Source organism: Haliotis rufescens, unplaced genomic scaffold (genome assembly GCF_023055435.1).
Source record: "Haliotis rufescens isolate VD_foot unplaced genomic scaffold, xgHalRufe1.0.p SCAF_11, whole genome shotgun sequence".
Lineage (NCBI taxonomy): Eukaryota > Metazoa > Mollusca > Gastropoda > Lepetellida > Haliotidae > Haliotis > Haliotis rufescens.
This window is the reverse complement of record NW_025963791.1, coordinates 31,276,954-31,421,132: the sequence shown is the minus strand read 5'-3', so window position 1 is coordinate 31,421,132 and position 144,179 is coordinate 31,276,954. Positions and strand designations below refer to the sequence as shown.

General features: G+C 40.7%; 7 protein-coding genes across 13 annotated transcripts in view; 4 read left to right on the top strand and 3 right to left on the bottom strand.

Annotated features, from left to right (window-relative positions):
• The window catches only part of LOC124132550 (lysosomal alpha-glucosidase-like), a 32,717-nt gene extending 17,612 nt beyond the window's left edge, over nt 1–15,105 (top strand). Inside the window, exons 9-20 of the mRNA XM_046496498.2 lie at nt 1,507–1,620; nt 2,099–2,186; nt 2,802–2,919; nt 4,545–4,678; nt 6,044–6,192; nt 6,904–7,052; nt 7,321–7,396; nt 7,815–7,996; nt 9,350–9,438; nt 9,552–9,601; nt 12,593–12,745; nt 14,618–15,105. Coding sequence (XP_046352454.2) covers nt 1,507–1,620; nt 2,099–2,186; nt 2,802–2,919; nt 4,545–4,678; nt 6,044–6,192; nt 6,904–7,052; nt 7,321–7,396; nt 7,815–7,996; nt 9,350–9,438; nt 9,552–9,601; nt 12,593–12,745; nt 14,618–14,677 — 1,362 coding nt within the window. The 3' untranslated portion in view covers nt 14,678–15,105. The remainder of the gene's footprint in view (nt 1–1,506; nt 1,621–2,098; nt 2,187–2,801; nt 2,920–4,544; nt 4,679–6,043; nt 6,193–6,903; nt 7,053–7,320; nt 7,397–7,814; nt 7,997–9,349; nt 9,439–9,551; nt 9,602–12,592; nt 12,746–14,617) is intronic.
• Nucleotides 15,106–21,924: 6,819 nt separating this feature from the next.
• LOC124132551 (aminoacyl tRNA synthase complex-interacting multifunctional protein 2-like) lies at nt 21,925–41,755 on the bottom strand. The gene is made up of 5 exons (XM_046496499.2): nt 40,957–41,755; nt 27,150–27,314; nt 24,684–24,912; nt 23,495–23,970; nt 21,925–23,068 (listed from the first exon to the last, which is right to left on the bottom strand). The coding sequence occupies exons 1-4, from the start codon at nt 41,671–41,673 to the stop codon at nt 23,573–23,575; spliced, it is 1,509 nt and encodes a 502-aa protein (XP_046352455.1). The 5' UTR covers nt 41,674–41,755; the 3' UTR covers nt 21,925–23,068; nt 23,495–23,572.
• Nucleotides 41,756–58,756: 17,001 nt separating this feature from the next.
• On the top strand, nt 58,757–92,058 carry LOC124132552 (nucleosome-remodeling factor subunit BPTF-like). Of its 2 annotated transcripts, XM_046496500.2 has the most exons (22): nt 58,762–60,277; nt 61,049–61,169; nt 62,742–62,863; nt 63,077–63,282; nt 64,966–65,144; nt 67,602–68,202; nt 69,969–70,193; nt 71,365–71,748; nt 72,689–72,831; nt 74,016–75,987; nt 77,556–77,694; nt 78,954–79,327; nt 80,007–80,186; nt 81,347–81,478; nt 82,587–83,450; nt 84,131–84,419; nt 85,037–85,262; nt 86,361–86,614; nt 87,444–87,617; nt 88,563–88,758; nt 90,629–90,713; nt 91,336–92,058. In XM_046496500.2, the coding sequence occupies exons 1-22, from the start codon at nt 59,274–59,276 to the stop codon at nt 91,524–91,526; spliced, it is 8,061 nt and encodes a 2,686-aa protein (XP_046352456.1). In that variant the 5' UTR covers nt 58,762–59,273; the 3' UTR covers nt 91,527–92,058. The 2 variants fall into 2 exon arrangements, with proteins under 2 accessions (XP_046352458.1, XP_046352456.1); XM_046496502.2 differs by lacking the exons at nt 86,361–86,614; nt 87,444–87,617; nt 88,563–88,758; nt 90,629–90,713; nt 91,336–92,058 and adding an exon at nt 86,275–86,339 and having other exon boundaries at nt 58,757–60,277.
• Nucleotides 92,059–96,977: 4,919 nt separating this feature from the next.
• Nucleotides 96,978–104,881, bottom strand: LOC124132553 (phosphatidylinositol-glycan biosynthesis class X protein-like). 3 transcript variants are annotated; one of them, XM_046496503.2, is made up of 6 exons: nt 104,766–104,881; nt 103,010–103,142; nt 101,083–101,233; nt 99,951–100,188; nt 98,473–98,552; nt 96,978–97,582 (listed from the first exon to the last, which is right to left on the bottom strand). In XM_046496503.2, the coding sequence occupies exons 2-6, from the start codon at nt 103,132–103,134 to the stop codon at nt 97,427–97,429; spliced, it is 750 nt and encodes a 249-aa protein (XP_046352459.2). In that variant the 5' UTR covers nt 103,135–103,142; nt 104,766–104,881; the 3' UTR covers nt 96,978–97,426. The 3 variants fall into 3 exon arrangements, with proteins under 3 accessions (XP_046352459.2, XP_046352460.2, XP_046352461.2); XM_046496504.2 differs by lacking the exon at nt 104,766–104,881 and adding an exon at nt 104,594–104,699; XM_046496505.2 differs by lacking the exon at nt 104,766–104,881 and adding an exon at nt 104,454–104,577.
• On the top strand, nt 104,869–118,364 carry LOC124132554 (charged multivesicular body protein 6-B-like). The gene is made up of 8 exons (XM_046496506.2): nt 104,869–105,032; nt 106,941–107,050; nt 109,307–109,394; nt 110,317–110,403; nt 111,626–111,691; nt 113,432–113,512; nt 114,358–114,415; nt 116,597–118,364. Exons 1-8 carry the CDS (start codon nt 104,964–104,966, stop codon nt 116,656–116,658), a joined length of 621 nt encoding a protein of 206 aa, XP_046352462.1. The 5' UTR covers nt 104,869–104,963; the 3' UTR covers nt 116,659–118,364.
• A 6,313-nt stretch (nt 118,365–124,677) lies between these two features.
• On the top strand, nt 124,678–131,843 carry LOC124132555. Of its 2 annotated transcripts, none has more exons than XM_046496507.2 (2): nt 124,678–124,902; nt 128,113–131,843. In XM_046496507.2, the coding sequence occupies exons 1-2, from the start codon at nt 124,846–124,848 to the stop codon at nt 129,571–129,573; spliced, it is 1,518 nt and encodes a 505-aa protein (XP_046352463.2). In that variant the 5' UTR covers nt 124,678–124,845; the 3' UTR covers nt 129,574–131,843. The 2 variants fall into 2 exon arrangements, with proteins under 2 accessions (XP_046352463.2, XP_046352464.2); XM_046496508.2 differs by lacking the exon at nt 124,678–124,902 and adding an exon at nt 125,170–125,438.
• Nucleotides 131,844–138,888: 7,045 nt separating this feature from the next.
• Nucleotides 138,889–144,179, bottom strand: part of LOC124132556 — a 6,526-nt gene continuing 1,235 nt past the window's right edge. The window contains exons 1-2 of one of the 3 annotated variants that reach the window (XM_046496510.2): nt 141,360–141,645; nt 138,889–141,079 (exon numbers count right to left, since the gene is read on the bottom strand). In XM_046496510.2, coding sequence (XP_046352466.2) covers nt 139,489–140,979 — 1,491 coding nt within the window. In that variant the 5' untranslated portion in view covers nt 140,980–141,079; nt 141,360–141,645 and the 3' untranslated portion in view covers nt 138,889–139,488. Of the gene's footprint in view, nt 141,080–141,359; nt 141,646–142,484 lie in introns of those variants that run through there. The other 2 variants (XM_048392551.1, XM_046496509.2) reach the window with 2 other exon arrangements.

Here is a 144,179-nt window from a genome sequence, read left to right as displayed (position 1 = left end):
GTGTTCTACACGTCCTCCACCCCTGTGTTCTACACATCCTCCACCCCTGTGTTCTACACATCCTCCACCCCTGTGTTCTACACATCCTCCACCCCTGTGTTCTACACGTCCTCCACCCCTGTGTTCTACATGTCCTCCACCCCTGTGTTAAACACGTCCTCCACCCCTGTGTTAAACACGTCCTCCACCCCTGTGTTCTACACGTCCTCCACCCCTGTGTTCTACACGTCCTCCACCCCTGTGTTCTACACATCCTCCATCCCCTGTGTTCTACACGTCCCCCACCCCTGTGTTCTACACGTCCTCCACCCCCTGTGTTCTACACGTCCTCCACCCCCTGTGTTCTACACGTCCCCCACCCCTGTGTTCTACATGTCCTCCACCCCTGTGTTCTACACATCCTCCACCCCTGTGTTCTACACGTCCCCCACCCCTGTGTTCTACACATCCTCCACCCCTGTGTTCTACATTGTCCCCCACCCCTGTGTTCTACACGTCCTCCACCCCCTATGTTCTACATTGTCCCCCACCCCCTATGTTCTACATTGTCCCCCACCCCCTATGTTCTACATTGTCCCCCACCCCCTATGTTCTACATTGTCCCCCACCCCCTGTGTTCTACACATCCTCCACCCCTGTGTTCTACATTGTCCCCCACCCCCTGTGTTCTACACATCCTCCATCCCCTGTGTTCTACACGTCCCCCACCCCTGTGTTCTACACGTCCTCCACCCCTGTGTTCTACACATCCTCCATCCCCTGTGTTCTACACGTCCCCCACCCCTGTGTTCTACACGTCCTCCACCCCCTGTGTTCTACACGTCCTCCACCCCCTGTGTTCTACACGTCCCCCACCCCTGTGTTCTACATGTCCTCCACCCCTGTGTTCTACACATCCTCCACCCCTGTGTTCTACACGTCCCCCACCCCTGTGTTCTACACATCCTCCACCCCTGTGTTCTACATTGTCCCCCACCCCTGTGTTAAACACGTCCTCCACCCCTGTGTTCTACATGTCCCCCACCCCTGTGTTCTACACGTCCTCCACCCCCTATGTTCTACATTGTCCCCCACCCCCTATGTTCTACATGTCCCCCACCCCTGTGTTAAACACGTCCTCCACCCCTATGTTCTACATGTCCCCCACCCCCTATGTTCTACATTGTCCCCCACCCCTGTGTTCTACATGTCCTCCACCCCCTATGTTCTACATTGTCCCCCACCCCTGTGTTAAACACGTCCTCCACCCCTGTGTTCTACATGTCCCCCACCCCCTATGTTCTACATTGTCCCCCACCCCTGTGTTCTACATGTCCTCCACCCCCTATGTTCTACATTGTCCCCCACCCCTGTGTTAAACACATCCTCCTCCCCTGTGTTCTACATGTCCTCCACCCCTGTGTTCTACACATCCTCCACCCCTGTGTTCTACACATCCCCCACCCCTGTGTTCTACATGTCCTCCACCCCCTATGTTCTACATTGTCCCCCACCCCTGTGTTGTAGGTGTGGCCAGGCCTGACAGTGTTCCCAGACTTCTTCCACCCCAACAGTTCCGCGTGGTGGTACAGACAAGCTAAGATGTACCACGACCAGGTTCCCTATGACGGTCTCTGGGTGGTCAGTAGAACCTCTGAACTACATACATCTGGTCCTTTCAGTATTCAGAGCTGAACAAAATTCTGAAAAATATGAAACACTTAAGGCTTTATCAGTACTAAATCATGAAATGTACACTCATATTTTCACTGACATTTAAAGAAATGTATATATATAAAGAAAGAGTATCCACTGTACTCTATTGTCAAAGTAATTCTCTTGCAAACATCGTTAATGCAATGTCAATCATCATGGAACAGTTGTTCAATTTTTAGAAAATAATTTTTCTAAATACTATGCATTATTTTTTATTTCAAATGACCGGTCACTTTAAATTTTCTCTATTTTCCAGTGTAATTTCTGGTCAGTGTCTTTTGTATGAATTTATCTGTCAAAATAATATATGATAGATCATATAAATATGCCAATCTGACCAGATTCAAGATACTAAGCATCACAAAGAAAGATTTTGGTTAACATGTGTAAGCATTTCTCCCAGGACATGAATGAGCCGTCTAACTTCGTGACTGGCTCCATCACGGGCTGCACCAGCAACTCGCTAGACAACCCTCCCTTCGTCCCACCCAGTAAGTGCTGCCTTCATCAGTGGTGTACTCTGTGACATAATAAGGACTAAGTGACTAGAATGATACGATGCCGTGCTATAACTGATGATATCACATGCTTCCATGACAACAGAACTGCCTGGTTGTCAAGATCAACTAAATCAAAGTTTTTCTGACACTGTCAACTTCAAAAGGAAGCAGTAATTATGTTGCCTTGTTAAATACCATGTTTTTTAAATTTGGAACATGATAGCTATCAAGATAAACATTAATATGTAATACTTCATTGTAATTAATGTGAGGGGGATATTTTGACTCCATTGTTTCAATCCTGACAATAGTATCTTCAGAAAGTTACTGTCACAATAATAACATATACTGCCCTTAAATAGTTTTTGCACTCTTTCTTCAAAATCACCAGTTTCGTTTTTGCTTCAAGAACATCATTTATATTTCCTTGAAATCATCTGTACAGTGCCGCCCCCAACAGCTATTGATCATATAGCCTTGAAATCATCTGTACAATGTCTTTGCGCTATAAATTATATATTATCCTTGAAATGTGCCCCCACCCCAGCTATCGATTATATATCTTTGGAATCATCTTTGAAATCATCTGTACAATCCCCCCCACAGCTATCGATGGGTCCAGTCTGATGGCAGGGACGCTGTGTCCGTCAGCCAAACACAGCCTCTCCACCCACTACAACCTGCACAACATGTACGGGCTCAGTGAGATGAAGGTCACCAGCAGGTGAGGGGCGACTGCTGGCACTGTGTCCAGGCTCACATACTGTCCTGTAGGATAACACACTCTCTTATCACTGGTCACACACTGTCCTGTAGGATAACACACTCTCTTATCGCTGGACCGCCTCCGTGGTCTAATGGTAGAGCGTCCGCCCGGAAAGCGGAAGGTCCGGGGTTCGATCCCCAGCTGCGTTAAAAGATGGTACTTGTTGTTACACTGTCTGCCGCTCGGCATTAAGGGGCTAAAACAAGGACTGGTTTGCTCGGAGTCAGTATACTGTGTCTGAGTGGGATATTCATGTTAAACTGCGGCATGGTATCTCGGTGAGCTAGCAGTATAAATCGGCATCAGTCCGGACTAGTACAAGCAGCCACACACACACACATACACGTGCATGCATGTGGGGAATAACAGGCGAGTGAGCTTGCACATTTACTGTTTCATTCCTTCTTGGCCTTGGGTATCAAAGGGTTGTTTGGACAATAAATATCCATGAATTTCGCTTAAATGTCCTGTGCATGATGATACAATTGAGCAGAAAGGGAATTCACTCAACTGAAATATTGTGATCCCTCGACATTCTGTAGTAATAAAAGTAGTCCACCTTGGTGGACATGGCTAAAAGTTTTTCATTTATTGGGAAATGAACGCAATAACATGTGACCAATTCAGCTAATCAGAATGCATGAATTACAATGAACACAACTAATATTGAAATATTTCAACTTGTAATGGCAGATCTCTTCACATCAGGCTGGTGAATTTTAAGTTTTGGAGGTAGAGTTACTTAGAATGCATTCACTACACTGTTACAATAGTGCCTTCCCCTGGAGGATTCTGGGGGCACAGGTCGCCAAGCTGTGCAGAGTCCGCTGTGCCAGAAACCTATGATCGTGGGTTTGAATCCCTGATTATGTTTCAAGTTTTATCGGCACCATACCTGTGCTCAGGGTTTGGCCAAAGTGGTAAACGTCTAAGACGTGCATCACTTCAGGATTTCCTCCCATATCAAGCCATGGTATAACATGAATACGTACTGTTCAAAGTGGCGTTAAACCAAACTCACACCCTGGAGGGTTCTGGGGCAGAATAAATCCCAACACCAAAGATTGTTGAAACAGAACTGGATGGTTGCAATGTGCTTCCTGGTAAATTGTGTTTTGTAAGCTGACAGTATGGATGTTTGCTCATGATATCAACCATTGGTTTCCCTTGCCTAGAGTTGTTTGTCATGTACAAAACCCTGTGGGAATTCCGTGTTAGAATACGCCTCCAGTAACCCATGCTTGTCGTAAGAGGCGACCAGTGGATGCACACCCTTTTCTTGTTCACACTGTATCTTACACAGTCACATGTACAAAACCCTGTGGGAATTCCGTGTTAGAATACGCCTCCAGTAACCCACGCTTGTCGTAAGAGGTGACCAGTGGATCAGGTGGTCAGGCTCACTGACGTGGTTGATCATATGTCATTGTACCACAACGGTAAGTAGCGTTATATCCATCACTGGATTGTCTGAACCAGACTCAAATATTTACAGACTATGGTGATATTGCTGAAATATTGCTGAGTGTGGTGTTAAACAACAACGTGTACAATATGAATCAGACATGATGCTTCCTTTCCAGTGTGTTGAAGAAGCTGCTGAACAAGCGTAGTATCGTGTTGTCTCGGTCAACATACCCCAGCGCAGGCGTGTACGGCAGCCACTGGCTGGGAGACAACCTCTCCAGCTGGGTCGACCTGTACTACTCCATCCCAGGTAAGTTCTGCATGCGGAGCCCAAGAGTGGGGTGCAGGAGTTTGCATCCCCTTGTTGGAAGCCTTGTAACATTTATACATGGGATAGCCCTGTTATCATCCAAAACTGGCTCCCACAGGAGATATCAATTGGATTAGATCAAGCGATATCTACACTGTAGATATCGCTGCAATGAAATTACATCACAATGCTTTGCAGACCATTGTGACATCACTGGTTACCATGATGTCACAATCAAATGACATCACTAATGGCTCTGCTACTGAAGCTGTTAGCAGTACTTTTTACACTGAAGACACTGCTAATTACTGTCTACAAATTGAAAAAGTTGGAAGAATGATGTTGGATGATAAATAAAATCTCACCCTCGTGTCTTATGATATCAAATATATCAACACTTGTTGATAAAAGTGGCAAAAGTCATCGGCAAGCCTCGGAATTTTTCCACTTTTATCAACTCGTGTTGATATATTTGATATCAAAAGACACTCGGGTGAGATTCTCTATGTTATTGGGAATCATGGTAAGAACGTAGGCCCCCAGCAGGTTATCCTGGTCTTGAGAGGCGACTAACTGGATCAGAGCAGGTGTACTTAGTTAATTGTATGTCATTGTGTCCCACTGTGGATTGATGCTCATGTTGTCAATCACTGGATTGTCTAGTCCAGACTTGATTATTGACGGCCCACTGTTTTGTACCTGGAATAGTGCCGAGTGCAGCATTAAAGAAACATGGCAGACTAAATGTAAACCTATTACTTCACTACAACTAAATCATTAGTTGACATGTTTCAGGGGGCACAGGTGATACTGTCTGCTGAGATACCACAAATCACTGTGAAGAATTGTGTCCCATTGTCATGCCAGAATCTGCCCATCATGACTTCGCAATCCCAGATTAAAGCTATTTTCTTGTCATATTACAAGTAATTTGATCACATTCCAGGTATTTTGATCACATTCCAGATATTTTGATCACATTCCAGGTATTTTGATTGTATTCAAGGTATTTTGATCATATTCAAGGTATTTTGATCAAATTACAATTAATTTGATCATATTCCAGGTATTTTGATCATATTAAAAGTAATTTGATCATACTCAAGGTATTTTGATCATACTCAAGGTATTTTGATCATATTTAATGTATTTTGATCATATTCCAGGTATTTTGATCATATTACAATAATTTGATCATATTGCAGGTATTTTGATCATATTGCAGGTATTTTGATCATATTCAAATTATTTTGTTCATTTTGCAGGTATCATGATACAAATTTCAGGTATTTTGATCATATTCCAGGTATTTTGTTCATGTTGCCGGTATTTGTTCATATTCCAGGTATTTTGATCCTGTTCCAGGTATTTTGAACTTCCAAATGTTTGGAATCCCTTTTGTTGGTGTCGACATCTGTGGTTTTCGTGGTGACACCAATGCAGAGCTGTGTACTCGGTGGATGCAGGTTGGAGCTTTCTACCCCTTCATGCGGAACCACAACAGTGGGAAGAAGGTACGGCACCTGGTGGATGTAACACGCTGTGTGGTGGAGCTGGAGCTAGGTGGATCTGAATATTCCTGAAGCAGGAGATGCTTCTAACATTACAATAATGGAGATGTACAGCAGCCATATTTAAGATTCAGTTTCTGACATCTTCTGACCTGAGGGCCAAGGAATGCCCTATCATCAATTTGCTGTGCAGAGTTACGTACCTTGGGCACTTCAGAAACCTGTGTTTGTGGGTTCGAATCCTAGTTGGCCCTGATTATGTTTCTAGGTTTGTCAGCACCATAGCTCGTGGGTTTCATTTCAGACTTTCCCCTCACAATAAGGTGTCAAGCCATGATATAACTTAAATGCTGTTCAAAGTTGCCTTAAACTTCACTCACTCACTCACTCACTCACTCACTCACTCACTCACTCACTTGACCCATACTTGCCGTAAAAGGCGACTATGCTTGTCGTAAAAGGCGACTAACAGGATCGGGTGGTCAGGTTCGCTGACTTGATTGATACAAGTCATCGCTCCCAATTGCGTGGATCGATGCTCATGATGTCAATCACTGGATTGTCTGGTCCAGACTCGATTATTTACAGACCGCAGTCATATAGCTGGAATATTGCTGAGTGCGGCGTTAAACAACAAACCAACCAACCAACCCTTCATGGAGGGCTACAGTTTGAATCACCATCAAGGTCACACGGCCATGTTTTCCCCCGCAGGACCAGGACCCCGCATCATTTGACGCTAACACGCAGGCCATCATGAGGTCGGTGCTGGAGACACGGTACCGCCTGCTGCCCCTACTCTACACCCTCCTCTACCGCAGCCACGTCGACGGGGGCCCTGTGGCCCGCCCATTGCTCTTCCAGTCAGTACCACTAATATCTCGACAAAACATCTTTCAGAAAATCAATACAGACCATAACACAAGTTTGATATTTTTTCTTGCTTAGTGAAGATGATTTGTTAACATAAATTCTTTGTGGTGGGATGTGAGGTTTGATAAGCTTTAAAAGCAAAGTCATAAAAGATCACCTGTTTCTGTCAGTGGTCTTCCATATCAATATCTGATAGCTCTGGTTTGGAGGATGACAAGTATCGACAGCATATAAGAGCCACTGACTGGACCATTGCAGGTATCCTGAGGCTGTGGCAGTAGACAAGCAGTTCCTGTGGGGGTCAGCCCTGCTCATCTCACCTGTGTTGGAACAGGTGCGTAGTCAAACATACTCATTTCACCAGTTTGGTAGTCAAACATACTCATTTCACCAGTTTGGTAGTCAAACATACTCATTTCACCAGTTTGGTAGTCAAACATACTCATTTCACCAGGTTGGTAATCAAGCAAACTGATCTCACCAGGTTGGTAGTCAAACAATCATTTCACTGGCTGGGTAGTCAAACATACTCATCTCACCAGCTTGGTAGTCAAACATACTCATCTCACCTGAGGTGAGTAGTCAAACTTGCTGTTATCACCAGCAGGGTAGTGGGCCCTATGCTAGGGCATGGCTTATGACATGTAGTCTTAGATTTGTTTGTGGTTTGGTCTGAAGCATGCAGTATCTCACCTCAGCCTCCTATAGTTACAGATAGAAGACAGACTGTGACGTATCTGTGCTGATTGTAGGGAGCTGTAACCGTGCAGGCCTACATTCCGGGCGATGTCTGGTATGACTACTACAACATGTCACAGGTGTCCACTGTGGGTCAGAGTGTGCTACTGGACGCCCCCATCGACAAGATCAACCTGCACGTACGAGGAGGGTCCGTGATCCCCACCAAGCCAGCTGCTGTCACCACCGACCAGATGTGAGTCTCGGGCATTCCGAGTGAGGGTGTCCTGCTTTGTCTCTGCCATAACCAGTAGTACAGCCATGTCAGCTACCGTATTCGACGTGATAAGCGCCCAGGGCACTCTCAAAATTAGAAATAGGGGGCTGTTATTAGAATAATATTTTGGTGAAAAAAACAGAGTTGAAAGATAAATTTCGTGGTTTATGCTGACAGCCTAAAATGTTTATATACGACAGATATATTTTTCCAGAATTTGATTGCCCATAATTAAGGGATTTTCTGAGAAAATATTGCTTTTTTCATGTTTTGAACTTAGAAATATGTTGCAGTTGAAGTTGTGGGTATTAGTGAATCCTGCTCACTTTTTGTCTTGTTACATTTGCCATGATGACTGTTTCTTGGTTTTACAAGTTATTACAGTTTTTCAATCGTTATTAAATGTCGTTTCAGCATTAACATGATTAAGTCAAGACTGTCAGAGGAATGAAATGGGCAATGAAGTTGTCGAGAATTAATTTCTTCGTTGCCTCGTTTAATCAGCCATTTAGTATACAAAGATTATTTAATTAAGAATGATATGGCTTAATTTGTCCAGTGCCTTATATTCCAAAATTGTGGGGTGGTGGGGTAGTCTAAGGTGATGTGTTTGATCATCCCACTTGCAAGTCATGTTCGAACCCAGACATTGGAACAATGTGTCAAGCCCGTCCATGGTGACAGCTGCCTTGATATTGCTAGAATATTGCTGAAACTGGCATAAAACCATACTCACTCACTCATTCCACTTTTATAGAAGAGCCAGGTTTGTTATGACTATGAGAAAGAGTCAGCTTCCATTGTTCAAGTTCCTTTCACTGTTTGATTAATTCCCATAATTATTTAAGAAACATCCTTATTTCAAATACCGTATTCGACGTAATAAGCGCCCAGGGTGCTCTCAAAATAAGAAATAGGGGTCTCTTATTAGAACATCATTTTGGTGGGAAAAAAACAGAGTTGAAACATACGTAAATTTCGTGGTTTATGCTGATAGCCAGAAATGTTTATGTACGACAGATATTTTTTTCCAGAATTTAATTGCCCATAATTAAGGGTGCATATAACACACGAGTATGTATCATACGCGAATAATAAGTCTTGTGTACATTGATCAATCGGAAGCGGTGCTTACTGGGATTGTTCACTAGCCAATATATCAGCAAATATTGCCGTGGGTGCTTATTAGAGCGGGGCGCTTATTACGTCAAATACGGTATATGCTGGATAACAGAATATTTCATGAGACTAAATGACAATACCAGTTGAGCACAGCCTTGTTTGTTGTGTTACAAATATCACATGTAAAGATATTATGTGTTTCCTTTTAAGGCGTGGAGAGATGTTTGCTCTGCTGGTTGCCCTTGACGGCAACGGAACGGCATCCGGAGAAGTCTTCTGGGATGATGGTGAAACTCTAGGTAAGTTCAGCATTCATCAAAGTTGCCAACAAAATGTGGCTCTTTCAGACCAGTAGTTTCTCTGCTTGCTGTGTTACTATTATTGTCAATATCTCATCTTTTCTCACCCACAGACACAGTTGAAAACAACCAGTACAGTCTTGTAACCTTCTCAGTGCAGTCTGTGAGTATACATCAACGTGTCAGTACAATCTGTGAGGGTATGTGTGTATATCAAAGTCTCAGGACAATCTGTGGGTGTATATCAAAGTCTCAGTACAATCTGTGGGAGTATATCAAAGTCAAAGTACAATCCGCTGGTGTATATCAAAGTCCAATCTGCTGGTGTATATCAGAGTCTCAGTACAATCTGCTGGTGTATATCAGAGTCTCAGTACAATCTGCTGGTGTATATCAGAGTTTCCGTACAATCTGTGAGTATATCAAAGTCTCAGTACAATCTGTGAGTGTATATCAAAGTCTCAGTACAATCTGTGGGTGTATATCAGAATCTCAATACAATCTGTGGGTGTATATCAAAGTCTCACTACAATCTGTGGGTGTATATCAGAGTCTCCGTACAATCTGTGAGTATATCAAAGTCTCAGTACAATCTGTGGGTGTATATCAGAGTCTCCGTACAATCTGTGAGTGTATATCAAAGTCTCAGTACAATCTGTGAGTGTATATCAAAGTCTCAGTACAATCTGTGGGTGTATATCAGAATCTCACTACAATCTGTGGGTGTATATCAAAGTCTCACTACAATCTGTGGGTGTATATCAGAGTCTCACTACAATCTGTGAGTATATCAAAGTCTCAGTACAATCTGTGGGTGTATATCAGAGTCTCCGTACAATCTGTGAGTATATCAAAGTCTCACTACAATCTGTGGGTGTATATCAAAGTCTCAGTACAATCTGTGGGTGTATATCAGAGTCTCCGTACAATCTGTGAGTGTATATCAAAGTCTCAGTACAATCTGTGAGTATATCAGAGTCTCAGTACAATCTGTGGGTGTATATCAAAGTCTCAGTACAATCTGTGGGTGTATATCAGAGTCTCCGTACAATCTGTGAGTATATCAAAGTCTCAGTACAATCTGTGAGTATATCAGAGTCTCCGTACAATCTGTGAGTATATCAAAGTCTCAGTACAATCTGTGGGTGTATATCAAAGTCTCACTACAATCTGTGAGTAAATCAAAGTCTCACTACAATCTGTGAGTATATCAAAGTCTCAGTACAATCTGTGAGTATATCAAAGTCTCAGTACAATCTGTGAGTATATCAGAGTCTCAGTACAATCTGTGAGTGTATGTCAAAGTCTCAGTACAATCTGTGGGTATATCAAAGTCTCAGTACAATCTGTGAGTATATCAGAGTCTCAGTACAATCTGTGAGTGTATATCAAAGTCTCAGTACAATCTGTGGGTGTATATCAGAGTCTCCGTACAATCTGTGAGTATATCAAAGTCTCAGTACAATCTGTGGGTGTATATCAGAGTCTCCGTACAATCTGTGGGTGTATATCAAAGTCTCACTACAATCTGTGGGTGTATATCAAAGTCTCAGTACAATCTGCTGGTGTATATCAAAGTCTCCGTACAATCTGTGAGTGTATATCAAAGTCTCAGTACAATCTGTGGGTGTATATCAAAGTCTCAGTACAATCTGTGGGTGTATATCAGAGTCTCCGTACAATCTGTGAGTATATCAAAGTCTCAGTACAATCTGTGAGTGTATGTCAAAGTCTCAGTACAATCTGTGAGTGTATGTCAAAGTCTCAGTACAATCTGTGGGTGTATATCAAAGTCTCCGTACAATCTGTGAGTATATCAAAGTCTCAGTACAATCTGTGGGTGTATATCAGAGTCTCCGTACAATCTGTGAGTATGTCAAAGTCTCAGTACAATCTGTGAGTGTATGTCAAAGTCTCAGTACAATCTGTGGGTGTATATCAAAGTCTCCGTACAATCTGTGAGTATGTCAAAGTCTCACTACAATCTGTGGGTGTATATCAGAGTCTCCGTACAATCTGTGAGTATATCAAAGTCTCAGTACAATCTGTGGGTGTATATCAGAGTCTCCATACAATCTGTGGGTGTATATCAAAGTCTCACTACAATCTGTGGGTGTATATCAAAGTCTCAGTACAATCTGCTGGTGTATATCAAAGTCTCAGTACAATCTGTGAGTGTATATCAAAGTCTCAGTACAATCTGTGGGTGTATATCAAAGTCTCAGTACAATCTGTGGGTGTATATCAGAGTCTCCGTACAATCTGTGAGTATATCAAAGTCTCACTACAATCTGTGAGTGTATGTCAAAGTCTCAGTACAATCTGTGAGTGTATATGAAAGTCTCAGTACAATCTGTGGGTGTATATCAGAGTCTCCGTACAATCTGTGGGTGTATATCAAAGTCTCACTACAATCTGTGGGTGTATATCAAAGTCTCAGTACAATCTGCTGGTGTATATCAAAGTCTCAGTACAATCTGTGAGTGTATATCAAAGTCTCACTACAATCTGTGGGTGTATATCAAAGTCTCAGTACAATCTGTGGGTGTATATCAGAGTCTCCGTACAATCTGTGAGTATATCAAAGTCTCACTACAATCTGTGAGTGTATGTCAAAGTCTCAGTACAATCTGTGAGTGTATGTCAAAGTCTCAGTACAATCTGTGAGTATATCAAAGTCTCAGTACAATCTGTGGGTGTATATCAGAGTCTCCGTACAATCTGTGAGTATATCAAAGTCTCAGTACAATCTGTGAGTGTATATCAAAGTCTCAGTACAATCTGTGGGTGTATATCAGAGTCTCCGTACAATCTGTGAGTATATCAAAGTCTCAGTACAATCTGTGAGTGTATATCAAAGTCTCAGTACAATCTGTGAGTATATCAAAGTCTCAGTACAATCTGTGAGTGTATGTCAAAGTCTCAGTACAATCTGTGGGTGTATATCAAAGTCTCAGTACAATCTGTGGGTGTATATCAGAGTCTCCGTACAATCTGTGAGTATATCAAAGTCTCAGTACAATCTGTGAGTGTATGTCAAAGTCTCAGTACAATCTGTGGGTGTATATCAGAGTCTCCGTACAATCTGCTGGTGTATATCCTGGCCTACTGAGATGGTCCTTCCTCCTGATGAGAGCTGTATCTCATTGAACAGAACACCCTGAGTAACAGAGTGGTGGCCTCTAACTACACGCATGGTGTGGAGACCTCGCTCAGTGGGGTCACAGTCCTCGGGGTTCCCGCCAAGCCTGGCTCGGTCACAGTCAATGGGAAAGGAGCGGCATTCACATATGATGACAAGTCAAGAGTAAGTTGTGAAATCTGTTCAGAACATGAAACAAACATCAGTTCTGCCCCTCTATTGGGCAACCATTGTCTACATTTGACAGCCATGATGAAGCTGCTTAAGTGGCTACCCCTCGTGACAACTTATTGATGGCTCTTGTGTATACAACACACGCACATACACACGCACCTATTTTTAGAATTCAGATTTAGAAATCTTGCATACAATGGCAGTCTAACATTCCATAGTTTTGCTTCAGATGACATCGAGTGATTTGTAGTTAAAACCTCAAAAATAGTAAATAGAACGTTTTGCAACAAAGATTTCTAGACATGGCTTTTCATAACATTATTCTATTTTGTGTTACAGTGGGCCACATTTTTTAAACACTGTGATAAATATATTTGTGTGTGACTTTCCGGCTCAATAACCCAGAAATAGTACCGGTGATCATTTGACATATGCTGGACCTCGTGCTTTTCTGGTGATGCAGTTAGCAATCCCCCATGTCCTTACTTCAGTGATTTAAAAAATTAATAATTGAGAGAAAATTAAATCTGTCTTCAGTACAGTACTTTGGTTTATCAACAGTTGGCTTTTACACAGTTTGATGAGTATATTGCTTTTGACAACCAAGAAAATAACTTTAGGAGACAAATGGCTACCAAGGAAAAAAAAAAACTTTGAAGGGTGATGTTCATCTTCCCAAGGCAAGAGAGTTAACTGACTATAAAAGTCGAACTAGACTGGAATTACTGGGCTCGATCGTAGCGCCACCAGTGGCTATTACCAGTTATGTCCCTTCTAAGCCTCTCCTATGGACCAATCAGATTCCACCTCTCGTATCACTTGCGTTTGCTTCACACAAAATGGTGGCGCCCAGACAAAACGATCTGATCAATAATCAAGATCTATATTGTGATAAAACTGGTCTTGCATCGCGAAATGCATCAAATCATGTGAGCATCTTGATTAAAAACATGAAAAGATTTTGAAAATATCTGCTGATAACGAGTTGGCGGTGCACATGCTTTGCAAATCCTGCAATCGATCAAAATCTGCATGACAGTTTCCAAACCGGATTACGATTTCAGTGCACAAATTTGATTGGACTATGCACAGACTCATTATTCCAGCCAAAATGTAACTCCATAATACCAGCCTAGTTTGGAATGGGAGGAAACTGGACTTTTATAGTCCGTTAACTCATTTGCCTCGGGAAGATGTTTGATGTTAAGACAGATTCTTTTAACTAGTATAACAAATATAGCATAAAAGGAAAACTAATGGATTATATGGTCTCAGGGACTGGTCATTCATTATAGGGGAGGGAGGGGAGGGGGAGGGGTTTGCGATGTGAGATTTTTGGGTAGGGTGAGTGTCATGAAAAAATGACACAGCAAAATAAGTGGTGTTGCAGTTATGTGGGAGGGCCATTGAAAAAATGACACTTATGATTTTTAAAATAGAAAGGTTATGAATTTGAACATTTTTTAGAGACCGGTCATTTATTATAGGGAGAGGGTGTCATGAAAAAATGACAGCGAAAGAAGTGGGGTCACGAAAATGGCTCACAGTTATATGGTAGGGTCATGAAAAGATGACATTTATATTTTTTCAAATATAAAGGTTAGGAATTTGAAAATTGTTTAAGGATCGGACATTTATGATAGGAAGGGGGTGTCATGAAAAAATGTAACATGTATTTGGGGGACCATGAAAGAAATGTTGCATGTTACAATGTTAAATAGTGGAGGAGGGGAAAGGATTCCCGCCACACGCCATAATAAATGAACAATCTTGAAGTTACCAATGTCACAAGTTTAACATTCACAAGTCTGTCCCATCAACGACATGCAATTGTAAATATGTTCACTATTTGTTGTCTTGCAGGTTCTCACCATAGCAAGCCTGACTGTAGACTTGCTTCAACCCCTGTCAATCAAGTGGTGAAATCAACGTACACCATACCTTATTACATCCCTGGTAAACTATTGATATTGACTTATTGTGTTGCAAAGGGTGAAATTTACGTCTTATGGGTAACAGAGAGAATATAGACTCAAAATACACCATTCTCGAGTTACTATCTATGTGCTTCAAGTGAAGTTAGTGCCATGGTAACCCAGTCTCATGTTTCACTGCTTACTGTATATATAAGGCTTCTGTGATCCTGTGACCAGATGTACTGTACTTCGAACAATGTTTGGCATATCTAAAGCAGGCTTAGAACTTCTGTCAATGGTTTTATTTAAGGGTCAGAGCTCCAGATAACTTTTTGAGCAATTGAGTTTTTACTCTAGGGTTTCTATTTTAATTGGGTTATTACATTTTTCATTGGGTAACCAATATTTTTTCACTCATCTATTCATCACTCTATTGGCTTTTTCCCAAAATTAGCGGACATTTTAAGATTTTAAAAAAATGAAATAATGTATATAATTGTTCCAAATATATAAATTAGCTCGTAATTGTCTTTCAGAAATTAGCTCCTTTGTACACATGCTGGAAAAGCTTCATTGGGTATTTAAGAGTGCTGTTTTAATATATTTGAGTTTTTCTTTGTATGCAAGTTAATTGAAAGTAATTGCATGGGTTTTGAATATTTTTAGGGGGTATTTTACGCTGCTGTAGCTCTGAGGGTGATGATTCAATTCTAGAAGTTTCAAATATCTCCTGTTTTATATGGAAAGACAAATTTCCAAAATCAGATATTTGTTGCCTTGTATATGTTAAAGAATAGGACAACCTCAGTGCAGTAACAGATGGCTGAAAGGAAGTGGTGTCTCAAAGACAGGCCTGTTGACCTATGTAGGGTAGAGTTCTGTCAGTGTGGAGGTACTGAAATCAGTATTGACAGCAGTGGCACACATCAATATATGAGGGTGGTAGCCTTACTGTTAAAGTCATTTGTGGTCATTGTTTTTTTGTTTTATTTTTACTTAAGTGTGAAAGATTGAGTTTTCCGAAGTTGATAAAAGTTATATTTTCATTGCAGTCAAAATAACACTTGATTTTTCACTGCAGTGAACATAACACTTTGACGGAACTCGAGAGTGACCTCCCCTCAAATTGTCTCCCTTTATCGTAACTGTCTGGCCCTTACACAAACTGTTGAAATCCTTTTTACGTACGGTCCACATTGACAAGGCAAAATAATGACAGGTGGTGACTTATGGAGTTAACAACACTGCATGCTGTGTGTTTTTCTCTTGAAAATGTTTTGTTATAAACTGTAAATTTCTCACTAACTCATCAGTCAAGACTGTTCGTTTCGCAAGGCACCATTTTTGTAATTTGACCAGCTTGTATTCTTTGCTTTCAACAGCGGTTTCATAGTTTTCAAGTATATTATTTGTTAAAGTTGATTTTGTATATAATCATATCTATGTGTATGATACAGATATTTTGTGACCGTAAAATATTTTTTGTAACTGTTGTTTATATTTTTTAAAGATTTGGCAAACACGAAACTAATTTTTTATTCGCAAATACAAGGGGTGTTGAACCGTCCCTGTGTGTTAAGTAGCGAGAATTTACGTTTCAAGGTTTTACATTTGTACTGAAATAATTTATTTTTCCGGTAGACAACTACAGAAAAAATGTAAGAAAAATAAGACATTCCATGTGTCTTGTGAAATATCATGTTTCTCTCATCTGGTGACAGGGAAAAGGAGATATTATCACACGAGGCAACACCACATGTGAAAATATCTCCTCTCCCCCGCTACTCGATGAGAGAAACATGATATTTCACTCGACACTTGAAATATCCTCTATATATTGAGCCTGTGTGGAGAACTGGGCATCAATCAGAATTAAGATAACCTCATTTCAGCTACTTAAGACTTCTGTGATTGTTGGACCTCGAAAGGATGTCCTAAGATAGTGTTCGGGGTAGTGTTCCACAAAGCGACCAGCAATGACTGTCCTATGTCAGTGTTCAGTGTGGGCGTTTTCATCGTCTTGGAGGAACAGACCCAGATGACAAAGTGGGATAAAATCACCATAGTTAGGCTAAAAAAAGTAATAGTCTTAGTTTTCAGGCACTGCCTGCATCATCATAAAGTCTGCCGCACGTTTCTTTTTTATTTCCATTTTCAAAAAATTAACAATCTTTACATATTCCGCGTCTCGAACACATGACCATGGCAGTGAAATGCTACAATACTTAAGAACAATGTGATTTAGCCAAAATTATTGTAAACAAATTTTGGTTACATACTAGCTTGAACATCAATAAAAAAAATTCCACCGCCTGCACTATATTTTCAAAACCCATTGCCTGAGAACCAACTCTTTTATATTTTTAAGCCTTATTTGTTTTAGCTCAGCATGGAAGCTTTGTGTGAAGCAGTGGTATTCCTTATGATATTTCTGTTTTAGTGGCTAAGCTATGCAACGTACATCACACGGACAGGTAAAAAACAAGTTGGCATCTTACATCAGTGGTCATCTCCCACAACCTTAATAACTTAGTTTGCTGTCAAATAAGTATGTCACAAAATGTTTTGTCTGTGAGATGAACCATGAACTGTTTTTTATTATTGTTTATTTGAATACATTTACTCTTGTCAGATCTTGTGTTGAGGTGAGGTGAAATGGGGTTTAACGTCGCGTCCAAGATTATTGCACTTATATAGCGACGTGCATGTACGTGTGTGTGTTTGTGTGGCTGCTTGTACTAGTCCGGACCGATGCCGATTTATAGTGCTAGCTCACTGAAATACCATGCCGCATGAATATCCCACTCACACAGTATACTGACTCCAAGCCGACCAGTCCTTGTTTTAGCCCCTTAATGACGGGCGCCAAACAGGGTAACAACAAGTACCATCTTTTAACGTCTTTTGGTTTGATGCGGCCGGGGATTGAACCCCTGACCTTCCACTCTCCGAGCGGACGCTCTACCACTAGACCGAGGAGGCGGTCTTGTGTTAAAGTTGTGTACTTTGATTCAAGGTAGACAGGGTTAGCTGTGTGATGGACAATTTAATTTGTTGTTTTCTGCTGTAGAAGTTTTAGCATGTAGAAGTGTAGGGAGGACAGCACATGAACACAAAGACCTTATAACCAGGTGGGTGTTCCTCTACTGTTAGAAGCAGGACCTTATCCCATTCCTATAGCTACTGATAACAAACACAACACATACCCGTGACTTTCATGCAATAGATAACATTACACCCAGATATACCCAACAACTTAAAAGAACTGATATGTTCTGCTTTGGGTAAAGTTCAGGAAGTGACACATCCTCACTGACCACTACTTACCAATGTATCAGCACTTGAAGACATACAATTCTTTTCTCTGCCAGGAACAGTTTTATGTTTAGTAAAATAATTGTCCAAATTATATTTTCCCTGCATTTTTGGGAACAGATTATTTTCTTAAAAGCTACAAATGGTAATATTTTTCTTTAACTTCTATTTCTTCAAACTTTAGAATGGATGTTTCCAAATACAAGTTAAAGAAATGTCTTATTTGAAGACATATAGGTAAGCTCTTCTATTTGAAAGCCACATGAGTGTAGACTGGTGACCAGCGTCAAGCAGTGCAGAGTGGAGAATACTTGACTTGTCAATCAGAGGTTTCAAATGACATTAACGTGATGAGAAGAGGAATACCGGTACATCAGCCGATTTGCATTTGGCATAGGAGATCTGTTTGCCTTTGGCACAGGAGACCTATTTGCACTTGGCATAGGAGACCTATTTGCACTTGGCATGGGAGACCTAATTGCACTTGGCACATGAGATCTATTTGCCTTTGGAATAGGAGATCTATTTGCACTTGGCACACAAGATCTATTTGCATTTGGCATAAGAGATCTATTTGCCTTTGGCATAGGAGATCTATTTGCCTTTGGCATAGGAGACCTATTTGCACTTGGCATAGGAGACCTAATTGCACTTGGCACATGAGATCTATTTGCCTTTGGAATAGGAGATCTATTTGCACTTGGCGTACGAGATCTATTTGCATTTGGCATAGGAGATCAGTGTATTTGCACTTCGCATAGGAGACCCATACAAATTGGTGCATGGGGAAATGGCCAGATTACAGATGAAAGCTTTAATGTTGTACGACCCCTGCTGATTACATTACATGGAGTTCATCATCTTTGAGCAGATGATAAAGAGATTAGTTTGTGAGTGGTGTGTGACCATTAATATACTACTGATGAGGGAAATGGTTCAAATTGTTGTATAGACATTTGTTTGGGTACTCCATTCCAGTATTTATAAAACTTAATGCAGAATTTGTTTCCTACGCTTGTATATGCAAAAAAACTATGGACTGAAGCCTAGCACCATATAGAAATGCTTATAGTCCAAGACTAGTTTGCAAACACAACACACAAAGACAATAGTATCTGGTTCAAGTATTTACTCAATTCTTCTTTCCCGGATCTCTTTAATCAATAACTCTTTCCCGGATCTCAAGGTGAATGTAACTCACTATATGCTGGATAAACAGTTCCTCACGACTATTGTGACCTGTGTATCACTGTGTATCACTGTGAGGGTAACAGGTAGTTCCAACTTTAAAATGGTATCATCTTGCATTCATTCTGTTGTTTCATTACAAGGATACCCCACTGAGCGAGTCTACCTATTTTCCACAAATAGTTGTCTTGACTGCACACAAATAAAATGCAGTGAATTGTTATGATCTTTTCTTGTCTTCATGTCAGAATGAAGATAAAAAATAAATTTCAATGAAAGCCATGCTACATGTTGATTTAATAGCACTACCCGGTAACTTCAATATTTGAAACCTCATGCTGTATGTAAGGTTTCAAGTTCAACTTCGAGCTATTCAATCTACATATAACATACCTGGAAAACATTCCTATTGCATAGTGTTGATGCGTGTGCTTTTTAACAACGATATTATTTACAAATGGCAACGATCCAGCAATATGACTATTTACACGGAAGTGCATGTGTATTTGCCGACTTCATGTACAAGCACTAATCAATATAGAAGACTGCTTTTTATCTGATGCAATATGTATTATGATAGCGTTTGTTTTTTATGATGTTTTACATTGCTATTCACCTTTACTTTTGTATTGATTGTTCAGCATTACCAAACAGTATATGACCATGTGTGTACTCGCATGTTTGCTTATTGATGTATATGGTTGGAATAAACTATTGCATATCATACGTTCTATCTTGTTGTTATTGACATGACTATAACTGGGATTTGTTATCAACTATGGAGATGAAACTTTCATTGCAAGAGACCAACTCTTAAAGTGAGTGTTTTCAGACCTAACATGGTTGATAATGTCTCAAACCAATGATCAGGGTGGTACTGGTAAACTAAGGATCATCATCTGCCCATTTCCAGAATTTGAATCCATTATCAATGAATCCTTGCACAACTAATGGACTGAACTAGCATGGCAGTATGTCAGACACCAGACACACCTGTGCCCATAGGAGATAGATGTCAGTGTCTGCAAAGCCTTGGAACACTTGGCACATCAGTGCTCCTCACGGGACCCATAGATGTCCGTGTCATGAGAGCGGTGGGGTAGTCTGGTGGTTAAAGTGGTCGCTCGTCATGTCAAATGCCCAGGTTCGATTCCTGACATGGGTACAATGTGTGAAGACCATTTCCTTTGTCCCCCATGTAAGCTATATTCATTCACTCACTCACTCACTCACTCACTGATGTTCCTGGCCCCCCTTCTGTTGTCAACAGGCTGTCTGGTTGTCTGCACATTCACTCACTCAGTGTTAGACTTCTTGTATCTGTTAGTTCCATGTTTTCTAGAAACACAATACACATTTCAAATCCAGTTCGCTTCCTTTCCTCTTCAACAACTAATCTGAGGAATGTTATTGTTTTATGCTGTATAAGCCCTGTGAGTGAGTGAGTATGGTTTAACGCTGCTTTTAGCAATATTCCAGCAATATCACGGCGGGGGACACCACAAATAGGCTTCACACATTGTACCCATGTCGGGAATCGAACCCAGGTCTTCGGCATGACGAGCGAACGCTTTAACCACTAGGCTACCCGACCGCCCTTTATGAGCCCTGGGGGAAGAATAGGTCACCAAATCCTGGACCATAGTGCATATTTCATCTTCGTGCATATTATATATTCGCCCGTGAAGAGATCATCCATTTAATAAACATACAGCTGTATTACACATTGAGTAATACCAAAGCATGTGTTTATGTACATCGGGATCAAGTCAAGTTAATGCTTTATGAATGACATTGCGTGAAGTATGTTAGATCACGGAGAGGAGATCATGCATGCACGATGACCCCAGCATCCCGGTTGCTAGGCTGACGTTACATGGCATTGTTTCACTGGTGGATCTTGAAACAAAATTCTACAAATTATGTCATAGGGCAGTGTGACGTGATTGTAAACTTTGTGGTGCAGGGCCCCCTTCCACAAGGCGATCGTAGCACAATGACAGTCGTAATTCTATGTTAAAAATGGGAGTTGCGATAAGTTTAGCACTACGACAGCTTTGTGGAACAAACTCTTGGACCATTATATGGTATTAAATTCATAATAAACTAATTAATAATCAACTTTTGAAGTGTAAAACTCAGTTGGAGTAAGCTGTGGATTGGCTGCACGTTCACACACGACAGTAAAAAAAATAAATTCATAAACAAGTTATGATAAAATACTAAACTCGCTCCACGTACTACCAAGTTTATGAAGCAAAAAGCTGCTTTTTCCGAGTAAATGAAAGTCATGTGACAGCGCAAGCTACCCTCAGCTCAATCAAACAGCTGTATTCTATCAATTTTGAATTGGTTTGAATTCTTTTACAATGTCATATTAAAACATGTCGGTAAGATAAATTTGTTGGAGCCAGAGGCCTATGGCATGAAACCTAACAAGGGATGCATAAAACCCCATGTACCCCTTGTGATCCTGCTACAACTTATAATATTCCTCTTTTAACACTTGATGAAACTAAACAAGATTAGATTACAGAATACTCCGCAAACAGAACTGAACACTGCCCTAGAATCAGTTTATACAAACTAAGAATGGATTTCATTTGAAGGCCAGAAAGGCTTGGGCGTTTCCTACCCATGTTGAGGGTGAACCAATGGGTGACAAGCTCCCACAATAACCATGGTGATACTGCATCTGTTCAGATCATTCACAGCCATTACCGAACAGTTCACAAAAGATTAAAACGTGTGAATTGTATCAATAGTTTATTGAACTATTTACAATATTCTAACATGAGGGCAACTAAGTCCTTGTGAATTTGTTTTAATTACGCTTCAGATATTTTTTTTCACTCGTTTTCTTCAAAAGTCAAATCTTAGCATTAATCAGACATAAATCTGTACCATTTAGAAGTTTTGCCTATTACTGAGAGCACCATTTAAATTGTTATTGGATCATGATCAGCTGTAGATGCAAGTTTTGCTCAACGAAAATAAAAATGGGACACTAAATCTCTCCAAATAAGGCAGTTTTGAAACGGTATCAAGTCAGAGAAGAAGCTTAGTTAGTACGAAGAAAATAAGTTGAAAATGTCAGTGAGTGTTGTTAGTGACACTGAAGTAATATGTCAAAGAGGATTCTGTGATTTGTCTTCAGGTTACCCTATAGAAAAACACACTTAGAGACAAAGATTGAAGTCTTAAGGTTCAGCACTAGTTCACATCACACTTCCGCAGTGAGTCCTTGTCATTGAAGCTTCTTCTTAAATCTAAATAATGAATGCTCTTATCAGTAATACTGTATATTTGTAATAAAATGTCATAAAAGTGGCGGAGAATACTACAGCTATTAAAATGCTGAAAAACATTTCATATTTCATAACTTCATGGCAACATTTACTTTTTTATGTGAATAATTTTTTTTTTTTTTCAAAGAAAACTTAATTCTTTGAAAGGCATTAAGAAGTTATACACACAAGGAAGAGAATTTATGGATGTCAACTTCTTTGTCAATGTTTCGGAGTATATACTTACTGGTGAATGAATACTATGAGGCAGAGAGCATATATATGTACGTGTGGAATCTGTTAGCTGTATCCACCTTTTGTTATCTTATTACTTTTGTTGTACTAACACGTACATATATATGCTCTCTGCCTCATCTTTCATTCACCTGATGAAGGAGTAAGCATATACTCCGAAACATTGTGTTCTTCATAATAAAGAAGTTGACATCCATATATTCTCTTCCTTAAAGAAAAATTGTTACAAATTTAATCATTATCATCATAGAGTAGGCCTTACAATACTTCAGTATCTTCCTACTGCAGTTATGTATGCAAGACAGTATTGCCATTGTGTTTGGGGGTAAATGATTTGTGACGAATTAATAAGTATTATAGCTAAAATGGATAGAATTATACCGCCCGCATGTTATCAGAAATGAGCGGGCCACTGCAACTTGATAATGCCCTCATATTGCTTGACGACGGGCCATTATCACGCCCGTTGTTAGGTGACGTCATAGGATAGGGATAGGTGACGTCATCTGGTTTGTTTATGACGTTTCCATATTTGTAAAAGTAGGTCAGTGACATTCAGGTTGATTGCAGTAAATGTTTCAAAACTGATATTGTTGTTTCTTTTTATTTGATAACAAATTCCATCCATTTTAGCTACAATAACGGTAACGCTTTTTTTCAGGGCATTATCATTTGCAGAAGCCCTCGGTCTTTTCAACTGCCCTCCTTCGTCGGGCAGTTAATGGAAGACCTCAGGCTTCTGCAAATGATAATGCCCTGAAAAATAGCGTTACCCTTATAGCAACACACACCACAAAAGACAGAGTAAGCAGCTGAGCAAATCTTGTATCACAGAACCAGATTTTATTCAAACACGATCAGCCAAGAACACTTAGAGCCTGTTTAAACATGGAAGAATCATTACAAGCCTTCACCCATTTCTTCACATTGTTTGGCACTTCAGCGGTCTGTCCTGATTGGGTGAGAGCAGACCACATGACAATATCAGCCAATGACAGCGAAGAGCCTACTAGCCAATCATTTCTTCCTAATCTAGAGTTGAGAGATCGGACTGCTGCTGCCTTTTCTTTGTTGTTGCCATTGGTAACCTGTAGGTCAGCCATGTCCAGCCATTCGTCACTTTGTGTTGCCATGATGATGTCAGCACTGTCGTACGCAGGGTTGAGAATGCGTTCAATGTACCGAGCAATGTTGGCTTCCCCGAAAATCGGGCTTTGTTTGGCTGTGTTAACCATCAGAATTGGACCATTTTTCACTGAAAACAAAACAGAACTTATATATTTTATGTATAAGTTTTGGTGCTTCAATATTTGATATCCAAGTTCAGTCATGATAATGACTTAAACTTCAATACATGACATATTTTTTTCATCATAATCAATATCTTACATGTAATATAGTGAGTTTGTTAACTTTGCATGAAATCACAAGCTTACCTTTATGTTTGATAATATATTTGCAGTATGCTTTGTTTGTTTGTTTGTTGTTTAATGCCGCACTCAGCAATATTCCAACTATATGACTCTGGTCTGTAAATAATCGAGTCTGGACCTGACAATCCAGTGATTGATATCATGGACATTGATCTACACAATTGGGATACGATGACATGCATCAACCATGTCAGCGAGCCTGACCACTTTGGTGACCTCTTACGGCAAGCTTATGTTGCTGAAGATCTATTCTAACCAGGATCTCGGGTCTGCAGTATGCATAACCCCCTTTTGTGAGTTACTTCAAACAGTATTTCAGTCACATCAAATCTCTGTAGAATATTAGGTGAAGCCAATGAACACAGATATACAGTGCTCATAAACCAAGAACTATAATTTGAATGAATGGTGTATATGAACACAACCTGCAAATCCTGGTACATCTAAGGGAGACTAGTCCTCAATACAAGTTGTGACACCTTCAACCCCTGGGCCATCATTCAAGACTAAACATGACTAAATATGTCTCCCTTACCTTTTTTCCAAATGAGAGTTAGACAGACTTGGGCGTCCCTCCTTGGCACTGCCCCTCCATTCTTGAAGATGTCCTTGAGGTTGTCAGGTACCTCGAGAGTGGCGGAGGAGTGGACAAAGGTGGAGGCCAGGACCTTGTATGTCTCAGCTAGTCGCTGGTACAGAACCAGCAGCGAGAGGGGAGGACGGCTGGGGTCCGCCTGGATCACGATATCGTGGAACACGCCAGGCTTAAAACAGAAACATTATCATTTTGTGGAGAAAATTATATACAAATATAAACAAATATCAAAACTTCCTAATCCTTAATGAAGCATTGCAACCTTAAGCATTCAGAAGTGACTGCAGTGGAAAGGGAGATAATTTGACCCAAATTAGAGTTATCTCCCCTTTGACTGTGCATTGCTTCCCTGAATACATGTGTGCAAATGGTCCAGTGTTTAGGTGAGGTGAGGTGAGGGGAGGTGAGGTTAAATTGGGTTTAACATCGCGTTCAAGATTATTGCACTTATATAGCGATGTGCATGTACGTGTGTGTGTTTGTGTGGCTGCTTGTACTAGTCCGGACTGATGCCGATTTATAGTGCTAGCCCACTGAGATACCATGCCGCAGTTTAACATGAATACCCCACTCAGACACAGTATACTGACTCCGAGCCGACCAGTCCTTGTTTTATCCCCTTAAAGCCGAGCGCCAGACAGGGTAACAACAAGTACCATCTTTTAACGTCTTTTGGTATGACGCGGCCAGGGATCGAACCCCGGACCTTCCGCTCTCTGGGCGGACGCTCTACCACTAGACCGCGGAGGCGGTCCCAGTGTTTAGGTATTATATAACTCAAATAAACTGATACGTAATATCTGATGCAGGGGATGTCCTATGTTTGACCTGTATCAGTCCCAGATGAATTCTGCAATTTCGTGATTGTGGAAAGATTTGCAGAGAATGTGACTTACTGCATAACTGCAGAAAAAATCTGGGCATTTACCTTTATCAATCCATCAATACACCAATTCTCAAGCTTTTCTATCAAAATTTGCGCTTGAATGATGCCAAAAAAATTAATATGCCATTCAAACATACAAAATGTGAATCCTACAATAAAAAAAAAATTTAATAAATAATTTTTAATGTTCTTTAATGTGGTGATATGACTCCATAAAGTTAACATGTTAAACCCAACCTGGAATGTCTAAATGCAAAATATTGATTTTTTTTAAAGAAACATAATGAGCTTGCATTGATTTTTAAGGGGGAAATGGTCATGTCTTTACTGCAGAATTTTGTAATTTTAGCCGCAGAATTTTTATATTTTTACAGCAGAATTCGCCTGGGACTGCTATTACCTATGTTGCTTATTACCTACATAGGACATTGTCTAAATGGGACATTACCTGTGTTGGACATAACCTGTATGGGACATTGCCTGTGTGGGACATTACCTGTATGGGACATTACCTGTGTTGGACATTACCTGTATGGGACATTACCTGTATGGGACATTACCTGTATGGGACATTACCTGTGTTGGACATTACCTGTATGGGACATTACCAGTATGGGACATTACCTGTATGGGACATTACCTGTATTGGACATTACCTGTGTTGGACATAACCTGTATGGGACATTGCCTGTATGGGACATTACCTGTATGGGACATAACCTGTATGGGACATTACCTGTATGGGACATTACCTGTTTTGGACATTACCTGTTTTGGACATTACCTGTATGGGACATTACCTGTATGGAACATTACCTGTATGGGACATTACCTGTATAGGACATTACCTCTATGGGACATTACCTCTATGGGACATTACCAGTATGGGACATTACCTGTATGGGACATTACCTGTATGGGACATTACCAGTATGGGACATTACCTGTATGGGACATTACCTGTATGGGACATTACCTGTATGGGACATTACCTGTTTTGGACATTACCTGTATGGGACATTACCAGTATGGAACATTACCTGTATGGGACATTACCTGTATGGGACATTACCAGTATGGGACATTACCTGTATGGGACATTACCAGTATGGGACATTACCTTCATGGGACATTACCTGTATGGGACATTACCAGTATGGGACATTACCTGTATGGGACATTACCAGTATGGGACATTACCTGTATGGGACATTACCAGTATGGGACATTACCTGTATGGGACATTACCTGTATGGGACATTACCTGTATGGGACATTACCTGTATGGGACATTACCTGTATGGGACATTACCAGTATGGGACATTACCTGTATGGGACATTACCAGTATGGGACATTACCTGTATGGGACATTACCTGTATGGGACATTACCTGTATGGGACATTACCAGTATGGGACATTACCAGTATGGGACATTACCTGTATGGGACATTACCTGTATGGGACATTACCTGTATGGGACATTACCAGTATGGGACATTACCTGTATGGGACATTACCTGTATGGGACTGTCAGCGCCCGCCATGCCCGCAGCTTGTCCGCCCAGGGAGAAGGGGACGCCATACTTCTGGGAGAGTTTCTGTACTGACTGCTGCAGCTCCACCAGACGCTGGAGGACGTCCTCCTGCCGCTGCTCCAAGGCACACACAGGGTCAGAAGATGTCTGCAACACCACAACACCCATTACTCATTAATACCAATCTTTTTCATAACTGTATCTACTTGTTCTGGACCCATGAAGGTCCAGGTTAGAATAGGTCTTCAGTTAACTTGATACATCATATCCAACCTGTGAAGATCTGGGTTAGAATAGGTCTTCAGCAACCCATGCTAGTCGTAAAAGGCGACTAACGGGATCGGGTGGTCAAGCCCCCTGACTTGGTTGATGCATGTCATTGTATCCTAATTGTATGGATTGATGTTCATGATATCAATCACTGGATTGTCTGACTGCCGTCATATAGCTGGAATATTGCTAAGTGTGGCATTAAACAACAAACAAACAAACATATCAACTTACAATTGAGATAGTTATACCTATCATACTGATAAGAAGGAAAAAGTAACATAATTCAAGAGTAAGTGAGTGAGAGCGTGAGCTAGGTTGAACGCTGCTCTGAACAGTATTTCAGATATATCATGGCGTGTCTGCTTAATGTGGGAGGAAAGTCCAAACTGATGCAGGTCTCATACATTTACCACTTCGGTAAAACCCACCAGCATGGAAACGGTGCTGACAAACTGAGACACCGGGATTCAAACTCACAATCACAGATTTCTGACATGCCCAAGGGAAACAACTCTGCACAGCGAATTGCAGTGCTTCAGACGACTGAGCCAGCCATTCCTCAGATATTTCAAGAGACCATGCCTAAAAGTTTAGTGCCAATGACCCATCAATTCCTAGTTCAAATGAATGTCAAACGTATAGAATGTTTCTGCGTATATCGGGATATCATTAATTGCTGGATAAGCAGACAGTATTCCTCTCCTGTGTTTCTGTATCATAAATATCATACACTTGGAATACAAAAACGTATTGTGTCCATTTGGCAAGCATAACATAATTTTATCCTAATATATGATATTTATGATACAGCATAATGTAAGGATAATAATCTCTTTATCATATAATGTCAAAATAGTGGCTGTTTAAGAAGTAACTTCACTCACTGCTAGCTGACCTCATTTGCATATTTATCGAACATGATATCAAGTTTATCAGATTGGCCTATCGCAGAGATAACACTAGCCCAGATTTTATTCTAGAATGCTTCATGTTGGCACTGTCGTATATTTTTCAATAATGATGCAAGAATTATCACACATATATGGCAGTTGGGTGCAGGGGACAGAGGGTTTCCAATACGAACGAATCTCATACGAATACCTCAACATTATACCTCAATTATTTCATGACATTGACATTCGTCAATGTTCTTCACTTGCCGGTGTTTATATGAAGTGAGAAGAGTGCAACATTACAAAGAAAGCTCCATCACAATGCTTGATACCGTCATTACACTCACAGGAATTGAAATATCGCTGTGAGGAGCTTTGTTGTAGAGAAAAGCCTATTGCAAAAGGAGGGTTAATCTTTTGAAAGTCGAAGGCTGACTCATCCAAATTTCATATGAATAGGTGAGGGGAGGTGAAATGGGGTTTAACGTCGCGTCCAAGATTATTGCACTTATATAGCGACGTGCATGCATGTGTGTGTGTGGCTGCTTGTACTAGTCTGGACTGATGCCGATTTATAGTTCTAACCCACTGAGATACCATGCCGCAGTTTAACGTGTATACCCCACTCAGACACAGCATACTGACACCAAGCCGACCAATCATTGCTTTAGCCCCTTAATGCCGAGCGCCAGGCAGCGTAACAAGTACTATCTTTTAACATCTTTAAGTATGATGCAGCCGGAGATGAAACCCTGGACCTTCCAGTCTCCTGGACCATGGAGGTGGTCCTCATATGAACAGCAAGCCAATGACAGATCTGCTGTCCCAATGGCCAAAACATCCTGGACGGACTTGCATTAAGCAGAACAGTTTACTTTAAAAAAGACACAGTCGTATGCTGACTCCGAGCTGACCAGTCCCTTTACCGCCAAGCTGTGAAAGAACAAGTACCATCTTTTAATGTCCCTTGATCCGACACAGACAGGGATCGAAACACCGCCATTCCACCCTCCACTAGGTGGATGCTCTGTCCATTAGACCTCTGCGGCCGTCTATACAGCTTGAATGTTAGATTCACCAGACAGATACCATTAGGAATAGCATTCCTCTGAGAAGCAGCAGTTTCCCCTACTGCAGTCAGACATGAGGATTACGTTTCCTCCACCTGCAAACAGGCACGGTCAATCAGAGACCCGTGACATTCACATTCAAGGCTAAATGTTTCAAGTGGCATTTAGAAGCTGGAATGAAGAGCAAGGGAGATAGTTCTATGGAATGCAACGTTTTGGTGTAGATACTAACTTGCTTGATTTGGTTGGTTTGTTGTTTAACGCCGCACTCAGTAATATTCCAGCTATATGACGGCAGTCTGTAAATAATCGAGTCTGGACCAGACAATCCAGTGATTAATATCATGAGCATCGATCCACGCAATTGGGATCGATGACATGCATCAACCAAATCAGCGAGTCTGACCACCCGATTCCCATTAGTCGCCTTTTACGACAAGCATAGTCGCCTTTTACAGCAAGTATGGGTTGCTGAAGATCTATTCTACCCTGGATCTTCATGGGTCTAACACTGCTTGAAAACGGTGTTAGTATATACACCAAAATGTCGAATTCATTGAATTAAAGAAGTTGCATATCCACAGAACTATCTCATTTAACTTCATTAAGGCTAGTCTCAGATCTGAAGCTACAACCAGACCTACCGCACCAGCATAACGCACTGCATCCGGTTACTAACTACATCGTATCAACTTTCATGTGATATATGCACCGTATCACCTTCCATGTGCACACAGTGTGCAGCACAGCAGCCGTGCCAGGGTTCAGTGCAGAATTCAGTTAAGATGTAGGCAAAATAGGTTTTGTAGGTACATATAGAAGGTGATGATGATCTATTTGTGAATGAATTGCTGGAGTGACTATTTGTGAATGAATTGCTGGAGTGACTATTTGTGAATGAATTGCTGAAGTGACTATTTGTGAATGAATTGCTGAAGTGACTATTTGTGAATGAATTGCTTGAATCATTCCATCCCATGTTTTTGTCAGGTTATTCATGCCAATGCTTGATGCCCCCATTTAAGTGAATTTATTAGTGAATCATTTATATTATGTACAGATTTTATTACTCCAGACCCTATTAATCTAGAAACCCTCTTCCTGACTAATACCGCTAGAAACACTTACATTACCTTACGTGTACACACAAAGGAACATTATTTGCATCCATAATTTGCTTATAAAAATATTGTTCATTCAGACATTTTCCCAGGTAACTCCCATTCGACACCCATCCCAAAAAGCAGAGCTAGACGGGTCAAGCATTCAATAACAGTCAGTAAAGGGGAGTAACCTAAGCCATTTTCCATGAGACACTCGTGGTCAGCCCTTAAACTAACAGGGTTTCACTGCATGACAATTTGGCATAGAGTTGTAACTGTAACAGCTTATCATGTACATCAATCATTTAGGATTTGTTTGTTTGTTTGTTGTTTAATGCCGCACTCAGCAATATTCCAGCCATATGTTGGCGGTCTGTAAATAATCAAGTCTGGACCAGACAACCCAGTGATTGACATCATGATCATCGATCCACACAATTGGGATACGATGACATGCATCAACCAAGTCAGACAGCCTGACCACCCGATCCTGTTAGTCGCCTCTTGCAACAAGCATAGTCATCTTTTACTGCAAGCATGGGTTCCTGAAGACCTAGTCTGAAGAACCCCGGATCTTCATGGGTCCGATAATCAAAGAGGGAGGGATTGGTGGTGCATGGTCTCTCCTTGGTACAAATAGTCAGTAATGCAATGCATTATTCAACCCTTGGAACTGACATAATAGCCTTTGAAATTCATGAAAGTCTGCTAGTCTGAAACTACTAAATTGTGCTGAGGTCAAGTAAAAATCCAATGATGGTAGTCCTCATTGACTAGTAACATTTGAAGGCTGTAATTCTGAACAGTTCTCAATGCTTCAATTTGGCTACAAATTGGAACTGAATAAACTGACAGAAAATATAAAAATAGTAGACATTTCTGTCTCATTCAAGCACGACTTGATGCAAATTCTTAGGACTATTCAAATAATGTTTACACTAGTATTTAAAATAACAAAAATTCGGAAGGCTGTATGGCACTGCTACAGCCAATACTGAGACTGCAGGTCTGATAATAACAAGTACTGTAAATCTTGATATTGATGCGTCTCCAAATTAATACGACTGCTGACCCCTAGTCAAAAATTAATTTCAAAATTTACAGTAGTTGCATGAATCAGATCATTTTGCTTTGAACATTACTTAAGTTATAGCACAGCGTGTGGACTAAATGTTTGAGGAAAGTGCAAAAGTGATGCTGGAAATAGTAAGGGTCGATATAGCAAGGCAAATATCAGCAAGGCTGTTTCATGGCCTAATTATTTAGAAATACTAACGAAAAGAATCTCCATATTCATGGACTTGTTTTATTTCCGAACTGTTTTGAGTTTCGGATCTCTCCCCGTGTAACCAAGGATCTTGTTAAGTACAGAACCAGTTTTGTAGTAACTCTCCTATGAACTGATTGACTAAATAATTTAATCTTAATTTTGACATAAAAATTTTAAAATCCCATTTTTTTCCCTAAAATTAAAAGAACCCCAAACAATTAAGTCATTTGGCATTTTAATAATTCCCCCAGGTCCAATAGGACTAGACTATGGACATGGCTGACTAGACTTGCACAAGTCTCTAAAGAAAAGAATAATAGTTTAATTCACAATCCATACATTATCTAAATAATAATAACAAGTTATCCCTATAAAAGACTGGTATCCTTAGACTTATCAGCCTACCTAGACTTGCCAAATATAAACATAAAATAACTATACATCCATGGACTTTTCTTTCAGTACAGCCTTGGAGCAAGGCTAATGGCTGACCTGTGATGCCAAGCATCCATCAAGTGACCAGGTCCACAACACACCATGTAGCACGGCCAGGTGCTGGTGACAGGACACAATGTATTACCTTATCAGTCTGTGTCTTGTAAGGAAACTGATGTTCTCAAAAACACAAACACCTGGCTGAGGCCTTCCCATTGGGTTGGTTGGTTGGTTTGTTGTTTAACGTTGCACTCAGCAATATTCCAGCTATATGACGGCGGTCTGTAAATAATCGAGTCTGGACCAGACAATCCAGTGATTAATATCATGAGCATCGATCCAAGCAATTGGGATCGATGACATGTATCAACCAAATCAGCGAGCCTGACCACCCGATCCTGTTAGTCGCCAATTACGACAAGCATAGTCGCCTTTTACGGCAAGTATGTGTTGCTGAAGACCTATTCCACCCTGGAATCTTCACGGACTCTGGGTTTAGGAGAACTTAGTCACCAGCAACTTATACTGGTTACAAGAGGCAAATTGAGGAATCAGTGGTCAGGATCAGTGACCTGGTTGCGAGACATCATACTCAACGTGGACAGTTGCTCATTATATCACTGGACAATCTAGTCCAGACTTGCTTATTTTCAGGCTGCAGTCCTATAACTGGACTTGCTGAATGCAGGGTTTGATAACAAACTAACCAAATATCAGTTAGTATTACAAGAACACCATTCAGAACCAACATGTTGATAACATCTGATTAATAAACATTCTACCAAGTCAAACACACAGAGAATGGTAATATGTACCAACCTAAACGTATGGAGCCAGGCTACAGAGAAGGAAATGACAGACAGTCTTGGTCCAGAGCTAGCCTGGAAATGGCATCTCTCTCACAACAGTGTGTCAATCTGCTGCATCTTTAGGGGTTGGGGGATGAGAAAGGCTGTAAGCTGATCCAGCACTGTTGCTGGTTTCCATTTCTAGGGTTACAACACTGAAGAGCACTAGCACCTCCAAAGGTCACTGAGGTCTCCCTTTTCCACTCACAAATCTCAACATACATTCTGACACGCATCCTGCTAAGTCAGTTTGTAGTTGCAATTTCCTGAATGTAATGGCTTCTCTGTCTTTAAGTACAATATTAAGCATGGGACTTGCTTCATTTCTAAATTATCCTTATTACATGGACAGGGATTATAGTCTGCACTTCGCAGGGAACATGAAATCCCCATTTACAACCCCGAAATGCCAACTTCCCTAACGATCCCACAAACGAGGCAAGCAAACGTACCAATATATATCTCTCAAAGAATTCATTGCTATGCTAACTGGTACTTACCATGCTAATGAAGGTGTAAAAGAGTTTCGTGTTTTGTTTTTATTGTTTTTGTTTTTGTTTTTTCACAAGAAACTTCTAATGCATTTGAGGTAAAATAAAGAGGTAAGAAATTGCCTTGTAGATATCTTAAAGAAGCCTTCATGTAATGTATTCGATGTTCCGTACTACAAACGGCTTATAAGGAGATACACCTACTGTAGGGTATGTACATTTTACAGTGTTCATTTCAGTTGCCACATCTACAGGTAACTGGACATCTATTAAAAGAATTTATTAAAGTGAAAAAAAATAATCCATCATGACATTCGATTCCTTGGCTAGACACTAAAATTTACAATTAGGAACAGTGCTCTCATCAAACAGTTTCACTCTATGGTATAACAGAACTTAACTCTGAGTCGCTTCTTACAACAAGCATAGTCACTTCTTATCGCAAGCATGGGTTGCTCAAGACCTATTCTACTCCGTATCTGTAGCGGTCTTCAACATGCAGTATCTTAAATAATTGTTCATTATCTCATGTTTTCAACATGCAGTATCTTAAATAATGGTTCATCATTTCATGTTTTCAACATGCAGTATCTTAAATAATGGTTCATTATCTCACCTGGTTCAGCATGGTGGTAGACGAGGAAGGAATATGCACATGTGTACAAACAGTTCACACATTTACTACACTTATTGAAATATCAGCCAGGTACCATATGTCAGACCCGTAATGACACATGGTGCCGTAACTTACAGCTCATGTCAGTGGTGCCCAACCAGGTCACAGATCCACCTACTGATATCCCAACAAATGCATTTGAACTTGCATATGTTCAGACAAAGCCAGGGCCTTCTGACTCATGTTTGAAAACTTAAAAATTTGGATCATGAGCACAACAGAGACGCATTATTCTTTTTTATTATCAATTTTTCTAAATTTAAAAAAAATATACACATAATTCAGATTGCAAAGTTTCAGCTTTCTGAATAAGTACTTTCTGAGAATATATTAAAAATCCAGGAACTATTTTAAAAATAATCTAAACATTTAACTTTAAAATGTAAGAAATACATTAGGATCTAAATTTTCTTTCGATATCCACAAGCTATAGCATGTGTGAATAACAGAGTGCTATCAAGGTTATGATGTTTCAATGGCAGGAGTCCAGATACTTTTTTGTACTGCTCAAGTAATAATTCACTTTTGGTAATCCCAGATTCCCTTCAGTATGCAACATATTTGAACCTGCATGTGATTAGGAAAATTATTTGTTTTAATTTAAGAAGAGAAATGTACTGTGTAATTTCATAGACTATATGATAGTTGTTGATGTTGTTGGTTTGTTGTTTCGTGAGCTTCGATCCACGCAATTGGGATACGATGACATGCATCAACCAAGTCAGCGAGCCGAACACCCGATCCCCTTAGTCGCCTCTTACGTCACGCATGGGTTGCTGAAGACCTATTCTACCCTGGACCATCACGGGTCACTATATGATTATTAAGTCTAGCATTTGATAAGTGAATGAAGATAAATAAAGACATATTGGTATGCAAGCTGAAAAGATTACATTGGGAATTACCAATAGAACTGTTATGTTATTTTTTGTTGTTATTTCTTCATACATATTTGTACAATAACAACTCAAAATTAAGTGATATGGTGATTTACTGCGCATATTTTACGCAAACACTCTGCTTATCTGGAGCTCTGAATGGATCGACAGATTCTTAACCATTTCTGTTTCTTGATGAGCAAAGCTCTCACTAATCCCCAAAGCCTCCATCAAATAGGTGACAATGTATAAATGAGTACAACATGCTGGTTGAACTTTCAAGCTGTTTAGTAAAACCTCTCACCCAATTAACTTGATATATCATATCCAACTGTGCAGATCTGGGTTAGAACAGGTGCTTGCCATAAGAGCTGGCTAAGAGGATGTTCGCAGAGTTGGTTGATGCATGTCATAGCATCCAAATTGCGTGGATCAATGTTCATGATATCAATCATGGGATCGTCTGGTCCAGACTTGATAAATTTACAGAAAAGTCATATAGCTGGAATACTGCTAAGTGTGGCATTAAACAACAAACAAACAAACAAACAAACATTATTTCCAAGCATTATTTCCAAACCTTACATCCAGTGTACTTTAATTACCTCCATTCTATACATCCTGCACCCATTTGCTTTGTTACAAAAGTGGCCTCTCCATCTCTCTTATCACTAAGTTAACACAGAATCTTTTTCGATCATGAGCTCCCCCACCCCACCCCACCCAAAAAAAAGACTAATTAAAAATTACTCTTCTAAACTATAGTTTGGAATAGATCTACACTCAGAATGGCAGTCTCATCCAAGCATCTCCTCAATTCGTTTAATCGGCTCAGAAAAATGTCATAAACATACTTTAAGCTGAAAAGATATTATCCTCAGTATTAAGACAAGGAAAGTCACTATGCTCAAAGATGTTCTGGTTGTATTCGAAAGGGCACACAAAACTAGAGTTGAGTGCTGGTGATATCGCTTGATTGAGGTATAATTTTGAAACAGTCATCATGATGAAAGGTCCATATTATTTATCAAAAAAGAATGGAAATGTATAACACTGGATAATCAATGTATTATCTTAGACGTATAGCTGTACAGTTCTGGTAGAATCCTTATCAGTATTGGATGTAATATTGGAATTCTTGTTGAAATCTTTAACTCCATAGATTTTTTATGGTCCAAAGTTATGCGATACCATCATTTATCTTGTTATTAATACATTATTAATACATTATTAATATCAATGCTATATCAATACAAATTTATGAATATCAATGCTAAATTAATAATTCCACATTCTGTGTTACAATTATTAAGATTACTATGATTGACATGGACAATGAAAATGGAGAAACTCAATATTAAACATTTAATGGATCAGTGTAATTCATATGTATTTGTTTTTTTGTTCTTTAATGCCACACTCAGCAATATTCCAGCTATATGACAACAGTCTCTAAATAATCAAGTCTGGACCAGATAATCCAGTGATTGACATCATAAGAATCGATCCACGCCACTGGGACACGATGACATGCATCAACCAAGACAGGGAGCCTGACCACCCGATCCAGTTAATCGCCTCTTACGACAAGCATAGTCGCCTCTTACGGCAAGCATGGGTTGTTGAAGACCAATTTACCCCGGATCTTCACGGAGTAAGTTCACATTAAGCAATGAATTTATTAACTGCACATTCATACACATACTGTGTATCATTATGGTACAGAATAATTAATTTTATCATTCAATGGTATATATCAATATATTGTGATCTTCTTGAGTCAGTTAGTGAGCATCAACATTTCCAATCCATGAGAACCCCAGTCACAGGTATATTAAGTTGGTATTTATTGACATATTTCTTATTTTAAGAATGGTTCAAAACCTTCCAGTAGTCTGTATTACAATCATTGAACATATTGAACCATATCATTTTCTCTTCCATTGAGCCCTTACTGTAATGCTACAGCCTTATATGAAGCAAGTCTAGATTTTCTACAAGTTCACCAGGGCTCCTTTTCACATTAAATTTAGTTGCATATTTCTTTCAAAATTATATATTTCAGTGACTAACCCTTGTCAAGCTTTCCAGTGACACTACAGAACATGGGGCAGTGAACAATGTGTGAAGAGACACTATCAACACATCCAGGTATATATCATTCTAGAACAAACACCAGCGAGATGATGGTTTAAGAGGTCTACATAAAACACGCACCAGTGCATCATATTATTGAAAAACGTAACCCAATATTCGTCTACAAAAATGTTTTTTTGTCTAACCCTTACTTGTCCACATATCAATCTTTTGACCCACTCTAAGCCTTATTTACCATATTACATCCCTAATCCTTGTATTACTGTACCTCTGACAGTCATCCATGACATTTTACTAATTTTAGACTAGTTTATGAATCTATGTTTCAACTTTGATACATTTATGGGACCAGGTAGAAGAACAGAGCCCAGAGACTCTCTTCATACTGCAGTAATCTGGACTTGCCAAACAATGTAGATTTGCAAGGGCTGTATTGGACATATTTGTATCAGGGTCTGTATGACAGACTAGGGACCAGGGTGCAACCTGGTCTTGTCTGGTGTAACTAGCCTTCCATGTCAACATATGCACCTGGTCCAAGTTAATCAAGTTCCTCAAATCAGGCCTTGGGCCTACAAGTAAGCAGGTGCCAACTGATGTGAAGTATTCCTCTAACTGGGTAACCAGATCTAGGCATGGGGCACCGGGCTAGACTAACATCTAGTCTCTGAAATGAACACATCTTACATAAAAAAACAGTTGTTCAGTTATCTTAATAAAAATATAATAAAAAGGAGCCCAGTGACTCTCTTCACTGCAGTGATCTAGACTTGCCAAACATTATAGACTTGAATGGGCTGTATTTGATATATATTTGTATCAGGGTCTGTAAGACAGACTAGGCACCGGGCTGGTGGCTATCAATGGAGCTGCCAGTATCTATCATCGCTGACCACATTCTTTCACTGCTATGTTAACAAGTGTTCCTCACTATTCCAGCTGACAGAGCATCTCTCAGATCAGCTTGTACACCATTAATGTTTCAGTTTGAGATGGACACAAGCATACCTGCTTAGACAGTCAGTCAAATAGGAAGAAAATAAAAGAAGTTAAGGAACATCTGATTCTTTCAGTGAGTGAGTGAGTGAGTATGGTTTTACCCCGCTTTTAGCAATATTCCAGCAATATCACAGCGGGGGACACCAGAAATGGGCTTCACACATTGTACCCATGTCGGGAATCGAACCCGGGTCTTCGGCGTGACGAGCGAACGCTTTAACCACTAGGCTACCCGACCGCCCCTCTGATTCTTTCATGTTACTATTGTTAATCTGTCATGTTATAGATTAACAATAGTAATATGCACGAATCAGATGTTCCTTAACTTCTTTGGAGTAGTATACACTGGATTATCCAGACTTTAAATATGAGGGGGTCAGCAGTGCCTAGACTATTTCACAACAACATATTATATCTTTATAGTGCAGTTGGTGCAAAACACATTTGTGGCTACCAGCCCGAATTTGACTCTCGGCATTATTTTCAGTCTATTTTTGTGTTATTTTATGGACTAATTTCCCTGAGCATACTAGGACTAACAGAAGACTCAGGCTCCTGAACTAGTGACTGAAGTCGCAGACTGATAGTGTTTGAAAAGTAGGGGTAAGGTATTACATTCTCCCGAAATCTCAAAGTTCAGGGAAAGGGACCATTGACAATTTTCCTTAATTTTGACCATTGATATCTAATAAAGCAACCTTTAGGCAAAAATTGATGCATCTCATATTCAAGATAACAGACACAAAGCCTGAAATGATCGGTACATGTGATGGATGTATACCATATGGTGACACCAATCAGCAAAGGAATGGTGCTAGCTCACCAAAAACAATTATTATTAGCAAGTCTGAGGTTCAAACCCAGAACTCACAGCTCCTGCAAGAGATATAACTGTGCTCAGCACAAGTTGGCACATGAACCACTGGGCCACTTTTGAGTTATGAAATTAAGTAAAGAGTTTGGTTCCTTAGTCAGTAGTGAATGACTGACTCTTACCAACGGATGAGATAGTGAGCATGGTTTAATATATTTCAGTTATATCACAGCTTGTCGGCTTAATGTGTGGAGTGTGTGAGTGAGTGAGTGAGTATGGCTTTACGCCACTTTTAGCAATATTCCAGCAATAGGTTTCATTCCAGACGACACCCCTCCCACACCTCAACCAACTTTAGATGTTTAATAAGACATATGAGCCATCTTTCCAAATGTCAAATCTATGTTAATCTGCCTGACTTAGTGAGTGAGTGAGTGAGTTTTACGCTGCTTTTAGCAATATTCCAGCAATATCACAGCAGGGGACACCAGAAATGGGCTTCACACATTTTACCCATTCTGGGAATCGAACCCTGGTCTTCGGCGTGACGAGCAAACGCTTTAACCACTAGGCTACCCTACACCCCCCTGAATGACTTAGAGAATTATTAACACTAAGCATTTGTATCAGGTTCTTGTATTTTTCTTGTCATCATGTTGTTTTCTAAAGGGGGAAATTGTTAAAATAGCTCCTCTTGACATGCATATCACACTGTCTTACGTGATGTCAATGAAGTAGTGTCTCATACCTGATAAAGATATTGAACAACACACATTGTTGTTTCTTTCTAAACAGGTACCATATAAAGGGTAACATTTAGTTTGTTTGTTGTTTAACGCCGCAATATTCCAGCTATATGACAGTGGACTGCAAATAATCGAGTCTGGGCCAGACAATCCAGTGCTTGACATCATGAACATTGATCCACGTAATTTGGATAAGACGACACGTATCAACCAAGTCAGCGAGTCTGACCACCCGATCCCATTAGTCGCCTCTTGCGACTGCTTCGCCTTTTATGGCAAGTATGTAACGGGTAACAAAAATGATTGGGGACAATAAGGTATGTATGTTTGACCTATTTAAGTTGACAGCTTTTCTGCTTGATGTGATTGATCTCCTAAAATTAACTGGCAGACCAAAGATTAGATGTTCCACAGAAAGAATTAAACGTGCTATAATTCCAACTTTTACCAAAGCGAAGACACATTTGCATGCTGTTACTGAGCATGAACAAATTGTCACAAAAATGAGAAAAGAAAACATGGGAAATAAACATGAGTCACATTTGGAAATATTTATCAACAGAATGCCATATGTCTCCTAGTTTCAATTAATGCAGAATGTCCTACTGCGATGGCTTCAAAGACCATGTACACTGATGCATGATGAGTAATGCTTAGTGATCTACATGCTTTTCACATGTGTCATTTCTCGTAAATGCCAACACGTTATGCACACTCACCGATAAACCCAAACACTAACCCACACACTCAAAAACACCTTAAACCCCCAACACTGTTTATACTTGAAACACAAAGCACCTAAAAAATAATTATAGAAATCTATGCTCTACATATCAGCATAAATAGCGCAACTGAAACAGAAACGTTTCCATGGCAACAAACATGGTACCAGTTCAGGTTCTCTGAGACACATAATGATACAAAATATAACTAATCTTCAATCAGCCAGTGAGGGTCAAACAGAGCTGGATGTGTGCAAAGACCAACCTACAAGGGATGCAAGGGTGGGGTTGCTTCCCGTTTCCTTCTACACCCTCCAACTGCTGTCAATGACATTATCCTGCTATTAAATTCTGTAACCAGGCCACATTAACCTGCTTATCATTTTTTCTGAAAAACATGGAAATGGAGGAACCATCTCTAATGCATCTACCACGCCAACTAAAGCTCTCTAACTATATCTCACTCAAGCCAACCTTATCATTAGGCTCGTCAAACAAAGAATATTCTTCCAGATGTTTATCTGACGTCAGTTTGGGTATCAGATAGTTGTCCGCATATTTGATAACTGAAGCTGATTTCCTTCGACATTTCTCAATACCTCCAACCTGAACCCCAACATCACACATCTGTCGGCCGGGGTCACTGATTCTAGAGGACTTATCGTAATGTTTTCCATTTCTTGTCCGATCAAAATTTTTCCTGGCAATGAGTAAATCCTTCTCAATATTGAACCTATTATCCCTGGTACACAAATGAACAGCAGTTAGACGGATTTCTTCCTCGTCTGGGCCACAGTCTCCTTGAAACTGTCTCCTGTCCGTCTGTAATTCCTTGTAATCCATTTTGACCTCCCAGCTTTTTCTAATATCCTCTGGATGCACACAATTCACATAGTCATGCCCCTTTAAAAAGTGGGTCCTATCTATTCTGAATCCATCAAAGTTCTCCTTCTTTTTCTCGATCCGTGCATATTCCGGAGTACTGTTCTCAACAGCAGCAGTAGCGTTATTTTCGGCTGGGGGAGAGGTATCAGTCACGACATTATTAGGAGCAGTCCGAATCTTGTATTTCTCTAAATCCTCTTTAGGAAAAGTGTACAGAACTTTGGAATCATCGTCCGTGCGACCAGCTCGACAGTTGTTGACAATGTCTCGCACTTCCTGGACACACCTTGACACGATATTACCCATGACAAGGGCAAACCAGCAATAAATACACCTTGGACAGTACCAGACAGTCCTTCCCTATCATACCTACACAACAGCAGCAGAGCTTCTGAATCACACTCGCCTCTGCCTTGCAATGCATGCTCATATTTCCCCTACCCCGCTATAACGCTGCTGGGCAGAAATGGTACAAATCATCCAATTCGTCCCAATTCCTGAACCCAAACATCGAATCTTAACCATACTTTCCATTACTTTATCTCAAAGCTGTGACACAAGGTTCACGTCTGCTACCAGGTTCCAGAAGTGTTGGTGTTATAGTGAGGATGTAGTGTATACCTTCAAGGTTGACTTGTAAGAGCAGGAGAAGGATGGCATACAGATGGGAGGCACCTTTAGGACTCCATCCAGATGCTTGGCTCTTTTAAACAGCTATCAAATACATGCATATGTACATGCGGGACATAAAAAAATAATCAGTGAGTCTGAGAAAGGCGCCCAGACAGAGGAGTTGTTTACCCCATTCATCTGATGGCATCTTGATAATTTTCTTTTCCTTTTAAAAGGGACACTGATAAAATGGGGGCATTAATTGCTGCACAGCTTTCATATTACTCATCTGATATTCTGGTGTCATGTTCTGTCAGAAAGGAACTCCAATCATTGTTGATACAGGATATCTTCATTTCAGCCATTGCCTTGTGAACGAGACTTTTATGATTCTGCGTATCTATTTCTGTTACTGATACTTTTCCCTCATTAGAGTGAGTGAGTGATTTTTGTTTAATGCAACTTCAACAATTTTGCGGCTGCACCTCATTAGAAAAAATATTCTTATCTACTTTGGTTTTCTTAAAGTGTTGTAGTTCGTCATGAATTTAATTACATGTAAAAGCGGAAATCTTAGCTTCGCTGAGGTAGAACACCAAAAACAATTCTTTTTCAAGTGTATTTTATTTAATGGCAATCTTAAAGTGACACAGGTCTTTACTAGCACTTTGGTGAAACCCACTAGCACGGGTATGGTGCTGACACACCAAGGATCTGGGACATGACCCACTGATGAACAGAGCCTGGCATGGTCAACAGGCTCATAGCAGTGCCTTAGGCCACTGGGCCCCACATGTCCCTCAGATATGATTTGGTTGGTTTGTTGTTTAACGCCGCACTCAGCATTATTCCAGCTATATGACGGCGGTCTGTAAATAATCGGGTCTGGACCAGACAATCCAGTGATTAATATCATGAGCATCGATCCACGCAATTGGGATCGATGACATGCATTAACCAAGTCAGCGAGCCTGACCACCCAATCCCGTGAGTCGCCTTTGACGACAAGCATAGTCACCTTTTACGGCAAGCATGGGTTGCTGAAGACCTATTCTACCCCGTAATCTTCACGGGTCTCCCTCAGATATGAAATGCAGGACTACACTTATGGTTCAGTGACGACACGCTGTATGTCTCAATCTCCAACAGAAGACTGCGGGTTAGAACAGGTCTTCAGCAATCCATGGTTGCTGTCAAAGGTGACTATGCTTGTCGTAAGAGGTGACTAATGGGATTGGGTGGTTCTCTATTGCGTAGATCAATGCTCATGATGTCAAACATTGGATTGTCTGGTCCAGACTCGATTATTTACACTTGACACCATAGAGCTCCAGATAAGCAGCATAGATGCACAAAGGAGTGCAATAAATCACCATTACCCAATTAATTTTGAGTTCCTTGCTATCGTGAGTTCATGCAATATGTTACACACTTTAGGCAGCACACAAACAGAATCAAATTAGAGGTTACCTGAAACAGCATTAAAACAGAATTATTTTTTAAAAAGCCTACTTTTTTCTGAAAAGATATTCAATATACTGGACCCAAGGGAGTAAATTTATCTGAAATAACTGAAGAAAATTATGAATATCCAATGTGAATTATTTATTTGAGTAAACGATTAATGACTCAAAACATTATTTGGTGGTCTGAAAACTAATGAAAACTTCATGTTGGGTTCTGACATTGTCCATGACAAGCGCTAGGCTCCGTTTATCAGCAAGATCAAGGCAGTGTGTGCTCAGCATGATTAACGATAACTTTCTGCAGTACTTCAATATGCCTAACTACCCTGATCGACATCAACAATACTGCCACACTGATAAACTCACACATCTAACAACAAACCTGTGTCATTAACTCCATTAACTCTCCGCCGGAGATAACACAATTACACTTCTCTCATTTGGCATCTCACACTCCCTACATACTACATGATATAACGCCCCATGAAGACCCGGGATAAGGTCTTCAGCAATCCATGCCTTCCGTAAAAGGTGACTATGCTTGTCATAAGAGGCGACTAACAGGATTGGGTGGTCAGGCTCGCTGACTCAGTTGATGCAGGTCATCTTATCCCAATTGCGATGCTCATGCTTGGATTGTCTGGTCCAGACTCGATTATTTACAGTCCGCCGTCATATAGCTGGAATACTGCTGAGTGCAGCGTTAAACAACAAATAAACAAAAACATGATATAACATAGTGCCTTGATAATACTCTTATTGAACTCCCTATCGTTGACAGGCTTTGTTGACACTGACACTAAATCATACATTGAAGTACTTGTACAAAAACGCTTTTTAATGTTTGTTTATTTGATGTTTAACACTGCACACATCAATATTGCAGGAATATGATGGCTGTCAGTAAATAATCAAGTCTGAAACAGAAAATCCAGTGATTGACATCCTCTACACAACTGGGATAAGTTGACATGCATTAACCAAGTCAGTGAGCCTGACCACCCGATCCTGTTAGTCACCCCTTCAATATGACATTTAGAATAGGTTGCTGTCAGAAGACCAGTTCTAACCCAGATCTTCACGGGGTCCGCCTTTTAATACCAGAACATACCAACTCTTCTTTATTAACACACACCTCTCCATAAGCATGGATCATGAAACGAAAACAAGCTGATCATAAGTAACAGCTAGTGAAACCTACTCTATTCTATTCATATCTCACCCTGCTCCAAGGATAGAAGGAATGATAAGTCCATGATATATCTAGTAATTCTATCCTTATAACAGACTAGATAATTGGACACTCTAAGGATGCCAATCTTTTACAGCGACAACTTGCTGTTATTTTCCATATACTGTAACCTATGAATTATTCAAGATACGTATCCAACATGTTCCTTTTATATTGACCAATTACCAAGGTTTGCCCTGACACTGAAAACCTGCATATTTGACAGAGTCTAAGTTCAAGATACGCAGCATAATATCCATATTGCGTCAGTTGTGACGCAGATCATTCAGGATGTCAAAATCAATAATTTAATTGCACGATTCTGTCTGGATAATAAAATCGGTAACGGACATATCCCTTGACAACAAAACACGACCGATATCAGCTTTGTTTAATGCTGGAAAACTCAAACGTCATGGATTCCATTAACAACAACTCATACCTCAAAGTGCGAGACACTTATACGTTTGCAGGTCAACTGAATTTATCATTGACCATATTATGCTTTGTGGTTAAGAAATAACAGATAATTTAATGTGTACAGTCCTGAGTGTAGCAAGTCACATCTGAAGAGATGATATTACATCATGTTAACTAGCAGTTGCCCTCTTAGTTTGTATCAATCTACAATAAAACAAGGGCAAAAGTGAGCGTGGCTCACTAATAGCCCGACCCGCCTAGTGTGTCAGTAGGTTCAAATTAAATAATGGATAGGGTTAGGGTTTGAAAAATTCATTAAAAAAATGGAAAATTAATAAAAACTATTTTTTTCTTTTGACTGCATCCCTCCATATGACAGATTATATGTACTAAGTTTGAGATGAATCCACTGAATAGTTTAAGAGAAATCGCGCAGACAAAGTTTTCGGGCGGACGGAACCAATTTTTGTGAAAATGATCCTCAACAAAAGACCTATGACTCCCTATAGCACAGCTTGGGGGTCATAATGACCTCCACCCCCAAGTTTTGAGAGGCTTTGAGAGTTTTGCCATTAGTTTTCATCATAGTAAATCAGATGGCAATACTGTCCCTTCCTTGTTCAGAACACACACCGTCTACCTTAGAAATACATGCCTCCAGTTTTATAAGCAAGTCACATGTCTGGTCTGATGAGGTCACTTCCTGTTTAGAAGTACACCAACAGTTGATTCATGTCTCTCGTAAACATGACATGTGACATGGAACAAATTACTGGTGATGATAAAGTTACGTATAACTAAGATACTTAAAATTACTTATTGGAATATGCCATTGTCTATTCAACATTTGTAAAACCATAGTCCAATTTTATGATTTGACATATTGTCAGCTTGATCTTAGACAGAGAAAGCCAGAGTTTCTTTCGAACTGGAATCACTGCCCAAACTAACGTGTTAAGTTTCTTTAAATTTTATCATTAACTCTCATGTTTTGAGTAACTTCTGTTGAGGTTGATTGCATAATCTGTGACCCTGACCTTTAATTATATGTGAGGTGAAATCATCCAGGGGCTTAACGTCGCTTCCAAGATTATTGCATTTATATAGCGATGTGCGTGTGTGCGTGTGTGCGTGTGTGTGCGTGTGTGCTTGCTTGCACTACTCCAGCCTGATGCCAATTTATAGTTCTAGCCCACTGAGATACTATGCCGCAGTTTAACATGAATACCCCACTCAGACACAGAATACGGACTCCGAGCCGACCATTCCGCTTCCGCTCTCTACGCGGACACTCTACCACTAAACGGATGCGGTCCCTTTCAATCTTAGCCAATCAAATTTGGGGAAAGTTCCAACTTCAGACCCATGTGCAACAAACGTGATGTCCGCATACCAATAAATACTGAATCAAACTATTATTGCCATACAGTAGTAGGTGAATTTCCTTGACCTTTTCAAAAAGGAATGCTTAACGTGCTGCTTGAACACGATGAGAACCAGTTAGTGTGTCAAAAAGCTGCCAGCAGCATGCTACCAAATACCTGTATGACTAGTTCAGACCATATACAGCACTATAATTGTTTAAACATTTCACTTCCGACACATTTCACACCTGACACAGTACCTGCTTTGATCTCTCTCTCTCACTCTCACACTCACACTCACACACACACACACACACACAACACTTCAATGCAGCTGAAGTGTTTGGCTTCCACACTAGTTCACTGACACAATATGTCTATCATCCCAAACCATATTTTTATCCCACGTAATGAGTATGTTTTTTGTATGAAGCCCATCGACCAGTGAAAGCGGTGTCTGGCATTTACATGCTTCCTGTTGTGAGATGCAGGTTTCTTGTATCCCGTACTTCATCACTGCATGTCTCATGTGCAGCGGGTCGACTTGAGCTGCCTATAATACACCACAGCGGCTCTGGATGATCAGCACCAGTCAAAAACTACTACACATCTACAGAAGAAAGACTCAATCCATGATAATTGCAGTTCTCGTGTTTCACAGTCTCATGTAAAACCTTAAAGTCTACCGTCAAAACCTTGTCATTTCATACAGTTGTAAAGTCATTTTCTATAAAAAGGAATAAACCCAAAATTGATAAATACTGTATGGAAATGTCTGAAATGTGAGCGAGTGAGTGAGTTAGTGGGCTGTTGGTTGAGTGAGTGAGTGAGTTGGCTTGGGGTTAATTAGCTGGGTGAGTGAGAGTGATTGAGTGAGTGCGTGAGTTGGGTTTTACGCCACTTTTAGCAATGTTCCAGCTATATCATGACGGGGGCACTAGAAATTAGCTTCACACAATGTACCCATATGGGGAATGAAACCCAGGCCTTTAGTGTGACAAGCAAAGGGTTAAACCTCAAGGCTACCCCACCGCCCCCACGGATGAGGAATATAGTTGTAACACTAAACAGCCCTCGAAGTTTTTTCCAGGGACCCAGGTGGCTACGAACATGAGTATTTTAGAAGCCAACTTTTTTTCCAAGGAGCCTGACTGACTCAGTAAGAGTTTGAGACAGGAAATATGTTCGCAGTGGTAACAATTTGATTGAGTGAAGCATAAATAATACATTTAATAATGATGTTAATATTTCCTTTTTTGTAAAATATCATGTATTAGGCCACACACACAAAAAAAAAATTATGTTTAGGTTCCAATTATAGCAATTCTTAAAGAACAGGGTAGGTAGGCATTCTTTTTTCATTTTTTTAAACAATTTAGATCAATAGTTTCTACAACACAGATCATAAAACTTAATGATTTGCATTACGTCACCCTCACATCATGCGAAGTATCATTTTATTAAAGTAAATAAGTAAATGCCTTCATTTGAATTGTGTCTTAAAGCTTCATGCGACAGAAAAATTTGTTTAATGTAATATAATTTGTTTTCTAAAATTTGTATCTTATAATTTTGTATTTTAAAAATGTATGTAAAGCAGAATGGTCTACATACGTTGGACGTTCGTAAGCTCAATTAATGCACTGCACACCGTATTACCATTTGGCATAACCGAATCCTTGCAACGCTGCATGGAGCCATCGGAATGTTCACCGACACAAGACGATAAGTGCGGTAATGTAAGAGTTCCATAGCAATCAGGAAACTGGCGATCGAGAAAACAGCAGAGCAAATGTCAATCAAGTTAATTAATAGTGAAAAAACAGTGGGGTTGGAAGCATTTTTTAGGATCAGTCAGGTGATCGGAACCACAAGAATTTTTTTGTGAGGTTTAGGTTAGTGGAAATGCAATTTTCAACAGGGTACAGGATACCTCACAACAAGTGCACATGCAATATAAGTCGACATTATTCGTATCAGAAATAATTATTGTCGCCAGTAATATATACATATAGATTAGCCATGTGGCAAACAGTAGATACAGTCACCAATCATAGATTTAAGTATTGGCGACCGAAATGGTCGCTACTCAGAGGGCTGCTGAAACCGTGACATGATGTATATTAAATATATGTGGGCACAATACAGATCAGTTAATAAATATTGCTTTAGTGAGCGAGTGAGTATCCTTTAAGCCGCTTTTAGCAATATTCCAGCAATATCACGGCAGGGGGACAATATTGCTTTAAGCCGCATCAGCAATATTACAGCTATTAGCGGCTGGACAGTACAGATCAGTATCTCAGCAAAATTGTGTGATCAAGAAATTGGAAGAACATGAAACTTTTATGGATGAAAGTAGATCCACATTTGTAATGTATTATCAACATTGAAACCCTATTTCATATATTAGGTCCATGTCATTCTTTTAGCTAGTGCAGAGGTAGAACAATAATTTAAAATAATACTATCTAGTCAAAACAGGTTGAAAATCAATTCATCCAGGCATAGGAGAAAGTGAAGATTCAATACTAATCATAAAGGGTCTCAAAATTAAAGACACAATTAATGTTTCCCAGGCTGCACTAGCTACTGCTGAGTCTCCAAGAGATGGGATTTCGATACACTGCGCATGGCGATGACCGAGCAGTTTTCAGGGGGAAATATTCCATCCTGTCTATGAGGTCACATTATCTACGAACCATTCATAACTTTCACAGTCAGGGCGTCCAGATAATTTATCTTGTTGAATCATTCCACTGACTACATGTGGCAATTTGCAGATGGACAAAGTGCAACCAAGGTACCATCAGATAAAGGTAATTGTGTCATTGTTTTGCACGCCGCAACCCATGATATGGGGCTTATTGATGGATGTGTGCTAGTTTTCGAGGCGAAAAAGAAAACTGGTGATTGTCACAAGGAAATTATAGGAGGTTATTTGTTCATAGACTGGTTTGATCATCAGCTATTGCACATTTCAAACGACGTCAGTGTCATTGTCATGGACAACGCCAGTTACTATAATGTCCCAGAATCAGATACTGTCGTCCCAACCATGAGTAGTCTGAAGGCGACTATACAGGAATATGACATTGTCGACTTCAGACCATATGAAACGAAAGTTCAACTCATTGAGAAAATTTGGCTGAATAAGAAACCAGTAAAGTATAAGAGATATGTGCTGGCGGCACAACACAGTCACATTGTCTTACGTTCGCCAGTCAGACATTGTGAGCTCAACCCTATCTTGGCTAAGTGTAAAGGGTTAGTGGCAAGACGTAACACAACATTCAAAAATACAGATTCATATACGTCATCAGTGGAGATAAATGCTACCTCAAGAAGCCATCTGTAGAACAACAAATACTTCTGGATTCCAAAACCGCAACCTCCCAATACTCATCCCGTTTCATAGCTTTTAACTATTCCATCATGTTTCCAAGCAAATATAATGCAGTACACATCATTAATTGCTACACATCAACACACATGTCAATTAAGTTCAACAACAGCAATATTTCGAGACCACCCCCAACTCAAGTGAAATTTGCACCTGTGACAATGCTCGGGACGATGTGAGGTCATCACCTCGGGACAGGTGTTAGGTAATTACCTCAGGTTATAGACTGTTTCATACATGCATGACAACACACAAATATTTTCTAAGTTTATCATCATTTTACCTGTAAAAGTACATTTTAAGGGTAATCACGATGTCAGTGAGGACAGGATAGATTAGGTCAATTTGTGTTATTTTATATATGCTTTTTTTTATAATCCTGACTCGTATTTATTAAATGAAGCCAGAATACCATTTTTCTAGCATTTCAGACAGTACTTTCGTACCGGGTGCTCTAAAGTTTACATACTTAATACTGTAGGGGTTGGTCAGGGGTCGACGAATAAGGTGTCTAAATACAGTACAAGTAATAACAGGCACCACACTCCATGCTGTGCTGGTACAATGACACACATACTATCAGGTTACACATCAATGTAACCATCCACTCCACCTTAGTGGGTTTGAATATCAAGCATGGAATACATGGAATTGTTCCTACACTAGAATCCCCCAGTAGTATGAAGAGATCAACTTCTAATTTTCACTAACATTTACAAATTACATCCCCATATTCCAGCAATATCACGGCGGGGTACACCAGAAATGGGCTTCACACATTGTACCCATGTTGGGAATCGAACTCGGGTCTTCGGCATGACGAGCGAACACTTTAACCACTAGGCTACCCCACCGCCCCAAAGTGAACATGAAAGAAAACAAAAATAAAGACTAGTCACATGACCCAAATACACCTGCAAAAAAGCTTTTAATGTTAGTGTTAGTACAATCAAATATGTATAATTTCTGACACAAGAGGCAGAGCTTTCATCTCAATAGCATTTAAAAATCAAGATGTCTTTATGAAATACAACATGTAGCCTTTTGATATTAAACAAGTTCACACTTAATAAAACCTGAATTCTTATATTACTTACTTCATTAAATTTTAACTGAATTTTAAAATCTGTTTTTTTTATGCACTTTTACAACTGTTTAGGCCAGACCTCTTTTATTTACTGGTTTACAGATCTTTTAGTGAAACAAAAATTCAAAAAGACATTTCAGGTTATAATTCGATTTTTTCAAAGGTTTTCTAAAAATGTTGTTAGACTAGTCATGTGGGTCATGCAGTTATTCGCATTGATCTTATAAATACATAATTTTGGAGATTTGGTAATTTTTCCATTTTTCTTTGCGATCTGTAAACCAATTTTTCTATAGCAGTATTGTACGACATACTGACCTACAAAATCTGTAAACAAAAATAAAAATGGTCTGTCTTTAATATGTTTTTGTCATGACATATATCCATATGAGGCTTGCTGGGTGTGCAAGACTCTCAACACAGCACATCTCATGTCTTTAATGTGTATTTCAATATCCAAGAAAAAATGTTTTCCATTATGGACCAATTTTTATTTAGATATACATATGATTTTTAATCAATACAAGGCCTGAGTTTCAGCCAGGAGACATACCACGGTACAAGTAACTAGATCATACATCAATCAGACAATACCCTGGCCTGCTCAATGAATCACTACTGCTCCACAGCATTGCTGCATCTTCCCTTTCTTGAATTCCATATTACAATGCATGTTTTGTCCCTGAGCTTATCTACCATGACAGTTTCAATCCCTCCAAGAGCATCCCACCAAGGCCCAGAATCAATGTCAATATACTGCTGTTAATATCTACATTTGTGTGAATTGTAAAGCTGTATTGATTTTCCACCTTTCTATACAACAGTTGTTATGGCTCATCCGGTAGGGCTCCTTTCTCTTATTGATTCCAGGTGTATCAGGGGGCCTTCTTTCCCATCAGTGCTGTGTGTCTTGTAAACAAGGGACGGATAACGCGGATAACATGGATATAGTGACAGAGGGTGTCACATCCATTGTGTGAGGGGCCGAATAATGCAGGGATTTCTCCAGGAATCCAATCTAGGTGCCTGGTCGGAAGGCAAATTGGGAAACATTGTTGTTTTGTTCACAATTTCAATTTTTTTTAAAAGTCTTAATTTAACTTTGAATTTTAACATTGCAATAAAGTTGCACTAAGCATTAAAGCCTCTCCCTCTATATTGATCCTGTTATTAGTGAAATAGAAATCACTTCTATTTTGCCATAACATTAGTTATAGTTGGTTGGTTGGTTTGTTGTTTTACGCTGCACTCAGCAATATTCCAGCTATATGAAGGCGGTCTGTAAATAATCGAGTCTGGACCAGACAATCCAGTGAATAATATCATGAGCATCGACCCACGCAATTGGGATCGATGACATGCATCAACCAAGTCAGCGAGCCTGACCAACCGATCCTGTTAGTCGCCTTTTACGACAAGCATAGTCGCCTTTTACGGCAAGCATGGGTTGCTGAAGACCTATTCTACCCCGGATCTTCACGGGTCCATTAGTTATATGTACCTGCTAGTGTCTTATGACTGACATTTGCTGCAGACTTTGGGCCGAATATCATCCTCTGCAGGTTTACACATATCCCTGCATTGATCCAACTATCAATGCATTGCTATGGCAATACACTGGTAAGTTGAAATATAGATAGCTCACATTGATCTAAGATGTCAGGCAAATTGAGAATAAAATAATAATTTTGATCAAATTTGAATTTCATAAAATTCTTTTTTTTCTGAAACTGTTTTAACCCTGCACTGAATGCAATGACGTAAGACTGAGTAAAAAAGCATATACTTTTCCTGGTCTTGTTATCAGTGAACGACAAGCCACCTCCACAGAGCCGTAACGTCAGATGAATGTTATGAGTTGGGCAATTGTTAATTCCAATTTGGGCATGGTTTCCTACATCTGTTGCCGACTTGGGGCTGAATATGACGGCCTCTGATCACGTCTAAATAAATCCTTCAGATGTCATGCTTGATGACCAATACACTGGCCAACTCGACAAGTAACACTGACATTTTATGATGGCCACCCCTTTTATATTTCTTCTAGCCCAGATGGCTTGTGCAATAATTAGGGACCGAACATGGACCTGAACATGCTGAACACTACTTTTACATGATATTTGTTAAATTGAGGGCGGAAAAATACGAGCTGACTACTTGACAAATGGCTGCATGTGTCATAATGTTGACTATAGTTGACTGTAGTTGACTGTAGTTACTTCCTTTAACATAGGGGGGCATGGGTGGCCCAGCTGTCTGAGGCACCGTAATTCACCATGCAGAGTTGTGTCCCTTGGGCATGCCAGAAACCTATGATTGTTGGATTGCCCCCATTGTTTTTACTTTTGTTAATGTCATATCCATGATTGTGGGTTTCACCAAAGTGGTAAACCTAAATGTCTGAGACCTGCATCACTTTGAGCTTTCCTCCCACATTAAACTGACACGCCGTGATATAACTGGAATACTGTCCAAAGCGGCGTTAAACCCAACTCACTCACTCACACTGCGACCAAAGTAATAGCCAAAATTGGGTAATTCTGTATCTGTTATTTACATCTGTGCAAAATAATAATCAGTAGGGCTGCAACGAATACACTATTAGGCGAATAAAATATGTATCACGAATATAGGGTATCGAATACAAATATTTATTCAAGAATACAACAAGTCAGCACTCGATGTATTATTTATTATATTCAATGAAAAATACAGTGATCGCTCGCTACAATGCTACCTTTGGGGTCCAGATAATTGATGAGCATTATAGACAATCATCCGTTTAACCAGGTGGCGTTGTAGATGACCCACACAACAGACTACTGCATGGCTTGTACATATTCCATTAAGCATATCTTGCTTTGATATAAACAGACAACTTCAAGTAAAAAACACTCTTTTAAAGTTTTTGTTGTAAACATTCAATTCTAGTGACCACAAATAACGAATTCAATTCATGAAGGAATACGGTTGGATTCACCAAATACACGAGTGAATCGTGACAGCTCTAATAATCAGATACCATTATGTTGCAAATATACAGAAGTCCGGTGAAAATAACCTTAACATGTGTATAATTATATTTGTGGAAAGGACATCGTTGCTTTTACTAGCACTTTCATTATGTTTTCATGCATCTGTGCCATGCATAACCACTTGCCATGTTCTTATCACGGAGCCATATTAATATCCTATATTTGTCCAAAGTGGGCGTTTTGGTACAATAAATTTCTTGATTCTTGATTCTATATCTATTGACATGTTGTGAAAAACATCTGAGCATGGTAATAGAAACATACATCAGGGTTTGAAATGTCTTGTATTAAAATTTAAGTGCCATTGGTGTGGAGAAAATGATAATGGAAAGGTTAAAGTAATCTCCCGGTGCCTAAAGTACACACTTAGAAATCATATTCTTTAAAATGGGACAATCTTCAGTCAGTGAAATAAGGGAGAAATGTACTTCACACAAATAAACTGGACAAACGCAAGAAAATTAACATAATGCACAGATTTTTCTGGTTGGCGAACTTAAATTCTAAAAGGCACAACTGGACTTCTTTATCAGTGCCCAGTTGCCATCTTGAAACAAACTATATTTCTAAGCCTGCAGAATTCATTAATACCAATCAGGGCATAATCACACCATATATATATATCTGACCCCCATGGGGATTTCGGGTTAGAATAAGTTTCCTGCAACCTTTGTTGGTCGTTACTTTAGGAGACTTTACGGATTGGTCAGGCTTGCTGACCTTGTTGAATGCACATTGGTGTGAATCGTTATACAATCACTGGTTCGTCTGGTCTAGATTTGATTATTTACCGGCTACAGTCATATACATCTTCCAGGCTATTCCAGTAACACCCCACAATTAATATGCAATTCTGGTATCATGTGATCTTTTGTCCTAAACGACTATGCCTTTTATAGACAGTAGGGCTGGGACGAGTCCAAATTTACTTCCCGGGTACCCTCCACCCTATTTCCCGACCCTACCCGGGTACCCGTTGTAGATATTTAGAGATAGGTACAAAATGTCCGATTTGGAAAAGTTGACCGTAGCCCTGGCAAAATGTATTTATACGTGTGTAAAACGATCTGGTCACGCATACACTGAAGTTTACTGCATGAAGTTTTATCTTTATTTGAACATATAAAAGTCAGAAGGAATGGGTGCATTGTCAGAAAGAAATGGGAACATTAGTGACTTATAGTGTAACCATAGAGTTTTAGATAACTTTTGTCATTCAACAATATATCACATGACTAACCACGGGTCCGGGTAGTCCTGTGGGTACCAGTACCAGATTTACCCATCCCAGCCCTAATAGACAGTGCATCTACCCATAGCATGGTGTATAGTGTAAACTTTTAGTAATGGACACAGAAATTAGTGAAAGTGATGCTTGAGGAAAAGCTGACATTAAACCTGAATAAACCTCAAATCACCTCAAAGTATTGTAACAACATCGTCGCTCATTTTATGACATTTTACAACCAATATCGCAGAAGTGCATTTTTCTTAACATAGATAAATAATGTTTTCTGTGCACTCCTCTCTAGGGATGCAGTAATTTTTGGGGAAAAGAAGATTTCAAGTACTCAAAACCACATTGTATCGCTTTGGCTATCGTTTTACAAAAACGCTTTTTGGTCAATGAAAATGTTAAATTTGCGATAACACATCACTAGACATGACTTACATTTTCAGTTGTATTTAATGTATGTTAGGCACTGTTTTAAAGGCAGACATTAAGATTACTGTACGTATTTGTTTCAGAAACTAAGCAGTAATCAGCTATTACACACAATTTCTCTCAGATCTACTGGTGATTCAGTTAAAAATACCCAATAATATAAGTATTTGATGCAATCAAAGGAAGAAACTGTATCTAAAACAACTATTTTACAAGGAATAATATACTCCAATATCCTTCATTTTAGTTGAAGCGTTTACTTTATATATTTAAACCAAAAATAACAAGTGTCTTTAGTACAGCTGATTGTTATTGATCGATATCTTTTTAATACATGGGGAACAGTGTGACCAGTCAATCTGCTGATCAGTTCACACAAAATTTCATTGAAATTAATGTAATGAATGAAATTTGGAATACATTTAATAAAATAGATTACAAAAGTAAGTCCAGACATACAATGAACACATTGTTTTGTTACATACTTGTTGACATGTTATTTCCTGGTGTTATGTGCTCACGGTAGACCGAGATGTCTTTGTATTAGGGAAAATAAATCATAACATGAAAACTCAATGTATTATGTGAACTCTCTCTACACGGCTGTATTTTGTGGCAAAAAAAGTACATACTGTACTCAAGAAAATATGGTATGTCCTCAACCATAGTCTGAAACTAGACTGATATTTTATCACCAAAAGGTTTTTCTTACATCAAAAGTAGGCCATCAGAAGGCATCTGTTTATGTGTAGAAAAGATCAATTCAAATATTCCCCAAATTTGTTTTTTTGTATGTTTGTTTATTGCTTACCACACACTCAACAATATTGTAGCTATATGATGAGGACCTGTATTTAAAATTGAATCTGGACCAGATAATCCAGTGATGAATATTGTGAGCAACGATCCCTGCTGTCTGAGTATGATGACACTCAATCAACCGAGTCACCGATTCTGACCTCTCAAAAACCATTTGGTCGCCTCTTACGGCCATTGTATGTTGCTGGCGAATAAGTCTAACACAAAATCACAACAGGGATTTGAGACTCATCTATACAGCTAGTCTCAACAAGAAATATTTAACGGTTTTGGAGTTCTGCTCCAGAAAAATGGAAACACTGATCACCTACAATCCGTGAGCACTGATCACCTGTAATTACTCTAATATGGTCAACACTGATAACCTACAAGTACAGAGCATTATCAACACTCATCACCTGCAATTAGAAAGCACTGATCACCCACAATTAGTCAGTATACTCGGACCCCATGGTACCGCGGCATTCATCGTATCGCGGCATTTGTGATTTCAGGTAGTTCACGCGGGACACGCCTCTTAGCGGCTGTCTATTAATGCTAATCAGTAACCAGGAAGTGCTCACTTCGTAAACAATTTCAATTTCCTCGGAATGTGAAATTTTGCTGTAAGTAAGGAGTTATTAATCCGTTGATACATATTTCTGGCATCTGTTGTAATATTGCCTTACCCCCATCTATCAATGGCCAACGATATAACCCGCAGTTCCCCAAGTAAACTTTCTCTATCGACCTGAACTAGATCATCTGCATATTCATGACGACTAATGAGGTAACAGAAGTTACGTAGTCGGCACATTTTTTCCCGCTCTGTGCCCAGAATCTATTGGGAGATCATAAGGGCCATAATGCCAAACTTAGAAATACGTTCTTCACTAGTAACCAAAAGATAAATACATACTTTGGGCATACTAGGAGTGCTTTTTATATATTTATTGTTGACTTTTAACATTTTTCCATTTTGTGACAAATTATTGTCATCCAATTTTGTTTAAACAATCTTAAAATATCATTTCTGATATTTTGATGTTGACTTATAAAAATATTTTTCTCTTACTTTTTGGTAAATATGCATTGAATACCTCTTGCTGATAACACATTTAGAATTTTACTTGTGCTGTCTTTGCACTTGTCTGGACAAATCACTGATGTCTGGCATGATCATACCAAGTGGTTGGTAGAATTATGTCCTCTTTTTGTCCAATTTGGATCTCCATACACAACTTTTCTCTGTACCGCGATACAATGGAGTTCTCTCCCTTGTCAAACTGAGCGCGAGGCCCGGCTTTTACTCGGAGCTACTGATGTAAATAATGAACTTTTATAAGTAAAATATGCATTGTTTGATAACATGAATGATATTTGATACAGAGAACACGAATAAACATAAAGGTTAGTGAGTGCATTTTGTTCCGTTTAGCGTACATGACAAGTACCGCGATACCCCGAGGTTGCAGGCTACTGTCAACACTGATCACCTGCAATTAGTCACTACTGTCAACACTGATCACCTGCAATTAGTACTGTCAACACTGATCACCTGCTATCAGTCAGCACTGTCAACATGACAACAGCCCTTGTGATGTCAACAAAATTAGCATAAGTTCATTTGGAATCGTATCTAGTATATGTATGTAGATCTAGGCCTATAGCTCTCTGTAGCTGCCTGTCCTTTCTGGTGGATTAGTAAATCTGTAACATGACATAACTAGAAAGGCTAGGATTACAAATGCCCCGGCCATGACATGTAACACCGGTTTCGTGATTTCATTAAATGAGCTCAGGTGTGTGTTCATGTCGATTTTATGTGTGTCCTCATTGTGCAAGGTTTGCTTTGGAAAGGGTCTGAAAGTAATATTAACCCACTTCATCAGTGGTTTGACAGGCGATGTTCATCAGAATCTTGCAAAAAATAAATGAACATTTACCTGACAATTTCCTGTTTGGTAATTCGCGACTGAGTACATGACATTAGAAACTTCTACTTTAAAATCTGGTGGATAAACCGGCTCCAATTTGTACATGCCGGTCCACTGCTTATTCGTCGTGGTGGCCATGCTGATGCAAAAGGAAGTTTATAATGTGAAGTCACACGTTTTCTCGTTCCTTAGTATGAATAAGATACACAAATACTGCTTCTATTTTACACAAACATCAATTATATAAGGGAGGTAACTGATTTACTGGAATAACATAACAACAGGTGCCCGGCCGACGCACCTCATAGAACGCGTGTTTTTATTGGATAATTCGTTATCCCATTGACCACGAAATTAATTATTGTTCTACTATGCAGGTTTTCAATATATGGTCGCCTATATTTGACCGACGCTGTATTTCGATTTTAGAAAGATTAAACCATCTTAAACCTGGTGAAATGCAGCGCAAACAGGAAACAATCGCTGCACAGGAAAATTTGATAGCCAATGAAATCGTTTCTTTCAAACGCTTGTTCGACTTTTGTCATCTTGATTTTCAGATGCGAATTTTGAAGTAATCGGCAAAGTAACAGGTTCATTTTGATAAATCTGTGCATATTAGGGAAAGTTACAATTTGAAAAATAAGACAGTTCATATTTTTTCTTGAATTAGGCTCTTATATTTGCAGTTAGCGCAAAAATTCACTTTAGAGCTCCATTTGATAGGCCATGACAGTCACGTGACCATCGTTTGGAAAATGGCGGCTTCCAAAAATTTTCAACATGGACACTGAATATACCGAACGATGTTGGGGTACAACATATAATCCATGTGTCATAGGGTTTGTAACAGTTCTGGGTCTCTAAAACATCGGGATTGAGCACCCATGGCGACCCGATCACGGCGCATGAGGGGCCGTCCTCCAAAGACCCCTTTGTCAAGTAATCGCACAAATTTTCTACGAAAACCGAAAGCTTTTACAACTTCGAGTGACCCAAACTCACGATCAAGCACACCTGTCAGTGGGCCTTACTTTGGTATACCCAATTCCAGAGGCAATGGCAGGTCTGACAGGGGAAGAGGCAGGGATTCTACAGTCAAAAGCAGAAGTTTCATCAGTAGTTTCTTGGGAGATGATGATGAATTATCGTCAACAGTGGATATAGTAGATGCAGACCGAAGCAGTGACATTACTGACCTGGATACTATCGATCTTGAAAACAATGATACTGATGACACCTATGAGGGTTCTGACAGCGATTTCAGCGAAGAGAGTATCAGCACCATTAGTAGTTCAGTCAGCAAGAGAAGATTATTTTCAAGAAGACCCAAGAGTCCAGATATACCAGATGACAAGGAAATACCTCCTCTTACTCTACCAACGAGTTCTACTGATTTAATCTTATCCTCGGAATACCTGTGTCAAACTGTTGGAATCTATGAAGTCCTTAGACATTTCAGAACTATACTAAGGTTGTCCCCTTTCACTTTTGAAGACTACTGTGCTGCTTTATTGAGCGATGAGCAGTGCACACTGATTGGAGAGATTCATATATGCCTGTTGAAGGCGCTAATGAGAGAGGAAGAAAGCAATAGCACTGTGTTCGGACCTCATGATTTGAAAGATAGTATAAATGTATCACTGTTCTTCATCGATGGAATGACATGGTCTGAATTAGCCAGAGCATATTTGGACAGTGATCGTCATGATGAATACCGTTCCGCTCTCCCACCTTTGGAGTCATGTGATTTTCCATTTGTTCCAATATGTGACAAGTTAAAAGTACTTCAGACCCTAACGGATCTGTTCCTTGCAACAAATAAAGTTCGAGAAGAGATTACAAATGAAGGCAATATTCAGTATGATGATCATTGTAGAAACTGCCACAAGTAAGCATCTTTTGTGTTATAACATTTGACAGTAATTTTTTGTATAGTCATATCTTTAATAGAATAGCACAAGTCAATCATGATTATCTTTGCTCTCTCTCACATTGACAATTTTAAGTGTAAGGAAAGATCTGTAAGTGATACACAAAAATATTACCTATGAAACATGTTTGGTGCTAATGAAAACTGAATTTTGATAGTTATATTTGCAATTCAATGTTTATATGAGTAATGTGTTGGTAACACAAAGCTAGATGGTGATCTAACTTCATTTTTACTTGCCATCTGTCTCCCTTGCAAATATGTAAACAACTACATATTTTACTATTTTTCTTTCACAGTTTAAATATGTTGAACTTAGAACAAACGAAATCGCCAATATCTGTTCGTCAAAGTCTTGACACAATTTCTTTTCTTTATTACATTTATGAAACATTCCTTCGTTTCATTTATGTGTACTAGCTACAACTTTGCAAGGGAAGTCATTCACTTAATGATATGCCAACTAATCGTTTCTGTCACTTCCAAACTATTAGATAAATATGACATTTTCAGGGTTAGAAATTATTTTTTGTTTTCACTAGTTTGCAAAATGATGTGAAAGTGCTGCCATCTACCTAATAGTAAACGTGGTAGCAAATGTCACTGGTCTTTCCTGAGTTTTGCTCGCCTCAGGCGAGTGGACTTCTGGTAATGTTATTACTGTGGAATAGCAGATTTGTTTCTAGAGCCATTGCTCATTTTTTTGTAATTGATGCTGTTTCCTTTCAGATTGGGTGATTTGCTGTGTTGTGAGACATGTTCCGCCGTGTATCACCTGGCATGTGTAGACCCGCCCCTTATAGAGGTTCCTGATGATGACTGGCTCTGCAATGTTTGCCGAGCTCACCAGGTACTAGAAATGTGAAATCTCTTTCCATCCTCACCAGCGTTCAAAATGAAGAGGGGTCCTTGAGAGTTGCTTGTATAGTATTTGAATCTAGTGACCCCTAAATTGTTACCTTTTATCATCAGGGCTATGAAAAGGACCCCTTGACTTTCATGCTTAATTTTGAATACTGCTCACTATTTCTGCTAATATGTGAAAAGGTTCAAATAAGAATAGATATTAAGTTTTATTCTTCTATTAGATAGATGACATAAATCTTGATATTGCGTGCCCAAGGGATGCAACTCTGCACAGTGAATTGCGGCACCTTGGTGACTGTGCCACCCATGCTTCCCACCCACTAAAGTACTGTAGTGCAAATGCATGGTTATGGACCCAATAGCAACTAAATCACTGTCACATTTGCTATTTATTTTTCAAACCTAATAATACCCTGCAGTTAGATTCCGCACAGACTCTCTTACAAAACAAAGTAATTCATGAAGCCTGTTCAGAAATCGTAAATGCAGGTTAAAACATATGCTACTGATGAGCTATGACGGCTCATGGGTTTGACCAATCTCATTAAAATCAGATCTTAGTTCTCGCTACCGCTATTTGTTTATCGGTAGCAAGAACTAAGATCTGATTTTAATGAGATTGGGGTTTGACCGAAGTGGTAAACGTCTGAGACCTGCATCACTTCGGGCTTTCCTCCCACATTAAGCTGACACGCAGCGATATAACTGTAATACTGTTAAAAGCGGCGTTAAACCCAACTCACTCACTCAAAATTTGGAGATAACTCGGACTCCTCAAGAAATACTTTGCGATACAACTGAAATACTGTTCAAAGTGGTGTTAAACCCTACGCATACACTCGCCCTTCATTAGGGTAGACTGGCTATCACAAAATTGACCATGATCCGTCGTACCATAGGTGGGTGGTATTACTGGTATATCGGTGAATTGAGGTTAATTCCATCCATGATATGTATCACAATATCATCTTTTCATGCTCAAATGTTTCAAGTGATTTCAAATAGTGACTTTTGTCATGTATCGTCATAATCATACCTCCCCAGCCCCTGTGCATGCATTTATTGAATGAGTAAATATAATGTTGTACAACATGTACAAGGATCTTGTTTTGTTCTATTTATGAACTTCAATTCATATATAGATATTTCAGATAACTTCTGAATACAAAATTAAGAATTATACAATATATCGTGATACATATCTTAATATATCCTTTTGTATCGCAAAATATTGTGATACATGTTAAACATTTGTATACCTATTCCTGTTGTACTATTCCTAGAATTACCAGTGTTTTGAAAGTATTAGTCCAGCGTTAGAAACTAGCACTAGTCCTGTAGTCCTTGCCAAACTGGCCAATAGTTAAGGTATCATACATTGTCATAAGGATGAGTAGAAATTTGCCATTTTTAAGGGTCTTGCTATATGTTATCATTATAAGGACCAGTGGACTAAATATGTTAGTTTCCATCCCTGTTAGTGCATATTGTCTGACATTTATTGAGATTACTATTATTTAGACCTTAATGTTTCTTTATTATTTTCTCTGTTTAGGTTAAAGGTGTAACTGACTGCATATCTGAGGCAGAAAAAAGTGGCCTCCTTTGTCGACAAGAACCGATAGGGTTTGATAGGCATGGGAGAAAGTACTGGTTTCTCGTCAGAAGACTCATTGTGTAAGTATTATGGTTTTTTTCATACTTTGTAATTGTTGAGAATGGCTTTATCACACTCGTCGTATTAGCATGAGAATCAATCTTACATGACTGAAAAAGTCCACTGAACTAGTTAAGTTTCATGAAACAATTTGTGACTCTACAATGTTTGCATTGTTTGTTTTTTACGTGATGTTTTCTTGTCAAGAGTATGAATACTGATAACTATTTCAGTGAAGGGGAGAATGAAGTCTGGTACTACAGCACCAAGGCCCAGATTGATGAGCTGCTCGAGGCCATGGACGGACGGGACTGGGAGCGAGACCTCGTGTCCACTCTTCATGAGATGCGGGATGATATCAGCAAACAGATGACCATTACAGATGAGCTCACAAACACTGCCAGGGGGAACAAGAAATCAACCTTAGAGGTGGAAACAAGTAAGTAACTTCATTGGATCTTATACAGCTTCCAGGGATGTATCTAGACCTGCTCAGAGGCCCCAAGTCTGCAGCAAATGACAGTTAAAATTCCCCATTCAAAGTAAAAATTCCGAAATCCTCAGAATTCATGAAAAATCAGTAAAAAAAGAATCAAATTTGTTCCCCTATTTGACTGCCAAGGGCACTTAGTTTTGATCCTGGATAACTCCTGAGCTTTATTTTTCAATGTAATAATAACATATGATGTTTGGTGCAGTGCCCAGTTAGAAAACATTTATTGTTGATACTTAGTTGCATATTTGATTTTAGTTCTCTTTCACTAATCATTTGCTAATTACATGCAAATTTCAGTGGACATTAGAGCTCTAGATAAGCTTTTGGTTATTTGGGTATTTTACCCATGGGTTTCATTTTGATTGGGTATCCACAATTTTTAAAGGGTATTCAATTTTTGTTTTACCCACCTGTTTCTTGACATTTTGGTATTTTAGTTAAATGCTTGAAATCTATATACTTGGTGTGCCTTCCAAAGCCCAGACGCTGGTAAGAAAAGAAACTAGTTTTCTTTTCCTGACAAGGGCAACAACAACGTGTTTCATTGTCTTGACAACAAAATGTCAGCCAAGGATATTTATGTTTCCATTCTATTGTCTATTGTCTTTTTGCACACACGGTTACCATCATGATTTTTCTATGCATTAGAGTTAGTGACAGATGAGATAACTTCACTCAAATTATCACCCACAACGCACTCTGACAAACAACACTCTTCATCAAGAATACCTCTACCTAACTTATCGTTGGGATAAGAACTCTTTCCAGCTTGAAATTTTGTTTTGACCCGTCAGTGACTGCTTTTAACGACCTCTCCAGGAAGCCATTTTGTGTGCAAAACCTAGTATTGCAAGAAAGACGCGTGGTCATTTGACGCTATGTTTAGAAGCACCAATCAGTAACTTTTTAAGATATATTGCTAGGCACTATGTCTAACGGTATAATTAAGTTTGTTTGTCGCACATGTTTTGCCGAATGTAACGATCTGTAAATGAATTTTGCGATCGTCTGATACGCAATCGTTTATGTAACCGTTGTAATATATGTGCTTGTTTTATTTCAATAGCTAGTATTTATAGTTTTTGTTGCGAATTTGGTATGCTGGGGATTTGATTTTTCTGTGCATTTCCGTTTATTTAATGCATATTTTTAAGCAAATACGCAGCTATCTAGAGCTCTGGAACATGACTATATTTTGGAATTGTCCTTTGTAAAGTTCTGACAACTAGCAACTAGGGACAAGTTACTACTTTCCCAGCCTGGTGTGCTAGACTTGGCAATCAAGTAGAATATTGCAGTTTTGTTTTAGGTGGACAAAAAAATTCTCTTTCATTAAAATCAAATTTCACAGCATTATGTCTGAGAGAGAACCTGGTAATTTATCAGTTCATCCACCTGTAATCTTTGGTCTGGGTTTTATGGAGCAGTGGGTTAGCTCAGTGGTTAAGGCGTTCGCTCCTCACACCGAAGGCCCAGGTTCGATTCCCCACATTGGTACAATGTGTGAAAATCACTCTCATTCTTGCCCACAACTTTTTCACATATATTTTTTAAGACCCATGGAAAATGATAGCGAAAGGACACAGTTTTTGAGTCATCAAATGACCCTCTGAATCCTTGTTTCAGGTCAGCTGACCAAGCTTCAGTCAGAGCGAGCACTGAAGAAGGCCCAGGAGGAAGTGGAGAAGAAAGCCAAGGAGGAGGAAGAGAAGCGGAAGGAAGAAGAGAAGAAATATGAAGCAGCAAACAAGATTGAGAATGATGAGCAACTTCCTGGAGACAAGGATAGGATTAATCCAGTTATGGTGTGTAGAGTTGTCTCACCTAGTCTGACACTAGTCCGTTAGTCAGGACCGCCTCTGCGGAATATTGCTGAGTGCGGCATTAAACAACAAACAAACAAACAAACAAATCCGTGGTCTCGTGGTAGAGCGCCAGCCAGGAGAGCGGAAGGTCCAGGGTTCGATTAACAGCCGCGTCACAACGAAAGACGTTAAACGGTGGTACTTGTTACCCTGTCTGGCGCTTGGCATTAAGAGGCTAAAAGAAGGACTGGTCGGCTTGGAGTCCATATACTGTGTCTGAGTGGGGTATTCATGTTAAGCTGCGGTATGGTATCTCAGTGGGCTAGCACTGTAAATCAACATCAGTCAAGACTATTACAAGCGTGCTTGCACACATGCATGCACGTTGCTATAGAAATGCGACGCGACATTAAACCCAATTTCACCTTCAAAGTCTAGAGGGATGAACACAGATACTGTTGTTCAGTATAATGTGTCTTGTTGACTGTCTTCCCATTTTGTACAAGTAGTCACTATGTTTGTCGTAAGAGGAGACTAACCTAACGGGATCTGGTGGTCAGGCTCGCTGACTTTGTTGATGCAGGTCATCATATCCCAATTGCGTGGATCGATGCTCATGATGTCAGTCACTGGATTGTCTGGTCCAGACTCGATTATTTGTAGACTGTCGTCATACAGCTGGAATATTGCTGAGTGCAGGTTAAACAACAAACAAACAAAACAAGTAGCCAACACCACAAATCACACAAGGCTGAGGTCTTTGTATAAGAGAGAGTACACTGAATCAAAGTATCAGACAAATTCCGTTTCAAAAGTATCTTCAAATATCATATCAGGGATTTACCAGGGTTGTTTATTTTGGGGGTCCAGGGGACTCAAAACCTTTAATTGTTAGTGTCCCATGTTGAAAAATGGGGGTCCCAGAGAAATGTGAAAACATGAATACAGTACTCTACCACATGTGATGTGATGGCACATACTCAGAGGCCATTAGTTAAAAACAAAAATGAGTCCCCCCATCTGCAATAAACTTCCTAGCAGCTCAGCGGTAGAAACTAACAGTTTCAGTCCACTAGTCCTTATAATGAAAGCATATAGCAGAACCTTTAAAAATGTCAAAATTCATCTAGTCCTTAGGATACCTTTACTATTGGGCAGTTTGGCAAGGACTATAGGACTAGTGCCAATTTCTAACCCTGTAGCTCTAAAACTAAAAGATCATGAAGCATTCAACTTTGTATTGTATTTCTTCAAATGATTACATATGGAAAATGATTATACCAACTTATGAAATAACAAAATTTGTTCCTAACCATGCATACAAATTTTTTGTGTTGCAATGGATGCACACTGTGGTTTACTGGTGTCCGTTTTCAGTACTTATGCATATTGGATGCAGGATTTGGGGCCTTTTAAATCCCGGGTGTATGTTAACGCCGCACTCTGCAATAATCCAACAATATGAAGAATTGGCCTGGACATAATCGAGTCCGGACCCGACATTTCAGTGATTGACAACATGAGTATCATTGTGGTATTGGGGTACGGTGGCATGGAATCAATTTGTTACTGAGCCTGACCACCCAATCCATTTGGATGCCCATTATGATTAGCATAGGAATCCTGCCAAGTATAGTGTATCAAGAGGTGTACCAATGCAGGGGGAAACTGTTGTAAGTCTATGTCAGGCCTAAAAGTTGCCACTAAAACAGTCGCCAATTCGACCTAAATTTCAATTTGTCTACTGTCTAAGATTCAGAGATACCTTGAATAATATCTTGTGGCAACTAAATTCTATTGGTTCACATTTGAAGACACAAAAATATATAATAGCTGATTGTGGAAAACATGTCTGCTAGTAATTGTACTTGCGTATAATTCCGCCCAAAGTCGACAATGAACAGAAATACATAAATATTAATGTAAGTGGTATTTCATTTCAGTTGACAATGCTCATTGGATAAGCAAGGATATACCTAAATAATCTAGTAGCATAAAATTGCATCATTGTTTGAGTCACAAATAACAAAAATCAAGTACAGTTTCCACTAACATACAATTTCAAGACCAGTGCTATGACTTGTACATTTTATAATAGTTATTTGATAAAAGATAATTTAAAATGCTTTTGGCTATCTACAATATTGGGTTGACTTCTTGATTTTACCACTGACTACCTGGAAAATAATGCTTGTAGCCACATGGCTACTTGGTAAAAATTTAATTTACTTTGAGGCCTGTATGTTAAGGTATCGGAGTTACGATCACCTTAGCGCTAAGATCACTTTGTACATAGGCACCCAGATGCGTATCATACAGCTGAGATAATCAAACCAGCTGTTTGTCAGACACTGACTAATGGAAGAGCAGTTGGTTTCTTTTGCTGTAGTAACTATTGTCCATGTACTTTATCTTTTGTTTGTGAATAAATCAATTCCTGATTGACACACATTTCAGGAGAAGACGGAAGTTACAACAGCAGCAGCCACCACAACTACCACTACATCCACCTCAGCCACTTCTGTCCGTGGTGTGAGTCCTGATGGGGCCACCACAACAACACAACAGGTGACGGAGACGACGGAGACGACCACCATCAAGTCCACTACCTTCACCGTGTCATCAACAGGGCTCAAACCAACGGATACTGAAGACAAGGAAGAGAAGATGGATACCTCAGAATCCGTGAATCAAACCATCAACAGCAGCTCAACTCCAGCGGAAGACAAGTCTGGGACTGAGCAGCCCATGTCTGACCCTGCGGGAGGGGCGTCTGAAAGCAAGTCGGAGACGGAGAGTGAAAAGTCCACCAATAACCCCTCCATAGTTAGCCTTCAGTCAGTTTTCCCCAATGCCAAGACAAGTTTGTTAAAGTCATTGGACGAGAAGACTGCAGATGGAAGCCCTCAGACTAAGACTGTTCTAGTGGTAAACCGCGAGGGAGGGAAAGTTACCTTGTCAGTTGCAACACAGCCACTAGCTGATGGGGCTAAAGATCAGTCTCTTGTGTTGGGGCAGAAAACTACCACCACGACCTCCACCACCAGCACCGTGTCAGGTATGTGCACTGCAGCCCGATCTGGGTATCACCAGAGATCTCGGGATACGATATGTATCATGATAGGGACTGACGATACCACAATACACTACAACAAATAGGAAGAAATAATGCAATCACTGAAATACAACTCTGAAACCACTTGATGTCTTCCGTCATGTGTTGACATGATTGTCGTGTGAGACATGACTGTTTGACACTATCCGCATACATCCTATTGTTAAAAGACTTTTAAAACCCAAAATTGGCCCCAACTATTACCACTAAATCTTTGTGTTTAGCCGCACTCACAGGTGGAGCTATGCTACTTCCGTCGTTATGGGAGGTAACTCCATCAGTCCTGTTCTATTTATTCTGTATAGCGATCTTACAAACTGACAATTTGAGTTTCGTCTGTACCTAAGTATCAATGTCATTGTGGGTATTGGTGAATCGTTAAGCCCTAAATAACTGGAGCCATATTTTGATGGTGGTGTACATGGTATATAGCCATCTTCCCGAGGCAAGAGAGTTAACTGACTTTAAAAGTCCTGTTTCCACCCTTGCCGAACTAGGCTGGAATTCCTGGGCTCGATCGTAGCGCCACCAGTGGCTATTACGAGTTATGTCCTTTCTATGCCTCTCCTATTGACCAATCAGATTCAACATCTCGTATCACTTGCATTTGCTTCAAACAAAACGGTGGTGCCCAGTCAAGACGATCTGATTGATAATGAAGGTCTATATTGTGATAAAACGAGTCTTACATCGCGAAGTGCATCAAATCACGTCAGCACCTTTATTAAAAGCATGAAAAGATTTAGAAAATATCTTTTGACAACGAGTTAGCGGTGCACATGCTTTGCAAATCCTGCAGTTGACCGAAATCTGCAAGACACTTTACGAACCGGATTTCAATTTCAGTGCGCGATTTTGATTGGACTATGCATAGACTCGTTAGTCCAGCCAAAATGTAACTCCATAATACCAGCCTAGTTCGGCAAGGGTGGAAACTGGACTTTTACAGTCAGTTAACTCACTTGCTTCGGGAAGATGGGTATATAGCTGAAACATTGTCGATGCAACAGCATGTTTTAAGTTACGGAAATATGACTGAAAATGACCTTGGTAAAATAGTAATGATGTTCACTAACTTATATACCTTACCTTTTTATAAGACTTCTTGAACATAAAATTGACAAACCGATATGGCCTACTTCACTAGTAGGTGGCACGGGTGGCCCTGTCGTCTAAGGCACCGCGATTCGCTGTGCAGAGTTGCATCCCTTGGGCACGCGAGACACCTATGATTGTGGGTTTGAATCCTAGTTTGCCTGTTTATGTTTCTACGTTTGTCCACACCATACCCGTGCTTATGGGTTTCACCGAAGTGGTAAACGTCAGAGACTTGCATTTGGGCTTTCCTCCCACATTAAGCTGACACGCTGTGATATAACTGTAATAGTGTTAAAAGCGGCGTAAAACCCAACTCACTCACTCATTACTTCATTAGTATTTAATCCTGGCCTGCTCTGGTAAAATTGTCAAGATTAAAATGAACACAAAAGATTTCCTTGTGTTTCTTTATTGCTGATTGATTGGTTCAATGTGCCAAGCCCATTTCTAGTGTCCCCCCTCCCCAGGGTATAAAACCCTACTCCCTGTAAGGTTGTAATGGTCATAGGGTAGACAAATCTTTCTTCTATAACGGATCAAACTCCCTTTGAAATTTGTATTTTGTTTCATTGTCATTTGTCATATTTTTGTTTTGTTTCAATTGATTTCAGCTCTAGAAACACGGAAAATTCTGACCCGCTCCAAAACTGGTTCTTTGACCCCCAAACAGTTTACCGATTCTGTGACCTCAACCACGTCCTCATTCAAGAGCAGTGGGAAAACCTCAGCGGATGATGTTCTAGTCATAAACCGAGACGGGGAGATAACACGAGTCACTCGAAGCAAGAGTTCAATCATGGCGTCTTCTGCAACAGTCTCTCAGTATTTCAGACTTGGTACGTTCCAGTCATTGTGAAGAGTGCTTTAGATAAGGCCATGGATAGTTAAAGAAATGTTTCTCATTATCATACAGGTCAATGCAAGTATACAGTTAGAACTTCTTTTCTCAATTCATATCTTTGGGGTTGTTTTGGGTTTTGTATAGTGAAAATAGTTGTATTATTTAATTGTATGGCAATATAATTGGGAGAGAAAAAAATCGTTTTGGCCTGGTCATTATGTAAAAAAGCTTGGATTTTTTGGTGTCTCTTTTTTTCTAAAGCATGGTCCAGGCGTAAAGTGTGTCTTGATAAAATGGTATGAAAAATACATGAACATGTTATCAGGATGAACTGAAAATGCCTGTTGTTCTCACATATGCATTGGCCCCATCAAAATAAGAGTTTTTTCTGGCTGGAGGAATTGTTTCCAGCATTATTTGGTTGACTAAAGTGTCACATTTACTTCAGCAGGTTTCATGCCTTTCATGTGTTAGTATGTAAGCAGCAGATTGTATCACACAGTACTTTCCCACACGATGCTGTCATGCATCTGAGATGCCAGTGCTCGACACTAACACTGGTCCGCTGGTCAGAGTCTAGTATATTTTCTCAAGGACCAGTAAAATTAAATAAATGGTGGTCCGGTGGTCTACTGTTTGTAATGGGACGAACAAAGGAATATAAGTTTGTAGACTTCTGAAATCAGTGATAGATCAAGTCTAAGCTCTGAGGACCATTGTGTCTGGGAGATCCAAGAGGACTAGTAGATTTTTTTGGGTGCTGGTCCTTTGGACCACTGACAAATTAGGGTCAGTGTCTGACACTGTAATACTGTTAAAAGAAACGTAGACCCCCCAAACTCACTCGCTCACTCTCCCTCTCTCACTTGACCCGTGAAGATTCCGGGGTAGAATAGGTCTTCAACAACCCATACTTGCCGTAAAAGGTGACTATGCTTGCCGTAAAAGGCGACTAACGGGATCGGGTGGTCAGGCTTGCTGACTTAGTTGATACATGTCATCAATCCCAATTGCAGGGATCGATGTTCATGCTGTCAATCATTGGATTGTCTGGCCCAGGCTCGATTAATTACAGACCTCTGTCATATAGCTGGAATATTGCTGAGTGCGGCGTTAAACAACAAACCAACCAACGACCAACCCTCTCTCACTCTCTCCCATTGCAGGTAACGAAGGCAACTACAAGTTGTACCAGAACCAGTATTCCACAAACACCCTGGCCCTCAACAAACACCAGCATAACGAGGAGCGCGACAAACGCAGGCATCTGTCTCACAAGTTCAGCATGACGCCGGCCAGTGAGTTCAAATGGAATGGGACAGTGTTCGGCAACAGGATGTTGACAGTGTCCACTCTGAGACTGAGCATCACGCAGCTGGAGAACAACATCCACACACCATTCCTGCATCCCAACTGGCCCATTCATCGACAGAACTGGCAGAAGGCTGTCCACATGTGTCAGAACCCTCAGGACTTCGGCCTGGCGCTGGCCATTTTGGAGGCTTGCATTAAACCAGTCATCTGTAACCCTGTGTGGACCGAGGCTCTAGGTACTGTTTACTAATTAGAAAAGTCCAGATAAACGTTAGTTGTCATTCGGTGTTCGAATGTGTTCAGGGAGCGGAGTATTTAAAATAAGTGCACATTTAATCATTAACCGAACTGGGATTTATTGAGGATATCAAACTAAGCGCTCTTGGCAAGCAAGTTGGGAATAATACAGAGGTCCTTCAACTTTGTATATGTACATTACATTCAAAAATGAAATACTAAGCAGTAAAACCTTTTCCTCTATATATCCTGATATGAGTGAAATACACGTCAACTTGACCACACCACTACATTATATAAGATGAATTATAGCTCAAATGGATTGAATTATCATTGAACCGCCCACATGTTATCAGAAATGAGCGGGCCACTGTAACTTGATAATGCCTTCATATTGCTTGACGACGGGTCATTATCACGCCCATTGTTAGGTGACGTCATATTGATGTTCAAAGTGACATCATCTGGTTTGTTCTATGACGTGTTCATATTTGAAATAGTGGGCCAGTGACATTCGTTGTGTGTTGATTGCAGTAAATGTTTCAAAACCGATGTTGTTTATTTGATTCTATCCATTTTAGCTATAATAAAGATAGCTATTTTTCAGGGCATCATCATTTGCAGAAGCCCTCGTCTTTTCAATTGCCCTCCTTCGTAGGGCAATTTGATAATGTTGTCGTTTGCCATTATTAGATTGCTTGGTTGTATCATGATTCAGTTTTCAATATCTTTGATAACACTTATCGCGGATTAGGCCATGATACAAGTGAACCTTTGAGCATGTTCCTGCTAATGATGTCAGTGATTATGTTTGTAGTTGAATATTCCATCAAGGCAGGTGCTGCTGTAGTTTTGTTGATGTAGTGTCCTCGTTAACTGAACTTGAAGCACGTGTCATGATTCCCCTTGTGAACTGACCAATGGTTCTTGTCCTCCCAGGTCACAGTCGATTACAGAGGATCACCACAGCAGACCGCGAGGAGATGAAGAAGAGGGAGAAGGAAGTGAAGAAGAGGAAGGAGGAGGAGGAGGAGGGCAAGCCTCTGGTGTGGATCAAGTACCCCCTGGGATTGAAACATCAGGTAACGTACAGGTGGTTAGGGTGATTTCAGTGATGGGAGGGAAAGTATCACTATCTTGTTGGAGTTTTTGAATTCCCTGGTCATTGAGATGATAAGTAGCATTCTGTGAAGGTCAAATGAGAACATGTTCCTAAACAGCATATCTACAGATACAGAGAAGATATGGGTTAGACTTGGTCTTCAGCAACCCCTGCTTGTCATTGTATCCAAATGGTATAGATCGATGCTCATGATATCAACCACTGGATTATCTGGTCCCTCCTTGATTATTTATGGCCTGCCATATCATGTTTGCATATTGCTGAGTGCAGCATTAAACAACAACAAAAACTTTTCAATAAGATTTTATGAAACCGTCATGTAGCTTTCACATTGCTGAGTGCAGTGTTAAACAACAAACAAACCTTTTTAATAAGAGTTCTATGATATTGTATGATAAGGAAAAATGAAATTTCAAGAAATATGTGTGTGGAGATTGAAGTATGTTCACAGGGTTCGGTTGATCTTACTATAATGTGTGTTCAACTTGGATCACTGACGTTTATATTCGTGTGATGCCCTGTTAATTCTGTATCACCTCATTGAATGCGTGTTTTCATTTGATAGTAGTGATAGTTAATAGAGAGGGATTTGGTTTAACATTTCAAGATTGATCATTGGTTTGAAAAATCAGTTGCTGGAAATAGAACAAGGAAGGTTGGTATTGAGAGCCTTGTTTGTCTTCATTAAACAGTGACATGTATCTATGAATACCAAGTCATAAGACTCTTTTACTGGTTTACACTGGTTTATCAACATGGGGGGGGGGGGGGGGGAGAGTGGAAAAGTTGAATAATAGTGCAGTTATAAGACCGTAGACCTTTTTATTTTTAATCTTTCATCCCTGGCTGCCCCAGAGTTATGTCCCTTGAAACACTGCAGTTCCTCACACTGGCCTCCCTGGCAGTATTATTGGAAAATCACACTATCATTTTTTATGTACTTTTTCTACTAGAAACTTGCTTTTAATATATATTTATCATATACCATTGTAAAGAGGATTAAATTATCACTATTAGCAAAATTATAATAATATCCCCAAGATAGCTGATTGATTTCATGATTGATTACATGGTTGGAAATTCCAACTGGTTAATAATCATTATTCAGAATGTTAACCATGAAATGTATTGTGTGTGTGACAGGTATGGAAGCAGCGAGGAGAAGAGTACCGAATTACTGGGGGCAACGGCTGGCTCTGGGATAGCTCCGTCAGGAACTACAGCTACGTTCCACAAGACACAGTCGGACTCCGCGCTGTGGCTGTTAAGCTTCGAGCCAGGAAGAAAAAGGCTTTGAAAGCATCAAAAATGGCTCTGGCTTCTGAGAAGATGTTACAGGATGACAAAGAAGACCCTGAGTTGTCAAAGAGCAAGAGCAGTGTGGAGGGGGATGACAAGGTGAAGGAGGAAGATCCAGAGAAAGATACTGACGTGGCCATGAAGGAGAGCAAGAGCGAGGAAGAAGGAGGTGAGAAGATGGAAGTTGACGATTCTGAAAAGGAGGATTCAAAAGATATTGCTGAGAGCAAAAGTGTAGAGGAATCAAAAGCTGATCAAACAAGTGAAAAAATGGAAACGGATGAAGTTGTGAAAGTGGAAAACAAAGAAATCAAAGATGAAACGGTCGATGATGATGGGAAGAAAGATTTGAAGAACAAGAAGAAGGACGAAGATGAGAAACTGGAGGAAGAATTTCAGGAGTTGCAGAAGCAGCTGCCCCCGAAAGTGGATGTGGATCTGATTGATGTTGGCAAAGCTATGTTGGAGAGGACATACTACATTAAGGTGACAAAGCCGTACGCCAAGCTGGACGGCTTGCTGGACCGGAGACAGAAGCAGGACGAGTGGGAGCGGAAAAACAGACAGGCTTTGGAGCAGCAGATATCTTGGAAGCAGAAATGGCAGTCAAGTAAAGATGGAAAGTCAACTGACTTTAAAATTAAAGTTGAAGATTGCAAAAAGTCACCTGAGGTAAATGGTTTGGATTTGAAACCCAGTGTGAAAGGATATAAGGGTATGTGTTATTCCTTGCTATGCAGGACAAAGGGTAGTGAATGGTGTTACTCCCCAGTGTGTCGAAAGGAAAGGCAGTCTAGTCCAGATCTGGATGTGTCCAAACTGAAGGGTGAACCAGGTGAGGACAGTGTCAAGATGGAGGATGCGGGGCCTCCTGACATCGACATCAGCATGGAGGATGAGGAGATCGATGTGGAAGGGGACAAGGATAACAAGTCAAATGGCTCATCAGTTGATCTCATAAATTCTCTCAAATCTGCAGTCAAAGATGATTCTAGTAATGATGCTTCATCCAAATCCATTCCTGTTCCAAAAGAAGTAGAGGACGACAAAAAAACGATAATCATTTCGGGAGGCAATGCTGGTTCCAGTGGGAGTGTATCCATTTCATCAGATTCCAAAGTGGAAGGTAGTGGCAGCACAACTGCAAAGTCTTTGATTAATTCTGACCCAGCCAAGGTGGCCCAGCTCTTTGCAAACCGTGCAGGAGTCAACCTCTCGCAAGCACATTCGGCCTTGCAACAGGCAATTTCCAAAATGAGCATAGACGATCTCAAGGCTAAGCTGCCTCCAGTTCGCAAAAGCACTGAAAAGTTCAAACTTGCAAAATTCACAAAGATTGGTAAACGTGGGGCAGCTAAGAGCTTGAAGAAGGCAAGTTTACCTGTGTGCCAAAAGTTCCAAAATGCCTGCAAGAAGAAAAGCATATTTATTCTTGAGAGGCATGACCTCAGGAAGATGGCTCGAAAAGGCAGCAATAAAGAAGCCAGTGGATTTAATTACAACTGTAAAATGAACAATGTGAACTGGATTTATCCATGTCCCCGTCCCGTGTTCCGCACTGCATGGCGATTTCGGACTCAGACCATCAAATCCCTGGCTGCAGCCGCTATGCAGCTGAGGATATTGTGGTCCTGTATCAGGTGGGACGATGTGGCAGTCAAACCACCTGCAGGCGGAACAAACACTGTCTCCACGGAGACCGAAATAACAACTACTGAGTTGCTGAAGCGTAGAGATGTGGGACCGTATGGTCTAAGGTCAGAATTCCTGGTCAGGAAAATTGTTGTTCCTATTGGAGTACCAACTCAGCCAAAAGGTAAGACCTGATTGAGGCTTCAGATACTTATTTTAGCCATTGAGTATTTACAAGTTTTCATTCATATTTGGTGTTGATCATTTTCTTTGGGGAGGGTTTTAACTTGGACTTACTAAAGTATGGGTCCAGGGACCCCCAATTATTAATTTTAAGGATCATGGCAGGCAATATGAGTGTCCGTTAAAGTAATGAAACAATGTAGTGTACTGTACGTTTAGATAATACCTATAAAGTCTGGAATGAATCAATGATCATGTGGACAGTGTTTATGATGGATGAAATAAAAGACAGCCATAACTGCCCTCGATGTGCTGTAGGTATAATGAATATTGTTGTGCTACCCTTGGGATGCGGTCTATTTGTTTCTGTATCTATTCTTTGCATTTGCGCATGTTGGACGCACATTTGTGCGTTGCGTAAAACCATGTTTGGGTATTCTACATCTTCTTACTCTATTGGGTCCCGTCTGCTGGATTTATACACCAATGAGTAGACAATACTACTTGAAATGCTTTTCAGGTGACTTCAAACTTGTAACTGTTCATGCATTGCCCAAAGTGCGTAGCATAGCATGAACTCACAACAACAATATACACGTCTTATTAGCAGTAGGGGGGCACGGGTGGCCCAGTCGTCTAAGGCGCCGCGATTCGCTGTGCAGTGTTGCGTCCCTTGGGCACACCAGAAACCTATGATCGTGGGTTCGAATCCCGGTTCACCCCGATTATGTTTCTGGGTTTGTCAGCACCATACCCATGCTCGTGGGTTTCACCGAAGTGGTAAACGTCTGCGACCTGCATCACTTCGGGCTTTTCTCCCACATTAAACTGACACACCGTGATATAACTGTAATAGTGTTAAAAGCGGTGTTAAACCCAACTCACTATTAGCAGTAACCAATGGTAACCAAACCACAGTGACTGTTATGCCTTGATCAGTGCAGTAGAGTTCATGTATCTGTGATGCCTGCACTTGATCAGTAGATAACGATCTGTAAGGAACTGGTACATAGGTACGCATGTTGAAATGGTTGATAAATTAGGTAATTACGTAATTACGTACAGTGTAATACATTTGGGTTTTTTAAATGTTTCGTGCATATTTGTGTGTGAACAATGCAAAATTAATCAGGTAATGGTGATTTTTTTTTGCATAATTTACACAAATAGGCAGCTTATCTGGAGCTCTGTTGATTGTTATTTTAGATGTTATGTGATTGATTTTAGTTTATGTGTGTCTGAATTTATCTGTTTGAAGTAAAATAGTGAATACATGAACATTATGAAAGCACATTTGGTTTTACATCTATCCATCCTGGGATTTGGACATTGATTAAAAGAATATCTTTTTTATTACCCTTTTAGTACCACTCAAACATTGTGTGTTCTCTATTATTTGTTGAATAGACATATGTATCAGAATTTATTGTTTTACAATTTTTTTAATAGGGTTCACAACATTTTGGTGGCATTATCCAAATGGGAGATCAGCACTCAGTATGTGACCATTCAGTTTGTGCAAATATACAACCAGTTGAAAGTTGCTTACTATGCTTCTCTATTTTACAGAGAAGTACACACCTCAGCGAAGTGGACTACGGGAAAGGAAGAGACCAGAATCTCCGAAACAGACCGAGCCAAGCGTGACGGAGACCTGGGTTCCAGAGGAGGACCTGGACTTATGGGAAATCAAACAGTTCGGGGAAAAGTGAGCAAATTTGGACTGGATGTGTCTTTAACCTTTAACAACATGATCAAAAACCAGCTGGTGATACTTATAAAAAAAAAAAAACAATACAAGCTTGATGCCTAATTAAGTAATTATTTGCTCCTAGTGATATTTCTGGATCAGAATATCACACCTGTACTTCATGCTTGTCGTAAGACCTTGACCCTGGGGAATCTACTATTGTGCAACCTATGATGGTTGTATGGCGACTTATGAAACTGGCGGTCAGGTGCGGTTCATTATAAGATAGTCACAATTTTATGGATAACAACTTCTTTTATACTGTGAAAAGCGACGTTTCGGTATAGATCCTTATACCGTTGTCAAGCAAGACTGAATGAGGGACATAGTACAGAATATATATAGTAGGTTGAGGATTAACAGTAGAGGATTAACAGTAACAACAATTGTTATCCATAAAATTGTGCCTTTCAAACATTTGGTTCATTATATGTCATTTTATCCCAATGGCGTAGATCGTTGCTTGTAAAATTCAGTCACCAGGTTGTCCGGTCCAGACTGAATTATTTACAGGATGCCATCATATAGCATAATATTGCCGAGTGTGGTGTTAAACAACATACAACAGAACATACCAACTGCTGGTTAGTCAGTCTAGATTATAATTCACTCTGAGTAGATTTCGATAACTATTCTTCTACTGAATGAGTGAGTGATTGACTATGGTTTTCACGTCTAATTTAGCTATATACCAGCAATATTATGACACCAGAAATGGGTTTGTACATTGTACACATGTGAAGAATTGAACCAGGGTCTGCGTGAAGAGCGAACGCTTTACAAGCAGGCTCCTCCACTGCCCTCTGGGGCGGTCGGGTAGCCTAGTGGTTAAAGCGTTCGCTCGTCACGCCGAAGACCCCGGTTCGATTCCCGACATGGGTACAATGTGTGAAGCCCATTTCTGGTGTCCCCCGCCGTGATATTGCTGGAATATTGCTAAAAGCGGCGTAAAACCATACTCACTCACTCACTCCACTGCCCTCTTTCTGCTGAAAGATGTATGGACGTTGTACATCAGCTGCAATGTTTGTGTGGGAAGCAGGGGGTAGTCAAGTGTTTGTTTGTCATGATGAATGCCTGGGTTTGATATCCCCGCATGAATACAATGTATGAAGCCCATCCTTGCTGAAATATTGTTGAAACAGTGTACACCATACTCACTGACTAGTTAGGGGACAAAATAAGATGAAACCTGAATATTTGATCGTCTTCTTCAGATTGGAAAAACAGAGGGCAGCATCACAAGAGAAAACCATCATTGTGACAACCACCACATCATCTACAGCAACAACAACTACACAGAACGCTGCTCAAATAAAAGCCCAGATGGAGCAGCAGCTGAAACAGCAGAGGTTTGCACTGCAGCAGAAGCGCTTGCAGGAAGCACAGGGCAAGACTGGCATCATCACCGTGTCCACGGCCACAACAACAACAGCAAGCAGCATCATCAACTCCACATCCACATCATCAACACCCATCAAGACCATCACTCTGACGACCAACACAGGCGGGTTGAGCACCATCTCCACACCAACCATCATCAAACAAGTTCAGATGCAGCCCAAGACGATAATAGCATCCAGTGCTCTCAGTATGTGTCAAGTTGATGATACGATAATGAGTTCATTAAAAGCCTGTTATCCAGTAATCACAACATGAAATCAGTTTTGACTAGGCCACTTGTCTGCCAGTTAGAGACAAGATGTGGACAGATTAGTTGTTTTCTATAGCTAATCTAGCTCTGTTATGAACACCTCGATGAGTCTGTGCCCAAAACTTTTAAGTCAACTGCTCTGAACTTTGCTATGAGCATAGGAACAATAAAAAATTTAAATAAAACAAAACTTGGCTATGAGCGTCATTTTATGTTGATTTTGATGTTATTATTAAACTACTACTAGCTGTGCTTACAAGACGTACCAGACTTGGGCATCAGACAAGTGGCTAAAGTTGCAGACTGCAAAGAGCTGTCGACTACTTTGATTTATTATATTTGTCTCACGGTTAATACAGGCATTTAAGAAATGAGTGAAACTACAAAATGTATGTTGCATGCTGTGTATATAAAGTGATAGGTCCTTTACCATCTCTCAGATTGAGATCAGTAATTTATGTTCAGATATGGAGTCTGTATCATTACCAAATCACATTAATTTTTGTATTACCTATGTAGTTTTCAGTATCGCTGTTGTTGATCGTTGATATACTCATAAAAAGGATTTAGATGTGGCAGTATCTGCTATGAAAGTAATGGCTTGACGTTCCTTCAGACACAGCATCCCCTGTGCGCCCTGGGGTAAAGGTTCAGTTGCCAGGGACAACCATCACTCTCCGCCCCACATCAACAGTCGCCCTTGCACCCAAGCCTGGTGTAACCTTGGCAACCACTGCCACAACCACTGCTCAAGCTGCACGTCTCATCGCACCTGGACAAGTGCAGACACCTAAAGGTAGGAGACCTGTCATCAATGTATTTGTCGGTTCAAGACAGATTAATGTGGTTCCTGTGCTTGAATGATTCATCTTGTGTTTGTAGTTTGTCTCTATCCAAAGTAGAATAAGGTTTCCATGACAACAATTTTTAATAATATTTTGGTACATGTTATGTTCATTTACATATATAATTTGATGAGTTCTGTATTTTATGCAGTAGGTGTAACACAAATATCATCTTTGTCCCAGTACAGATAAGCCCTGTTAATGTTTTTGTTGTATTAATCATTGCTGACAATATTGAAAACTGGATCGTCGGATCCGTGAACATTCTTGCTGTAAAAGGCCACTATGCTTGCCATAAGAGGCGACTAACGGGATCGGGTGGGCCGGCTTGCTGACTTGGTTGATGCATGTCATTGTATCCCTATTGTGTGAATCCATGCTCGTGTCAATCACTGGATTGTCTGGTCCAGACTCGATTATTTACAGACCACCGTCATATAGCTGGAATATTGCTGACTACAGACTGTTAGTGCTAGGACTGGATAAAAAAGATTGATAATTGGAATTTATCGTCGATGGGAAGAAATGTTACTGATTATTGATATAAAATTGTTGTCATCGATAATAACATACATAAACTATTGTGATGAAATAAAATTTAGATTTACTGAAACAGACTTGTTACTGTCAATCATGTCAATTGTCAAAGACAGAAAGCAACTGTTTTTCACAAAAACCTCTTAGCGTTACGACCTCCTAAACCACGTCGTAAACCATGTCATAACTTTTAAGGCCGTTTCACACAGACCTACTAGTTTACACTACGTCGTAAAATCACCCAAAATTTACGACAGCCCTGGGGCTCTCCTAAAGTAGTAACGACCTCACAAATTCAAACCATCAAATGTCTACAAAGTAATCCATGCATAAATATATCACTGCTCACCAGTGGCTTGAAATATGTTGATTTCTTTAGGGAGTTTCTAGCATATTAGGTTAAAAGTACCTCTCATTTACTTTTCGATAATTGATCGATTTTAGTTAGCTCTTATCGATCTCTATGATCTATATCGATAGCCAGCTCTAATTAATGCCCAAGTGATAAGGAATTTAGAAAACTTGTCCTAGATACACCATGGTCCACTGTTGACGACATGTCTCCTTCCTTCAGCTGCCGTGCGCCTCCCTGGAGCAGTACAGATACGTCCCCAGGTGGTGGCCCAGGGCTTGCCAGGACAGGTCCAGAATGTCCAGATCATCCAGGGGCCATCAGGGCAGCTCCAGGTCCGGGGACTCCTGCCAGGTATTTCTTACTCTCCTACTTGAAGGATAGTGTTGGATAGCCAAGTGGGTAAAGTGTTTGCTCATGACGCTAATGGCCCAGGTTCATTCCCCACATGGTGCACCCCACCATGATATTGCTTGATAGTGCTAAGATCAGCATAAGACCATACTTGATTATGTATGTAAAGCTGTGGTACCTGAAAGAACACTTTTGGACAAAGTGGTACAGCGATCAGTGTGTCCATCCGTCTGTCTGTCCTCTGTCCGCCTTCGGAGCAGAATTAAAAAATTGTTGAATATGTCTTGATGAAACGGATGCTATACAGATCAGTCAACTGGTGCCTTTTGATGTTTTGGGATATTTAAAAATACTGATCAGTATTAATTTTTATTTCACTTGAAGGGGCGGTCGGGTAGCCTTTGCTCGTCACGCCGAAGATTTGGGTTCGATTCCTGACATGGGTACAATGTGTGAAGCCCATTTCCGGTGTCCCCCCGCCGTGTTATTGCTGGAATATTGCTAAAAGTGGCGTAACACCATACACACTCACTCACTTCACTTGAGACCGCCTCCGTGGTCTAGTGGTAGAGCGTCTGCCCGAAGAGCGGAAGGTCCGGGGTTCGATTCCCATCCGCATCATACCAAAATACATTAAAAGATGGTACTTGTTGTTACCCTGTCTGGCGCTCGGCATTAAGGGGTTAAAGCAAGGACTGGTCGGCTCAGAGTCAGTATACTGTGTCTGAGTGGGGTATTCATGTTAAACTGCGGCATGGTATCTCAGTGGGCTAGCACTATAAATCGGCATCAGTCCGGTCTAGTACAAGCAGCCACACACACACACACGTGCATGCACGTCGCTATATAAGTGCAATAATCTTGGAAGCGACGTTAAACCCAATTTCACCTCACCTCACCTCACTTCACTTGAACTGTAGGTATCCAATGGCCATGAACCAATAGTAGGGTATAAGTAGCTAAATGCCATTACCGAATTGCACCAGACCTGGGGGATATGTCATCTCCTGATGACTGTTGTTCATTGTAGTGTTGATTTTTTTAATAAATATTGGGAATACTTCACTTCAGTTTCGGCATCTATAACAATGTGTGATTACAACCCCAGGTCAGCAGATCATCCGTCTCCCTGACGGCCGCCTGCAGCTCATCACTCTGCCAACAGCTGCCACAGCCCAGCCCATCACCGCTGTCTCTGCCAGCTCAGCCACCAGCACCGCCACCCCGACTGTCACCCAGGTCCAGGCCAGACCAACTGTTGCAATACGACCTCAGACCATTGTGGTCAGCGCTGCGTCAGTACCAGGGACCTCGGCAGTGAGCGTTGTGCCAGCCACCAGGGTAATGGTTCCAGCCCAGTTGTCTGGGGCCAGCGTGGCTGCAGGTGCAATATCTAGTACAGGGGTTGTGTCGGCGGCAGCAGCCCTGTCAGGAGTTGCCTCCCATGTCACAACTCTCGCAATGCCCACAAGAACATTAGGGGGGAGCATTTTAGCCTCAACATCGCCAGCTAAGCCAACCATCATCACATCAGTGGCCAAGGTGGCGGGTACTCCTGTTGTGTCTGCTCAAGCTGTGATGCCCAACACTACAACACAGATCATCAAGCCACTGATGACGTCGACACTGCCGACCATGACGCCAGTGGCGGTGGCCTCCGCATCTGCTCCTACGGTTGTGACAACAGCGGCACCTGCCATTGCTCCAAGTATAGCCATTCAGTCGACGAATCAGCCGACCATCATCACATCACCAGTCACTGCCAAAACAGTCCCACGACCTCTGACCTCACAGATAACTGTACGGACACAACTGCCCGCTCAGTCAGCTACAGTGGCTGTTACGCCACGGCCGCTGACAATTGTTACTTCTCCCACATCAGCGGCAGCAGCAGTGGCGGCAGCAGCAACAGCATCTCCTGCTGCTTCAGCTGCTCAGAAGTATGCCATCACACCTCAGGTGGTGCAGCAAGGTTAGTAATACAACTATAGGGGCTGTCGGGTAGCCTAGTGGTTAAAGCGTTAGCTCGTCACGCCGAAGACCCGGGTTCGATTCCCGACATGGGTACAATGTGTGAAGCCCATTTCTGGTGTCCCCCGCCGTGATATTGCTGGAATATTGCTAAAAGTGGCGTAAAACCATACTCACTCACTAATACAACTATAATCAACATACAAATCCTCATAGAAAACATGAAAAGGAAAAAGTCATTGGTGGCAAAAGCTGACAATGATATGTGTAAACAATCTTATTGCAATTTATTGCATTAATAACAAAATTATGTCTGTAATTATGAGATCATTAAGCACTAAAGTTTCATCTCGGAAAATAAGGCCATTTTTTAAAGATATTAACTTCAACTTCGAAAGGTATTTAGTCAATCCTTACTATGCCTATGGAGATTCTGTGTTAGAATAGCTCTCAAGCAATATTTACTGATTGTAAGAGTTGACATAATGGATCAGGTGACTTTGTGGATGACATGTCATCATATCCCAAGAGGGTGGGTCGATGCTCATAACCTTTAGTCTCGAGTTGTCTGGTCCAGACTGAATTATTTACTGGCTGCTGTCATAGCTTTAATATTGCTGAGTGCAGCGTTAAACAAGAAACAAAACGAAAGCCCTCTAATCCGTGCTTCTCTCCCTGCAGTTGTGCGCCAGGCCCTCATGCAGAATCAGACGCCGGAGATCCAGGCCAAGCTGCTTGCCATGCAGAGACAGATCCAGCAACAGCAACAAGGGGGCACGACGGCCGTGAAGGTCACCACCCAGCCGGCGGTGGGGGTCAGCACACTCCAGTCCCAGGACCGCCAGCTGCAGTCTCAGTTCCAGCAACAGCTGGTCACCAAGCAACAGCAGATTCAGCAGGCCCAGGCCACTGAGAGCGCACGTGCCAAACAGAGGACTCTCACTCAGGAACAGAAGGATGACCAGATGAGGTCAGTCACAGACAAGAGTGATCTTGCCTGGAATAGGGATCATGCTGTTAACAATGCTATTACTTTCTTCCCCGTGAAACTGGACAGGTTTTGTTCTTGCCACTGGTGATTTGAGCACAGATTTGTTATTTTGGTCTTCTATTCTTCCAAATGGCCTTGGGCAACTGTTATAGAACATTCTCATGAAAAGGTCAAGAGTCAAGGTCAAGGTCATAGGTCTTCAGCAACCCATGCTTGCCGTAATGGTGACTATGCGTGTCGTAAAAGGCGACTAACGTGATCCGGTGGTCAGGCTCGCTGACTTGGTCAATGCATGTAATCGATCCCAATTGCGTGGATCGATGCTCATGACATTAATCACTGGATTGTCTTTTACAGACTCGATTATTTACAGACCGCCGTCATAAAGCTGGAATATTGCTGAGTGCGGCGTTAAACAACAAACCAACCAACCAGACTTGGTTGATGCATGTCATCGATCTCAATTGTGTGTATCGATGCTCATGACATTAATCACTGGATTGTCTGGTCCAGACTTGATTATTTACAGACCACCGTCATATAGCTGGAATATTGCTGAGTGCGGCGTTAAACAACCAACCTTGTTTGTGTTGCAGGTTGTCGGTGTGTAACCAGGTGCTGAAGACACTCCTGGACAAGATAGAGCGGGAGGAGAAGCAGGAACAGAAGCGCCAGCGGAAGCAGGAATCCGTGGAGGAGAAGCAGAAGCGCGTCATGGCAACCAAGCTCCAGGGGGCGCTCTTCAAACACAAGGAGGCGCTCAAGAAGGAGATCCTGCGCAAACGGACCCTGATGGAGAAAAACCTGCAGCAAGATATACTTGTGAGTGCTTCATCCATTCCTACACTTGGGTCATGGAACATTTATATGACACAATATCCATTACTACTATTCTTTCAAAATGTTTTGCAATAATTTCTATTCCAATCATCTAAAAGTGAGTTCCTCCTAATTCAGAGGGCAGAGTTTGAAGTGAAACTGAAATGGAAAGGGAGTGAGTGATCAGTAGTTGTGGGATGATACACAGATGCATTGGTGGATCGCAATTTTTTTTCTTCTCAAGTATCAATCACAAAGAACTAACGATTCTTACCTTCAATGTATTCTTCAATAAATATTACACAAAACACTAATTACAAGTTTAAATGTGTAGTGAAAATGTAAATATTTTCATCCATTACGCCATACTTGACACTGCCAACTGTAAATCGTTAGTGTGCCAGGTATTTGGCCATCCTGTCTATGAAAAACATGTCCACAGAAAAGTGCACATGCAAGTATCATGATACGTATCGGATCGTGAGTAAGGTATCGTGACACGTATCGGATCGCACGGTTGGTGTATCTTCCCAGCCCTACTGATCAGACAGATGACAACTCTTAGTCAAGACCTAGTAGATTGTTTCATTGTTCCCCATCATCACAGTGGCTACCCCAACTCATTTTATTGAATATGTGGAAGTGCATTCTGTGCACGTGAAAAGGAGACATAATATGCTAATATGTACTTAAACCACACTGTCACTCACAATTTGATAACATTAATACTTTACACGTCAGTTTGGGTGATGTATCGAAATAAAGTAACTATTTGTGTACATGTCACACTGTTTTCATGTACTAAAGTTACTATCTTCATTGGCAAGTGGTTCTGTTGTCATGGTAACAGCAATAGACACATTTCACTAAGTCCACCATTCCTGTTGTCCCAGATGTTTATAACAATATTCCCCCATTTATGTGTAAAGATGGAGGTAGCTGACACATCTCACTAAGTCCACCATTCCTATTGTCCCAGATGTTTATAACAATATTTCCCCATTTATGTGTAAAGATGGAGGTAGCAGACAAATTTCATGAAGTCCACCATTCCTTTTGTCCCAGATGTTTATAACAATATTTCCCCATTTATGTGTAAAGATGGAGGTAGCAGACAAATTGAAGAAGCAGACCAAGTCTCCGACCAAGCCGCCAGCCACGTTGCGCACCCTCCCTCCTGGCACCAGCCTTGCCGGGGGGAAGAAGAAGCTGGAGACCCTGATGCCCCAGACTCCCTCAGAGTCGGCAGCAGCCAAGAAACGCAAACAGAAGATCATATCAACCGGTGGAGGGCGTGCCTTTAACCCTAAAGAGAAACTATATTGTATTTGTAAAACTCCGTATGATGACGCAAAGTAAGTATAAGAAACTGAAATTATGAGTTATGGACAGTATAAGGCTTTTAGAAGCAAATTTTCTTATTTTACTGGTATACTTCCGGCAAGATTTATTATTTTGATGGTTTACTTGTATAGGGTTTACTCTAGGAATTTTCTGCCATGGGCCCTTTATATGAAAATTTCAAATACGCCAACACAACAAAATGTTACAATGCCCCATTGTATATACAAATGTGGGCCTTTTTTCAAATTTGGGGGTTACACAAGGCCACACCCTAGAATTAACCCTGCTTGTATGTTTTCTAAGATTGGGTGATTATCTTGTATCCATATAAGTTGAATTTACTTTGATGGTCCGTGACATTCAAGATGACATGAGAATCAGAATATAAATAGCACATGCTTGAAAACTTGCCATCATGGTACTTTTGAGTGATTAAATTCAATTTGGGAATTAGTAGATAACGTGTAGATGTTGTGCGTGCATGCATGTGTGCGTGCGTGCGTGCATGCATGCATGCACTTAGCAATATTCCAGCTATATGATGGCAGCCTGTAAATAAACAAGTCTGGACTAGAAAATCCTGTGATTGATATTGTGAGCAACAATCTATGTGGTCAAGGTATGATGACACAAAACCGAGCATGACCACCTGATTATTAGGTCACCTCTTACAACTAGCATAGATTGCTGGAGACTAATTCTAACCCAGGAATACCCATGGTGGATGGTGATTCAGTGACGTCCTGCATGTCACTGCATGTATAGGAGACATACCATGCCCTTAATTGAGCAGTATAGTATTGTGATCTTGCCTGGTTCTAATGATGGTGTGATGTGCAGGTTCTACATCGGATGTGACCTGTGCTCCAACTGGTTTCATGGGGCATGTGTTGGCATCACTGAGAACCAGGCCAGCTCAATCGACTCCTACATCTGTGAAGACTGCCGCAAACAGCAGGAGAACACATCAGAGGAACTGTACTGTGTGTGCCGAACACCTTACGACGAAGCACAGTAAGTTGGCGTGTGGTATTTGTCGCTTAGGCCTGATTAGTGACGGGGTATAGTTCTCCGTGGAACACTGTCAGCTGCAGGAGGAATTGATCATATTTTATGGGGATCAGTCACTCTGAAAAGTGTTAATTATAAAGTTCATCAAATAATGTAATTGAATGGGGCTTCTGTCAGGCTTCCTGAAGGATTTGCATGGATTTGATTTAGAGATCTGTCCTGTAGCCCATCTCACACAATGATTCTAGTGCTATGGCTTTCCTAAGTCTGTTAAGGTTGGTTGGTTTGGCTGGTTGGTTTGTTGTTTAACGCCGCACTCAGCAGTATTCCAGCTATATGATTACGTCTGGACCAGACAATCCAGTGATGAATGTCATGAGCATCAATCCACGCAATTGGGATCGATGACATGCATCAAGTCAGCGAGCCTGACCACCCGATCCCATTAGTCGCCTTTTCCGACAAGCATAGTCACCTTTTACAGCAAGCATGGGTTGCTGAAGACCTATTCTACCCCGGAATCTTCACGGGTCTCTGTTAAGGTATAGGAGTTGCAATCACTTTGAATGTGTAGAAATGCTGTCAATATTGGGATGCTTGCAATAAATGTAATAGTTAGGTTTTAGGTAGCAACAAGGTGACTGTGTGATAAATCATTTCTGATAGGTTCTAATTCTGATTAAATTACAAATAGGCCCAAATGATTTTATTCAAGTTTGGTAATGATATAGAAGAATGTCCTATGAAAAGTTGATAGAATTATGTAAATGTTTCTTTCCTCTCCCAACAAAATCACCGGTTGGCTAGTGTAGAATTTGTTAACCAGATGCTCTCATATGAGTGAAAACATTTGTGTTGTCAGATTGTATTATTCTGTTAGTTGCCTCAGGGCAGTCATTAGTATCCTGGTAAGCTGGTCGTGTTCATCAGTGCTTCGTTGTGCTTCAGGTTCTACATCGGGTGTGACCGATGTCAGGACTGGTTCCATGGCCACTGCGTGAACGTGTCACGGCTAGAGGCGGACCGCATGGACACCTACATCTGCCCCAACTGCATCAACAAGGAGCAGGCCACACCCATTGCACAGAAATGTCTCACAGACAAGGAGTATGAAAACCTGCGGAGACTCCTCCGTAGTTTACAGGTAAGACCATCAGCCTTCAATGCAATTGATGTACTTCCATTTTCATTGTTTCATAATGGAGTCATTTGACATGTACATGGTTTGCAGATTGATATATAAATGTTTATCATACCTTCATGTCAGAATGATGAGATCTGATTGGTCCACGTGATCTTGATAGAATACTGTGTAACCCACCTTAGAGTGTAATAAATTTCTCAGCGGGGGAATAAATCTCTTATACCCCACCACTTGCTATACAGGCTGCATGTGGATTTATGAGACACAGAATAAATCCCTTATACAGTGATCGCTCGCTATTGCGCTCTTCGATAAAGCGCTACTTCGGTTATTACGCGCGGTAACGCATGGCTCCCAAAATTTATGTACACTTTTAATACTGAGAGTTTTACACAGACATGATTGTATTGTTGTTCGTTGTTTATTTGCACATAACGCTTCTCATTGCATAATCAACGGTTTATCGCTGAATGGAGTTCTAATAATCTGTTTGAAAACATCCGCGGCAGGTCCCGGAAATACGATTGTTCTACTAGTTAACTTTTCACACTATACATCCTTTGATCTTACTAGCGCATGCATGCAATAAAAGAGAACCACAAGTGAAGTTTATATTCTTAATTAGTGGGCAATCCAATTTAAGGCAAAACTGTCACACACATGTAGTTGCTGTCACAACACGTCGGTCATTCATTTCGTAATCGCGCTTTCGTAACATCGCCTGTTTTTTCCCCGTAGTTATAACAAGCGATTTCATTGGATTAAAATTTGTTTCTAATGACGCTTTCTTGCCGAAATCTGCTACAAGTTTCGTGATTGGTCAATTTTGAGCACGTGACCTCAGGCAGCCAATCAAGCTGTGATACAAAGTTCGTGTTTGATCAATTTCAGAAGTTAGCGAAAGATTTTTTGTTAAATCGTGTTATTCTGAACGTTTTAAGCAGGAAATCACGATATATATTAAAAATATGGAACTTCGCGAATGTATCGTGCTAGGTTACGAGCTGTGACAAAGATTTTTCATGCATATATTTTTGCATTAAACGTTGTGTCCGAGCCGAGAATTCAAGGCGACGAAAGCCGAGATGTCATTTGACTTACATTACACGCGATCGCACGAAACGATGGAAATAATAACTTAGATGTAAGTTTGATTACTTTTAGATATATTTTTGTTGATTTTATTTATCACTTTGTATAATATATTTAAAGATTTGCTTAAAATAGTCTTTATTTTGCTCTTTGACATGTTCGATGCGGACCCGTTGTCGAAATGTGTGTCCGAGAATTTTATTTTCAATAACATCGCGGGAAATAGTGAATAATTTTTTAATTTATTGATAAAAAAATGATAAATTAGAATGGAATACGTATTTCAGACATTGTGAAATATGACAGATTTAATAAATGAATGATATTACAGGTAGATCTAGGTCCATAAAAATATATACTATTTTGACGTGACGTGAGATAAACACATAGGCCTCGCCTCGGCCTCGGTTAAACGGCTCATCGTCTATAACGCCCACCAATTATTTGGACCCCATTGGTAGCGCAATAGCGAGCGATCACTGTACCCCGCCGCAAAGCAAAAATCTGAGTCAATGGAAGTCATGTGACATAGCACAAGTCAACCTCAGCTCAATCGAACGTTTGTGTTCTATCAAGTTTGAATTTGTGTGATTTCTTTTACACTGTCACATTCAAACATGTCGGTAAGATAATTTCATTGAAGCAGGATCACACCAGCTCCTGCCTCCAGCTCATGGTATAAAACCTAATGCGGGACGCATAAAACCCCATCTACCACTCATGATTCTGCTACAACTTATAATATCGAACTACATAAGAAATTGTGTTTCTTTTTCAGTCACATAAGATGGCTTGGCCTTTCCTGGAACCTGTGGATCCCAAAGATGTACCTGATTACTACCTGGTTGTCAAAGACCCAATGGGTAGGTACCACATCATAGCGTGTCAAGGATTCATGGCGTATGGTGATGCAAGTTTTCTTGTTTGGAACAATGGAGTCATTTGTGCTGTAAATACAAGCATGTGGCAAGTCAGGTTATTTTGCAGTTGCGACTGAAACAATTGAAACAAGAAATTGGCATAGGATGGGGTCACTCCTGACTTCCACGTAGTAGGGCGGCCGGGTAGCCTAGTGGTTAAAACGTTCGTTCGTTCCGCCGAAGACCCGGGTTTAATTCCCCACATGGGTACAATGTGTGAAGCCCATTTTTGGTGTCCCCCACTGTTATATTGCTGGAATATGTCTATAAGTGACGTAAAACCATACTCTCTCATTCACTCCCACTTTGTAATAGGGTTACAAATTTTCTTCCACTCATGGATAAATGGATAATGATTAACTATGAAAAGAAAGTGTCAATGCTAGATGGAGATTTTGTTTTGTTAGTTTGCCACTTGCCAGAACATGAAGGTATCAACGTTAACAAGTTCAGATTGATTGGCAATGTAGGTCTGGAATTATCCGCGAATTTGTTGGTTGCATTTAGAAAATGTTCCAATCCTCTCTTTACACATCTGATTATATCACACCTTATTTATCTTCAGATTTATCAACAGTGGAGAAACGCCTCAATGCTCGACTATACCAGAAACTGAGCGATTTTGTCAAAGATGTGACCAAGATCTTTGACAATTGTCGTTTCTACAACCCAAGTGATTCCCCTTTCTACCAGTGTGCTGAAGTCCTAGAAACTTTCTTTGTGCAACGCCTGAAGTCAATGAGAGAGCGATTCTAACAGGATAAGGAGTGTTGGCACCCTTCAAATGAGGATTTAGTGTGATCCACATCATGGACATTGAATAATCAATACTATTCCGATGCGGGACAGATTTGTGGTACTGCCTTAAAGTGCTAATATATTTTATTGCAGTATGGTTCCTGGATTTGGTCACAGCAAGCTTGTGCACAGTGTTTGAAATAAACCTAGTCTCAGACGAACTTTGTCTGATTGATGAAGTCCTGAAATGTAATTCCTGCTGAGTCACAAACATCATCCTGGCAGGCAGGCCTTCTTCTGAACACACTGTTCTGCGTACCACATTTGTTGTGAGCAAAAAATTAATTTTCCCATTGATGAAAATGTTTTAAGCATTTACAAGTTGGATGTAAACATGACGAGGAGTAATATTATTGATAATGACTATACATCCATGTTTCAGGGCTACTCCTTGCCCTGAAACATGGATGTATACTAGGGCTGGGGGGGGGCACGGGTGGCCCAGTCGTCTAAGGTGCCGCAATTCGCTGTGCAGAGTTGCGTCCCTTGGTCACGCCCGAAACCTATGATTGTGGGTTCGAATCCCGGTTCGCCCCGATTATGTTTCTAGGTTTGTCAGCACCATACCCGTGCTCATGGGTTTCACCGAAGTGGTAAACGTCTGAGACCTTCATCACTTGGGGCTTTCCTCCCACATTAAGCTGACATGCCGTGATATAACTGGAATACTGTTAAAAGCGGCGTTAAACCCAACTCACTCACTCACTCACTCACTCACTCACTAGGGCTGGGACAGGTAACTAGGGTACTCGGGTTGGGTGGGTACTGAGTAGGACCCGGGTACCCTAAGGACTACCCAGAACCGTCGTAAGTCACATGATATATATCTAAAACTCGATGGTTACACTATAAGTCACTAATGTTCCCATTTCTTTCTGACCCTGCACCCATTCCTTCTGACTTTTATATGTTTGAATAAAGATGAAACTTCATGCAGTAAACTTCAGTTTTTGCATGACCAGATCGTTTTATACGTGTATCTAAATACATTTTCCAGGGCAGACTTTTCCAAATCGGACATTTTGTACCTATTTCATGAGACCTACAGCGGGTGTCCAGGTAGGGTCGGGTAATAGGGGATGGGTACCCGGGAAGTAAATTTGGACTCGTCCCAGCCCAAATGTATACTACAGAAGTCTATATCCATAATATTTCTCCTCGTCATTTGTGAACTGTTGAAGTGAAGTACTGTTCTCATGTTGAACTCGGTATTATGCATAAGTTCCTTATGGCAGCTATGTTTGCACAGATATGTGGGGAGGCAATCCGGTCTGGAAGGAAGAATCTACAGGGATGTTATGAACAGGGTATAAAAAATATCTTCTCGGGCAACAGCAAAACAAAAGAATGTTTATTTTAGTTCTCTTTTCTGATTTTTTCATTCAGCCTGGAACCAGCCTTACATTTCAATGTATATTTGTGAGAAATAAACAGTAAACTAATTGTTATCAGGCTGTTTAAAAATATTTGAACTTAACCATGGTCTGTACCATAGTTTGTATTATTAGAGAGAGAAGCCACATTTATTTCCCAAAATTGTTTTCTCAAAGGAGGAAGGCTCTAAGCAAAATAGGAGTTGTGGGATAGCCCAGTGGTTAAAGCTTTCACTTGTGATGCTCAAGGTCTTGGTTTGATTCTCCACAACGATACAATGAGTGAAGCCCATTTCTGTTGTCCCATGCCGTGAAATTGCTGAAATATTGCAAAAAGTGGCGTAAAACCACACTCACTGTCAGTGCAAAATATATTTCTTACAGTTTAAGAAACAATAGTTTATGTTTATGTGGAGTATTAACTTAATATTGCTATGTTTCAAATGGCAGTTAGGTTGTATTACAAAGCCTTTTGTAGACCTGCTCACCTTTTTGTTTACAACACTGTACTCAATTAACCCACATTATAGATGTATTGAAAACACTCCCAACATCAGCACAAGCCAAAGGAAAGGAATGCCCCCATGCCGCTGCCTCAAGTGGCGAGAGTATGTCAGGGCAAGGCAGTACCACACAAACTGATCCACGATGAGGGACTGGGTTGTAAATTATTGTAAAATTGTACATATCTTCTCATCTATTTCACACTGTCATATGGCATCACTAGCTGTCCCAGGCTGGAACTAGTGGCCTTTCCATGTTGTAACATAATCATATCATATTTAAACTTGTCCATTTCAATTAGACACCATGCTAGAACTTCAGTTTTCACATACTCCCATACTCGGTAGTGTCATACAAGATATCTTGGTTAAGGAATATCTGGCATTTATTGTTGTCACTGAAACTTGTGAGGTGAACATGCCTCTCCTATAGAAACTCCTCAAGCAAACCGGGTATTTGAAGGAAGACGGTAAAGGTATGGACTGTATTTAAAATATTCGTACGAGGTGATGATACCAGAATATAACCCATCTCACTTACTTCCAATACTCCTGAAGTGGCAAAACATCTGTTGCTGTTCTTAAGGTTTTTGTTGATTTACCGGATGATTCAGAAGGTAAAAGGTTGATGGATGTCTTTGTTTGGTTACAGTTGTTACAGTTGCTGATGTTGGCTGAATGAAAGAGCAATCGCTTTCAAATCGGATCTTAGTTCTTGCTACCGCTAAACAAAGATCGGAGGACATACCAATACAGGTCACTTTAGAACGACCTTTCGCACACTTTGACCGGCCAATGAACTAACGAGAAGTCGACATTAGCCAACCAGAAAGCAGCTTTCTTGAGCTTTACAACACTAGTTTCAAACTGGCGACTTCTGTTCCATGCTTTGAAAAATATCGATTCAACATTTGAAAACTGAACATAAAAAAAATTCTGGAATGTCTAATAGATGGCCGAGATTGTATGGCAGTTCTCCCACTGGCTACGTTTATCCGATTGAAGTGAGAGATAGATGATGACTTTACTGAATCAGTCATAGAGCCCATAGCTGTCATTCAGAATACCCTGTGTTAACCTTTTCAAATTTGCTTGATTAGAAAACACATTTTGACTGTAAGGAACGCTCCGATTAGTCAGATGAATGGTTGTTCTGAAGTTATCCATAATGGGATGTCCTCAGATCTTTGTAGCGAGAACTAAGAACTGATTGTAATCAGATTGAATGAAAACGCAATAAAGCAGGAAATATGAAAAGTGTGAGGTGTATATTTACTATACTGCCGTTCAGTGCAAGTTGCATGACTGCAGAGTAAGAGAAGTTGGATGATATTGACACCAAATGCTCATTTCTTGCAATAACTAGTGCTACTCGTTCGTGACATGTATGAAGGGAGGTTTATCAAACCATAGTGTTAGTCACAGTGTCAACATGATTCTGTTCAAGCTCAGAAAAACGCTGTATCCGTTTGTGTTGCCAGTATCGTCAGTGTTTGTTTGAAATGGACACTTTTCATGCATTACTTCCTGGATGTATTTCATATGCATTTGTTACATTTTCCACCTGTAGAGAAATTTGTAATTTATTTCTTTGCCAAGTGATTGTTGCCTGGCTAGTGGCGCCTTCACCCTGACACACGGTTCATGACCTGTTGCATGACACATGTACATAACATTTCACACACTTGTGTATGTTTCAGCTGTAGATTCAATAGCATGTTCATTCATCATGTACACCCTCAATAATATGTGTAAATAAATTCATTTTATAGATCAGCATATTAAGCATGTATTTTGTGTTCTTGATTTCTGAGTGAGTGCGTGAGTGAGTTGGGTTTAACGCCGCTTATATGGATACAAGATAATCACCAAATCTTCGAAAACATACAAGCAGGGTTAATTCTAGGGTGTTGCCTTGTGTAAGCACAAAATTTGAGTGAGTGAGTTGGGTTTAACGCCGCTTTTAACATTTTTCCAGTTATAACACGGCATGTCAGCTTAATGTGGGAGGTAAGCCCGGAGTGATGCAGGTCTCAGACGTTTACCACTTCGGTGAAACCCACGAGCACAGGTATGGTGCTGACAAACCTAGAAACATAATTGGGGTGAACCGGGATTCGAACCCGCAATCATAGGTTTATGGCGTGCCCAAGGGACGCAACTTTGCACAGCGAATCACGGCGCCTTAGACGACTGGGCCTTTGCCCCCTGTTGATTTCTGATCATATCAATGGGTGTCTTCCTTACATGCTTCTCCAACAGCAGACGAGGTAATGGGAAGTTGATGGTGAAAGCAAGCTTTTGGATATATAAGATTTCTAAACGATTCATAGTCAGATTCTATTTTAATTACAAGAGTATTTCAATGTATCCAACGAGTAAAAACAATTTTGAATTATTTTTAATACACTTGTCATATTAACAGCATCTAATGTGGACGAGTGTAGTAAGTTATTTTTTACTCACACTGAATATTATCTTAATTCTGTGTTTAAAGAAAGACGTCGCTCGTATAAGGATTCCATTGGTTGACTGAGGCTATTCCTAACATCTGCCCAAGTGGGGGTGGGGTTCTCTCATTTGCAAAACAAAGTTTAAGTTGAAAATAGATGAGACTGTGATACAAAAGTGACCATAGGCTCTCATTAATTCAGACTTATCTGTTCTCGAGTTCTGCATATCATAGGCAACAGCAGAAATAAAATATGTCAATAATACAGAGAGTTTTGAAATGCATGAAATAAGTATTATCTATCGGGAGTAGATATCTGTCTGGGAGCAGAGTAGATGTGTACAGCTGCAATATGCTCAATTTAAATGATCAGTCTTATGTCGACAAGAAAATTAGTCCCATCTGCACGTGTGTTTTTTAAATTGTGATATCTGTGATATATAGCAGTGGAGTAGACAGGTTACATGCTTGTTTCACCCAAAATCAAGTGATTAGTTGATGCCATAGATGGCAATATGTCCACAACCAGTGATTGGCTGATGCCATAGACTGCAATATGTCCACAGCCAGTGATTGGCTGATGCCATAGACTGCAATATGTCCACAGCCAGTGATTGGTTGTTGCCACAGACTGCAATATGTCCACAGCCAGTGATTGGTTGATGCCATAGACTGCAATATGTCCACAGCCAGTGATTGGTTGATGCCACAGACTGCAATATGTCCACAGCCAGTGATTGGTTGATGCCATAGACTGCAATATGTCCACAGCCAGTGATTGGCTGATGCCATAGACTGCAATATGTCCACAGCCAGTGATTGGTTGTTGCCACAGACTGCAATATGTCCACAACCAGTGATTGGTTGATGCCATAGATTGCAATATGTCCACAGCCAGTGATTGGTTGATGCCATAGACTGCAATATGTCCACAGCCAGTGATTGGTTGATGCCATAGACTGCAATATGTCCACAGCCAGTGATTGGTTGATGCCATAGACTGCAATATGTCAACAACCAGTGACTAGGTGCATATTTAATTTTGCAACCAACAGTATTAATCTAAATACCACACGGAATCGTTATATGTATATCATTTATATACAGTTGCCCAAAAGATACAATACTTTTTACAAGATTGATCAGATAACCAAAATAGTTCCTTTTAACTTGATCGACAGAGGCACTTGAACTCCCTGTCAAGAGTTGACACTGTCAACTGTAGTTGATCTGTTGGTGACAGGTAACCAACAATCTCAAACAGCGCCATGAAAGTCAGGACCTCGTTCACTCGTACCAGTAACAGCGACAGTACACAGGTTTCCTATATGGTTCCCAGAGGGTGAAGCCAGCGTTCAACACAAACGTAATAGTTACAGATCCCTATATCAAGACTTGCAGACAATCAGCACGGTGAAACTGTTGACATGTTCCCAACAGCTTCTCTCATCATCGCTGGTTCACTGGACGGCCAGGTCGTGCCTGTAGGTATCAGGCTATCTCACTACATGACAAACACATCAGACAATTTCAGGATGTCTTCAGTTTGGTTTGAGGTTGTTTTGTAATGACCACGTATACGATGAACAGACAGCAAATTCCAGTCACAAGTAATGTCACGGCCACAACCAGGGGCAGATAACTTGTGTTCCCTACAGGCACACTGCACGTCACACTGTCAACTTCCTGGAAAACAAATACAGTTAATGAAGACTATTTAACAAAAATCTCGCATCTTAGTCATAAAGTACTACCTAAACAGAAAAACAAGAATCAAAACATTTGTGCAAAAAATAAACCGTAACTAGTTTCCTAAAAAATCGGCCAAATTTAGGCTGGTCATATGACCCTTTATGTACTTCTTCATATTGACCAATTTGTCTGTCTGGAAACTTGACATGTCTTCCTTGAAGGGACCAAATTTGGCACGATTGATGCTCATGATGTCAGTCACTGGATCGTATGGTCCTGACTCGATGGAACAAATTGTATGATTACAGCCCTCATCACAACACCACCATCACTATGGCAGAGGTTAAGGCCAACAAGGGAGACAACTTACAATCTCATTAAAATCAGATCTTAGTTCTCGCTACCGCCAAACAAAGATCTGAGGACATCCCATTAGGCGTCACATCAGAACGACCTTTCATCCGACCAATCGGAGCGTCGCTTACCAGATCATGAAAGTGACATTCGGAATTCTGATAATGCAACCTCGAAAACGTTAACAAGGGATATTCCGAACGATAGTTACGGGTTTAACGACTGAATACATACAATGTAGACCATCTATTACCCATTCCAGAATGTTCTTTTGTTCAGGTTTTAAATTTGTAATCGAGAATTTGTCAAAATATGTTTCAAAGCGTAGTCGCCAATTTGAAATTAGTGCCGTAAAGCACGAGAAAGCTGCCTTCTGATTGGCTAATGTTGACTTCTTGTCAGTCCTTCTATCGGTCGGTCAAAGTTCACGCAAGGTCAGTCTGAAGTGACCCGTTATGGCATGTCTTCATATATTTTGTTTAACTGTAGCGAGAACTAATATCTGATTTTATTGAGATTAGACAACTTACGGCCTGGTAGTGGTGCTCATGCCAGAGACATTGAGAAGCGTTGGTGTGGTCACACGGGGCCTGGAGCAAGACCACAGACTCTGAAAAAAACAAAGTTTAGATTTTTAGATTCTTTATATTGTATCCAAGGCTCTTCATTTGTAACCATGGTAACAAAATGGTCCCATTTGTTAATATGCCACGCAAATGTTTTCTAAAGAATTACTTCTGGTATGATATTTCAACCTTTTAATTGGGTAGGCTAAACATCCAAATGTTACATAATGATCTTATTTCTTCTTTATGTTCATATTCATGTGTTTATCATTTCTCTGATGTGGGGGGCACGGGTGGCCCAGTCGTCAAAGGCGCCGCGATTTACTGTGAAGAGTTGCGTCCCTTGGGCACGCCCGAAACCTATGATTGTGGGTTCGAATCCCGGTTCGCCCCGATTATGTTTCTAGGTTTGTCAGCACCATACCCGTGCTCGTGTGTTTCACCGAAGTGGTAACCGTCTGAGACCTGCATCACTTCGGGCTTTCCTCACACATTAAGCTGACATGCTGTGATATAACTGTAATACTGTTAAAAGCGGTGTAAAACCCAACTCACTCACTCACTCACTCACTATTTCTCTGATGTAAGAAGAGATTTATATTAGTAGAATAACTCTTTACAAACTCTGTTTCGTGGATTGGCTGACATGTATCAGTAAATGCTGTAGCATCACCAATATCCTGTGACGTCCCATCTTCCCAAGGCAAGGGAGTTAACTGACTATATAAGTCCAGTTTCCACCCTTGCCGAACTAGGCTGGAATTATTGAGTTATATTTTGGCTGGACTAACGAGTCTATGCTTAGTCCAATCAAAATTGTGTAACGAAATCGACATCCGGTTCGTAAACTGCCGTGCTGATTTTGGTCGATTGCAGGACTTGCAAAGCATGTGTACCGTCAACAAGCCGTCAACAGAAATTTTCCAAATCTTTACATGTATTTAATCAAGGTGCTCACGTGATTTGATGCACTTCGCAAGGTAAGACAAGTTTTATTACAAAACAGATCTTGATTATCGATCAGAAGGCGTTGCCATTTTGTTTGAAGCAAATGCAAGTGATATGAGAGGTGGAATCTGATTGGTCAACAGGAGGGACATAGAACTGACAAAACTCGTAATAGCCACTGGTGGTGCTCCGATTGAGCCCTGAAATTCCAGCCTAGTTCAGCAAGGATGGAAACTAGTCTTTTACAGTCAGTTAATTCCCTTGCCTCGGGAAGAAGGTAAAATCCAGGCAAAGGCAAGTCCTGTATGAAACAGAAAATTACTCCAAGAAATCGGTTAATATAGTTAGCTTGCACTGAGTCAATATAATTTCTATACTTGAATCCGTCGTTTACATGGAGACGTGGCAATCAACACCATAAACACCCGACTAGAGAAGAAACACATGTGTCTACTTTGAATCTGACTCTCATACAAAAACAAGTCCTTTCTTACCTTTGATTGAACAGTTTGTGAACAAGCGAGGGTTACTGATAACAACATCGACATGAGTGATGCTGGACTCGTGTGCAGGGGGCTGGTATCGGAGGTGGATGGGGAGGGTGACTGATGCTGCCAGGCTGAATCCTTCATCACTGTCTGTGACTGTCTTCAGGTCAGCGTACACATGGAGGGTGTGTCCGGGCGAGAGGTGGGCAGGCATCTCTATGTTAACAGCTGCATCAACTAAAACCTGGAGATGATAGGAAAATAATGGATCAATAACATGAACACAAAAGGCAAGACCAGTATTACAAAACTAACAGATTTAATCCAAGACTGTTGGATATGAAATTAAATGGCCAATCATCTGAGGAGTGCAGAGTTGTGTCCCTTTGGTGTGCCAGAATCCCATTATCATGGGTTTTGAATTAGAGATTTGTCCTGATCGGTTTATCAGCACAATATGCCAGCTCAAGCTTTTCACCAAAGGAGCAAACGTCAAAGACCTATATCACTTCAGATTGTCCTCCCACATCCACCTGAAACGATGTGATATAACCAAAATACTGTTCAAAGCGCACCCATGAAGATCCGGATTAGAATATAGGTCTTCAGCAAACCATGCTTGCCGTAAGAGTCGACTGATGGGATCGGGTGGTCAGGTTTGCTGACTTGGTTGATGCATGTCATCATATCTCAATTGCGTGGATTGATGCTCATGATGTCAATCACTGGATTGTCTGGTCCAGACTCAATTATTTACAGACTCCCATCATATAGCTGGAATATTGCTGAATGCGGTGTTAACAACAAATAAACAAACAAACAAACCTTAAATCCTGCCTTCTAAAGTATCCAACTTATACTTGATAAAGGAAAAATAACAAGGCTTTTTATTCAAACTAGATTCATGAAAATAGTCTCTTTACATCATAAACATGTTGCAATGCAAATAAATCACAGAAGCACTGTATATGAAAACTGACATGTAACAACTGTTTGTCTGCATCAAGGGTGAGTTAAACACGAAAAAGACTTTACCTTGTTTACAGGGTTAGTAAAAGTTTCAAAAATTCAGTGAATAGACAAGTATATCAGCATGATCAGAATTTGCAGACATGGTACAAGAAGTTGGTACCCATACCTTTGGTCCCCCAAACTGAAGCCTGGAGGACAGCTGGAAGGGGTCAACATAGATCCCCGGGGGTAGCTTCTCAACCAGGAGGATCCCGCAGTTCTGTATGTCCCCGCGGTGGTGGGGGTTCACCAGCCACTCTACTGATGTTGTCAGGTCTCTGCTCAACAAATACACAGAGATATGCCTAAATGACCTCATGATAGATCAAAATGAAATTTCAAAATTAATTACCGTATTCGACCTAATAAGCGCCCAGGGCGCTCTCAAAATCAGAAATAGGGGGCTCTCATTAGAATATTATTTTGAGTTGAAAGATCGTAAATTTCGTGGTTTATGCTGACAGCCTGAAATGTTTATATACGACAGATATATTTTCCCAGGATTTAATTGCCCATAATTAAGAGTGCATATAACATACGAGTGCGTATTATACACAAATAAATAAGTCTTGTGAACATTAATCAATTGGAAGGGGTGCTAATTGAGATTGTTCACTAGCCAATATATTAGCAAATATCGCTGTGGGCGCTTATTAGAACAGGGCGCTTATTACGTCGAATACGGTATTGACAGTTATAATGGACCACCTGTAGTTACTTAGGGACCAGTCATATATTATAGTATCCGTGAAGAGCTGGGTTAGAATGGTCTTCAGCAACCCATGCTTGTTGTAAGAGGGGAGAGTGCTTGTCGTAAGAGGCGACTAACAGGAACAGGTGGCCAACCAGGATTTGAAACCACACTCATAGATTTCTGGCACGTCAAATGACAGCAGCAAATTCCAACGCCTTAAACAACTGACCCATCCTTGCCGCCATCATTAGAAGAAACTAATAAAATCTTAAATGTCTTTACATGTTTTTATCATTTAACTAAAGCATTTATCCATGACATAAGCTTATGACATAAAAACATGTATGTCATACCCCAATGACATAAGTATGCAAATTAGATATGCAAATTAGATAACCGGAAGTGGGACTTTTTTCACCGGTGCACGTACGTAGGTGTTGACAAACAACATGGATACCTCTGTTGTTGGAGACAATGTTTTAATAGATGAAAGGGGATATCCGTGTTGACAAATGGATATTATTGGTTACAGGTTGATGGTACTTTTTTTCTCAGCGAAGGAATATGCCATAAAGGAGTTAAGAGGTTGTTTATTTTGGTTTACACGGCTATGGAAAACATGTATCACTACGCACGATCTATACGTAAGATTTCGACAAGTTGCTGATGTTATTGTTAAAGCAATTATTCCTTAATAGGGAAGCAAAAATGATAAATAGAATTCATCACTCGTGTTTTTTAATATGGGAAATATATACCTCGTCCCGTTAATCGGTATTAGCCTCGCCAAAGGCTCGGCAAATACCGATTAACTAAGACTCGGTTGATATTTCCCATATTAAAAAACACTCGTGATGAATCCTCTATGTAACTCACTCACAATACAAGCCGGAATCATTCTCCCAAGTATCTTTGAACCAAGACATACCAAGAATTATAAGTAGTGTGGCCTTAACATAGAAATTGCACAAATCACTTCAACAAAAACAGAATGACTTAATAATGAGATTTCCCACCATATATTTCAGGGTGTCGTTGTACAAAGCGATCTTAGCCCAAAGGTGATATTAACTCCGATACCTTAACATAGACTTATGACAGTCGTAGCGCTAAGGTTGTTTTGTACAAAGGCACCCAGGAGTCAGGTGACATGAACTTTAACCAGGCTACAAGCCTTCACTCACTCAGGAGTTGGAAAGATCCATCTTGTTTGACTATCTGAGAAAGGTTCTTTACAACAGTTTGTTCATGATATTGCATAATTCCAGTTGATTCAATGCCAGAAAACTAAACACTGTGATCAATCATTAGTCTGGTAGTAAGTCATATGGTGATAGTCAAACCTGGTTGACAATAGTACCTGTGGAAGCCATGTTTGTGCAGCTGTCGCTCTAGAAAGGGTGTCCCAATCTTCTGGGTTGCTGATGCCAAGCAGACTACAGCCGATGTAAGGACTGCCACTACTGCGGAGCTGATGGGACACATCCTGAAAGCTGATGATTTTAAAAACTGCCCATCAGTCCATCAAGTAAATAAATAAACAGTACATCCTGTTACTGATAAAAATTTACCACTCTTAGTTAAGGATGTCTGTTAGAACTGAGCACCTTCACCTCACTATGCTAATAAAGTGTGTGAGTGAGTATTGTTTTACGCCACTTTTAATAATATTCCAGTAATATCACGGTGGGGGACACCAGAAATTGGCTTCACACATTGTACCCATGTCGGGAATTGAACCCAGGTCTTCGATGACAAACGAACGTTTTAACTACTAGGCTACCCGACCGCCCCTGCTGATAAAGAGTTGTTTGTGGTTTTATTGTCAAGTCAGCAATATTCCAGCTATATGACATTAGCCTGTAAATAAACAGGAGTGATATTATGAGTGAGTGGGTTGGGTTTAACGCTGCTTTGAAAAGTGACAACACATTTCAGCTTGATGTGGGAGGAAAGCCCGAATGAATGCAGGTCTTAGATGTTTACCACTTTATTGAAACCCACGAGCAGGGGTATGGTGCTGACAAACCTGGAAACATAATTGGGGCAGACTTTGATTTGAACCACGATCATTGGTTTCTGGTGTGCCCAAGGGACGTAACTCTGCACAGAGATTTGTGATGCCTTCTATAACCGGGTACAATGGCACAATCAACTATGCCTGTCCCCAGGCCTGACCACCCAATCCATGTTTTTTTTACAAGCATAGCTTGCCCGGGACCAATTCTAACTCAGGGAGGGGAATGATAAAGAGACAGAAAAAATTTACACTGTAAAGATTTACATTGTCAAGTCAAATAAAACATTGTCAATACATTTATGTCCTAACTTCTATGATAGTGGTCATTTAATATTTATTCTGACATAGGCACTCTCATATTAACATTAATTATTCTTGAAATTTATATATATATCTAGTTCTATCATTTCAGAAAGAGCTAAAGCCCTGTAACAAATGTTATATTTGGGATAACACTTTCTCAATAAAGTACAGAAATTAGTACTTTGGGGGTGGGGGTGGGGGTCGGTGGTTGAGTCCCATATATAACATTTGTTACATTTGATCACTTTCTAAATGGCATTGTGTGTTCATAGCGTTCGGCCATGGGAGCCTTGCCAATTAACACTTGTCAGAGGGGTACACAAAGTATGTGATCCAGGCTACCAGTTGTCTCGAGATGGGACCTTCTTCTTCAGTCAATCATGTACAAAGTGCAACCCTTATACCTACGTTAAGAATACTGTGGAGAAGAAATATATCACACTGCTCAACATATTTATTATCACACAAAAATGCTGCTCACATTGATAAGGGTACCTTACAAGTTAGTTGTCTTATTTATATAGTGTACTAAACTAGCTCTCGGCTACACTATATCATGCTTGCTGAAAAACGGAAGGATTAATCAAACGATATTTTTCATGATATTGGTAAAAAGATTACTTGTCTCTCTAAAATCTGGTACTGACAGCTTGTAGGGCTGATGAGCCACCTACGGATACAAATATGATATTGATATATTCTAAATTTCATGTTTACTTGATTCATTTACTTTCTTTACAATTTCTTGTTGATATATACTAAGCGGGAAATAAAATAACATCATTATTAATACCTGATCACTCAATGCAACAAGCACATGGTTCTCCAAAATTTTGTAAACAACAATTTCTATCCAATAATAATGGACCTTTCCTTTTCTCCGTTCCTTGTTTATGGATTACACTTCCGGTTCCGGGTTATTTCCTGAAAGAGAGGAAAATGGCAACATTTTAGTTATTACTGCTAACCAGCTTCACATTATATTTTAGCAATGGGTAATTTATTCGGCAAATCGAAACCAAAGCCATCACGAGTAACAGAACAAGACAGAGCTGTTCTTGTAAGTCAAGATATTGCTATTCACGAATCACTGACCAACTGCTGTCATTTTGTCTCACGTCTCTGTGCTTCTCATTGTTTACTGTTTGATTGACTAATATTCACACAGAATTAGATCAGTTTATCAAATTAAAACAAAGCCAGTAGAATATAGGCACCGGATCCAGACTTTGATTCACGTTACTTTGGCGTCATTCTCACTTGTCAGTCAGACTGACAGACACAGCTGTAGTATGTATACACGTTATTGTGACCATGGTGACATCAATGTTTCTAGGCTCAAATTTTATATTTTGCCCTTGATCATTCCATTAGCACGGTTAGCTAAAATGATTAAGAAACTCGAAAACATATATTTGCAATTTCAGCGCAAGTGTCAAACTGTATAGAACTTTAATGAATTACCTGTACAAACTGAGGTAGAAAACTAATTTCACAGATCTCTTCCCCATGATTGACTGTAATGATTACCCCTAACAGTGAGGTAATAGTCTGTTTCATACAGGTTTCATGTATCTACTGAGACCTTTGAATGCTGTATGTTAAATACATTTGTGACAAAATCTTCATTGTAGTTGTTGATGCAAACATGGAGTGAGTGAGTGAGTGAGTTGGGTTTAACGCCGCTTTTAACAGTATTACAGTTATACCGCGGCGTGTCAGCTTAATGTGGGAGGAAAGCCCGAAGTGATGCAGGTCTCAGACGTTTACCACTTAGCTGAAACCCACGAGCACGGGTATGGTGCTGACAAACCTAGAAACATAATCGGGGCGAACCAGGATTGAACCCACAATCATAGGTTTCTGGCATGCCCAAGGGACGCAACTCTGCACAGCGAATCGCGGCGCCTTAGACGACTGGGCCACCCGTGCCCCCTTGCAAACATGGAAAAAGCATTGGGGTTTGTTTGTGCAGTGGGATGTTTAATCTAAGGGCACACTAAACATGATATATCTTTACTTTCAACATTAGTGTTATGAAAATGACCCATTGACGTTCTGTTTTTATTTTTGGACATTTAAAACAAATTACTTACCATGCCAACCATGCTGTCTGTCAAGTTTTTAATTATATTTTTTTTTAATTTTGGAAAGCAAATGCATCAGAAAGTATTCATTATGTTCATGGTGGTACTTAAAACAAATCTCTCTTGGGGATTCTGGCTCAGATTAGGTCTCCATCACAACCCACAAGTTGTAAGAGCCAAGTAATTAAAATGAGGTTTGTGATGTATAAATTTCCATGATATAGAAAACCCCTTTTTTTGTGTTCATTACTGTTCAAGACTTGATTAGTAGCATGCTGCCTCAGAGCTCCGGATAAGTTGTGTATTTGTGTAAAATACGCAAATTAAATAACCATTACCGGATTACCAAATTCATTTAAGTTACTTGTATACAAATATGCATGAACAATTTTGAAATAATAATTTTATAACAACACTTTATTAGAAGTGACCCAAAACAGCATTTAAATCTCTCCTCATTGGTGTAAATATACTCCATAAACTGGTCTCAAGAAGTGAAAATATGTTGACTACCCCTGAAAAATGATGAATGATGATATGTTATCCAGAGCCCTGCTGCTCTGATATGGGGGGATCATGGCTGACTGCAATGTACAATACCATGCCTTCTGTCACACAGAAGTGACAACCACACAGGGATAAGCATAAGACCAACTTTCCATTTGACCTGTCTGATTGTGTGTTCCCCCTCCCCCCCATCAAAAATAAATCATTGGCACAATCACACAATTATTCATAGGTAGTTACAAATACCAAATACTTGTAATTTTTATTTTTACCAATTATTTTTTACTCCTGCATGATGTCGGTGATGGTTATAATTATAATGGTTGTATGAGCATGTTAATGGTATATATTGTGCTACATTTACTATTTTGCAGCAACTGAAACAACAGCGAGACAAACTGAGACAATACCAGAAGAAGATTAATGCAAACTTAGAGAGGGAGAGGAACGTAGCCAGACAACTACTGAGAGATGGAAAGAAAGAGTGAGATATGATGTTGAATACTGAACCCTGTTGACATTCATAAGCTGCAGTATATATTGACAGGCAGATATTGTATGCTGTATTTATCTGATTTATGTTTTTTCAGTTCATAATTTATCCCCAGTCATACCAAACAGTGTAAACACCACAAACATCTGGAACTACCTGGAACTGAGTCCCCCTGGGGATGTCGGAGAAGGATAGGTTCCCAGTATCCCATGCTTATCATAAGTGTTGACTTTGTGACTTCGCTGATTCCATGTCATCATGCCCTGCTCATGCTCTGCTCATCATTGCTCATGCTCTGCTCATCATTGTGCATGCTCTGCTCATTATTGTGCATGCTCTGCTCATCATTGCTCATGCTCTGCTCATCATTGCGCATGCTCTGCTCATGCTCATGATGTTGCTCAGGGTGTGAGAGAGTGTGCTCTGCTCATCATTGCTCATGCTCTGCTCATCATTGCTCATGCTCTGCTCATCATTGCGCATGCTCTGCTCATCATTGCTCATGCTCTGCTCATCATTGCGCATGCTCTGCTCATCATTGCTCATGCTCTGCTCATCATTGCTCATGCTCTGCTCATCATTGCTCATGCCCTGCTCATCATTGCGCATGCTGTGCTCATGCTCATGATGTTGCTCGGGGTGTGAGAGAGTGTGATCTGCTCATGCTCTGCTCATCATTTCTCATGCTCTGCTCATCATTGCTCATGCTCTGCTCATCATTGCTCATGCTCTGCTCATCATTGCTCATGCTCTGCTCATTGCTCATGCTCTGCTCATCATTGTGCATGCTCTGCTCATCATTGCTCATGCTCTGCTCATCATTGCTCATGCTCTGCTCATTGCTCATGCTCTGCTCATCATTGTGCATGCTCTGCTCATCATTGCTCATGCTCTGCTCATTGCTCATGCTCTGCTCATCATTGCTCATGCTCTGCTCATCATTGCTCATGCCCTGCTCATCATTGCGCATGCTGTGCTCATGCTCATGATGTTGCTCGGGGTGTGAGAGAGTGTGATCTGCTCATGCTCTGCTCATCATTGCTCATGCTCTGCTCATCATTGCTCATGCTCTGCTCATTGCTCATGCTCTGCTCATCATTGTGCATGCTCTGCTCATCATTGCTCATGCTCTGCTCATTGCTCATGCTCTGCTCATCATTGCTCATGCTCTGCTCATCATTGCTCATGCCCTGCTCATCGTTGCGCATGCTGTGCTCATGCTCATGATGTTGCTCGGGGTGTGAGAGAGTGTGATCTGCTCATGCTCTGCTCATCATTGCTCATGCTCTGCTCATCATTGCTCATGCTCTGCTCATCATTGCTCATGCTCTGCTCATTGCTCATGCTATGCTCATCATTGTGCATGCTCTGCTCATCATTGCTCATGCTCTGCTCATCATTGTGCATGCTCTGCTCATCATTGCTCATGCTCTGCTCATCATTGCTCATGCTCTGCTCATCATTGCTCATGCCCTGCTCATCATTGCGCATGCTGTGCTCATGCTCATGATGTTGCTCGGGGTGTGAGAGAGTGTGCTCTGCTCATGCTCTGCTCATCATTTCTCATGCTCTGCTCATCATTGCTCATGCTCTGCTCATTATTGCACATGCTCTGCTCATGCTCATGATGTTGCTCGGGGTGTGAGAGAGTGTGCTCTGCTCATGCTCTGCTCATCATTGCTCATGCTCTGCTCATCATTGCTCATGCTCTGCTCATCATTGCACATGCTCTGCTGATGCTCATGATGTTGCTCGGGGTGTGAGAGAGTGTGCTCTGCTCATGCTCTGCTCATCATTGCTCATGCTCTGCTCATCATTGCTCATGCTCTGCTCATCATTGCTCATGCTCTGCTCATCATTGCACATGCTCTGCTCATGCTCATGACGTTGCTCGGGGTGTGAGAGACTGGTTTGTCTAGTCCAAACTTGTTTATTTACAGGCCACTGTGATAAACACATGATATAGCTTCAACATTAAACAAAATTCACTCTCTAAATGGAGATAACGATCTGTTTTCACCTTTTTCAGAATGTGTAAATATCGTCAGTATTCAGATAGGTTTGCTTATGTTCACCATGTTTATGTATGTCATTACCCATTCTCCTCCATATATTGTTACAATGTATTTTCAATCATGCCCAATATGACAGTGGAATTTTCCTTGAAAAAGTACAGGAAATGCTTGTTTTGTTGCTTAAGAGTCAGGTTTGATCAGGTTTGTCAGGGTATTTTTGTTTCTTTTTTAGCAAAGCATTACTACTCTTGAGGAAAAAGAAATTCCAGGAAGGGCTCCTAGTAAAGACGGATGGTCAGCTAGATAACATAGAGAGAATGGTAAATATAGTTAAGACAATTGAACATTCTGTGAATACCGTATTCAACGTAATAAGCACCCAGCTCTAATAAGCGCCCACGGCGATATTTGCTAATATATTGGCTAGTGAACAATCCCAATTAGCACCCCTTCCGATTGATAAATGTACACAAGACTTATTTATTCGTGCATAATATGTTTGTTATATGCATCCTTAATTATGGGCAATTAAATTTTGGGAAAATATATCTGTCGTATACAAACATTTCAGTCTGTCAGCATAAACCACGAAATTTACAATCTTTCAACTCTGTTGTTTTTCACCAAAATAATGTTTTAATAAGAGCCCCTATTTCTAATTTTGAGAGCACCCTGGGCGCTTATTATGTCGAATACGGTATATTAAGATACGTTGAAAATGTTTAGCTCTACAACAATGGCCACAAACTAATCCAAGACTAAATACATTGAAATTTAATTTTCATTTAAAATCATACAATTAATGTTGTCAGCATGTGTCTTTAAGTGGAAAAATAATTTTTTGATATGTCAAGTGTTGAATTATTTTAACCAATCTCTGCAGGGCTTATGGAGTCTATGCGTCTGCTCACAAAACCTTTAAAGTCTTTTGACATCAGGGGCGGTCGGGTAGCCTTGTGGTTAAAGTGTTCGCTCGTCACGCCAAGGACCCGGGTTCGATTCCCGGCATGGGTACTATGAGTGAAGCCCATTTCTGGTGTCCCTCGCCGTGATATTGCTGGAATATTGGTGAAAGCGACGTAAAACCATACTCACTCACTAACTCATTTTGGACATCATGGACCAGCTATTCAAGTAACCTGATGATTTCACATCATTTAGAATCATTGGTAGGTTTTGTTATATTTTTGTTATGAACCAGATGTGACAGGTATCAATTATTTTTCTGTTGTTTGTTTATAGGTTCATGATCTGGAGTTTGCTCAGATTGAAACTGAAGTTGTAAAAGGACTCAAAGTTGGTAATGAATCACTGAAGAAGATGCACGAGGTGAGGAGACGAGGAATAACTACTTTGTAAACATGGACAGACCCTGTATTCATGATGGGCCCATCACATGATGCAACAATGTCATGCATTTGGTTTCAGTTTGGTCCGAGTGAAAATACTTGATGGCTCTAGCTTGAGCACGGAGCATCAATGTTTTCAACTGTAACTAGCTTAGGCAGGAATTTGAGAATAGCCAACAAGCCACAATGAATTATCTGTCCAAATTGAAGGAATTATTTGTCCTGAACATTTGGTGAGGACTTACAGCATTCCTTCATGAAGGACAGATTATCCGTAATTTCTAGTTTCAAGTGGTTTATTCTATATATTACTCCTTGACATTTTGTGAGAGAAAATAGAGAAAAAACATAAAATGTCAACCTTACACTAAGTTACAGAGAAACTTCATTGAAGCAGTATTGCTCAGATGGCATAGTGTAATAGGTTTGTGACATCATCAACAATGGATGACATGTTACATTTTTTCTCAACAATGAAGTATTGTGATGTCATATGGCTACAGTATACCAGTCAGCATTGAGAATTTTTAAAAGCACGTGCAAATAATTACACACAATCATTCATCCTTTATGGGTAGACCTGTGAAGATCCGGGATAGAATAGGTCTTCAGCAACCCATGCTTGCTGTAAAAGGTGACTGTGCTTGTTGTAAGAGGCGACTAACAGGATCGGGTGTTCAGGCTCGCTGACTTGGTTGATGCATGTCATCGTATTCCAATTTCATGGATCAATGCTCATGATATCAATCACTGGATTGTTTGGTCCAGACTCACTTATTTACAGACCGCCGTCATATAGCTGAAATATTGCTGAGTGCAGCGTTAAACAAGAAACCAAACCAAAACCTTTATGGGTAATATTGTTTATTTAATTATTATCCCCTGCCCATCCTTCTGTCCATCCGTCACATTTTGTTTACAGAGCAGAACTACAAAAACATGAGAGACATCTTACCCAAACTTGGCACATAGATAGGTCTAGTGGTGAACTGGTGCCTTTTGATAGTTTGGGATTTATAAAATAAAATGATTTTTCGAGTTTCCATGGCAACAATTTTGACTTAGACTGAAAATGGCGGAAGTGCTTGTTTCCAGAGCAGATCTTGAAAACCGTACAATATTTCTTGCCTTGCACACAACCGGAGTATTTCATGCTTGTTCATAACTAGAAAAGTTTGTCATTGCATTCTATTTTTGTGCAGCTGCTGTCGCTGGAGGATGTGGAGAAGATCATGGAAGAGACCAGGGAGGGAGTGGAGTATCAGCAGGTGGGGCCTTGAAACCATACACACAAGCCTTGAAATCATACACACAAGCCTTGAAACCATACACACAAGCCTTGACACCATACACACAAGCCTTGAAACCATACACACAAGCCTTGAAACAATACACACAAGCCTTAAACTATACACACAAGCCTTGACACCATACACACAAGCCTTGACACCATACACACAAGCCTTGAAACCATACACACAAGGCTTGAAACCATACACACAAGCTTTGACACCATACACACAAGCCTTGACACCATACACACAAGCCTTGAAACCATACACACAAGCCTTGAAATCATACACACAAGCCTTGAAACCATACACACAAGCCTTGACACCATACACACAAGCCTTGAAACCATACACACAAGCCTTGAAACCATACACACAAGTCTTGACACCATACACACAAGCCTTGACAAGCCTTGAAACCATACACACAAGCCTTGAAACCATTCACACAAGCCTTAAAAACATACACACAAACCTTAAAAACATACACACAATAACTAGCCATTCGGCATAGGCATGTAAACATTGGTGTGAAAAGTTAATTGTCAGTATTGTCTGGCGTAATTAAACCAGCATTCTGCATCTTTTTTCGAAAACAAGACCGCCTCTGTGGTCCAGTGGAAAGTTTGTCTGCCCGGAGCCCAGGTTAGTGGTTTGATCGCCAGCCGCGCAGTACCAAATGACTTTAAAGATGGTACTTGTTGTTACCCTGCCTTTGCGAGGGCCAAGGAGTTAAACATGGACTGGTCGGCTCTGAGTCGTTATTATACGTACCATGTCTGAATGGGGTGTACATGTTAACCTCAGGCATGGTATCTCATCAGGCTAGCACTATTAAACGAGCATTAGTCCAGACTACTACAAGCAGCCACACATGCATATCTCTATATAAACACAATAATTTTCAATTGGACGTCTCAGCTCACCTCCATCCGTACCGCAGCACAATAACGGCGACCCAACTGTGAACCATGTTAGCACATATCTTATCAGTGATGAGAAACACTAAAACATTGCAGACAAATCAAGTTATGTTCTCTCCATACATGCTATACTTATATTCATAATCATGTCAAAGATACAACAATACATGTTATTTACAGAACAAAATGTAATGCACAGAGGGAACTATTCTGATAGACCACAGTGAGGACGCTCTGAATGCGAGAGCAAGATACAAATTCATCATTTATTGACCCGGCTTCAGTTACTCAGAGCTCCAGATAACTTTTTGAGCAATTGAGTTTTTACTCTAGGGTTTCGATTTTAATTGAGTTATTACATTTTTCATTGGGTATCCAATATTTTTTCACTCATCTATTCATCACTCTATTGTTTTTTTTCCAAAAAAAGTGAACATTTGAAGATTTAAAAAAAAATGAAATATCCGGTAATGTTTTAGATGTATATAACTGTTCTAAATTTATAGGCTTGACTCTTAAAGTAACTTATTTCGTAATTGTATTTCGGAAACTAGCTCCTTTGTAGGCATGCTGAAAAAGCTGCATTGGGTATTTACGCATGCTGCTTTTATACATTTGAGTTTTTCATTTAATGCATGCATTTCTGTACGCAAGTTAATTGAAAGTAATTAAGTTTTGACTATATTTGGGGGGGGATTTTGCGCAAATACGCTGCTTATCTGCAGCTCTAGCTACTCCCTTGATTGACAGCAGTTTTCATGTACTTGTAAAAATAACTGTTTGTTGACATCAGGAAATTGATGACCTGCTGGCAGGAGGACTCACAGACCAGGATGAACAGGACGTGCTGACTGAACTCAGTCAGATAGTACAGGTAGGTGCCAATTGAAGCATTCATTGTTTCAGAAATAATGTTTCATCGGCATTTTTGGTACAATTTTCAATAATATGTTTGATCTTAACTTGAGCACAATAATAATGATATTGGACTCGCTGATACAGTCTCACAGCACTCCATTAAAGAGAAAGTTGTCAAGAGGAGATTAATCATAGTGGAGCTTGATAAGATGGGTTTTAAGAGCTGTATTAATAATGTCAGTAGATGTGATATACAGGGGAGCAGATTCTACAGTACAGGTGCTGCATTTGTAAATTCGGAAAGCAAATGATTTCTGTTTCTGTTTCTGCACTGTTAGCAGTTGTTGGTTTTCTGACTGATTTTCAGCAATCTCATTAAAATCAGATCTCAGTTCTCATTACCAGTAAACAAAGATATGAGGACACGGGTCACGCCAGACCGACCTTCTGTGAACTTTGACTGACTAATAGAATGACTGCCACGAAGTTAACATTAGTCAATCAGAAGGCAGCTTTTTCGTGCTTTACGGCACTAGTTTCATACTGGCGACTACACTTTTTAACATATTTAACAAATTCCTGAATAAAAACTTTAAAAACGGATCAAAAGAACATTCAGGAATGGCTTATAGATGGCCTTGATTGTATGGATTCAGTCATGAAGCCTGTAACTGTCATTCTGAATACTCCGTGTTAAATTTTTCAAAGGTTGCATGATTAGAAAAAACATTCTGACCTACACTTTCCTCTAATTGGTCAGATGAAATATCGTTCTGACATGACCTGTAACTGGATGTCCTCAGATCTTTGTTTAGCGCACAACACAAGTGTCATACTAACTTGTATTTCTGCTACAATCAGGAATCAACGCCAGAACAAGATCTGGAACTACCGGAAGTGCCTGATGAAGATGTCGGAGGTAGGAAGCAGAATATGATTATTCCCAACCACTCTGCGTGTGGTTCAAATGTGTACTTGGGCATGCTTGATGGTTTGTTCGAATACCGGTTTGCCTTGATTATGTCTCTAGCTTTGTCAGCACCATGACTGAGACATGTATCACTTTAGGCTTTCCTCCCACATCAAGCTGACACACCGTGATATAACTGGAATATACTGTTAAAAGCAGCGTTAAACCCAACTCACTCACTTGTTATAGCGAAAACCAGGTTCAATTTACCATGTCTCTCATGCTTGTTTGCTGCAATGCTATTAAAAGTGTGAAACCTTCTCTCAAATGAATCTTCATTGTAAATTTTTGAATATGTCATGAATCAATGCATTGCACAGTAAAACAAACATGAAAAAAATAAAATAAAAAATTATCAAGTTTGAAAACAAATTACATTAAAATTACTCAGTATGTAACGACAAAATGGAACGTGTGTCAATCACTGCTTGTCCTACCAAACTGCCCATTAAGACTCAACCGAAAATATTAAGATGCCTTTATAAAGGTTTCTTACGTTTGTCTGCATATTAAAAAAAGTATGTCACCTTCATGCACAAAGTTTGTCAGAAGTACTTGCTTGAGCGCTGGTTTTCTTTGTGGACATATAAGAGTTTTGTTATCTTCCTGGTGAAGTTCATCTTTCCAAGGCAAGGGAGTTAACTGACTATAAAAGTCCAGTTTCAACCCTTGCCGAACTAGGCTGGACTTATGGAGTTATATTTTGAAATTGGCGGTTTGTCAACTGCCTCGCAGATTTTGGTCGATTGCAGGATTTGCAAAGCATGTGTACCATCAATTTAGCGTTAACGTATATTTTCCAAATCTTTTCATGTTTTTTTATCAAGGTGCTCACATGATTTGATACACTTCGTGAAGTAAGACCCATTATTTATTACCATATAGATCTTGATTATCAATCAGATCATCTTGACTTGGCACTGCCATTTTGTTTGAAGCAAATGCAAGGGATGTGAGAAATGGAATCTGATTGGTTAATAGGAGGAATGTAGAAGGGACATAACTTGTAATAGCCACTGGTGGCCAGAAACTCCAGCCGACTCAGCAAGGGTGGAAACTGGACTTTTACAGTCAGTTAGCTCCCTTGCCTCGGGAAGATGGGTGAAGTTCAGCCTGGACATGTCTCCCTTCACATTTCACAATCTGACACAGGAACCCTGTCAAGTGGCATCATATTGACGATGTTGAAAATTTCCCAATATGGAATATTACATTTTTTATTCTATTGCTGATATTATGGTAAGCCGCTGGAAACAAATTCTGACACATTTGCAGTGAAAACGTATTGGTGTGGGAGGGAGAGGGCAAAATCATTTGGAGTTAACAGAGCATTTATAGTGCTTACGGGAACAGGATGATGGGAAATCTGACACGTGGAGATTACCGAACAACATGAATGAGTGAAAGGAATGGTTGTCGGTTATTAGGCATTTCGCTTTAAGCAAAATTTAATGGTAATGGGTCGTAATCTGACAGAGGAATCCCATCAGGTGGCATCTTACTGTGAGTAAATAATAACCTGTGCGATGTATTAGGGGTGGGAATAGTCCAAATTTACTGCCCAGGTACCCGACCACCAAGTACCTAACCCTACCCGGGTACCGATGTAGGTCTAATGTTGGGTACAAAATGTCCGACTGGGAAATTTACCCTGGCAAAAACTGTTTAGATTGAGTGAACTATGTTTATAACGAACACACTTATAACGAACTGACAGATATAACATACTATGTTTTGCTCCCAGCCATTTGTGTATGTATGCCGAATTTATGTGCTAATAATGAACTACGGTTATAACAAACTAAAATTAGTGGTCCCCTTGAGTTCGTTATAACCATGGTTTACTGTACATGTATAAAATGTCAAGATCTTATACACTTGAGTTGGCTGAAGCTTTATCTTTACCCAAATATGTAAATGTCAGAAGAAATGTGTGCATAGAGTCAGAAAGAAATGCGAACACTTGTAGTGTCACTGTGTGATATCATTGTCAATGAATAATATATCACATGACTAACCACAGGTCCGGGTTCTAAGGACCCACCCGACCCGAGTACCCGAGTGTTCTGACCCAGCCCTACAATGTATGCTCTATCACCCTAAGTGATTTTCTCCCTCTTTCTTCTTCAGAGAGAGAAAGAAGGAAGGAACAGAAGAAACAAAGGGAACCAGAAGCTCTGGCAGCATCCTGATCCATCCAGTCTGCACTGGCCCAATCAGGTTCAAACTGGTTCTGTCCAGCTTCAAGTGGATGTGTGCAGTGCATGAACTGAATAAGACTGATGCTCAAACTATGTCTGCTGTCCTGGATCAACTCGAATGATGGATGATAATCATGATAATGAAATGCAGATGCTTTTGATTAATTAAAAAACTCTGTGTAAAATCTTTCTGGATAATGCATGATTGCAAATGACTTTAAGTATTCAGACATATATACAATTATCTGCATCACTGGTTGCCAGACTGATGATGGTCCTAGTGTCTGTGTTCTACAGCATTTCGTCAGGGTATTTCAGGGTATTTCACATTTCAGACTATCTGTTTCACCTGGCAAATACTTTTGTGTATTTTATGAACTTATTTCTTTTACCTTCTTTCACTGAATGTTTCACATATGGCAGGAGAAACAAAACAAGAAATATAAGTCCCAAAGTTTTAGAATGTGGGAAAACTTTTAAGTCTTTCAAAGTGTTCATATTATTTGGAAATTGGACTTCTCCGAATTTGAAATACAATTGAAGATTTCTTCCTTGTAACTATGCTCAATTAATGGTAAGACTAAACTGTGACAGAAATGCTGATTTAGGTTTTCAGTTCGTGTTTCTATTATTAAGTGTGAACCAATCCATGACACATGCTGACTTACGTATTACGGTTATAACGAACACGCTTATAACAAACTTACGGATATAACGAACTTACTGATTTGGTCCCTACTATTTGCTGTAGTTCTGCTGTATATGCTTATAACGAACTGCGGTTATAACGAACTAAAATTAGTAGTCCCTTTGAGTTCGTTAAAACTGTACTTTACTGTACTTAACAAGAGAAGTGCACACACTTTAAAATTATTCCAGTGTGTTCCACATTGTTTCTACCCAGTAATTGGGTATAAGATTATTATTTTTCACACCATACCTGGGCTCAATGGTTTCTATAAAGTGGTAAATATCTAGGTCAGTGACATTACAGAAAAACTGTTCAATGTTGCTTTAAACTATCCTCACTCACTCTGACTGCAGCTGTCTCCTAGCAACTAACAGTATCCAGGTAAGGGGTCGGCTAACAGGATCGGGTGGTCAGGCTCGCTGACTTGGATTTGCATGTTATCAATCCCAAATGCTTGGATTGATGCTCATGATGTCAATCACTGTCTGGTCCAGACTCAATCATTTGCAGACCGCCGTCATATAGATGGAATATTGCTGAGTAGGGCGTTGAACAACGAACAAACAAACAAAAGGTAAGGGGTCAACATGAACACATTCCTGGTAGTTTAAATCAGGTTGTTCATGTACATTTCCTGATGAATAGGTTTCCGTGTGGTTTGGTTAGTTTGTGTATTGAATTGTTAGGTTGAAAAAATGCTATCGTGGACAGAATCATATTATTATCCTTCAAGCCTATTGTCTGACACACCATGCATGTCATATTTGCATATTACATGTATTCATAATGTTCTTGGAATTATAGCGATTGGTGAATTTGTTCGGATGTTATTGTCATGATAACACGTATGGTATGTATGGTACATGCATTGATTAATGATGGGGGCATGGGTGGCCCAGTCATCTAAGACACCACAATTCGCTGTGCAGAGTTGCGTCCCTTGGGTATGCCAGAAACCTATGATTGTGGGTTCGAATCCCGGTTGTCCCGATTATGTTTCTAGGTTTGTCAGCACCATACCCGTGCTCGTGGCTTTCACTGAAGTGGTAAACGTCTGAGACCTGCATCACTTCGGGCTTTCCTCCCACATTAAGCTGACACACCGTGATATAACTGGAATACTGTTAAAGCGGTGTTCAACCCAACTCACTCACTCACTCACTCTCTTATTAAACTTTGTAATAATTATCAGTACTTCTGATTTTCTTGCACTGTAGTTATAAAAAATCAAGTAATTAATGTATGTCTGATTATTAAGATTCCTCAACGATGGCAAGATGATATTTATGCATCTCATGTTTAAACTGATTGTGACATATTGTAAATGTGGTCTACATGAGAAACTATAGAAATAATAAACACTCTTTTTGTAATGCTTTTGTTGTCATTAATTAACATATCCCTGTATAACAACATCTAAACAGTATGTTTTATTTTGTCATTTAAGTGTCACTGACAGCTGGTTTTTAGAACTGTTCGAATCAAAAAAACATTCCGAACTAAGCAGAATTGTGGAAAAGAAACTGTAAATTTCTCTACAGTAATGGTCACATGAAACAGTCTTTTTGAAATAAGTCCATTGGGTCCAAGAGGTTTTTGGGGGCACGGGTGGCCCAGTCGTCTAATACGCCGCGATTCACTGTGCAGAGTTGCGTCCCTTGGCCACGCCAGAAACCTTTGGTTGTGGGTTCGAACCCCTGTTCGCCCCAATTAAGTTTCTAGGTTTGTCAGCACCATACCCGTGCTCGTGGGTTTCACCGAAGTGGTAAACGTCAGAGACCTGCATCACTTCGGGCTTTCCTCCCACATCAAGCTGACACGCCGTGATATAACTGTAATACTGTTAAAAGAGGCGTTAAACCCAACTCACTCACACCAAGAGGTTTTCGTTGAGATTGGTTTGTTTGTTTCTTTTTAACGCCACACTCAGCAATATTCCAGCTATGTGATGGCGGTCAGTAAGTAATCAAGTCTGGACCAGACAATCCAGTGATTTATATCATGAGAATTGATCCACATAACTGGGATAAGATGACAAACATCAACCAAGTCAGTGAGCCTGACCACCCGATCCCGTTAGTCGCCTCTTTCTTCAAGCACAGTGGCCTATTACAGCAAGCATGGGTTGCTGAAGACCTATTCCACCCTGTATCTTCATGGGTAGTTTGCGTTGAGAGAGAATGAATGGCACATATATCACGTGTAATAAATTCGGCTACAATAGTGGCAAATACTTGCTATTCTGTAGCAATAAACTCTTGTAAGGAACAATATCAGTTGCAGATATACAAGGGTGGTTGGGGTAGCCTAGAGGTAAGCGTTCACTCATCATGCAAAAGACCGATTCAATTCCCTTATATGGGAATAATGTATAAATCCCAATTCTTTCGTCTCTAGTCCTAATGATGTTGGAATATTGCTCTGAGGGTTGTTTGATAAATTTTGAGCCTCACATTGAAATAGTTGCAATAGTGAATTCTTGTTTTGTGGTTGGTTGGTTGGTTGGTTTGTTGTTAACGCTGCACTCAGCAATATTACAGCAATATGACAGCGGTCTGTAAATAATCGAGTCTGGACCAGACAATCCAGGGATTGATATCATGATCATCGATCCACGCAATTGGGATCGATGACATGCATCAACCAAGTCAGCGAGCCTGACGACCCGATCCCGTTTGTCGCCTTTTACGACAAGCATAGTCACCTTTTACGGCAAGCATGGGTTGCTGAAGACATATTCTACCCCGGAATCTTCACGGGTCTTATTTTGTGGACATTACATGATGTCATAAAGATATATCCATAAAAGTGTCAGTTTAGGAAATTGTTTCGCTGTGACCAGTTGGTAAAATAACCAGGGGTCTGTGACGTTTGGAAACTGGGCACTCTTGAGGAACGTGCAGTCATGAAGTACTTTCAGAAAAAGGGCTAACACCAAAAGCTATCCTTGAAGATGTGAGTACGATACCAGGTAAAGATGTCCCTTCCCATGCCCCAGTAAGAGGTGGGAAGCAGAGTTTAAGTGTGGCAGAGCGTGCCTAGATGACGAGCCCTGTCCTGGAAGGCCTGTGATGTCAGCAACAACAGAAATGATCCAGAGAATCCGATATGGTGAATACTGACCAGCGAATGATTGAGTATCATATTGCTAGTTCATTTGGCATTTCCCAGGAGAGGAGTGAGTGAGTATGGTTTTACGCCGCTTTTCACGGCGGGGGACACCAAAAATTGGTTTCACACATTGTAACCATGTCAGGAATCAAACCTTGGCCTTCAGCGTGACGAGTGAAAGCTTTAACCACAAGGCTACCCGACCGACCCTCCCAGGAGAGGACACGTCCCAGTATTACTGAAAAGTTGGCAATGAAGAAAGTGTCAGCTAGTTGGGCTCAAAAGCGCCTGACATCTGAACCAAAATGCACAAGGCAAAACGTCTCGCGATAACATAGCTCTGTTTCAAGCTGATCCAGAAAGATTCTTGCAATGATGTGTGACTGTGGATGAAATCTCGGTTCACCAGAGTCAAAACGACAAATTGAAAGTACTTGATCACTGCACGTTCCTCAAGTTTGTGCATTTTCCAAAGGCAAAAGATCCTTGTTTATATTATTGTCTTGTCACAGCAAAATAATTTGTTCAGTTGTGGATATACCTCTGTGACGTCATGTGAAGTCCACAACAAAGGATTTCGCTATTACTCAATACTATTTGAGGCTCAATTCTTATCAATCAACCATCGTAGAAGTAATACCATACTTGTATCGGGCATTAACAGAGCGTACTTAAGAATATACTGCGAGGAGCATAATCAGAGTGAATATAGGGCTCATAGGGGCAAATTGGGCCCCTACTTGTCGCCTCAGAAATAAGGGTTGTGTGTAATTTTTTATCAGGACTGCATGGCTCGGACTCGATTATTTAATAGCTGCATTCACCCACCCCAAGCCTCATATGGTGGCCCTTGACAGTTTAAAAGCCACAGGTCTCATGTCAATCATTTAAATCGATAACTGCATTAATGCTAAAACGAATCCCTTGTTCTGCTTGAACCCTTGCATTAGCCGACTTTGATATAAACTGTTAATCGTTTCTGCAGCGCCTCGCTGTAACGTGTTGAAATTACTAGGATTTGGCGTTTAATAATGTTTCGATAGATATATATCTAGATCAGACGTGCCGTTAAATTGGTGAGGTGAGGTGAAATGGGGTTTAACGTCGCGTCCAATATTATTGCACTTATATGAGCACGTGCATACACGTGTGTGTGGCTGCTTGTTCGAGTCCGGACTGATGCCGATTTATAGTGCTAGCCCACTAGGATACAATGCCGAAGTTAAACAATGAATACCCCACTCAGACACAGCATACTCCGAGCCGACTAGTCCTTGTTTTAGCCCCTTAATGCCGAGCGCCATGTTGGGTAACAACACGTACCATCTTTTAACGTCTTTTGGTATGACGTCGCTGGGGATCGAACCCCGGACCTTCCGCTCTCCGGGCGGACGCTCTACTACTAGACCACGGAGGCGGTCGCCTTGACATTGGTGTTTTTTCGCTGGTTGAACAAGAAAAATACACGAACCCGTGGGGATTCTGGGATTAAAATATAGGTTTCCAGCAACTCATGATGTCAATCACTTGATTGTCTGGTCTAGACTTGAAAATTTACAAACCGCAGTTATACATCTAGTATATCACTGAGTGTGGCGTTAAACAACCAACACAAACAAACAAACAAACATACAATGACAAGGACGGTCTGCCAGAATGACAGCTGGGAAATTCATTTGCAGTGAAGAATTGTATCTCAACCTGTCTGTCGTCTGCAGTGTGGCCTAGCGGGTGAATAAGGCATCTGACGATGATACTTTCCTGACTGATCGGGACATTGTAATGTCTCTATACAATTTGGAAAAAGTCACTATTTGATCTGGAGAATCAGTTATTGTTGGTCCTAAAACCACACAAAATCATGCCAGCAGGTACCTCTAATTGTTTGACTGGTAAAATTGGATCTATGATAGAGCTTAGTCAATCTTTGATAACAACGAGATTTATCCAACATATAGTATTATACGAGGGCTGGTCAAAGAGTTCTAACCTAAGCCTGACTAACTTTCAACTATAGACTATAACAAGTGAACTAGTGAATGTAGTACCCTGTTTGAGTAGTTCATTGCACGTGTATTTGGTCTGTTGAGGCCGTGTGCATAGTAGTGACAGCCAGTTGAACGTGATAGGGGTCCAAATGGAGTCAGAAATGGAAAAGAACGAGTACCGAGCAGTCATCAAGTTCTTTACTTCTTTCTGTACTCCCCAAGAAGTTCACGACCGCATGTCACAAGTGTATGGGGATAAGTGCCCTAGATATTCCACTGTTAAACGTTGGGCAGCTATGTTTAAGGCTGGGAGAACAAGCTTTGATGATGACCCTAGGTCTGGACGTCCCTCAACTTCCATCAATGAGGATTCAATCGATGAGACTGAAAAACTTATACTGTCAGTTAGACGTATTACCATTACTGAACTTGAGGAAGACACAAGTCTAAAGTCATGGATCCACTGAAACTATTATTCATGAATATTTACAGATGAAGAAGATATCTTCTCGTTGGGCGCCAAAGATTCTAAATTCTGATCTTAAGGATAATAGAACTGACATTGCCAGTGAAAATTTGAGCTAAATGAGGATTTCCTCAAATTCAAAAAGAGATTAGTAACGGATGATGAGGCCGTGGTCTACCACTATGATCCCGAGTCAAAACGTCAATCCATGGCAGGCAGCATTCCACTTCTCCGGCACCAAAGAAATTCAGGTCTTCAAGATCAGTGAAGAAAGTTATGGCCACTGTATTCTGGGATGCAAAGGATGTGATCCTTGTTGATTACTTAGAAAGTCAAAAGACGATTACCGGTGCCTACTATGTGCTGATTCGCTTCATCGCCTGAGAGATTCTGTCAAAGAAAAACGGCGGGGAATGCTGACTGATAGAGCTCTACTACATCATGACAATGCCTCTTCTCACACCGCTCGACTTGCAAAGGCTTGTGTACGACAATGTGGTTTCGAAGTGCTTCCTCATCCTCCATACTCGCCATACCTGGTAATAAGTGATTCCCACCTGTTTCCTAAACTGAAAGAACTCCTTTGTGGAAAGTGCTATGGCGATAACGATACCTCAAAGCTGAGTTTTTCAGTGTGGTTTCAGAAAACTTCTTCCTGACTGGAATTGTAAAGCTTCAATATCGATGTGAAAAGTGTATTGAACAGCAGGGAGAATTGTTGGTTTTGTTTGTTGGGCTTAGAACGTTTTGACCAGCCGTCGTACAAGTGCTGTTTTCCTCTTTACATCATGATGATAACACAGATATGATGTTATGACGACTCTGTTCCCCATAACTCCACTCAAGTGGAAATATTATTCGTGACGTCATGACAGGTGCGCTTCAAATCCGTGTTAGTGTACAGAATATGAAGTAAGTTGTTTCGCTTTGTTACCTGGGCACAAAAGGGGCCGTGACCAGGCTGACATCAACAGTCGATTGTTTGTTATTTGCAAAGTCATAAATAGTCAGGGTGTGTTGTGTGCCTAAAGGCTCACATACGATTTGTGACCTCTAGCTTAGCCCTAGCCTGTCTCACGGTCCCTGATCCATATTATTTAATTTCCCCCTTTCGTCCAGCCCTTACTGTAACGCTACAGCCCTAAATAAAGCAAGTCTAGATTTTCCCAATCTCCCATCTCACTGGGATCTTTTTGAATTTAAATGGAGTTATTTGTTTTTATCAAAATATATTTTTAGAGACTAAGAGTAAGTCTAGCTTATCTCCAATGTCTCCGCATAAGTGGTAATGGCGGTCTGATTGTTAAGTCTTATTCAGAACACATTCACTTGATCTCCTGTATACAAGTGATATGAAGTAAGATATATCTAATACAGACAAATATTTTAAGATGTTCTGATAATGGACACGAGGATTCGTCTGTAGGCGATCGGTTTAAGTGGTATTCAGGTCTATGAACCGTACGCTAAAGGTTGAAGCCCAATTGTTTTCTTTAGATGGTTGATTTATTTGTGCCGGTTAAGACACGAACTAGAGAAATGGCCCATGAAGAAATAATCGCAGTTCAGTTATTTCGCAAACAGCCCGAGGTCTCGATTACAATAGAAAACAAAGCCAATATTTACCATCAGAGTTTCGCGAATGGGTGGCTCAACTCGAGCTTAATTATCTGAAACGGGAGGAGCTATTTGTATGTCAACAACAGCGAGTTTCCATCAGGATTTTAAAAATGCTTTCAAGCATTCGACAAGAGAGTCGATATGTCAATCATGGATCGATAGCAGGCGTGGCTAAGTAGGTCTACACCTGTAGTGTATACAACACAGATGGTGGTAGATAGCAGACGACAGAGAGCAGACGCCACCCCGAGCAGACGACACTTGTTGCCGGGTGCTGCCACAATGCGGAGGGGAGGTTTGGAATGAGTGTACAACTTGCTGCTATTAGCCTGAGGAAGAGGACATATTTGACCTATATGGTGATTGCATTCATTCCTCTTTGTTTCTATTATTCCGTGTGTGGTCTAGATACGATAGGCATTCTGTCCCTTCTTTGTAGCGGGGCTAATACATTATGACACCTACCTATTGACATTGAAATTTTGCCTTTTGCTTGTATAATGACAAATGCCGGGTCTGTACACATGTGGACCTTTATTGGTATCCGCTTTCACTCGGAACCTGTTTTATTGGCACATCATAGTGACAAAAGTAGACGGCTAGCAATACAGGTCTCGACTGTGTCTTGATCCGAGGTTTTATTCAGTACCAGACAGAGGTACTGAATGTGCATTTTGTGCACCTAAGTGTCAGCCCTTGACTTGCTGAAATGCCAGATCTTTAAATGTATTCTGGGTATTTACCCTATTGAACGTACAGTCGGATCTACGACTACTGTGGCAGGCTGGTTAGTTCAGTAATGATCGACGAGGCATCGAGAAGGGGAATTTGTAATTAACCACAGACCGTCTCGTGTTGGGAACACCGGCGATAACACCGATCTCGCGGGTATAAGGTAAAAACTATCACAATGTAAACTTTGTATTAATTGTTTGATTTGTAAGTAATCACTGTCAAACAGTACAGAGAAAGCGATAGACTTAAACTGTGTTACAGTATCAATACTCGTGGTTACCATGTGTGCTGTATGTGGTTGACCTTGCGAACGGTCAATGTACTGTATACATTAATGTGATTAATTTCATCATTATTTAGTAAGTGTCCATTAACACATATTCTTAAATGTCAATTGAAGTTATCGATTCGTTAGTAATGTGTACCTATGTAAGATTTACCCCTGGAAATATTCCACCGCTTGTGAATGTATTTATAATACATATTTTTGTTCACATATCTAAACACGTGAAGGCCTCTATTGTTATATACGTTACAGACTCGGATGGTTATTATTAGTATTCACGGACATGAGCGCTGACCGCTTTGCAAGGTGACGCGCATAGAATTGATGGCTAATTATTTACCGAATACCTCCTGACTTTACACGGAATTCTAGCTACTTGTTCTTGACTGGAAGGGTATACGTAAACACATTGATATACACAGTAAACACCTTGAAAGGTTCAATAAACACAGTGGTCAAGGTCTTAAGAAGTCCCTCTGCCATCAACAAATGTCAGTGCGTCCATGTGTGTTACTCATGTGGTTGCCGTTACACAAAGTAGTCGTAGCGTAGATTCACGGTAATCGTAACACTACGACTGTCGTAACCCCTTTTCCATACGTAGATACACGTTAGTAATAAAACTGCATTGTCGTAATTCCGTTTCTCTACGTATATTTACGGTAGTCGTAACACTGATACTGTCTAAGTCCGTTTCTCTACGTATATTTACGGTACTGTCGTAAGTCTCTTTCTATACGTATATTTGAGGTAGTCGTAACACTGCTACTGTCGTAGGTCCGTTTCTCTACGAAGATAGATGTCCGATAGTCATAAAAATGCGATGAGCGTAACTTCTTTTCTGTACGTAGTCATCTTCCCGAGGCAAGGGAGTTTCCATCCTTGCCGCACTAGGCTCGTATTATGGAGTTACATTTTGGCTAGACTAACGAGTCTATGCATAGTCCAATCAAAATCGGTTAACGAAATCGAAATCCGGTTTGTAAACTGTCATGCAGGTTTCGGTCGATTGCAGTATTTGCAAAGCATGTGCATCGCCAACTCGTTGTCAACAGATATTTTCCAAATATTTTCATGTTTTTAATGAAGACGCTCACGTGATTTGATGCAGTTCGCGATATAAGACCTCTTTTATCAAAATAGAGATCTTGATTATCGGTCAGATCTTCTTGACTGGGCGCCGCCATTTTGTTTGAAGCAAGTGCAAGTGATGCGAGAGGTGGAATCTGATTGGTGAAGGGTCATAACACGTAACAGCCACTGGTGGCGCTACGATCGAGCCCAGAAATTCCAGCCTTGTTCGGCAAGGGACTTGACTTTTGAAGTCAGTAAACTCTCTTGCCTCGGGAAGATGGTAGACGGTAGTCACAGCGCTAAGGTCGGGGTCGCGCATATATTGCTCCAGCATATCTTATTACCCATGGTGCATATGTAATACACACTTGTTAAAAAAGTTCTCTTGCGTTTAACAGGCTCAAACTATAACAATGAGATTAGTGTTATTGAAATGGCAAGTATGTTAGTAATAAGCGTACATATGAAACTAATGTGTCTGAGTAACGTAATAACAATACTGGCCCGTGGGGACAACAGGTACTCAATACCCCATGTTTGTCGTGAGAGCTAATGCCATGGAATAAAATAGTTACGTGTCACCTGTAGGATTATGTGCCATCGTTTCCCGACAAGATAAATTGCTGTTTGTGCTTTCACTGGTGTGTGTTGGTCAGATTCTATTATTTACAGGCCGACAAGATACAGATAGAATATTAAGCAATACGCACAACCTAATTCACTGCATTATAAGGCTCTTTCACTGTAGGCGTGGGTGGGCCGGTGGGATTGGCCTCAGGAGTGTATTTTGCTGCGCACAGCCCACCCCCAACCCCAACCCCAAACACACACATTTTATGCAACATCTTTTCATCCCCAAATACATTTTTGACCCCATCCTCCCTCTAACACACATACACGCACGCACGCACGCACGCACGCACGCACGCACGCACGCACACACACACCACTTTATCCACACCAACCTTTTCTAAATTTCTGATTGTCTAAATTTCAGGTTGACAAAGACACCAAAATACCAGTACAAGGGTAAAATATTAATGTAGCATAATCATGACCGTAAAGCGAATAAAGTGCATTCATCATAAAAAATAACCAAATAATTCTTATAAATTGTCTCGAGGTAAGCATAGTAATCTATAAGCAATGTTTACAAACATCGACTTCCAGCCCCAACATCCGATCAGTCAGACTGGCAAGGCTTTTACAAATAATACGTGCACATGCAAACTCCCCTTTCATGGGTGGGTCTTTAAGTCATTGTAATGTTACTTGTTATGCCATGTGCCAATATTGTAGACTTAACCTTCAATGTAAGTTCTTTTCAGGCTTCGCAATCTCACCGGTCAGCCACCCTCTATAATAAACAGCCAGTCCGTACGGTATTATTGCAATATGATGAACTGTTTGACGCCCTGGACCCGTTGTGTTTCTTTTGACAGCATTGTATAAGGTGTATCCTTTAACTTTACAGGAGTCGACGAAGCGAAGGTCCATCAGCTCCCACCAGTCGGAGGACGGACAGTCAAACTTCAGCGGAGACCCTCCGACATCACCGTCCAAAAGTCGGTTTCCCATTCACCTACAATTAAGTAGCATTCTCGAGAACGGCTGCAAAATGTCCGTGTCCAATAATCTCTTCTACGCTGTGTTAAAGGCTCGGTTTCAGAAAACAAGGTTCCTTCTGGATAGATTCACTGATGTAAATAGTCGCAACGACTTCGGCTACAACACCCTAGTAGCAGCTCTCCACATAGAACACGATGTCAAGCGACACAAGATGTTCACAATGTTGATACGTCACGGCGCAGACCCTGAGAGGAAGGACCTCACCCACGGGAGGAACACACTGTCCTGGGCGTGTCACCTGGGGAGGGAGCTCCAGGTGGAGCACCTCCTACTGGACTATGGGGGAGATATGGACCTAGCGGAGAGAGACAACGATGGGCTGACCGCTCTTCATCATGCTACACACGCGGGCTGCTTGACTATCGTGAAGCTTCTGATCCAGACCTTCCTCAAGTACAGACTCTCCGTAGACGTCCAGGACAATCGTGGGATGACACCCTATGTTCACGCAAGGAGGCTGGGCTTTAAGGAAATCGCTGAGATCCTAAGACAGGAAGGAAGTGCCTCTCCGGCAAAGTCGGATTCCAGGTTCTTTAAATCTCCACGTGAGTGGTCTCAGATTGGGAAGTTTGAGAGACAGAAAGACGAAGAGGTCCGGAGAAGGGAGGAGAAGATCAGGGCAAAGATTGAAGGTCGTGTTACCAGGTTTAAATTCGGGAATAAGTTGCAGGGTTCAGACTTAACCAGAACTGTAATCCCCGAAGAGTCAGGACAAGAGAAATTGTTTGTTAAGAGGACTGTTAACAAACCGGATACAGAAAGTGACAATGCTCAACGTGAAACCCATTCTCTCCCCCCTGATATAGCATCTGTTAGGGCAAGCCCAGATACCACAAGGGTTCGGCCCAAGTCAGACCGACTTTATGACGAGCCTGATGGATCTAAAGGCGGCTCACAAGATGTTGCTATATCTCTAATTGGGATGTCAGGAACGGAACATGGTCGCATAGCTGACACCTTTCATCATAGTCAGCTTGACACGACCAAAGTGTCTGAATACACAGAGATGCTAGGAGGTGTACATGCTTTAATGACCATTCTGTCTCACGAACAAACGCCATCTTTTCGAAAATCGGTCGTTCATGAACCCCCGCCTGTCACCAAGATCCCACAGAAATCCAAATCTAAAGTTTCAACGCTAGCCATTCTGTTCGGCAAAGATAAGGCCAAGAATAGGAGGTCAGGCCGGAAAGGGAAAGGGGTCAGAGACAAGGTTGACGCCCGGAAGCGAAGACAGGGTCTGCTAGGAGGGAAATCAAAACAGGTGATACTGCCGGATATTCGTTTAAATGATCGTGCTGTGTGACACTCGTGTAAGCCATTCCCGTGATAACTGAAACCAAGAGGCTTCTGATAAATCGTAGTATGTGACCAGCATTCAGTATCATGTAATCGGGATTGCAGCACAGTGTGACTGGTATTCAGCATAAAGTGACTGGTATTCAGCATAAAGTGACTGGTATTCAGCACAGTGTGACTGGTATTCAGCATAAAGTGACTGGTATTCAGCATAAAGTGACTGGTATTCAGCATAGAGTGACTGGTATTCAGCAAAAAGTGACTGTTATTCAATATAACGTGACTGTTATTCAGTATCATGTGACTGGTATTCAGTATAAAGTGACTGGTATTCAGTAATATGTGACTGGTATTCAGCATAACGTGATTGGTATTCAGTATTATGTGACTGGTATTCATCATAAAGTGACTGGTATTTAGTAATATGTGACTGGTATTCATCATAAAGTGACTGGTATTCAGTAATATGTGACTGGTATTCATCATAAAGTGACTGGTATTCAGTAATATGTGACTGGTATTCAGCATAAAGTGACTGGTATTCAGTAATATGTGACTGGTATTCAGCATAAAGTGACTGGTATTCAGTAATATGTGACTGGTATTCAGCATAAAGTGATTGGTATTCAGTAATATGTGACTGGTATTGATCATAAAGTGACTGGTATTCAGTAATATGTGACTGGTATTCAGCATAACGTGATTGGTATTCAGTATTATGTGACTGGTATTCATCATAAAGTGACTGGTATTCAGTAATATGTGACTGGTATTGATCATAAAGTGACTGGTATTCAGTAATATGTGACTGGTATTCATCATAAAGTGACTGGTATTCAGTAATATGTGACTGGTATTCACCATAAAGTGACTGGTATTCAGTAATATGTGACTGGTATTCATCATAAAGTGACTGGTATTCAGTAATATGTGACTGGTATTCAGCATAAAGTGATTGGTATTCAGTAATATGTGACTGGTATTGATCATAAAGTGACTGGTATTCAGTAATATGTAACTGGTATTCAGCATAAAGTGACTGGTATTCAGTAATATGTGACTGGTATTCAGCATAAAGTGACTGTTATTTAGTAATATGTAACTGGTATTCAGCATAAAGTGACTGTTATTCAGTATTATGTGACTGGTATTCACCATAAAGTGACTGGTATTCAGTAATATGTGACTGGTATTCATCATAAAGTGACTGGTATTCAGTAATATGTGACTGGTATTGATCATAAAGTGACTGGTATTCAGTAATATGTGACTGGTATTGATCATAAAGTGACTGGTATTCAGTAATATGTGACTGGTATTGATCATAAAGTGACTGGTATTCAGTAATATGTGACTGGTATTCAGCATAAAGTGATTGGTATTCAGTAATATGTGACTGGTATTCATCATAAAGTGACTGGTATTCAGTAATATGTGACTGGTATTCAGCATAAAGTGACTGTTATTTAGTAATATGTGACTGGTATTCAGCATAAAGTGACTGTTATTCAGTATTATGTGACTGGTATTCACCATAAAGTGACTGGTATTCAGTAATATGTGACTGGTATTCACCATAAAGTGACTTTTATTCAGCATAAAGTGACTGGTATTCACCATAAAGTTATTGGTATTCAGTATTAACCTAGTAGACAATGTATGCTTTATGATGACTACCAAAGGCAAGTACAATATTATGTGATGTATAGTATCTTCACAATCATAATGCTCTTAAGACAAATGCACTTTTGTATACTCGAATATTATATTTTAACGACCTTAACAGTATTATCAACAGACAAACAAATGGCACATTCGGGCGTTGCTGTCCCGTCTGTTATTCTAATTACAGATAAACGTCAAATATTCTTGTCGCCTTGTTGAATCTATGACCATCTCAGTTACAGACTGGTGAACGTTCAATGTTCAAAGAACGAACATGTCAGCGACTGCGTATTCATAGCCTGCAATTCGATAGTCCCAATGATAGCGCTCCTATACACTAAGGCGTTGTCAGCGTCGACGTGCTAAGCCAGTCGAGACGATGACAATGGAGTGCATTGTATTATACCAGTTGCATGTTAAGATGTTCCAGTAAACTCTGCTGATGGATATACTGGTTTACATGTGCCTTACAACACCCCCTAAACTTGAAGGCGACTCACGGGATCGGGTGGTCAGGCTCGCTGAGTTGGTTGATTCCTGTCATCGATCCCAATTGCGTGGATCGATGCTCTTGATGTCAATCACTGGATTGTCTGGTCCAGACTCGATTATTTACAGACCGCCGTCATATTACTGAATGCGGCGTTAAACAACAAACAAACAAACAAAAACCTAAACATGACGACAATTCAAGACACTATAATACAGATATACCAGAGCATTTGTTTAAATTCCATGACGCATTCAAACCGTCCTTAAACCTTTATGAACTTATAAATACATTATCTGAAAAGGTAATTGGTTGTGTTAAGAAGTTAATTTGACGACACAATCATGGTAATTCGTTCGAAGGTTTGGCTATAAAATGTTTATCAGATTGTATCGATTTACCATGATCAACCGGTTGCAAATATCCGATAATTGGTTTTCACCCCAGCTACGAATTCAAAACAAAAGGAAAACATGAATCGACAAGACTGTTAGGAGAATCGTCAAGTACAGAACAACAAGGCTGGTATTTCTGGGTGACAATGGAGTTGTAGGGGGTTATCGGCCATATCTGAGGACTACATGTGTGTCACTTTCGTCACGAGTCGTCAGGATTATGTAGAGACTATCGATTCGTCAGCCAAGCAACAGGCTGGGGATATGTAAGTGGGGACCAGCATTTTTAAAATGGGAGGGGTAAAAAATATCTAGATTCTCCCTCAGGCAGATTTTCAAAGGTGTGTGGGTTCGGGGGTGGAGGGGGGTGGGTGGGTCTGCCTATGACATGTACCACTTGCCTATATCGTATACCTGCATAAGCCGTGTCCATGAACACAATGTAAATCCATGCTCACGCCATGCAAACATGCGACGAGAGTACATTATTTTGTAAGGTTAAAGTACCACTGCAGCTTTATTACAGTTTAATGACATATCTACAACTAGGGTACCGATGTCAGTATAAGAAAGAGGTTGCATTAAATAGGCAGTGTGACTAGTAATCGATTTCTACAAAACACAGGTCAATCCTGTACCTGATATCAATAATCTATAGCTAACCAATTTTAATAAACGTAACCTTCTTTTATGGATTTCAAGTGGACTCGGAGTAATTGATTTGAGTCGACGGGAGTTCAGGTTCTGCTATGTACAGTTGAACAAACAGTCTATTATCCAACACATAACAAGAGGCACTATACATCTGGTCCGACTACCCGACCGACCTCGTTACAGAGGGGACGTTTATCCCCACCCTGCGTACACCACACCACGTTAGACTGGAGGGTGGGGTATGCGATTGTCAGCCCAGTGCCGCAACAAATTCATGTAGGACAGCCGAATAAATAAGTAGAAAATACTACGCTCATTCTCGTAAGATACTATTTTTACGAAACGAGTAGACTTTCAAAGTCACATTTCACGAGTTTCGTAAACATGCATACCAAATACTCCAAATTCTTGTCAAACGTTCGAGATATTTTAAATAGCAACGTATAAAATGTCATTTTGTTATATCTTATTTTATGCAATATTGTTTTATTATGTATATTTTATGAAAGGTTATTAATCATGAATTCCCCAGGGGGTATTATCTGAAATGAATCTTGTTACGTATATTCACTCCGATTTAACGTTTGCATACTTATTTCATTTTGTTTCGATATCAGAATCAATTTCCGACCTAACTAATGAGCAGATACATGTACAAAGAGACCACTAGTCTTAGTTCGTTATAACCGTAGTTCGTTATAAGCATATATACAACATATATACAGCAAATGGACAAGCGGAAAAACAGTTCTTATTATCCCCTAGTTCGTATAAGCGTGGTCGTTATAAATGTAGTTTACTGTACACAGGCTTTGTAGCATACTCTGGACAAATATCCCGCCGCTAAACAAGTGATGACAGCTGTCCCGTTCCGCAGAAAGTTGACCTGAAGGCATTGAAACATTGCACATTTCTCCCAGGGTGTTACCATAAAGATTCAAATAAAATATTTGTTGGTGATCACATTACCATATTTATTCGCAATTATGTCCCCAGAAACAAGAATCCAACAAAGGTTAAAAAAAAGTAAAAAATTCAAAGTAATGAAGTCTTAATACTGGTTTGTTTAAAGTCTTTGACACGTATTGTAAAACCCATAACTCGACAAGGAGGAATACCTTTTGCGTCTATAAGACGAAGGATTTGACATTTCCAAATAACAAAATCGATGTCAGCATAAACATAAATTTGACGATCGAACTTTCAATTTGTCGTGACCTTGTATTGTACGAGATCGGATCGATGAATTAGTGTGTTTATGGCTGGCGGACCCGGACAACCGGTTTATGGTAAAGTCCTGCAGGTGATGTAAGGCTTCTCGTTGTATGGTACAATGGTTTAATCTTATCTCCTCAACGCCTACAGGCCGGGCTTTGATGTCGTACAGCCAGATAAGCAGGGCGTGTGTATTCGTATGAATTTATGTATTGACAGTCTCGTCTTACACAGGGTTGACAAACTTTGTGACCGGCGTTGGACGCTCACACCATTCCAGTATTGTTACTTGAACCTACTTGTTCATATGTACCGTAATATATGATCAATTTTGTACGTATGTAGCCTAATATATAATCACACCAACAGGGTTTATATTGGACAAATGTGATAGGTATCATATGACTTGCTGTCGGGGTTTCAAAAGAACCTCGTGGTATATTTTATGATATTGCTCGTGGGTCAATACCGAAACTGTTTTGAGAGTTGTTATATATTTCAGAAGCGAATGGACAAGTGCTATACTTGACATATTGTCATCACAAGTATCATGGGCCTCGTGGAGATTCAGGGTTTGATTAAGCCCCCAGAAACATATTCTTGTCGAAGAGGTGACCAACGGATCGGGAAGTCAGGCTTGGTGACTTGGTTAAAACGTGTCCTCGTACTCCGACGGCGTTGATCGTTGCTCATAATATCAATCACTGGCCCAGACTGGATTATTGAGAAGCCGCCGTCATGTAGCTGGAATGGTTTTGAATGCGTCGATAAATACTAGCAAACACGCATTACGTTAGTGTCTTCCATCAACCCGTACGGTACCTTGATTGAGCGTGGGAATGTTGTTTAGCAACGCAGTTAGCGGACAATTCTTTTTGAATAATCGAGTCAGGACCAGACAAACCAGTGACGGAAAGGTATGACCAACGATTCACGCTATCGGAGCACTCAGTCAGCCAAGTCACCGAGCCCGACCACACGATCCTCTTCAATAGGATCTAACGTCAAACGGGAAACTGACGACATAGGGGAAACTGACGACATAGGGGAAACTGACAAGCTGGAGAAACTGACGACAGACAGGGGTAACTGACGACACGCAGGGGAAACTGACAAGCTGGGGAAACTGACGACAAGCAGGGGAAACTGACACACAAGGGAAACTGACGACATAGGGGAAACTGACGACAAGCAGGGGAAACTGACAAGCAGGGGAAACTGACAAGCAGGGGAAACTGACAAGCTGGGGAAACTGACGACACACAGGAGAAACTGACGACATATGGGGAAACTGACGACAAGCAGGGGAAACTGACAAGCAGGGGGAACTGACAAGCAGGGGAAACTGACACACAGGGGAAACTGACGACATAGGGGAAACTGACGACAAGCAGGGGAAACTGACAAGCAGGGGAAACTGACAAGCAGGGGTAACTGACGACAAAGGAGAAACTGACGACAAACAGAGGAAACAAACGACAAACAGGGGAACTGACGACAAGCCGAGGAAACTGACGGCAAGCAGAGGAAACTGACGACAAACAGGGGAAACTGACGACAAGCAGAGGAAACTGACGGCAAGCAGGGGAAACTGACGACAAGCAGAAGAAACTAACGGCAAGCAGAGGAAACTGACGACAAACAGGGGAAACTGACGACAAGCAGAGGAAACTGACGACAAGCAGAGGAAACTGACGACAAACAGGGGAAACTGACGACAAGCAGAGGAAACTTACGACAAGCAGAGGAAAGTGACGACAAGCAGAGGAACAGACGACAAGCAGAGGAACAGACGACAAGCAGGGGAAACTAACGACAAACAGGGGAAACTAACGACAAACAGGAATAACTGACGACAAGCAAGAGTAGCTGATGACGAACAGGAGAAACTGACGACTAACAGGGGAACATCAAGACAAACAGGGCAAACTGACGACAAACAGGGGACACTGACGACAAACAGGGGACACTGACGACAAACAGGGGAAACTGATGACAAGCAGGGGAAAGTGACGACAAGCAGGGGAAACTGACAAGCAGGGGAAACTGACGACAAAGGAGAAACTGACGACAAACAGAGGAAACAAACGACAAACAGGGGAACTGACGACAAGCAGGGGAAACTAACGAAAAGCAGGGGAAACTAACGACAATCAGGGGAAACTAACAACAAACAGGAATAACTGACGACAAGCAAGAGTAGCTGATGACGAACAGGGGAAACTGACGACTAACGGGAACATCAAGACAAACAGGGCAAACTGACGACAAGCAGGGGACACTGACGACAAACAGGGGACACTGACGACAAACAGGGGACACTGACGACAAGCAGGGGAAACTAATGACAAACAGGGGACACTGACGACAAACAGGGGACACTGACGACAAGCAGGGGAAACTAATGACAAGCAGGGGAAAGTAACGACAAGCAGGGGAAACTGATGACAAACAGGTGAAACTGACGACAAGCAGGGGAAACTGACGACAAACAGGGAAACTGACGACAAACGGGAAACTGACGACAAACAGAGGAAACTGACGACAAACAAGGGACACTGACGACATGCAGGGGAAACTGACGACAAACAGGGGAAACTGATGACAAACAGGGGAAAATGTGAACATTCACCTTAATCTCCGTTGCACGATTCTCAGAGAGACCCTTTGGGACTTACACTTATCACGAAAACAAAGAAAGTGTATCATTGTAGTGAATGGGGATTCGTCAAGGAGGTCCGAACCCTTGGAAATATTTACATATACCTGCCTGTGATTAAGCCACCCAAATTGATGGTTGCAATGCAAAAATTTAAATAGGGATTCAAAGCTAAGGATTGTCGAAATTGTTTGTGACCGTCGAACCGTTGGTTCATCAAATATAATAACGTATTTGCTGGCGACCCTCAAGGCCCGGTTAACTTCCTCACGTTGGTTACATTGTGCAAAGCCAATTTATCCTGACAATAGCTGTGTTATGAATGGTACAATGTTCGCTTCAAGTCACACTGAACGATGCTCAGAAACACAGAATAGAAACCGAAAAATGCTGACAGTTATAAAACCACACCGCTTAACATAAGCATAAAATAATAATTTTTTCTATGTTATTCCTTCGTCTACAACTGAGATGAATTGTGCACCTAATCAACCCACATTCTCAGTTACGGTTTGCATGTGCGTGCGTTTGTGCGTTTGTGCGATTGTGCGTGCTTGCTTGCTCGTGTACATAATATTAACTGAGAATTAATATTAACTCATTCAGGTGTAGAGTACTTACTTAACAATATTATTCATAATTGATGGTGGGGAAGCCTTGTGGTTAAAGCCTTCGCTCGCCACGCCGAAAATCCCCCCCCCCCCCCGCCGTGTTGTTGCTGAAATATTGCTAAAAGCGTCGAAAACACTCACTCACCCACTCACTCACTCACTCACTATCATTGATAAGCTATATCTAATAACTATAACACACCAAACCGTTAATCGATTCGAGACTCTGGACACAAGACACTGATCCATCAAGAATTATTGTTCATCAGTTGTATCGTAAACAGGCTAGCGTTATCTTATTTCTATATTCTTGGCCGGCGGGGTAGCCTAGTGGTTAAAGCATTCGTTCGTACCGCCGAAGACCCGGGTTCGATTCCACACATGGGTACAATGTGTTGAGCCCATTTCTGGTGTCCCCCGCCGTGATATTGCTGGAATATTTGCTAAAAGGGGCCTAAAACTACACTCATTCACTCACTTTTTCAATATTCTAAAGTTTCATTTTGTCGAAAACCGCGGACTAACTGACGGGACAATCAACGGTTCAATCAACCCTTTCATTACCTAGTTTCTCAGACCAGCAGGTATCACGGAGCAGCCCTCCCACAGTGACCACACGAAGCGTATCGACAAGCAAGCTGAACGACACAACACCACGTATTGAGCGCGCTGTGACCAGACATCAAACCCACATTAATCAAAGCAACTAACAAGCGGAGAAAGCTTGATCACCACGATGTTGTGTCGCTCTTGACGGGCGCTCCGAATGGGGAATGCAATCTGTCCAGAGCTATATCGAATTTAGAAGCTGTGGTCGCTATTTTGGCAAGGCATGAGATTGATCACTCTCTCTATGTACTCACAATTAAACCAACGGCACACACAGATCCATGATAAACTGGTTCATTTATATCTTATACCTCATGTAGACCTCTCAGCTTGTCATTTGTAGGCACAATGTACGACATATTTGTTTCACACAACGTGATAATTATATGTTTGTTTGTTGCTAAAATTCCGCACTCAGCAATATTGCAGCTCCTAATAATCGTTTATGTGGCAAAACCTTGAGATAAAGGTACAAGATTCTATAGTTATGCAATGTTTAACTATAGAATGTTTATTCCTAATACAGGATATTTACCATCCCCAAACAGACCAGCATGATAACCTCTATTTATTGGTGTCATCTGTAATATGTTAAGGATACCCTGATAGATAGTTCTTATGGAGAGCCAGAAGGCGGCCCTCTTGCAATTTAACTGCTGCTACTGCTACTACTACAACTACTACTACTACTACTACTACTACTACTACTACTACTACTACTACAAGCTTTAACATCTTGGCTACTCGACCACCATTGATAAACCAAGAATAGTGTAACAGTATAAACTCGCTGGAGTGCTCTCCCTTATTGTACTGTATCAAAGGCATGGGCGAGTGAGAGAGTTTGGTTTTACGCCGCTTTTAGCAATATTCCAGAAATGGGCTTCACACATTGTACCTATGTCGGGAATCGAGCCGGGTCTCCAGCGTGACGAGCGAACGCTTTAACCACTAAGCTACCCGACCGCCCTCCAAGGAATGAGATCTCTTGGGAGGGAAAGACAACATCGGCATCAATGTTCCGCAAATTTTATTTATCACATGTATATACAATAAACAACAAAAACACAATGAGTCGACAAGCACACGATGAGGAGCGCTCAAGCATCGATGTGATAACCTCCTGCCCTAAGGGTTGACGCTAAAATACAATTCTGGAAAGAAAATCATCAATCAAATATAATGAAATAGTGGCCTGTTAAAGCAACAATCGATTGCCAGGATTACTTTGTGGAACTGTGGATACTTGGTATATGCAAAAGGGAATTTAACACAATGCCGATACCATTACAGAACCAGACCTATATCCATCGAGGATTAGAAATTAACCAGTTAATCACTCAACAAATGTTGAACGGAACACCAGAAAATAAACTTATAAGCTTCAAAAACTACATTCACAACGTCTACATTGTGTGTCAGTATATATTGTGAGTGAGTGAGATTGGTTTTACGCCGCTTTTAGCAATATTCCAGCAATATCACGGCGGGTGACACCAGAAATGGGCTTCACGCATTGTACCCATGTCGGGATTCGAACCCGGGTCTTCGGCGTGACGAGCGAACACTTTAACCACTACCGCCAGACCGCCCCGTATATATTGTGGGTTCACGTTTTAGTCTTTTAAGGCAAAAGATACTCCTTCACTTTCCCATCAACACCGACAAATAGGTGTCTCTCATTGTAAAGATGCAATGCAGTGAGAGAAGCCAGTCCATCCTCTGGCACAAGAACGTCCTTGACATACTGCCCAGACTCTGTCAGCTGTATCACCCTGTTGGCTTCACCGTCTGCCAGGAGGATGTCTCCAGTTCGGGTAGTCTTCACAGCGACTGGTTTGATGAATGCGCCGTCCTCAGCGGGGCTCTGGTCCCACAATAAATCACCCTGTTGTGTCATGCATACAAGAGACTTCCTCTTCCAGTTGGCTAGGAGGATGTTTCCATTACTGGCAACACACAACCTATGATAGCCACCTTTGTCACGTTCGAATGGAGACGGGAAGGTTTTGACTATATTTATTTCCTTCTCCTTCCTATCCAGGATATCAACGGTACCAGTGTCATACCTGCAACCTACTAGCGTGGAAGGAGTTAACCCACGTAGGCCTACGTAACGATACATGCTTTCGATTTCAGAGAGGCAAATGAGGTCAGGTGTGACAGCCAGTATCAATATTCTGAAGGTTTCATGGGCAGACACCATCACTTGGTTGTGCCCCAGCTGTGTCAAATCATAAGGCGTGGCCACACCATATTCGCTATGACACGATTCGTTATTCTTGGTGTAGAAGGATTTGACAGATCTATTGAGACAGTCGGATACAACAATTGTCCTGATTCCTTCCACATCGAGGACGATGATATCAAATGCGTAGCCAGTCTGTCTGAAGTCTTTCTTTAAGGCAACATTAGTGGTACTTAGAAGCTTAGGACGACACGAGCGGTCATGTAAATCCTGGAATGTAAGATCTAGCCGACCAAATGAAAGGTCATCAAAAACCTTCTTGACATTTTCAGAGTCTTGTGAGACGGAGACATCGTGTATAAGACGCACAAACTTGTCTTCATCCTCTTTCTGTCCTGACAGAAGCTTTTGATGAGCAGGGTATAGTTCCATCCAGTCGTTGTTGCCGAGCATCGTCTTGAGAACAAGATTGTTTTGATTGATCGATTGGATGTCTGTTTCATTTTGCCTCACATCATCAGATAGCAGCTCAAACTGCTTCTCAGAGACTCCCTCAAGTCCGTCCATTAACTGTTTCTCTTTCTGTCTGAACTGACTGATAATTGTATCGCTGACACATCGTATTTCTGATTGAATGCGTGTTCTTGTCTTCCTTGACTCGGAAATGCTTGCCTTTATTCTCTGTATATTTTGATGTTTCATTTGGATTGTTCTGGAGATTGATTTTCTCTTTTCGGATAAATCAAGATCTGATTTCGTGGACTGAGTGCTGACACCATCTTTGCATGTTGCTTGTTCTTCATCTGACTCTGGGCAACAGTCTCTGCTTTGACCTTGGTATGGTTCCTGTGACTTCTTCGTTTTCACTACGTTTGATCCTCCAGTATTTCCACAACTTCTTTTTTCCCCCGATCGTGTCGTAGGCATCGTGTAGACGTGTGAAGAGACACAATCACTGCTTAATGTACAGCAATGTTATGTCACCTCACTAAGATGTGTCAGCTTGACTGGTAGCAGGACAGTTAACCTGTAAATAACAAAAACAGATGTTAAAGGTGTATTCTTGTAGGCGTGAGTGAGGCGTCTTACAGACCTATAGTTATAGAAGGGTGTCTATAATAGTTTGCTGTCATATCTTCTTACACGACTACAGCTGTTACTGAATGTGTACAGTCTACGGAGACGCACATCTACTCACTATGCAGAGTTGTATCCCTTATTCACTCGTTGGCATTTCACAGTTTAGAGGCTCATTATATTTACGGTAGAGAGGCAGGCGTAGATAATAATCGCCATATATTTCCTACCTGAAATACAATGTCTGGTGTGTACTGCTGCGTTTGATTTGAGGCACCTCGTGACGTTTGTCCATACAAACATTAGATGCTTTCTATACATGATTAGTTTCCTCGTCTCTGGATGATACGACCTTAACCACATGACAGTCATATGAACAACTCCATTGTGAAAAGATGGCCTGTGCACTTGTTTACACAATTGTCCTTTGAAACCTATCAGTGTGTCTGTGTCACGTCTCTTCACCCGCGTTGATGCCTCGCGTTGATGCTGTAAGGGATTAACCGTTTGATATCCACACCACCCCAACACCCTACCACCCCCTACCCGACCCATCCAACACACCCCTCCCAAGAGTATCAAATGGTCCGTCCCATACTCCGAGGTAGAATAGGTCGCGAGTGTATGAAGCTTGTAATTGATAACATATTAACATACATGTCGGTATCAGGGACTTGCCTGTTTCGTCGTCACCGTGTCCCGGTGGGCTCCTGCTACAGCATTCAATCGATTACCATTAATCCAGTTGTACTCTGCTATGCACAACAGATTGGGTATTAATTTATAAACACGAGACAAATAAGATCGTGGTACTCTGACTATATTAGTACATGGTCGCTATATTTATGGAATACTATCGGGAAAAGTGTTTCCAGTTTATCAATGTGCTATGCTTTGGTGACCGCCTCCGTGGTCTAGTGGTAGAGCGTTCGCCCGGAGAGTGGAAGATCCGGAGTTCGATCCCCGTCCGCGTCACACCAAAAGACGTTAAAAGATGGTATTTGTTGTTATCCTGAGTCAGTATACTGTGTCTGGGTGGGGTATTTATGTTAAACTGAGTCGGCTAGCACTATAAATCCACACACACACACACACACACACACACACACACACACACACACACACACACACACACACACACACACACACACCTGTGAGAAGAAACACCTCCCTCCTGTTGTTCCACCCTAACAGAAGTGTGTCCGCTGTGTTGGTCCCACTCGGCTCGTCACAGTGGGCGCAACCCTGCTGGGGTCGTGCTTCCAAACCACGTCACCCTCGGGTGTTTCTCAAAGTCCGTTGGTTAGGGGGATGGAGTTATATGGGAGATAGCTAGCTAGGTAGGACATAGTTTATAACATTCTTAACAGCATTTTAATTTTCGGTATTTGATTGATCAAAGAAGTCTTTTCAAGACATTCTTTGAACCAGATCAACGACAGCGAAACTACAAGATCTCCATTTAACTCGGCATATCGCTTAAATCGATGTAGTTTCAGGACAACATCAGAATTACTTCTACTAATCATTATATATATATGGATGTTCCAGCTTGTTTCGAATCATTATTTTTTCATGTATTTGTGTGGTCTCTACGGGATTTCAATGTACTTACTAAACCAAATAAATAAACACTTAGCAGAACTAGTACACATCTCTGACGATGACACACACTGCCTGTATTTGTTGAGTGTTCACATAAATCATGCAAGTGCAGCGGGTCTTGAACACCTATGCCATGGCATGGATGTAGGCTTTACGCCTAATATCGCTCAAGGGAATGCATCCAAGTATTTTATGTCTATGCTTGCACCCATGAAACACGATCAGTAGCCTTCGTCAATAATATGAAAGTTGTGACATGTGTGCAGGATGAAGTAGGTATCATTGATGTTGCTCAGTAAAGGCAAACTCTTTGATATCATTTCCGTCACATACGAATAAATGCCCACGTTTATCAAGACAAAGTCCAGATGGGTTGTGAACCCCTTGATCCGGCGTAAGGACGTCTCTGACAAACTCCCCCGTATCTGTGAGCAGGACCACCTTCCTGACGCTGTTTAACCAGCCGGACACAAGGATGTCCCCTGTGCTGGTCTGGATGATCCCATCTGGATACACTATGGATGGCATACACCTGCTGTGGTCGTGTTTCCACACCAGATCACCCTCGGGTGTCATGCAAAACACAGAGTTCGCTTTTCCGTCTGACACAACGATGTTGCCGTTGTTGTCCACGAAGAGGTACGCAGAGTAGTGGATGAGGGAATTGCTTATTGATCTCATTACGTTGCCATCCATATCAATAATGTCAACACAGTAGCCAGTCCCGTGTTGTCCACCTCCTGCTACTAAAGTTGTAGGGCTGAGAACGGCAACACTGTAGTATCGCCCACATGGGATGGTTGAGAGCAGTGTCAGCTCAGGGGTCACTTCTACAATGACAAGCTGGGCAATCTTCGGTAGAGCTATTATCACCCTGTTCTCCTTTAGATGTGTTATCCCATGTGGGTAATGCTCCAGTGGAAGAACGCTAAAGCAAGGACCGTTGTTTCCTGTGTAGAAAGATATCAGTTGGTGGTTTCTACTATCGGTGACGACAACTACATCCATTCCATCAATATCGAGAACAGTAACATCTTGTGCAAGTATTGCATGGGCTTTCTCATCCAAAGATGTGCAGTTGATCGTGTTAACCAACGTTGGTGTATATAAGGGATTATCGCGATACGTGAAATCTACCTTCGCCAGCTGCAGGTTGTCAACGGCTTTGTCAACTCTCTCCGAGTCCTGATTGAATGTGATTGTGTTTATTGGACGTATAACGTCCCCGTTACTCATCCCTTCCTTAAAATCCATTACTTCTGCCAGAAAACTCTGATACTTAGCCTTATCGCCATCGTGCACAGCTTTGTTGATGAAGTCAGATTGCTGTTTGCAAATGTGCAACTCAGCTTCTTCTTTCAACAACTCAGCGTTCAGCTGCTGGAGCTGCTTCTCCGTCACTTCCTCCAACTCTGTCATCATCTTCTCCTCCTTATGTTTAATCC

Excerpts from the sequence above, each read along its gene's own strand:
- LOC124132551 (XM_046496499.2), bottom strand. The coding sequence starts at position 41,673 with ATGGGTAATATCGTGTCAAGGTGTGTCCAGGAAGTGCGAGACATTGTC. Across the intron at positions 24,913-27,149 it reads GCGCTGACAGTCCCATACAG|CCTGGCGTGTTCCACGATAT; the intron begins GTAATGTCCCAT and ends TTCTGTTTTAAG. Across the intron at positions 23,971-24,683 it reads AACTCTCATTTGGAAAAAAG|TGAAAAATGGTCCAATTCTG; the intron begins GTAAGGGAGACA and ends TTTTGTTTTCAG.
- LOC124132552 (XM_046496500.2), top strand. The coding sequence starts at position 59,274 with ATGGCGACCCGATCACGGCGCATGAGGGGCCGTCCTCCAAAGACCCCT. Across the intron at positions 60,278-61,048 it reads CATTGTAGAAACTGCCACAA|ATTGGGTGATTTGCTGTGTT; the intron begins GTAAGCATCTTT and ends GTTTCCTTTCAG. Across the intron at positions 90,714-91,335 it reads GGTTGTCAAAGACCCAATGG|ATTTATCAACAGTGGAGAAA; the intron begins GTAGGTACCACA and ends ATTTATCTTCAG.
- LOC124132553 (XM_046496503.2), bottom strand. The coding sequence starts at position 103,134 with ATGTGTCCCATCAGCTCCGCAGTAGTGGCAGTCCTTACATCGGCTGTA. Across the intron at positions 98,553-99,950 it reads CACAAACTGTTCAATCAAAG|AGTCTGTGGTCTTGCTCCAG; the intron begins GTAAGAAAGGAC and ends TGTTTTTTTCAG. Across the intron at positions 97,583-98,472 it reads ATGAGCACCACTACCAGGCC|GAAGTTGACAGTGTGACGTG; the intron begins GTAAGTTGTCTA and ends TTTGTTTTCCAG.
- LOC124132554 (XM_046496506.2), top strand. The coding sequence starts at position 104,964 with ATGGGTAATTTATTCGGCAAATCGAAACCAAAGCCATCACGAGTAACA. Across the intron at positions 105,033-106,940 it reads AACAAGACAGAGCTGTTCTT|CAACTGAAACAACAGCGAGA; the intron begins GTAAGTCAAGAT and ends ACTATTTTGCAG. Across the intron at positions 111,692-113,431 it reads AGGGAGTGGAGTATCAGCAG|GAAATTGATGACCTGCTGGC; the intron begins GTGGGGCCTTGA and ends TGTTGACATCAG.
- LOC124132555 (XM_046496507.2), top strand. The coding sequence starts at position 124,846 with ATGAGTGTACAACTTGCTGCTATTAGCCTGAGGAAGAGGACATATTTG. Across the intron at positions 124,903-128,112 it reads GGACATATTTGACCTATATG|GAGTCGACGAAGCGAAGGTC; the intron begins GTGATTGCATTC and ends TTAACTTTACAG.